At 40.7% G+C, this 144,179-nt stretch overlaps 2 protein-coding genes, 1 long non-coding RNA gene, 1 other non-coding gene and 1 pseudogene across 6 annotated transcripts in view; 1 reads left to right on the plus strand and 4 right to left on the minus strand.

The window, feature by feature from the left end:
- Positions 1-25,557: 25,557 nt before the first annotated feature.
- Positions 25,558-37,382, minus strand: LOC129150760 (uncharacterized). Its single transcript, XR_008557505.1, has 3 exons — positions 37,352-37,382; positions 36,650-36,774; positions 25,558-25,744 (listed from the first exon to the last, which is right to left on the minus strand). It is a non-coding gene; the product is annotated as an uncharacterized LOC129150760 (long non-coding RNA).
- Positions 37,383-45,946: 8,564 nt separating this feature from the next.
- SPOPL (speckle type BTB/POZ protein like) lies at positions 45,947-110,235 on the plus strand. Of its 3 annotated transcripts, XM_054723580.1 has the most exons (13): positions 45,947-46,163; positions 46,937-47,012; positions 88,090-88,226; positions 88,409-88,530; positions 88,770-88,921; positions 91,397-91,524; positions 97,150-97,327; positions 97,408-97,463; positions 99,485-99,607; positions 102,242-102,384; positions 102,470-102,523; positions 106,004-106,294; positions 107,267-110,235. In XM_054723580.1, exons 3-12 carry the CDS (start codon positions 88,149-88,151, stop codon positions 106,146-106,148), a joined length of 1,179 nt encoding a protein of 392 aa, XP_054579555.1. In that variant the 5' UTR covers positions 45,947-46,163; positions 46,937-47,012; positions 88,090-88,148; the 3' UTR covers positions 106,149-106,294; positions 107,267-110,235. The 3 variants fall into 3 exon arrangements, with proteins under 3 accessions (XP_054579555.1, XP_054579554.1, XP_054579556.1); XM_054723579.1 differs by lacking the exon at positions 46,937-47,012; XM_054723581.1 differs by lacking the exons at positions 45,947-46,163; positions 46,937-47,012 and adding an exon at positions 84,113-84,234.
- On the minus strand, positions 62,436-62,623 carry LOC114232201 (U2 spliceosomal RNA). Its single transcript, XR_003618247.2, has one exon. It is a non-coding gene; the product is annotated as a U2 spliceosomal RNA (small nuclear RNA).
- On the minus strand, positions 69,351-69,935 carry LOC103288615 (ribonuclease H2 subunit C-like; annotated as a pseudogene).
- A 31,138-nt stretch (positions 110,236-141,373) lies between the features above and the next one.
- The window catches only part of LOC114232185 (UPF0547 protein C16orf87-like), a 5,457-nt gene continuing 2,651 nt past the window's right edge, over positions 141,374-144,179 (minus strand). The window contains exon 2 of the mRNA XM_054723501.1: positions 141,374-141,554. Within this exon, the coding sequence (XP_054579476.1) occupies positions 141,374-141,554 (181 nt within the window). The remainder of the gene's footprint in view (positions 141,555-144,179) is intronic.

Genomic DNA, 144,179 nt, shown 5'->3' on the forward strand with positions numbered 1-144,179 from the left:
CTGAAATAAAGAATAATATACAGAGATCCAACAGCAGACTAGAGGATCCCAAGAATGAAGTCAAAGATTTGAAATACAAAGAAGCAAAAAACACCCAACCAGAAAATCAAAAAGAAAAAAGGATCCCAAAATATGAAGATAGTGTAAGGAGCCTCTGGGACAACTTCAAGTGTACCAACTTCTGAATTATGGGGGTGCCAGAAGAAGAGAGAGAGCAAGATATTGAAAACCTATTTGAAGAAATAATGACAGAAAACTTCCCCTACCTGGTGAAAGAAATAGACTTACAAGTCCAGGAAGCACACAGAACCCCAAATAAGAGGAATCCAAAGAGGACCACACCAAGACACATCATAATTAAAATGCCAAGGGCAAAAGACAAAGAGAGAATCTTAAAAACAGCAAGAGAAAAACAGTTAGTTACCTACAAGGGAGTACCCATACGACTGTCAGCTGATTTCTAAACGGAAACTATGCAGGCCAGAAGGGAGTGGCAAGAAATATTCAAAGTGATGAACAGCAAGAACCTACAACCAAGATTACTCTACCCAGCAATGCTATCATTTAAAATTGAAGGGCAGATAAAGAGCTTCACAGATAAGAAAAAGCTAAAGAAGTTCATCACCACCAAACCAGTGTTATATGAAATGCTGAAGGGTATTCTTTAAGAGGAGAAAGAAGAAGGAAAAGGTAAACATAAAAATTATGAACACCAAAGTGACAACAAATACATATCTATCCACAAGTGAATCTAAAAATGAAGTGAATAAAAAATCTGATGAATAGAATAAACTGGTGAATGTAATAGAATCAGGGGCATAGAAAGGGAGTGGATTGACAATTCTTGGGGGGGAGGGGTGTGGGAAGAGAGTGGACAAAAGTCTTACACCTATAGATGAGGACAGTGGGGGAGGGGGGTAAGGGCATGGGGTGAGGTGGGAACCGGTGGAGGGATGCTATGGGGGGAAAAAAGAGGAACAACTGTAATAATCTAAACAATAAAGATTTATTTAAAAATAATAAAATAAAATAAATTCAAATAACAACAACAACAAAAAAAGAGTGATGCTTTTTCTCCACTCCTTATGTTTTATACCATCTGGAGGGTCCTCCACATGCATACCAATGTTGGCCTTCCTCACCCCATCCTGCAGCTCATTCATTCCTCTGAGGAAGAGTAAGTTAAGGTGACTGGAAATTTTGCAAGGCGACACTGGGCTTAATTAAGTGGTCCAGCCCCTTCTTCTCCCTTTCTGCTTGGGATATAGGCTGTATGTAGAGAAGTAGCTTATGGGGCAAATGGGGGCCAAGGGCGGGGAGGTCTGCCCTTGTCCAGCACTGCCTATGACGTGGTTAATATGACGTCTGAAACTGTTATTAGGAAGCCCACTTGTCCACCAATGGGAAATTTTTCCAATATCAGCTCTATTGGTAACAAAGATCATATTTCGGTCCCCATATGCCTTATAATTTTGTTTTATTTCTCAATTGGTTCCTTACTTAGCTGAGGAAGAAGTATGCTATTTAGAAGACCTCTTTGACAAAGTGTGGGACAAAAGCAACAACTGTGAATTCAGAAAAGGAACAAATACATTGGCAAATTCCTGAGAAGAAAGATCCAAATCACAAAAACAAATGTGTTTATCCTAAGGAAATTGGATTTTATCCTATGTTAAATAACAATTCAACCAATTACATTTGATGATCTAATTGGCTTTATTGAATGATTCATGAATCAGGCAGCATCCCATGTAGCAGATAGAAGGGGTTCTGAGGAGTTTTACAAAATGGGAGGTTTTTATAGGCAAAAGGAAGGCGAGACAAGGAGGTTAAAAGAGTGGATTATTTCAGGCAAGGTCACCTTTTTTTAGGGTATGGCAGGGGGTCTTATTACTTCACTAATGTTGATTAAGAAATTCCAGACCGATTGGTTTAAAGTGTCACTTCTGGGAGAGACCGAAACTGAAATTAGGTTAAGTATTAAGTCTTGGTGGGGCTTACCACAAGTGACTCCATTTGGGGTCTGTTGTTTCTTTTTAACTGCAAGGAGATAAAGGCCACTTTCAATCTAAAGTAGCATGACTAAATTAGTATTTTGATTATCCTCTTAGTTGGGATCAGCTAGAAGGAAGAAGAGAGCACTGAAAATAGGATCAGGTTAGAAAGAGAAAATGACATTTTCTGAAGATCGAATTCTTCTGCTTATTTTTTTCTTCTTTTTTTTTTTTTTTTTTAAATTGTTCAATTAGTCCTAGCCTGTTTGGCTTAGTGGATAGAGCGTCGGCCTATAGAATGAAGGGTGCTAGGTTTGATTCTGATCAAGGGCACATACCTCGGTCGCAGGCTCAATCCCCTGCCCTGGTTAGGACACATGTGGGCAGCAGCAACCAATGGATGTGTCTCTCTCATATAGATGTTTCTCTCTTTGTGTTTCTCCCCCTCCCTTCCACTCTCTCTACAAATCAATGGAAAAATATCCTTGGGTGAGGACTAACAACAACAAGAAATTGTTCAATTAAAGTAGACATTCAATATTATTTTATATTAGTTTCAGATGTACAGCATAGTGGTTAGACATTTATATAATTTATGAAGGGATTCCCCCAATTAGTCTAGTACCCACCTGGCACCATACATAGTTATTACAATATTATTGACTATTTCCCCTGTGCTATACTTTACATCCCCATGACTATTTTGTAACTACCAATTTGTACTTCTTTATCCCTTCATTTTTTTCACCCAGACCCTCAACCCCTCCTCCCATCTGGAAATTCTCCTGCTGTATAACCTTGTCAAAGTCTGTCTCAAATGATGATGTCATGTTTTTCCAACCTATTGCCTAATTTTGAATAACTGGCCAAGCAATCAGATAAGCAAATCTTGAACTGTGTTAGGGATCTTTATCACAATATTTCAAAATATTCTTTGCAACTTTTCATTAAAAAAAAAAAAAAAAGTATGAGGGCTGGCCGGCGTGGCTCAGTGATTGAACATTGACCCATGAACTAGGATGTTATGAGTTCAATTCCTGGTCAGGGCACATGCGGGCTGGATCCCCAGTGTGGATCAATGATTCAGCTGATCAATGATTCTCTCTCATCATTGATGTTTCTATCTCTCTCTCTCCCTCTTCCTTCCTTTCTGAAATCAATAAAAATGTATATATATGTACATATATATTAAAAAAGAATGAAGTACTGTTTCTCTCAGCACTCCAAAGTTTACATTTTCATGGAATACCCATGATACATCATTCAGAAGTTTAAAAGGCAAAATATTATTAGTCACAAAGTGATGGCTTAAAAATTAAAATTTGTGGCTATAAAATAGACCATTTGTTATCACAAAATCAGCACAATTATTATATTTTGATATAAGACAGATGCATACTACACTGTGCAGTTTTTTTCCCTCTCTCTGGAGACAATTTTTTAGCAATGTCAGAGTAGGTCAAGAGCTAATGATACCTCTAGGCTATAAGCTGACACTTGGTTCCTAACCTTTCTGAGTCTTCTATTATGTCATTCCTCTGAGCAAGACACTTCTATCAGACCTAAATCAACTGATTTTGAGCCTAAGATAAAGTTACTAGTTTTTGCCACAAACATATATTCAGTTCCATGGTCATCTAGCACTGTACCAAGCATTGGGTATTCAGTAAGTCCTCACTTAATATCATCAGTGAGCTCTGTAACTTTTAGTGAAATGGCTTCTAACAAAATCAATTTTACCATAGGTTAATTCAGTGATTTTCAACCGGTGTGCTGCAAGAATTTTTAAAACATGCAATGCCTGACTATTTAGTCAGGAGCACTGACCTCATTTCCCTTAGATTGTCAAATAAAAAAATAACAACAGCCAACACAACAATAGCCATCTGGTATGAGTGAATCACAATTATACCTAAATTTTTGTCAGATTAACAAAAAATGTGTTATATTTTTATGTGCCACAGAGTTTTAATAATTAGTTTATGTGTGCCATAATATGAAAAAGGCTAATTGCTAAAAGCAAGAATTAAGTTCCTATAGCATCTCATCAACATTTTAGTGAAATGCCATTGAACGAAAAGACATTATCTCAGGGTCTGCTGTACTGGGATGAGCAAGCAATACATGATACAATCCATGTTTCCAAAGAGCTTTCAGTCTCCTGCAAAGATCAAAAGCACAGAAACAGTTGTAATAACAACACCCCCATTCTCGCTTCCTAATGGTTCTCTCCATCAAAAAATCCCCGACATTTTCCTCTACCTCATGAGAAACTTAGTTGGGAAGAAACAGAGCAAAGGACACTCACATAGCTAGGAAAATCAGACAAATCAACTGGGACAATAACTGTCATCATCAAATTGCCTGACCTCCAGGCAGGGTCACTGGGATTTCAGTTCTTCACCACTTTTGTTATTGTTTGTTCTGCTGTGTTTTTTCCATTCATCTGCTAAGTGTTCCCCTTCTTTGTTGACTACATTCATCTTCCCAACAGGGTCTTCTTTTCCAAAGTCTAGCTATTTCCAAAGTCTAGGTATTCCCCTCCCCACAATCTCTAGGAAGCATACTATATTAATAAGGAAATTCTTTCAGCAATCCTACTAGGAATAGTTGAAACAAACAAAAATTTGTCTAAATTTCTAACTAGAAAGTTCAAACAATGAACTTCAGGCATGGCTAAATCATAGTGCTCAAATTATATCCTCAAGGGTTTGACTTTGTCTCTGTTTTGCTCTGGGCAAATTCTCCTAACAAAGTGGCAAAGAAAGCCACCGGAGCTCGAGGATTACATCATTTTTACAGTTAATAATTCTCATCTCCTTCCCCCACCCCATCCCCAACATCTTTTTATTCAAAACTATAGTAAAAGTACCAGTCAGATGCTAGGCAGAAAAAAAAAATACATGGCCACTTTACACAGAACTCCTTTAATGTTTTTTAAATATATTTTTTTTTTACTAGAGAGAAACAAAATATGATCAAATTACTATGACAAAAATCTGTGTAGCTTAATAGTACTCTTTGTGGACTTCTTTCTGGAGCTCATGGAAATGTAAACTGAATTAAGCCAGTTATTTCTTAGCTCCTTTCACTGACTCATTTCCCATTGTACTGCCCAGAAACATCTTCACCCAACTCCTTTATTTAGGTGTTTGTTTCTGCGATGATGCTCATGAGCTTCCCCAAATTCATTGTTGGCATCCTCTTTCCAATTCATAGACCCAATACCAGAATAGAACTATGTAACTGCTAGTTATAGATAATAGATTCAAAGAGAGACAGTTAAGATTTATTTTCAACTCAGAAGAAAAAAAATCTAGGTTGTCTATTTATATGATATCTTCTTATTTGGCATAGGAAAGTCAATTTATTTCATTTCTTGATGCATGGCCTATTCTTTACTCCAATATTCTTTAACAATGGTTGCCAAACATAGCTAGATGGCTGTCTCTTTGAGACTGGAACATAGCAATGTGGTGACAAGCTCTGAGAAACCCTCATGAGAAGAACAGAGTCCAGGCACTCTAATGAAGATGAAGATTGTACACGTTTCCATCAGTTGAGTTGGCCCCTTGCTTCTACCATTCCCCCAGGCTACAGAAAAGGGGATATAACATAAAATACTCAGCCCACCACCTGTAGATGTGAGAAAAACAGGTCTTCCTCATATGGTAGGAAGAAGGCATTAACACTGTATCACTGGAGTATTACCAAAGCATGATCAAGGTGAAAATAATGACATGCCAAAACAAATATTTAACGCAAAGTAAAAGAACCCAACTTAGGAGAAAATATAGCTTATAATGAAAAGGAAATATCTCACAATTGCTTCAAGCTATGATATAGTTAATGAGTATAAATTCATATTTTAAATGACTCAATAATTGATCAATGAAACAACAGTATAAGATGCAGAGTAAATTTGCCAATCTGAGATAAATAATTTAGGAAGGATAACATTTTTCTTGGGCTGTAAAATCCTTTGCTTCTTCTCTCTTCCTTTAAATACAATAAAGCTGATGAACTCAGGAAATGAAGTAGACTAATTGTTTGAGGAGATTCCCTAGAATACCACTTGTTTCCTGTTTTAAAGAGTATACCCTTCCCTCAAGATTGGAAAGATCAAGGCTTCATGAAGACACTGGTGAAAACTTGACAAATGTGCACATGCCCACATATATGTGCACATACATATGCAAGCATCAGTGGAAAAGAGTAAATATTTGAGACTTATTGAAGAGTTAATATCTCTGTGATCCTTTAAGAAAGTAATATAAATTGACAAATATGTATTGGCTATTCTTATTGGCTAACTTCCAACCACTATCACTCCCATTCTCTGCCCCACTTTGTTTCAGGGGGAGCTGACACCAGAGACCTATCAACCTTGCTACCATGGCTGGGGTTTTCAAGTGGGCAGACAGTATCAGGTGGGAGCAGCAAGAAGCCTAGGTATTTTTCCCCCTATCTCCCTGCTTCCATACATCTCTCTGGCAATATAACTGATTCTCCACTTATTCTCTCTCTCTCTCTCTCTCTCTCTCTCTCTCTCTCTCTCTCTCTCTCTCTCTCCCTATCTTAACCTTTTAAGCATATAGGGTGAATCATGTTTCCTGCCAGGATCTTGACTTGTAATAACGGAAACTGACATTGGTCAAATTGAAATAAATAATTAAATAAATTCAAAAGAGCAAAGAAAATTTTATAAAGCTCTGCTGAATATGGTATTACTCTCATAGAGGAAAGGCTATAAATAATAATAAATGTAGGAAAAGAAGAAGAAGAAGGAGGAGGAGGAAGAGGAGGAGGAGAAAGAGAAGAATAAGATAAAGAAGGAAGAGGAGGAGAAAAACCTAAAAGATTAGAGAGAAGCTCTAGATATGAAAGATTGATAAAAATGATCTGACATAAAAATATTGGGTTATAAAAAAAACCAATAAAGCAATAAAACATATTTGAAAATATAAAACAAGAAAATTTTCCCTGAAATGAAGAAAATAAATGCTGTCAACTGAAGGAACATGCTGTGTTTGAAGTAAACTTATTGCAGAGCAGTCAACATCAATTTATATTAGTTATGCTATTCTCATCATACTAGTTATGCTATTGTCAAAAATAGAAAAATATTCAAGCATAGGACAGAGAAAACCAGTAACTATTATGGGGGAAGAACTCAGGCTGGCCTCAGATTCCTTTACAAAGGAGCTTAGTTCTTCAAAGTTTGGAGGAATAGAGAATCATCATTATAATACACTAGAGGCCCGGTGCACAAAATTTGTGCACATGGGGGAGGGGGTTCCCCTCAGCCCAGCCTGCAGCCTCTCCAATCCAGGACCCCAGCAGTCAGACACCCCTCCCACAATCCGGGACCACTGGCTCCTAACTGCTCACCTGCCTGCCTGCCTGATCACTCCTAACTGACCCCTGCTGGGCTGGTCACCCCAACTGTCCCCCCTGCCAGCCTGGTCACCACCAACTGCCCTCCCTTGCTAGCCTGGTTTCCCCCAGCTGCCCTCTCTTGCTGGCCCATTCACCCTTAATTGCCCTCCCTTGCCAGCCTGGTCCCCCCCAACTGCCCTCCCCTGCAGGCCAGGTCACCCCTAACTTCCCTCCCTTGCCAGCCTGGTTGCCCCTAACTGCCCTCCCCTGCTGGCCCAATTGCCCCTAACTGCCCTCCCCTGCAGGCCCGATTGCCTCTAACTGCCCTCCCCTGCAGGTCTGGTCCCCCCCAACTGTCCTCCCCTGCAGGCCTGCTAGCCCCCAACTGTCCTCCCCTGCTGGCCCGGTCACCCCTAACTTCCCTCCCTTGCCAGCCTGGTCACCCCTCCCCTGCAGGCCTGATTGCCCCTAACTGCCCTCCCCTGCAGGCCTGGTCCCCCCCCAACTGCCCTCCCCTACAGGCCTGGTCCCCCCAACTGCCCTCCCCTGCAGGCTTTGTCCTCCCCAACTGCCCTCCCCTGCAGGCCTGATCACCCCCAACTTCTCTCCCTTGCAGGCCTGGTCTCTCCCAACTTCCCTCCCCTGCTTGCCTGATCGCCCACAACTGCCCTCCCCTGCTGGCCATCTTGTGGTGGCCATCTTGTGTCCACATGAGGGCGGCCATCTTTGACCATATGGTGTCGGCCATCTTGTGTGTTGAAGTGATGGTCAATTTGCATATTACCTCTTTATTATATAGGATATACTTTTTATAAAATATCTGCCACAATAAGGTTGGTTAATACATACTTCTCCCCATAATTACCATTTTGTGGTTGTTGTTACATTGAGAACCTTAAGGCTCTACTCTCATAGCATCTTTCAAGTATATAATAAAGTACTGATAACTAGAGTCACCATGCTGTACATTAGCTCCCCAGAATTTATTCATCTAATAAATGAAAGTTTGTACCCTTCAATCAACATCTCTCAATTTATCCCACCACTCAGCCCTTGATGACCACCATTCTACTCTCTGTTTCTATGAATTCAATGATTTTAGATTCCACATATAAGTGAGGTAATACAGTATTTGTCTTTTTCTGTCTGATGGGAGGGTAACTCATTTCATCTTTATACAATCTTATAAGGTAGATAACAAATTTTCACTTTACTGTTGGGAAATTTATAGATATAAGAGGTGAAATAAATATCGAAGGTGAACTCATGGTAGTTAATAGAACTTAACTAGCTAAGTTCTTTCTCCAGATATCAAGCACAAACTTGTTATGAAATTAGTATGTGGTTAGCATTGTTTACCAGCTTTAAAAGAGCTTTTCTCTTTTCTTTTGACAAAATTAGGGCTTATAAACTCACCAATGAACTGGATGGAGTGTTAAGGGAGACTGAATACACCTGTTTCCTGTTTTAAGTCCAGTAATTTCCTTTAATTAAGAAAGATCAAGATCTCTTAATGATGCTGGTGGAGTCTTGGTAATTGCAAACCAACACACACACAAGCCTGTACACATACACACACATATCCTTAGAAAGGAGTAAATATTTTATATCTATATAATGATGTAAAGTGTTAAAAATCCTGTATAATCCTTTAAGAAGCAAACACAGTTGAGAAGAGGTGCAAATATTTGTTTTTAGTCAGGCAACTATAGTTGCAACAATAAAGTCCAGCTCTAGAAAACTTGGAAAATAAAAGGACTTCATAGAAGGATGTGAGGTGACTCACAAAACCAAAGGAGAAACTGAACAAGTGTGCTCAGCAAAGAGCTCCAAGGACTCAGGGAGCAAGAAGCAGCTATCAGGAACCAGTCAGGAACCAGTTCCCCTCTGGGGTGACAAATAGGACCTATTTTTTTCTATCTTCTATCCCTCCTTGCAAGAGTCAAATCTTGGTAAGGAACTGGTGGACATTGAAATTGGGTCTCAAAAGAACTGTTGGTCCAGAAAGAAACTCACTACAGACTGATTCATTTGCCTATCAGCATAACTATTATTGCTCGTCTCACATTCAGTTCTTATAAGTATATATCTAGTGACATATGATCTCGCTCATCTAGGGGAAATGATGAACAACATAGACTGAGGAACAAGAACAGAACCAGAAACAAGGAGGCATCGATCGGACTATCGGACCTCAGAGGGAGGATAGGGGAGGTTGGGGGGAGGGGGGAGAGATCAACCAAAGGACTTGTGTGCATGCATATGAGCCTATCCAACGGTTAAGTTCAACAGGGGGTTGGGGCATCCATGGGGAGGGGTTGGGATGGGAATGGGGGGATGAGGACAAATATGTGACACCTTAATCAATAAAGAAATTAAAAAAAAAAAGAGTCAAATCTTGGGAAAGAACATCCAATTAGTTCATGCATTCATTCCTTAACCAGGTGAGAGTAGGGACTTTGGTTAACAGTTAATAAGATTGCAAACAGTAGATGAGAAATAATTTTTAAGAGAAAACTATGGTGCTACAATCAGAAGAAGAAAAGGATGCTGGACTGCTAAAAATGAAATGAAATGAAATATCACAATGTTTTATTTATATTTATGAAACTTTATAGGGAAAAAGTTTGCTTCAGGTAAACCCAATAAATTAAACTGATTTAAGATTATCCCAGAGACTTCAAGTCCAGATGAAAGCATAGGCAAATGTAGGTCACCTCTTCCCCCAACCACATCAAATTCACAAAACAACCATCATTCAGAACTGGCTGAAGAGAAATCCTACAACTAAGAAATTAAAGAAGCCTCGTGGAGACTGGTAGGAGGGTGGAGACAGAACAGGCTGGTCCCACACCCATGTATGGCAGATAAAAGTTGGGAGGGTTATCTCAGTGTGGGGGTCCCTCAGTAGAGCAGAGGTCCAAGACCCACACCAGGATCCCCAGCCCAGGAGTCCAGTGTCAGTAAGAGAAGTCATAATTTCTAGCTATAAAAACCAGCAGAGATTGAGGCTGAAAGAGAGAGGGCTGCTGGAGTCTCAGGGAGTTCCTCTTAAAGGGCCAACTCATGGACTTACTCAGACTCACTCCCTCTGAGCTCCAGTGTTGGGACTGCAGCTGAAAGGTACCAGAGACATAAGGGGAGAGGGACTGAATTGTCCAGCATCAGGTGGAGAGCTGGGGGTACAGCTTTCTCCCAGAAAAAAGTGCTGGCAGAGGCCATTGTTCCTTTGATGAGCCCTACCCCCACAGAGCCCACAGGCAGGTGCCATATCTGACACTCCGTCAACTTGCCTAACACTGTTTGCCCCATCCAATTTTCAGGCTCACCCAAGCTATTTTCAGTGTCTTTTCTATACGAATGGTCTATGATGGCCCATTCATCAGGTTTTCCTAAAATCTCTCAAACAAGCAACATCTGACCTGAACATGCCCCAGACCTCTTCCTAAGTGGCCCCAGGCCTGGCACTAGCAGCAGCAAATATTGGTTTACAACTTGGCCTCTCTTGGACACCTCTAAGCCCAGCACAAGTAACAGCCATCTGCAGATTGCTTTGTAGCTCATGTTTAGTGGCTCTTGGCAGAACAGAGGCAGCAGCTGACCTTGGCCTACGCCTCTCAGGAGGCCCCAGAGCCAGTGCACCCAGTGGACAGGCTTATAACACAATGAAGCATCACCACCCAACCACTCCCACAACCAACACACTCAAGGAGTGGAGTGAGAGGGCAGCAGAGCCCTGCTGAAGTAAGTCCTGCTCCATGGGGTAGGCCTCTGCATAGCTAATCCTCCATGGTGGTCAGGGGCAGTGGTAGGTGGTTGCAGTCAGTCCTTGCATCTGATGGCCCTGGGGGTAAATTTCTCCCATTGATGGGTAAACAGCAACCAAGGTATAGCTACAACAGGGTTGTGCACACAGCCAACACTGGGGTTGGGGAGGGGAGCAGCTATACCTCGAGTTCCCAACTTGGGTAATTGGGGAGGCTGTGCCACTGGACCCTACAAAACACCTACTATATTAGGCCACTCTACCAAGTCTGGGAGACATAGCAGCTCTACCTAATACATTGAAACAAACATAGGAAGGCTTCCAAAATGAGGAGAAAAATAAACATGTCCCATATGAAAGAACAGAATAAAACTCCATAAAAAGAACTAAACAAAATGGAGATAAGCAATCTACTAGATACAGAGTTCAAAACACTAGTTATAAGAATGCTCAATGAACTAAGTAAGAACATCAACAACATAAAAAAGAATCACTCAGAAATGATGGAAACACATACTGAAATGAAGAATAATTCACAGAGAATCAACAGTAGAGTAGATGAAGGCTAAAATGAAATCGGTGATTTGGAATATAAGGAAACAAAAAACACCCAATCAGAACAGCAAAAAGAAAAAAGAATTCAAAATAATGAGGGTAGTATAAGGAGCCTCTGGGACAACTTCAAGCATGCCAACATTTGCCTCCTAGGGTTGCCAGAAGGAGGAGAGAGAGCGAGCAAGAAATAAAAGACCTATTTGAAAAAATAATGATAGAAAATTTTCCTGACTTGGTGAAGAAAATAGACAGACAAGTCCAGGAAGCACAGATTCCCAAACAGGATGAGCCCAGAAGCCCACACCAAGACACATCAAAATTAAAATGCAAAAGTTTAAAGACAAAGAGATAATTTTAAAAGCAGCAAGAGAAAAGCAGTTTCCTAAAAGGGAGCTCCCATAAGACTGTCACCTGATTTCTCAACAGGAACTTTGCAGGCCAGAGGGAGTGGCAAGAAATATTCAAAGTGATGAGAAGCAAGGACCTACAACCAAGATTATTCTACCCAGCAAAACTATTATTTAGAATCAAAGGATAAAGAGCTTCACAGATAAGAAAATGCTAAAGGAGTTTACCACCACCAAACCAGTATTATATAAAATGTTAAAGGTTCTTCTTTAAGAGGAAGAAAAAAAAAATTTGAACAATAAAACGACAATAAATACATATCTACCAATGATTAAATCTAGAAAACAAAATAAATGAAAAAGCAGAACAGAGACAGACTCATGGATACAGCAGACATTTTGACAGTTGTCAAATGGAGGGATTTGGGGGAAATGGGAAAAAAAGGTGAAGGGATTAAGAAGTACAAATTTGTTGCTAACAAATAGTCATGGGATGTAAAGTACAGCATAGAGAATATAGTCAATAATTTTCTAATAACTATGTCTGATATGAAATGGGTACAATGTTTATTAGGATGATCACTTAATGAGTTAGGCAATGTCTAATCACTGAGGTGTACACCTGAAACTAATATAGTTGAACCTCAGTTCTCAAACTTAATTTGTTTCAGAAGGCTGTTTGAAAACCGAAGCATTTGTTCCCCATTAGAAATAATGTAAATTGAATTAATCCATTCCATACCCCCAAATGATTCCATGTTTTAACCTTTCTTATATACTATACATGTTTAATAAACTCTTTAATGTATAAATAAACAGTTTAAAAACAAAGAGGACATGAAATGTAAATGAAAATTTAACAAAAAATAAATTAAATGTACAGTAAAAAATGAAAATTTAATAATAACAAGCAGCAACAAAAGCAAAAAATCATGAAAATATTTACAGCACAAGTTCCTGAAATGTTAATAGCAGTAACTTGACTCATACTCTCATGTTCTCTCCTTCGTTTGGTGCCTGGGAGACACATGACTGATCATAAGGATATCAGCATGAAAGGGTTGTTGGGTTGAGAAGCGAATTGTTCAAGATGGGAGATGTTCGATAACCAAGATTTGACTGTATAATAATGTATATAAACTGTAATTGAAAAATGAAAATAACTTAAAATAAATAAATAATAAGTAAGTAAATAAATAAATAAATATCACTTAAGTCACAAACAAAATTATCTCATTTGATGATTACAGAGACTTATTCTAGAAAGTCCTTAGTACTGAAAGTTAGATGTAGCTTTATATTATTCTCTTAGTATGTTAGTTATGGTTACCTGTTTTATTGTTATTAAATTCATTTGAAAACATAAGCAGCACAATATTGCTCATTCTAAACTACACTTTCTTTTTTTTAATTTCTTTATTGATTAAGGTATCACATATTTGTCCTCATGCCCCCATTCCCATCCCACACCCCTCCCCACACATGCCCCTACCCCCCTATTGTCCCCAACTGCTGGTTAGGCGCATATGCTTGCACACATAAACTACACTTTCTTTCATCACATAATTACATTAGAAAACACTGAGCCTTCTGCTACAATGAGATAATATAATTTCTGGATGTTCAAAGACACATGGCAAACATTGCCTAAAAGGGGAATGTTATCTGACACTGAAATATGCCTACCTCTGAAGGCTTTGTTTTACCACTGCTAATATGCTTCTGGAATTTTGACAGAGACGTACCTATAGGATGCCATTGACTGACAAATCATTACATACAGAACACTCAGAGGGGAAATAAAATGACACCGAGAATTCAAAATAAGACAGTGAGTGCATTTTGAAAGGAATTTTGAAAAGCATATTACAGGCAAGTTAAAACCTTCTTTTTTTCAAACTGCCATGACTGTTTTTCTTGATTATAATGAGGCATTTGCTAGAATTAAGAATTTGCTATCTATAAATTATTTAAAAATGGAATAAAGAGCAATAGTTATTGGTGTGTGATGGGTTGGTTGCCCCTGAATTTACTCAGGGAATGAGGAACAGAGATATGATTCTATGAGTTTTACAGCAAATAAGACAGTTTTTCACAAGGATAGATAAGGACTCTGTGTGAACTCAGTGTTTTAGAACTTTGAGGACTTAGAATTAGAGAGAGAGCTTAGAAATCATTCAGTACAGACCTTTCATGTAACAGTTCCTCTTGCTGTTATTCATGGGGTTTAAATGGCTTGTTCAAAGTTAATAGCAATCCTAGTCATATCAACTCTGATTCATTCTTATATTACCCACAGTAGGAAGAAAAATTTTATCAGTATATCTGGAAAGGGTTTCAAATTGCTCAACCCCACCACAAAGTCTCTGGGTTAAAAGAAGTAGAAAATATGAGCCAGTTCTCTCTCTTTTGAGTACATTAAAAATACTCAAAGAATCTGCAAGTTGGTAGGGACCTAACAGATTATTTGTTTAGACATTCCTGCTTTATTTTTTACTAGTGACCCGGTGCACAAAATTCATGCACATTAAAAGGGGATTAATTAGAAGAAATAATTTAATATTGCTATTTGCCCTTTCTCTATAATAGAAGAGTCAGAGATGAAAGAAAATGTATATGAAAACCTTCCTCCTGTCAGAGTCTGGGGCACAACACGGGACCCAGAGTCAAGTCCCCACCCACCCACATGCACCTCAAAATCACGTGAGACCCAGACCCAGCCAGCCCCCCCTCATTGGGCTAGATCCAGACCCGGCCAGTCCCACCCTTGTCAAGCCCTGCCGGGCATGGGGTGTAGCCTCAGGTCCCCTGGCCCGGTGCCAGGACAAGGGGCGTGGCCTGAGATCCCCCAGCCCAGACCAGGGCGGAGGGCGTACCTTGAGGTCCTCCATAAAGCCCCGCCAGGTGGGGGACACGGCCTGAGATCCCCTGTCAAGTCCAGCACCAAGAGGGGGGCGCAGCCTCAGGTCCCCAGTCAAGCCCCGCTGGGTGGGGGCGTGGCCTGAGTTCCTCCAACCCAGCACTGGGGGTGCACCTTGAGGTCTCCCATCAAGCTCTGCTGGGTGGGGGGCATGGCCTGAGGTCCCCCATCAAGTCCAGCCAGGCAGGGGTGTGCAGCCTCAGGTCCCCTGGCCTGGCACTGGGGCGGGGGGCACGGCCTGAGGTCCCCTATCAAGCCCCGCCGGGCAGAGGGTGCGGTCTGAGGTCCCCTGGCCTGGTGCCAGGGTGGGGGCATGGTCTGAAGTCCCCTGTCAATCCCCACCTGGTGGGGGGCGTGGCCTGAGGTCCCCCGGCCTGGCGCTGGAGTGGGGGGAGCAGCCTGAGGTCCCCTAGCCCAGCACCAGGATGGGAAGGGCATCTTGAGGTCCCCTGTCAAGCCCTGCTGGGTGTGGGGCGCAGCCTGAGATCCCCTGTCAAGCCCCACGGGGGCGGGGGAGGGCGTAGCCTCAGGTCCCTGCTGATTGCTCGTTAAGGCTCCTTATGGGAACGTGGCCTCAGCTGTGGGTGCAGCCATCTTTGTGACAGAGTGATGGTCAATTAGCATATTCCCTCTTTATTAGATAGGATAATAACGTATAGTGGTTTTAGAAGTCAAGTAGCAAAACCTTATTCCCCAGAGAGGAAATCTGTGCAAAGTCTCTATAGGCAGGAACATGATGACTCGTGTTTTCTTTTGTATTTCAATGACAAAATACACATTTATTCACAAGCAGGGTTCCCATGACTTGATAAAGCTAGTTATTAGGAAAATCTCCCTTACATGGACTTATATCCTCCTTTCTATAATGTACACTTTGTTTGACTTAATTCAATCCACTTTTAGGACTTTTTTAAGGTCATAATTTGTCCATAAACTTCCCCAAAAAAGCTACAATTTTTTCTTCTATCAATCAGCATTAGAATCACCTGCTGTGCAAAGCCATAGACTCCACTCCAAACCTAATGAATCTGAATCTCTGGAGATAAGACCCGAGAGAATCTACATTTTAATCAGCAACTTTTGATGCTTACATAGACTACAATCTGAGAAGCAGTGCCTAAGTAATAGGAATAGAAAGTGAATTCAACCACCTTCAAACTTACTCTCAGAAAATCTTCTCATTCTACAAGGAAAAAAAAAATCAAAGTTATCTGAAAGCTCTAAAGTCCTACAAAGCACTACATTTACATAGATGTAGGAATCAAGAACATGGCCACTACTCAGTCTGCTGGGGATATTTGTGCAAAGGGTTGTAGTTTGCATGGAGCAAGTGCACAAAGATAATAAGGAACAAGTTAGCATCAGATCCGGGAAGTTGGGGGTGGAGGCAGCCCTGTGAAATGTTGCCTCATCTTCTCCCATGAATATGAACAACACCCCCGTACATCTCAAATTGGAGGCAAGCTTGTTTTATGATAAACTTTGAATTCTTTGGTGCCTTTATAATATGCTGGCTTCAGTAGCCCACCTTAGAGTTAAACTAGTTATATGAGCCTTAAACCAGTATTCATGTTGGTAAGGATATCATAAGACTGAGTTCTAGACTAATCTACTAAATGTATCTGGGGGCCTAATTCTTGGAACTCTTTTATTTCTCTATCTACATTCACTCTCTTGGTATTCTCATGGCTTTAATTATAATCAAACTCTGATGACCACTAAATCATCTAGTCCAATTCTCTTCTCTAAATTCTAGATTTATATTCAACTGCCTATTTGAAATCACTGCTTGGATATCTAAGAGACATCTCAAACAAAGCATTTCTAAAACTGAACTGTTCGTCTCCCTCCAAACTGCTCCTTGCTCTCCAAACCTGCTTCTCTTGTAGCCTTTGCTGTCTTAGTTAAATGCAACCCTACATTTCCAATTGCTCAAGCTAGAAAACCTTGGAGTCATCTCTAATTTTTCTCTTTTTCACCCCAAATCCAATCCTTCAGTAAATCCTCTTGGCTCCACCTTCAAAATATTCAGAATTCAATCTCTTTTTGACTATTTCTACCCTTCTCATCTGATTTGAGCCACCATCTTCTCTTATCTGGATTATTGCAACAGTCTCCTAACAATTGGTTTCCCAGGCTCTAATCTGGCCTCACTCTAATCCATTTTCAACACACAAAAAACAGAGTAATCCATTTAAAAACTAAGCCCAAAGGTATTACTTGCACTGCTAAAAATTCTCCAATATCTCCTTATCTCACACACTCAGAGTAAAACCAAAGTCCTCCTTGCCCTTGCCTACAAGGCCCTACATAGATCTGGTTTCCCATGACCTCTAAGATCTCTTATCTCACTACTCTGCACCTTGCTCATTCTGCCCCAGCCACCTGGTCCTGACTCCCAAAGATGTCATCATGTTCCTGCCTATAGAGGCTTTGCACGGGCTTTCCCCACCTACTCTCATTGCTTACTCCTTCACCTCCATTATGTTATTGCTCAAAAACATCATCTTGTCAATAAATACCTCCCTGACCACCCTATTTAAAATTTACTCAGTGCTCCCAGAACTATTCCTTACCTTCCTTTTCTGCTGCTATGGTTTGAATGTCTGTGCCCATCTTCCACCCCACCCCAAATTCAAATGTCAAAATCTTAGCCCTGACCGCTGTAGCTCAGTTGGGCATAGTCCCATCCATAGAAAGGTTGCTGGTCCAATTCCGGTCAGGGCACATGGCAGGGTTGTGGGCTTGATTCCCGGTAGGAAGCATGCACGAGGCAGCCAATCAATGTTTCATTCTCACATCAATGTCTCTCTCTCTCTCTCTCTCTCTCTCTCTCTCTCTCTCTCCCCTTCTCTCTCTCTCTCTCTCTCTCTCTCTCTCTCTCTCTAAAACCCAATAAAAATATTTTTAAAAGGAAAAAGAAATAAAATACTAATGCCCAATGTGATGTACAAAAAGAAGAAGCCTTTGGGAGGTCTTAGATCGTGAGGGGCGTCCTCATGAATAGAGTTAGTACTCATAAAAAAACACATGTGAAGACACAGTGAGAAGACACCAACCATGAACCAGAAGGAGGACCTTCACCATATGACCCTGCTGGTACTTTGATCTTGGACTTCCAGTCTCTAGAATTGTGAGAAATAAATTTCTGTTATTTTTAAGCTATTCAGTCTGTGGTATTTTGTTTAAGCAACCCAAGAAGACTAAAGACGCCTGCTTTATTTTTCTCTCATGTGTTGTCACAATTTGATATACTCTATAATTTACTTTTTTATTTTTAGTTACTATTTGTCTTCTTCCACTAGAATATGAACTCTATTGAAGCAATAATTTTTGTCTTTTTTTCTCCCCAGTGCTATATTTCCAGTGCCCAGAATAGTTCCTGGAACAAAGTAAGTTTTCAAACAAATGTTTTTTGAGTGAATCAGTTAATGAATAAAGAAGCCTAACTGGCTCCGTAGCTCTGATAGAGCAGGTCACTCAAGTTCACATCCTCTCTCTTCATTTGTGAAATGTGATTCCTGATCCTTATTAAGATCCCTTCCATGTTCTAAAATTAAAGTCAGGATCATAGATCCATAGATATGGCAGAAAGCTCCACGAAGCAGAGTCTCACTATTGAACACTGTGGTAAAACCAAGCTGGAGTGGCTGTGAGAAAGGCACCTGTGGTCTCGTGATGAGCAGTTTCATCCTAACTTGGTGTCCAGGTGGATTTGAGGTTGCACGGTCCTATCTCAAAGAGTCATTGAAAAAAATCTGTCTGCTGATTTTGTCCTCCTATCTTTTTTGCTACTTTGAGCAACCCAGACAGTGTTCACTGCCTCCACTGAGCATGATTTTGTAAATGCTAGCCACACTGCAAGGTTTCAAGGGATAAAATCTCTAATTAAAATAAGATTTCTGGTGGGGATAGCTTTCACAGAATAAGGATGTGACTAGACAATATTTAGCAAAAAAAAAAATGTCTGAAACTAGCAGTCAGGGGAACTTGATCCTAAATCTGGTTCTGTCACTATTTGTGTGACATCAGTGAAAACACTTAGCCTTTATACCTCAGTTTCCTTATTTGTCAAAGAAGGATTTGCCATACCTCACAGGTTAATTGAGGGAATTGCAGAAGATAACAAACATAAGTATTTTAAAGTTTATGAATGTCCTACACCTACGTATGTTAAGGAATTGTTTTCATCTTTTCAAAGCACCAACAATGTGTTAAGTGCTGAAAATGACAGAGAATTAAATGTAACCTTTCCTCATAAAATTATGAGATGTATTCCTATAGGCTCAAAATCTACCTAACAGGATATGACATGCACACTGGGAGATACTCCAGAAAAGAGGCTGATGACAGAGTGGAAAAGTCAGGCATGTGCAATTATAATGTTGAATCCAATCATCATCATGAGTTCAAGGTAGATATTTAAGGATCATCCTGGGGATCAGAAGGAACCTGACATTCTGGGTAGGTAGTAGAGACAGGATTTTCATGAGGAAGGCGAAGTTATCAAAGACAAAGCCGCTTCCAACTCAGGAATTAAATACTTGACAAGTTGTACAGCTAATCTATTTTAAAAGCCCTAGCATTTCCTGCGTGGAGAAATTGAGTTGGGTTGCTATGAGACCACAGTAGATGTTCTGAGCACCACACTTGGTACCAGCACAGCTGTAATTAGGACAGATTGCAATCAGGACACTTTTCTCTGGCTCTATAGATACTGACAAAATCCATGTTTTCTTTTTCCAGGCCCCAGCTCAGAAATCAGTGCTGATCAAACAAAGCACACATTCCCTTTGGCACTACAGTTGACTTGGCAGAGTCTGTATGGGGATCCTGGCAAGCAGGAGATTCATTTTTCTAAGCCCTGGCCAGTCCCTGGAAGCAAATCTAATCTTAACATGGTGTTCCAAGAAGAAAAGTGAGAAATTTTCAGAAATGGGCAGAAGGGGAGATATAAGAATAACCATAACAAGATCCTTAGGGGAGAGAGCTATATTGGATCAATCTTTATATGCCCTATAGCAGCTATACAGTGCCCAAGTAACCCCCTTAAAAAACTAGCTACATATGTTCATTGAGAGGATGCATGCCTTGTCAGGATAGGCTTAGTCTGTACGGTTGTATCATTTGGTTCAGAAGCAAAACATTCAGCCTTTAGAAGCACTGGGGACTGGCTCACCACTGTATGGAGATACAACTGTTATATCTGAATGCCATTTATGTGGCACTGCCACCAAAATCAAGTACCATTTGGAAGAAGAAGCACATGTGTGCTCTGTGCTGGTTTGGCCAAGGTCACACAAATAGATTCACAAAGGAAGCATTATTGCCATTGTCATTGAAGCACAAACCAGCTTTTGGAAGGTAAATGCCAATTGAAAATCAAAGTGAATTTAAACCTGTGCAAACAAAAAGAGATTATTCTTCTTTTTCTTTAAATATTTATTGTTGAAAGTATTACATATGCCCCCTTTTTCCCCCATTGACCCTTCTAACCCTCGCCCCCACCCCCACCCCCTGCCCCAGGCCTTTACCACCCTATTGTCTGTCCATGTATTATGCATATATGCATACAAGTTCTTTGGTTGATCACTTCTCACCCACCCACCCTTCCTCGCCTTCCCTCTGAGATTCCACAGTCTGTTCTATGCTTCTATGTCTCTGGATCTATTTTGTTCATCCATTTTGTTCATTAGATTCCACATATGAGTGAGATCATGTGATACTTGTCTTTCTCTGACTGGCTTATTTTGCTTAGCATAATACTCTCCAGGACCCTCCATGCTTCTTTTTTTTTAATTTTAATTTTTTCAAGTTTTATTGAAATATAATTGACAACATTATGTAAATGTAAGGTGTACACCGTGATGATTGATATATGTATACATGGTGAAACAATTACCACAATAAAGTTAAAAACATTCTTCACATCACATAGTTATCATTCTATGCATATGTGTGTTAAAAAAAAAATCTATTGTCTTAGCACATTTTAAGTATACAATACAAAATTGTTAATACAGTCCCCATGCCATACATTAAATCCCCAGAACTTATTCATCTTATAGTTAACTAGAGGCCTGGTGCATGACATTCGTGCACTGGCAGGGAGGAGGGTTCCTCAGCCCAACCTGTGCCCTTTAGCAGTCTGGGAACCCTTGGGGGATGTCTGACTGACAACTTAGGCAGCACGGGGAGCAGGCCTAAGCCCCGAGCCTAAGCCATCAGTCAGACATCCTTGGCGCTGCTGCCACTGCCACTGCGCTTGCCAGCCATTAGCCGGTTTCTGGCGCACTGACTACCAGCTCCTGCATCCAGCATCTGCCCCCTGGTGATCAGTGCGTGTCATAGCGACCAGTCATTCCACCATTTGGTCAATTTGCATATTAGCCTTTTATTATATAGGATTATATAGGACTAGAGGCCTGGTGCATGAAATTCGTGCAGGGGGGGTGTCCCTCAGCCTAGCCTGCACCCTCTCTAATCTGGGACCCTTTGAGGGATGTCTGACCGATGTGACGGTCAATTTGCATATTACTCTTTTATTAGATAGGATGCCCTCTTCTTCTACCTTTCTCTGCCAATCTTTCAACCTTTAAAGTTCCCAAAACCTTTCTGCTTTATATTCTTGACTAGAGGCCCAGTACACAAATTCATGCACAGGTGGGGTCCAACTGGCCCTCCCCGATAGGAGCCAATACAGCTGGGCCAGCTGTGAGGGAGTGGCCGTGGCCAGTTGGCTGGCTGGCTCCACCCCCGATTTGGGTGGGGGGCTGATCAGGGGTGGGGCCAACTGGGGGGAGGGGCCATAGGCAGTTGGCCAGCCAGCCCTGCCCCCTGGTTGAACTCCTGGTTGAACTCCTGGTGGAAGGGACAATTTGCATATTACCTTTTAATATACAGGATTATGGTCCCTTCGATGACTTTAGTTTCTCTTTAGCACTGTACATAGGAACTTCTCTTATGTGATACAGTCAGTTAATGCAATAGCCACACCCTACAGATATTCTGGTTACTTATATGGATATACCATATAAGGTTCCCAACAGATTTCCAACAATAATAATACACAGTCATGCTATAAATCATCTTTATCATTACACTAGAGGCCCGGTGCATGAAAATTCATGCACTGGAGGGGGTGGTCCCTCAGCCCAGCCTGCCCTCTTTCACAATCTGGGAAGGAGGTGACCCGACAATCAAGGGAAGGCGATGCCTCCATCACACCTCTGCTGCTGCTACTGCCGGCAGCTTGCCTGCACCTCGGGCTGGCCCTGGGCAGCTGGGAAGCTGCTATCTGAGGCTTGCCTGTGCCTCGGCCACCTCTGCTTGCCTGAGCCTCAGTCATTGGGGGATGCAGGAGGAACTGAGACTCCAGCAGGGCTGAGGGGACTCTGGCGGCAGGCATGTGGAGCGGCCGGCCCGGGCTGAGGAATGGAGGATACTCTCAATGACATGAGTTATAACTTCCAATTTGTTAGATACCCCAGTCAGTCTTTAGCTTTGGGGGAAGGAGGAAGAGAGGGATGGGCAGTTCGTTAGAGGAGCCTGGGTGAGCTGTCAGTCAGTGGGGGGAGCAGGAGGACTCGAGGCCTCGGGCGGGGCTGAGGGGACTGCGGCAGCAGGCGCACAGAGTGGCCAGCCCTGCCCCCCCACCCCGCTATGGGTGCCACCATCTTATGATGGTGTGATGATAAATTTGCATATTACCTCTTTATAATATAGGATTATGTTATCCTATATAATAAAGAGGTAATATGCAAATTGACCCTCATGCCCTCGCACATGATGGCCGCCCCCATGTGGTCAACCACAAGATGGCTGGCAGGGGAGGGTAGTTGTGGGCAATCATTCCAGCAGGGGAGGGCAATTAGGGGTGACTGGGCTGGCAGGGGAGGGCAGTTAGGGGCGACCAGGCTGGCAGGGGAGGTTAGTTGGGGGTGACTGGGCCTGCAGGGGAGGGCAGTTGGGGGCGACCAGGCCGTCAAGGAAGGGCAGTTGGGAGTTACCAGGCCAGCAGGGGAGGGAAGTTGGGAGTGATCAGGCCAACAGGGGAGCAGTTAGGCATCGATCAGGCTGGCAGAGGAGTGGTTAGGGGGTGATCAGGCTGGCAGGCAGGCAAGCGGTTGGGAACCAGCAGTCCTGGATTGTGAGAGGGTTTTCTGACTGCCGGTTTAGGCTCCATTCCAAGGGATCCCAGATTGGAGAGGGTGCAGGCTGGGCTGAGGGACACCCCCCCCCCAAGTGCACAAATTTCATGCACCGGGCCTCTAGTATTCTATTATAATCATATAACTATATCTCTGCTGGATGTAGTGTAATCTTCTCTTGGTGACTCATAAAACACTTTAGGATCCTGGTGTGTTTAGTTATATTTGTGTTCACAACAAGCCAAACAACTGTGCCAAAGTGCTGGTGAGTACAGCATTATGTTTAATGGCTTCCTGGTAAGCACAACTACATCTTTGCTCTAAAACTATTTGGTATGCAGATAGCTCTTAGTATCCTTGGGCATTTCCTATCTATATACTTACCAAGATTAGCTCTACTTAGTTTCCCAGATCAAACAAGGTCAGATGTGCTCTATTTAGTATGTTTTTTAATATTTGGTTGTAATTATATTCATTTGTGTTCCAAGTTTTTTTTCCATAATAGTGCCCTCATGTTTTCATTGAAGATTCTCTTCAGGTTCAAATATTTTATTTTCCATGGTAATTTCTTCCCTTGGATGTTTATTTTAAGGCTATGTACAATGAGTCCTCCCAAAAGTTGGCTCACCAACTGTACTTACTGGCTACACCTTACATAGCAAAAGTAATCAATATATTATTAAGCAAATAAGCAAAGTGTTCTTGGAACTAATATAGATTTATGGTTTTCCTGGCTTGTTCTGAGGAGCTCTAAAATTCTACAGATGTACTCCACTGACCACCAGCATAAGAAGAGAAAGCTAAACTCACTTGCATCTCATACTCCTGAACCTGAGCAATCCTTTCCTTATCTGTTTCATATATGGGGATTCCACATAAAATCATTTGCTAAGATGGAGTCCATAGCATTAAAGTAGTTTGACAATAAGTAATGTTGCCCCAACTATTTATTGATTGTGAATATTTCATTTGGTTGATCTAGTTGCTTGTTGACAAAGCTATTGAGTAGCAGTAATGCAGACCAGCCCTTTCTTTGGTGTAGAAATATTTTTAAATGCCAAGGGTTCAAAGCTGAATAAAGCCCAATGCTCACTGTCCAAAGTAGAGTTATGCGCAACACTTAATAGCTTCCACCCTACAATTCTAAAATCTAAGCAACAATATGTGTTGTTGCTTTGAAGATTTGGATTAGAAATTATTGGAGAAGCATGTTCACATGCATTTGACTCCTTTCCACCTTGGAGTAATTACCCCAGCATTGTAGCTGGAGTCAAGGGATTTTGAACATAGTAATGAATTGCAGCAAACTTTCCAAGAAATACAGAACCATATGTCTCAGGGACTTGGTTGGAAGCTGAAGCTGTAGATAAGGATATGGGAAGGGATTGCCAGTACTTCTAAAGCCAACTGGGGAAGGTTATGAATTGAAATTTGTTGCTAATGTAGATGAAGCTGGAATGCATTTTTCCCATGCTGCTTAGGGTGGAATTCGTCATAGTAGTAAGTAGCAAATTGGATGCTAAACTTTATAATTTGCTTTCTAATGATTAAAGAACAGAATGTCCAGATTCTTAGAATTTTCATACTAGAAGTTCAAATTTATGTATAGTTTATATTATCTGAATGGATATAATGAGGAACTCTTAGAATCTTAGGCAAGATCAGAAAAAGGTCAAAATATGAGACTGAATGTAATGAGAATTAAAACACACAGTTCAGTATTCTCCCCTTATCCTTGGTTTTGCTTTCAACTGTTTCAGTTACTTATGGTCAATGGTTGTCTGAAAATATTAAATGGAAAATTCCAGAAATAATTTATAAGTTTTAAATTGCAAGCTGTTCTGAATAGCCTAATGAAATCTGTGCCATCCCATTCAGGGTGTGAATCGTCCCTTTGTTCAGTGTCTCCGCGCTGTGTACATTCCCTGCCGATTAGTCACTTAGTAGTCCTTTAGGTTATCAGATCAACTGTCACAGTATCGCTTGTGTTCAAGTAACCCTTATTTTACTTAATAATGTTTTATCCATCTTACTTCATCTCATCACATTGGCATTTTATCATCTCACATTATCCCAAGAAGACCAAGGGTGAGTACCATACAAAAAGATATTTGAGAGGTAGAGAGGCCACATTCACATAAGTTTTATTACAGTATATTGTTTAATTGTTCTATTTTATTGTTATTGCTGTTAATATATTATTGTGCCTACTTTCTTTTTTATTTAAAATTTTTATTCATTGATTTTAGAGAGTGGGAGGGAGAGAGAAAGAGAGGGAGGGAGGGACGGAGGGAGTAAGGGAGGGAGGGAGGGAGGGAGAGAGAGAAAACATCAATTTGTTGTTTTACTTGTCCTGACTGGGGATTGAACCCGAAACCTTGGCATATCAGAATGATGCTCTACCCAACTAAGCAACCCAGCCAGGGCTTTCTTACTGTGCCTAATTTATAAATTAAACTTTATCATGAGTATGGACACATAAGAAAAAATAGTATGTATAAGGTTTGTTACTATCCTTGGTTTCAGGCATCCTCGGGGGTCTTGGAACATAAACCCCATGGATAAGAGGAGACTACAGTAGATGAAAGTAGCCAGCTGTAGAAGTTCCATATTCATGAGATCTTTTCTTTTTCCTGAGGAGATAAAAAAATCCAGGCAAGGAACCAAATGTAAATAAAAGAAAGCGGTAAGTTAATTATATCCATTTATTATCTGTAGAAAGGCTGGGATGTGTTCATGGAAGCACAGTGATTCAAACTGAGACTAGAAAAAAAGGGTACCAAAAGTAAAGGTTCATAGCAAGTTATTCAACAGTATCTAAGAAAAAGAGATAGTGTATTTAAGTCACCTGGGGTGTACACTCATTGAATAAGGATGGCTCATCAAGCTTTTCTTACAGCCTTTAGACAACTTTTAGAATCTCAAGAAAGAATAGAGAAAGTAGACATTTATAATCAGTTAAATTTAAGTAAAATAGATTATTTTAGATATGCCGGGTAGGCTTGATCCAATCAGTGGAAAGGCTTTAAGAGCAGAACTGAGGTTTCTGGAGGAAGGAAAACATTCCACTTGTGGACTGCAGCATCAGCCTGTATCTGAGACTTCCAACCCGCCTTTCCTGACAGCCTACCCTATGGATTTCAGACTTGCCTATTCAGCTCCCACATCACATAAACCCTTACCTTGCAAAAATCCCTTAGTGTCTATCTCCCATGGGTTCTGTTTTGTCTGGTTCAACCCTGACATACTCTCATAAAACATTTCTCAAGCAACTAGCAGAGAATATGCTTCAGCAAAAACAAAAAAGAGGAAGACTAGGATCAAGCAAACTGTGAATTCAATTTAAAAGAGAGATGAAGGCAGTCCCAGGATGACAGTGACTAAAATTTCCAGCATAGCAGCTGTGGACCGTGTTGGATAGGATGTCTAACATCCATAAGGGAAACAGAAACATTCAGAAGGTAAAAATTACTCATATGTATCAGATTGGAAGCTTGAAAGGAAGACAAAAGCCAGACAGATTTCAAAGAAATATTATCAACAGGAGTTCTTAGTGACCAAGACAAAAACATACATGTTGCCTGACCATTCATTTGCATAAACATAGAAGTTTGTAGTTCATTGTGAGCACAGGAAATAGGGACACCAAGAACACTTTCCAGTGCCCTAGATGTGCCGTAATTATACCTATTCCTGAGATTATCATCAACTTCATATTCTGTGTTCAGAAAAAGAATCTAATCTCCATTACAAAGGACATACTTAAAATAAAAATTCTGAGCAATGAATTCTTTGCTATGATTTGGTATATTAGAGAAAATGAAGATTTATTTCTGAATAAGGTTGAAGAAATGATCTGGGCCAGATGCCAGAAATGATTTCTAGGAGGCCAAGGAGAATTAAATCTTGTGTTGATAGAAGAATGCTTTTAGTAGATGGGAAGAAACTCAGCCGTACTAAAGTTCTGATGTGGGAAATAAAACTCCAGTGCGAGAGGAACAACTTTGATATCTCTCAGCTACCAGAACCTATAAAATCAAATCATATTATTTAGATATCAGCATCATGGATTTTGCTTAACTGAGTCAAAGACTAAATATAAATCAACTTTAGGAATTAATTGGGTTGTTAGGAGAAGGAATGCCTTGTGAAGTTCTGGGGAGTCCAGAAATCATCATGAAATAGAATTCTGAGAAGTGATTTCTATCAGCCTCGGGTAGATACAGGAAGTGTCATTCAGGCATGTCATAGATCCCGAAGTGGATGGACAGGTTATAAATAGTAACTATGGTTCTCTAGAGTCGATTGAGAAGTCACATCAAGGGTTTCCAAGTAGCTTCAAGACTACCTTCTTCCACATCAGAATCTGAGGACAGGGAAAGTTAGAGATACAGTTCCTTCATCTTTAGTGAGTGTATCTTAAGATAATGGAACACATGCATTTATATGTGCATGTTAGGAAAAATGTCATAGTATCATAAACTGGGCAGACTGAAACATGAGACATCCCAGTACCTTAGCAACATGTATAACCAAGAAATGATGAGAAGCTGATAGTGTGAAGAGCAGGGCATGAGGATATCAACCAGTCTTGAGCAGCTAGCTTCTTGGGGAGTAGCCAGAAAGTCAAACACCCAAAAGCCAAAGGACATGGCGGCCTCAAGGTTGAGTAACTAAGGGTCGCCATCAGTCAGGCAGAGAACAACAATAGGAATCCATATCTGACATTGATTATCACTCCCTCACAGCAAACCTCTTGCCAGGAGCCAGGGTCCACAGGAAAGAGACTTGGGGCTAGTCAAATTGGGAGTTGGAGTCAGCGAAGTGAGCTCCAGCCCAGAGAGAATCTCAAGTCCAACAAAGAAAGCAGAGTAAATTCATGATTGTATTAATACAGTGAGTAATGAGGGGGGAAAAACCTGCAACAAAATGTTCTTACGCTCCAATCCAAGAGTTTTCTACATTCATGCCAATTACAAAGCAGGAAGAATAGTTCTAGGCTCTGTTGATAGGTGGTGTGAACAAAACTGCTCTGATCTCCTGACCTGACCAGGCTCCGCTAGATAACTGCGGTCAGCTGGGTCCGGCCTGAGGACATTATTGTCTCCAGTTGGGAGAAACTGAGGGCAACAAAAATAGGGAAAATGAGATCATTAGGGACAACAGGTACACCTCTGTAGCTAAATGAAAAGAAATGACACTTGAGTCTTATTTCAAAGCTGTTCTATATGCTGAGAGCTGAGAATCCAAGGAACCCTTGTCAGCGACAAATCCGTTTTTAATGAACAGGGTTATAGGAGTTCTATGCTATATATTTCTAAAAACTGTGCTCCTGAGCTGGCCAATGAAAGAAACGTCTGCACTGTATTCGGGCAGATACTCGTTCAGAGCGGTAACAAGAATTATGTTTTGATCTCAGTAATAGTTTATGAAGCTGACTGGAGAGTCATGGAAAGAATGATCAAAGCAAGGACAAAAATAATGTACACTTTCTTTTTCTCACAGAGCATGAAAAATCTTTTCTACCCACCTTTCATTATCCTTTGAAATAAGTTGTAGGAGAATAAAAGCAGATGTCTGGAGAAGTCATCAAGAAAAACCACAAATCAAAAAGAGATTTCAAACAGAAATGTTTTTAATGAACTGGCTGAAGGTTTTGTGTGTTTTTCCCCGTTCCATCCCAATTGATCTGAATGTTAGTGGGAGGGTGTTCTATCAATCAGTACTTTTCCAAATCTAAATGTGCTGTCCTTCTACTAGTACTTTCTTTCGGAAGAGAAGACTTTCTTCTGCAATCCAGGCCTACTGCTTTTCTTTTAGTCCACAGTGCAGCAACCTGGAGCTGGAAAACTTGGAATAAATCCTTGGCCATCCTTCTGTTACATTTGTAAGGAAAAAATACGGCGTTGTGCCTTTAAAGAGCTGTCTTAACTCACAAAACATCAACTCCTTGGCTGTTCTTTCCTCTCTCTCCCTTCTTTCCTTCCTTCCTTCCTTCCTTCCTTCCTTCCTTCCTTCCTTCCTTCCTTCCTTCCTTTTTTTCTTTTTCTTCCTTTCTTTCTTTCTTTCTCTCTCTCTCTCTCTCTCTCTCTCTCTCTCTCTTTCTTTCTTTCTTCCTTCCTTTCTTTCTTTCTTTCTTCCTCTTTCCTGGAGTCATAGTATTTAACAATGAAATTGAAAAGATCTTTTGGTGGTTTTGATACTTTTTTAAAATTTCTTTTTAGAAGGATAGGTTTTTTGTTTTTGTTTTTAATCTAGCTAGGGGTTTCAGATAAATAGACATATTATTTCTGGATAAATAGATCTCTACCCAAAAAAAAAGACAAGTCATTTCTACAACTTTCAATTCTTAATATGAGTGACCCTGATTCTAAGTCAGCCAATGGTTTTAGTGTTAGAAGGGACCTGAAGCCTGGCCAGCCTGGCTCAGTGGTTGAGCATGATGGTTCCATTCCCAGCCAGGGCACATTCTCAATGATTTTCTCTCATCATTGATGTTTCTCTCTCTCTCTCTCTCTTCCTCTCCCTTTCTCTCTGAAATCAATAAAAATATAGTTTAAAAAAAGAAAGAACCTGAAGATAACATCTTGCCCTATCTTCTGTGTTCTAACCAATAAAATGTAGTTATGTCCATGTCTTAATTTTATGGAGTGAAGTTCAGTGTTATGCTGAGGTCTCACTGATATTCAGAGGGCATGAGGTTCAGGACAACTGCCTCTCATGGAGGGCCTTGATCTAGCACCACATTGTGCTGTTTCTCGTCTGGAACAGTGGCTGATTTAAGCCATATTATTATAAACTAGGTCATGGACATTAATTTAGTAATTCAGTTCTGTGACATTTGCAAGCTAGATGACGATGATTAAAGAGTATCTTCACAATAATAGCTTCATAATTAAAACAAACAATGGTTTCATAGAATATTGTGGGCAATAAAACACATCTTTTTCTTTTAAGAAAACAGTAAATAATGTTAAGAAGCATTATTGGTAATTATTAGATTCTCATACCAATGCATATAATTATAGAATTCCTTTGTGTCATAGTGAATATATTCTAATCTGAGATAAAATTCTAGAATCAAGAATTGTAAACAAAGAAATAGAAAAATGAAACAGCATACAGAAAGATGTGGTAGCACATGCTGGTGCATATGGGAAAAATTTGCTGTGGCCCTGTATCCCTTGTTGAATGGGTCTAGAAGGGGTGAATAAAGAAGGATATGGGAAAGCTAGGATTAAACAAATCCAAATGGGGATGATGGGCTTTACACTATTGTTAGTTACCCTTGCTGCAGATAATGCCATCACTCTTCATTAAGCATAGCTCAGTCAAAACCCTGGTTTTCCAAGGGAGCATATAACCACACAGCATGCACCAAGAAGAGGGAAGTGGTATGTTCACAAATACTCTCAAGAAGGTTGGGTGGCCATCTCCAACTAGCTTTTGAGAAATCTTCATATCCAGTGGAAAATGGGAATATGAAAAATACAGTTTACTATTATAAAACTACATCTTGTTTTAAAACATTAAATTAATTAAAGAATATATTTCTATATTATGGGTTCAACATTATTTATAAAACTGGAGATTTGATTATCTGCATGAACAGTGTAGACAAAGACCTCTATCTGGTAAATTAACACTACCAGCTCCCTGTGCATGTGACCATGTGTATTTCTTTTTTGTTTTAGAATAAAATCTTTGGTTTTCATATTTTTTGTAAAAATGCAGACATATAAAAAATAAGATCTAGCATGGCCAGATTGGCTCAGTGATTGAGCATAGACCTATGAACTAGGAGGTCACAGTTCGATTCCTGGTCAGGACACATGCCTGGGTTGCAGGCTCAATCCCCAGTGGGGGTTGTGCAGGAGGCAGCCAATCGATGATTCTCTCTCATCATTGATGTTTCTATCTCTCCCTCTCCCTTCCTCTCTAAAACCAATAAAAATGCTTAATAAATAAATAAATAAATACATAAATAAGATCCAAAAATTGATATTTTTAAACACTGTGGTTATAATATTTTACTTATTTTTTTAAAATATATTTTATTGATTTTTTTACAGAGAAAAAGGGAGAGGGATAGAGAGTTAGAAACACTGATGAGAGAGAAACATCAATCAGCCACCTCCTGCACATCCCCCACTGGGAATGTGCCCGCAACCAAGGTACATGCCCTTGACTGGAATCGAACCTGGGACCCTCCAGTCCGCAAGCCGACACTCTATCCACTGAGCCAAACCGGTCAGGGCTGTGGTTATGATATTTTAAAACAAATAAATATAAATTCTATATGATTGCTAAAATTAAGAAATTATTTTTTATTTTTATTTTTTAAAAGCAATAGTTTTTAAATTTTATACTTATAGGTGAGAATATTTCTGGGCAGCATGTACAGAATATACATACATGAATAGAGTAACATGAAAATTACCATCACTCCGATACGCCCACGATTGGGCGGCAGGAGGCTGGGGGGCAGGACTCAGGGTGGCCTATCCGGCCATTGAGAGGCACGGATCTGCTGCCACTGAGGGGGGCTACCCTGCTGTTGAGAGGCACAGGGGGCGGGACTCCCGCCCTCTGCGCCTCTCAAGGCCAGATCCATGGCCGCTGAGGGGGCCTGTTGCGGACACCCAGCTGGGCCTCTCAACGGCAGGGTAGCCAGGTGTCCGCGGCAGCCCCCCTCAGCGGCCTTTGAGAGGCGCAGGGGGCGGGAGTCCCACTCCCTGCGCCTCTCAACAGCAGGGTAGCCCCCCTCAGTGGCCGCGGACCATCAAAAGCGGGGGAGCTGGGTGCCTGTCTGCTCCAGCACCAGTGGACAGGCACCCAGCTCCACCGCGAAAAGCGAAAGCGTGTAGGGGACCCTACACGTGCATGATTCAATCATGCACTGGGCCTTTAGTATATATTATATAGTCATTTTACACATTGCTTTGTTCCTAGAAGAATGTAGGGGAGAACAAAAATATATAAATAAACCAAATGAATCTGCTTTTAGATTTTATATTGAAATTCAAGGTTATATTGTACAGTAGATAGTTGTATTTGTAAGTATAGGCTAGATTATGCTTTGTTTAAAAATATAAAAAAACACAACCCTGAATCTTAGTAGCTTAACAACAAAAAATTTGTTTCTCTTTAATATGTCTGTTATGAATCAAGGTTGTTTTTCTCAGGCAAATTGAGGGTGCTTCAACCATCTTCTAGTGTTTTTCAGAGCATATTAATTTTACTTTTATGAAAATCATTTAAGTGAGAACATTCTTTAAATCTGTATAGGATTCTATCAACGTAATTTTTATGCTAAGCTATAGTGTCTATTTATATAATGTTAGGATAGAGTGTTTTTTTTTTCTTTTCACTATCATTACAATATTTAATTTGCTACATTGCTTTTTTAAGTGATATTTGAAAGGCTTATTTACAAGATTATTTTTCAATTATAAGGTCATACCCTCTCCTTCCCCCAAAAAAAGCCCCTAAACTAAACTATTTACATTATTGTGCTTTCTTTCCCCCCCCCCCCTTTTTCCTTTAAAACAGTTCCAATGACCTGTATAAGCATTTAAAACTAGCATTGATTTTGGCTATTTCAGTTTGTGTTCTCCAAACAATATTTGTTTAAAATAAAATAATTTCAAAAACTCTCTTAAATATGAAAGAATTATTAGAATCTGAATGTAAGACAATATCCTTTTATTCTGAGGCATACTTTGTGTAAAATATTAAGAATTTCTTATATTCTAGGTATTATGCTAAGTACTAAAATAAAGATAACACAAAGGGTCAGAGGAGAAATGGAAACTGGGGGTATGGGTAGAGGTGTGTGTGCCATTTTGACCCTGATGGGAAGGGGCGGCCTCTCTCCTGATGTGACATGCATGCTGATGGCCAACTGAGGGAGAAATAAATCCTGTGACATATGGGGAAGGACATTCCAGTCAGAAGGAATGTTAAGCACAAAGCACAAAAGCCATAGACACAACCAAGTTCAGCTTGTTCAAGGGTCCGAAAGAAGATTATTCTCTAGACAGAACAATAGAAGATTAGTCCAAAGAAGTAAGCAAGGTGTGCGGTTTAGATTTAAATGTTCTGAGAGTAGCCCTTGGGGCATTTTGAGTAGGGTTGTAGTATGATGTGATTCATATTTTATCAAGGCCACTGTGTCTTATAGAGAAAGAATAGTATCCAAGAGGCAGGAATGAAAGCAGAGATTTGGTAGGAAGATTTGGTAGGCTTGGTGGGAGCTGATGGAGCCTTGGTCCAGCAGTGGAGTTGGAGAGAAATAGACAGAAATCCATAAGGAAATTCCAAAGATATACAATGAACTGGAAAAACATTTGCACTCAGTACAGGTTGATTTTCTACAACTCAATAAGAAAAAGAGTGATAACCTGGAAGAAATGCAGTTTTCAGAAAAGGAAATAAAAAAGGCTTCTATACATATGTTAAGATTGTCAACTTTACTCCTAATTAAGATAAATTAAAATTACACTGAAATGCTTGTTTAACTAGAAGATTAGAGTTAATTAAAACGGACTTCGGGAGGGTATGAAGAAGTAAACACTCACACATTTTTGGTATGAATGTAAATTTGTATACTCTATGTGATGGACAATTTGAAGAGGTCTATTGAAATTACAAATGTACTTGTCCTTAGACCCTGCAATTCTTTCCTACAGATAAACCTTTATTCTACATCCCGTCAGTACCTTGCCCATATCCCTCAGGTACCCAGTCCTCCATCAATAACTCTCAGATGTTGTGTATTTACCTTAGCTCTTTCACCCTTGAGATTGTGAAGAGTGTGTTTTGTTCTTTTCTTAGGTTTCCCCATTTGTTAATTCCCACAAGGTTTTGCTCCAGTTACCCGCCCTGGGTTGACTCCTTTTCCAAAGATCATTTTCCTCTTCCTTCACTAGTTTCCCCAGCACCTCAGTATAAACTACTAACAATCAATGCTACTTTCTCTAGGAACCCAACTAAGATCATCCTCAGCCTCTTCTCTCAATGTGCTTTCCACCTTTAGCTTCCTAGTGTGTATTCTATTTCCATTTGTCCCTCCCTTTTGGGACTTTTATTACATCCCTCCTACCTGGACACTAATTCTCTATAGCTCTCCAGTTCCTAGTCATTGTGACAACCAAAAACTTAGTCTATGCATTTCTACATGCCCCTCTCTCTTCCCTGGAAAACAGCTTCCCCTGTATTCCTCACAAGTGGAGTCAATTTCTTCTCTCAGGTGCCTCATAACAATGGGCCTGGTGGGGACCTAAGTGTCTTCCTTACTCTTCTTTATGGCTTCTAGATATTTTTTAAAATTTTGCCTTTTTTACCCAAAAGTTCAGCTTTTAATCTCATATCTCCCACCGTAATACCACTATCCCTCATTGTAGGGGTACCCCTTGAAGATTCCTCCTTATTCCATGTAAATTCCCAATGGGAAATACCTTTGTTGCTAAATTTTAAAATTACATGTTTCAAAAAAAGTAACTAGTCTTAGTTACTATTTTTAAATAATAACCTCTTACATTCTTACTGTTTTATCATTTACAAAATCCTTTCATGTGCTCTATTCCCATTTGTTACTCATAGCTCTGATGAAGTCATTTTTTTCCTGGTTTACTATCAAAGGCACTGGTGTGCAGGAAGAGGCTCAGTGATTCAAGCAAGGTCACACAGGTTCAAATTCTGGATGGAAAAATCTAGTAACTTTGTTGCTATCCTACAGTTGTGATATTCTTGTTAAGAACATTATATAAAAATGGATTTGAATTTTTTTAAGTAAATTATTGTGCATCTGTGGGATATGACTAGAGAAGACAGATGCCATTTGCTCTAAGGATGAAGAGTGGGAGAGGGCAGGTCATGGGTTGGATATTATGGGAGTAGGAAGCAAGTATGGGAGGTAAGGAGCAGAAAGAACAATGACAGTCAAGTCATATGGAGGAACATAGATTCCTAAGTTTAAAGTGACTACTTCCCTGTGAAAATCATTCCTTCCCCTTTAAACAGGAAAAGACCCTTATGAAAATATAAAATGGACAAATGTACTGAGTCCAACCAGAAAAACAGAAACCACACTCATTCCTTGCAACAGAGAATTTGAGAGAAGGAATCTATTGCACAGGGGATGGGAACACTGAGAAGAATCTAGGTTTCAGCAACGACAGGAAGCCATTACACTTTTAACGAGGCTGAAGGGAGGAGGTGATACTGCCAGGGTTTAGGGCTGATTCCCTGCAGGAGATGGGGCCTGAGAGCAGACACAGCTGCTACTGTAGATGGTGCCTAAAGCAGAAAGAGAGCAGAAGAAATAAATACACTGGTTTTCCCTCCCTTCACCTTCCAGGTTCCAGACAGTGCTTTCTACTAGCCTGGCCCAGCTGGAGTCCAGAAAACAGCCTGTAGGAGCTGGCTGAGATGTGAAGCAGAGGAGAAGGCAGGGGATGGATCTGAAGGCAAACAGGCTCAGAACCATCACGTGCCCTGGGGCAGTGGTCGGCAAACTCATTAGTCAACAGAGCCAAATATCAACAGTACAACGATTGAAATTTCTTTTGAGAGCCAAATTTTTTAAACTTAAACTTCTTCTAACGCCACTTCTTCAAAGCCCAGGCCGTGGTATTTTGTGGAAGAGCCACACTCAAGGGGCCAAAGAGCCGCATGTGGCTCATGAGCTGCAGTTTGCTGACCACGGCCCTGGGGCATTATGCTAATAATGGAAGGACATTGTGAATTAGCTCAAAGCATCAAGTGAATATTCCAGGATTTAACTCAAAGAAAACAAGTCTTAAGTCTATCCTGGACCAAACAAATAAGTAAAATAGCCTTGATCCAGTAGCTCAGTTGGTTAGAGCATTGTCCTTATACCCCAAGGTTGTGGGTTTGATCCTATCAGGGCATATACAAGAATCAACCAATGAATGCATAAATAAGTGGAACAACAAATCAATGTTTCTCTTTCTCCCTCCATTACTCTCTCTAAACTCAATAATTAATTAATTAATTAAATAAAAAAAATAAAACTCAGAAGAGAGAAGAAATTTAACAAACGAAGCACAATGATACGTTGTGTAAGTATCCAGACCTTTGCCTGGCCAGCATGGCTCAGTGGTTGAGAGTCTACCTATGAACCAGGAGGTCACAGTTCGACCTGGTCAGGGCACATGCCTGGGTTGTGGGCTCAATCTCCAGTGTGGGGTGTGCAGGAGGCAGTCAATCAATGATTCTCTCTCATTATTGATGTTGCTCACCCTCTCTCCCTCTCCCTTCCTCTCTGAAATCAATAAAAATATATTTTAAAAAATATCCAGACCTTTTATGATTAAGTGATTACAACTGAGAGAAATAAGATAGAAAAGAGAGAAAACAGCTCTAATAGATATTCAGAAAGGAAGTTGAAGTTTGTCACATGCTTTGCACACAACAGGCTCCACATTCAAAATAGAAGCAAATTCTTGCTGAGCTCTTGACAACATAAAAATAATTTTAAAAATAATTTAAAAACCCCCACAAACATTCATTACCTTTTCTCTCAAAACTGTAGACTGTAGCCTGGCTGGCGAGGCTCAGGAGGTCATGAACCAGGAGGTTAAAAAAATTGTAGACTGTAGCAGAACACAATTTCTAAAAAGCTTGCCTAATTTTCTTTCTGGGGAAAAAAAATGAAAAGGGGGACAAAGAGACAATAACATATTGCTATAGACTCTCCCTCTTAACTGGCTCACTCTGTGCTCTGAATATGCATAATTCATTTTTAAAAAGTATTTTGAAATTGTAGAACCACTAGTGTAAAAACTGGAAATCCTGGAAAGTAAAAGCCAAACTTCCAATGGTTCTTTCAGCTAAGTAATGGTTAATATTTAGAAGAGAAATAATCTGGGGTAACTTCTGGGACATTTTTGTTTCCTTGTTGTATATCCAATTTGCATAATAAGTGATCAGGAGAACCTCCAGAGAAGTGTATCAGTGATGCTATATGTAACTGAGGCTTACAGGGCCTCCTTTACAAAAGGAGACACCCAAAGCACAGAGAAATGTGAGCAGGCACTTCAGTAGGAAAATGTAAAGTGTGACTTCTGGCAGCTATCCTGCTTCAGACACAAGTGAGCTTTGTGGGTCAGTCCCAGCAGATAAGGTAAGAATGAAGCATCCAAAATACAGTATTGGACTTGAGTGGGAGGTGGTGTGGGGGATGGGCGGAGAGCTTTCTGCAGCTGCAGACTTACCAGAGCCCAGTGTGTGGAGCACATCATATCTACAGGGTCAAGCAAACAAATACCTTACTTAGTCCAAAGCTGCAGTCTCCTGGCGAAAAGAGGCTTGAAGGCAATAACACTTTAATCTTTATAAGGCACAGGTTTTCACTATAGGCACAGCGCCAAGGCCCCTAAGCTTTCCCAGGTTTTATCAAATTGCTTGAAAAGAAAACATCTTGGCTCTCAAATACAAAGAAAACTGTAAAATGAAACTAATAAATATTTCAAGAGAAAAAATTATATAAACCTTTCCTTTTTACATAACAAAGCGTTGTATTTTTCATGTGGAATATGGTTACATTTTCCAATGTTTGTTAGTATGTGAGATGAGGCCCCATATCCAGGGTTTATATGGCCTTGAGTTGGCCCTTCTCCAGCCTGGAATAGTTCAGACAGAGAAGGTCAAGAGTGTGCTAAAACTTTGGCAAGGATGGGCAGGTCAGGAGGGGAAGCCAAAACCCAAATCGCCAAGGACAGCAATGTGAGGGAGGGAGAAGGAGGCTTGGGGGATGGGTGCCAGAGGTTGGGCTTTACCAGGTGCTAGGAGGTGCAGAGGCAGTGTCCCTAGAGATGGCACAGTCCCGTTTCTAATTTTGGAAATGGCCATACCAGGGTTTCCAATCCAGCAGGCGCGCTGGCAGCAAAGGGCTCTGAGTAGCAGAGAGAACCATCTGGAGACAGGTGGCCCCTCAGCGTTGTGTTGGGGTATGAGTGCAGAACTGGCAACAGCGAGACAGCAGGGCTTAGTTTCCAAAGCCAGGAAGTGGCAGAAAGGGAGGGAGGGCTGAGCGGGAGAACTCAGTTCTTCTGAGGCAGCAGAGTGGGAAGTCAGGGAGATAAGGTCCCCTAAGGCACAGAGGTTCCAAGACTCCCAGGTTCACTCAGTATCTGATTGGCTGCAGGGCCATCCCAGGAACACCATAGGAGTTTACCCAGATTGCTGGTCTGAGAGCTTCAAGGGCCCAGTCTATATGCCTCCCCATGAAGAGGAGGGGTGTCTTAGTCTGAGTGAAACAGGTCATCTGTTATGCTGCAGGCATATGTGACCAGAGAAAACAGCCACGGAGTTGCCATTTCTTTTTTTTTTTTTTCTTTTCTTTTTTTTTTTTTAACATGAACTCATTTTATTTATTTTAGTCCTCATCCAAGGATAGAGAGAGAAAAAAATTGATGTGAGAGAGCCACATTAACTGGTTGCCTCCCACATGTACCTGGACTGGGGCCGGGGATGGAACCTGCAACACATGCCCTTGACCAGAAATTGAACCCGAGACCCTTAGGTCCAAGGGCCAACGCTCTAAACCACTGAGCCAAACCAGCCAGGGTGGAGTTGCCATTTCTTGAGTCAGGGTCAGAAGGGAGTGGAAAGGAGTGACACCAATTTTTAAGGAGAAGAAGGATAAAGAGACAGGTAACCATCCTGTGGGCTTGTAAGGTCAGATCTTTGAATTAAATCCTCTGGCCAGAAATTGCCCTGCTGGGCAGAGGGTATGTCTCTCTGGGAGGGGATCAAAGCCCCTGACCCAGAGACATTGTGATGACTGAGCAGAGATAAAAGAGGAGGAGACTGAGCAGCTGCACCTCCAGAACCCTGTGGGGCTGCTGCAGAGGCTGGTGACCTCTGGCTGAAGAACACAGTGGAGAGCTCTAGACTTTCCCTGGGACTCTTTCCAGGGTCCAGAATCAGCAAAAATGGCTCGGGTTACCTGAGAACACTGAAGGGGCAGGGCCAGGGCACCAGTGGAGAGAGCAAGCTGGCCAAGCTAAAGTAGAGGTCATCAGAGACTACTAGATCATGGCAACAGCGGCCACCTCGATCCTGGCACAGTAAAAGATTTCCAGCAACTGTAAGTGACCTTGAATGAGAGTTCTCAGGGCATGGCTGGAGAGATGCTGCAAGAGCTTTGGATAGTCTTGTAGAAGAGATCATTTTTGTGGTTTTCTCCTATTATCTATACATATAAAAGCCCAGCGACCGAACGGCAGAATGACCAGAACAACAGGTCAACCAGTTGCTATGATGTGCACTGACCACCAGGGGGTAGATGCTCAATGCAGGAGCTGCCCCCTGGTGGTCAATGAGTTCCCACAGTGGGAGTGCCGCTCAGCTGACCAGAATGAGTGGTGCTCCCACAGCAGGCCGATCCCTGCAGGCCACACCCTCCACCAGTGCATGAATCCATGCACTGGGCCTCTAGTAGTATAAATAAAGGACCTACAGGTGGGGTGACCAAGATTTTCCCAAGATGTTATATTACCTAGGTAGAGGTATTGCTATTTCCCATACATTGGACATTATTGATCCAAAATCTAGGGATTACTCCAAAGTATTAAGAGCCTCAAATGTTTCAAACCTGATTAAAATTAATATTTGATTGAAAGGCTATAAAATTTTATCAGTACACCAACTAGTGACCTACAACTCAACCCTTACTCTTTACATGGTGATAGAAGAAAAACAGCAAAAATCACCTCTCCCATAGTTGACTCTATAGATTATCCTAAGGACCAAAGCATTAAATATATGAACGTTTATTTAATTTGAAACAAGGGAGCATCCTGAAATATTTGACATAATGTGGCTGCAGACATGAAAATAAGAGTATCAATGAAGGACCTATATATTGATTTCAGAGAGGAAGAGAAAGATAGAAACATCAATGATAAGAGAGAATCATTGATTGGTTGCCCCCTGCACACCCCTTGTTGGGGATCGAGCCTACAACCCGGGCATGTACCCTGACTGGGGAATTGAACTGTGACCTTCTGGTTCATAGATTGACATTCAACCGCAGAGCCACATCAGCGAGGCAGGAATGATTTCTGAATGATAAGTCTATCAAACAAGGGTTGTAGGGATGTTCTGACGTTTTTGGATTCTTAAACAGTATCATCTAATGCAAAAGAACTACAAAATTGGAATTCACAAGCAAGGTGGAAAGCCAGGTATAAAGAAATGGAGACATGGGAAGAGAAAATGAAATTATGTATAAGATAACTTACAAGTTATTAAAAAAGGGTTTTAGTGTTCTTTTCCAGATAAAAGGCCTAGTAATTAAAACAGTGAAAAATAATCAGTAATTCCTTTCTTTTCACATAAATCCCAAAAGCTAAATGTTATTTTAAATACCTGATCACAAGTGTTAGCATATGGAAGTAAGGCCTGAGTTTGGTTCCCTTGAAGAAAATTTAAGATAAAAGGTTAGAAAAATATGGGAAGCCAGCTCATTAGGGGAGGAAGAGCTTGGTGAACCACACTAAATAGAGTATGGGATGAACAAAATGTCCAGGGAAGCTCACAGAGTCATCACTTAGGATTCATGAAGTATATCATATTTACTAACAAGCATATCACTTCTGTTTTTATCCTCTAAACAAAAGATAATAATGTATTTGCGGATTGTTTGCCACGTCCATTGTGTGTACCCAGCCAACCTGTGATGTTTTATTATTTATTTTCCCACTAGTTCATTCCTTTATTTGGAAAATATTAAACATAAGTGTAGTAAGTTGAATAACGGCTACCCCAAAATATAAGCCCTACTCCCTGGAACTTGTAGATGTTACTCTGTTTTAGGAAAGGGTCTTCGCAGATGTCATTAAGCATTCTGAGATGAGGAGATTCCTTTGGGTTATGTGAATGGGCCCGAAATCCATCACCAGGGTTCTTATAAGAGACAAAGGAAAATAATAGACATAGAGGAGAAGGTCATGTGAAGACAAGAGAGAGATGTAGTCACGGGTGAAAGGATGCTGACAGCCACCTGGAACTAGGAGAGACGAGAGATTCTTCCATGGAGCCTCCAGAAGTGCCACCCGGCTGACACTTCAATTTTGAACTTCTGGCCTGTTCTGATAAGCCACCCAATTTTGGGTAATTTGTCACAGCAGCCCCAGGAAACTAATACACATGACTAAGTTTGTCTGATGTTTGAGGACCCAGAACCTGGATTAAAAGATGTGATTGGTCCCTCAAGTATATCTCCGACTAGAAATTGGTAACAAAATTTACAAAATTTTGCCCTACTCTGTTTGGATCAGTGGAAAGAGTGTTGGCCTGTGGGCTGAAGGGTTCCAGGTTTGATTCAGGTCAAGGGCATGTAGCTGGGTTGTAGGTTAGATCCCCGGCTCTGGTCGGGGCATGTGCAGAGGCAACCAATCGATGTTTCTCTCTCACATCAATGTTTCTGTCTCTCTCTCTCTCCCCTTCCACTCTCTCTAAAAATCAATGGAAAAATATCGTCAGATGAGGATTAATAACAACAACAAAAATTACAAAATTCGGAAGTTAAGAAATGTACATCCCAATAACCCAGTGGAAAGTAGAAATTATTTTGAACTGAATGAAAATATTAATATTTGTGGTGTGCTTAAAGCCATACTTAAAAAAGGGAAGTTTATAACCTTAAATGCATATCTTAGAAAGTAGAAAGGCTAGCCCAGCTGCCATGGCTCCATGATTGAATGTTGACCTATGAACCAGGAGGTCACAGGTTTGATTCCTGGTCAGGGCACATGCCTGGTTTGCAAGCTTGATCCCTATTGTGGGGTGTGCAGGAGGCAGCCAATCAATGATTCTCTCTTATCATTGATGTTTCTATCTCTCTCCCTACACCTTCCTCTCTGAAATCAATAAAAGTATATTTAAAACAAGAAAATAGAAAGGCTAAAAATGAATTAGCTATATAACATTCTTAAGAAACCACAATAATAACCTCAAATTAAATTCAAATAAAAAGAAGAAAATAATAGCAGGAATTAATGGAAATATAACATGCAAAAGATGTATTAAAGCAGTTATTTTAAAAGAAAAAAAAATTGCACCCTAGCTATATCAGTGGATAGAGCGTCGGCCTGCGGACTGAAGAGTCCTGGGTTCGATTCTGGTCAAGGGCACATGCCCAGGTTGTGGGCTCCATCCCCAGTAGGGGGCGTGCAGGAGGCAGCCAATCAAGGATTCTCTCATCATTGATATTTCTCTCTCTCCCTCTCCCTTCCTTGCTGAAATCAATAAAAATATGTATTAAAAAATTGCTAGAGTCTTGATGAGAATGATCATGAGGGAAAAATGGCAAAACCAATGTTAGGAATGAAGAAGAGTCACTATGATTATAATTATTAAAGAGATAATAAGACATTTTGAATGAATAAAATGTAAGTGAAATAAATTCATTGGAAAAACACAACTTACCAAAATGAAGGAAAATTGGGCCCTGGCTGGTGTAGCACAGTGATTAGAGCGTCAGCCCTTGTTCCAAAGGGTTGCAGGTTTGATTTCTGGTCCCCAGTCAAGGGCACATACCTGGGTTGCAGGTTTGATCCCTGGTCCCCGTTGGGTGCATGCAGGAGGCAACCAATCAATGTGTGTGTCTCATATCAATGCTGCTCTCTCTCCACATCCCTCCATTCAACTCTCTAAAAAAAAAAATCAATGGAGAGTTCTGGGTCAAGGAATACAGAGGGTTTTGTGGCAGGCAGGCCGTCAGAGCAGAGGAAAGCTCTGCAGTGGTCTGAAGCATGGATGAGAGTCAGCCCGTGATGTTTTGGAAAAGAAGAATAAGATGCTGCAGTCCCTAAATATCAAAGTGGGATGGTCTGTTGGCTCTTCAGACAGAGCCTCATAGGGTTGAGTCAAGAAGATCCAAAGTGTGGTCCTCATCAGTGCTCATTAAGCTCAGAGAATGGCTCTTCTGATCTTTACGAACTGCCAACCTATTAATTACAATAAGTAAAACTCCCTAGTCAGCCACATACATTGAGGAGTCTGAATGATTTCCTATAGAAATTTGACAAAGGAGCAGCAAAATGAGTATTATAGTTTCTTGATGTCTAAGGAGTTAGTTGGGTGATTGTAATGGCTAATGCCTTAAGCGATGTAAGCCTGATAAGGACAAGTGGAAGTACACTATGCTGTACACCAGTGATAAAACTCTTATTTTTATAGCAGCCATAAACTAAAGCCTGTTATAATAGTCTAGTTTATTGAACCTCTCCCTGACTAGAACTTAGTCAAGTGTCAAGGGTCATCAGTACCACTCATTTCTTAACTCCCAATTGGAAATCTACTTAAAGGTTTATGATAGTTTGATTCCTTGAGCGTTTTACATTTACTAGTGCCTAATGGTTGACCAGTGGGAGAGAGGGCAGGGTATAATGTTAAGGGGTTGAAATAATTAAAAGGCCTAGGCAAAAATTACATGTACTAATTTTCACTGTTTCTGTCACATATCATGATGTTAACAAAGGCCCACATGAGCATAGCAAATAACTTTAATTGTTCTTTCTTCATGTTTGGAGAATGTGAATTTTTACACTAATATTTTTCTCTCCCCATCAAGTCACCAGCATGCCAGTGCTCACTTCCACTTCTGTTTTTCAACTCTTGGCCTAAGACAACTTTGACCTCTATGGCTGATCGTATCTTTATCTGCTATTTTTATTTATTTAAAAAAATATATATTTTTATTGATTTCAGAGAGGAAGGGAGAGATAGAAACATCAATGAAGAGAGAGAATAATTGATTGGTTGCTTCCTGAACTGGCCCCCACTGGGGATCGAGCCCAGGATGTGGGCACGTGCCCTGACCAGGAATTGAACTGTAACCTCCCGGTTCACAGGTGGACCCTCAACCATTGAACAACACTGGCAGGGCATTTTTCTGCTATTTTTAAACACACGTTTTGTATATTAAATATATAAGATTGCCAATGTAGTATTAATTTGAGCGATGGAGATCTTCAAATTTCAGTAAACTTGGGATTGTTACTGACGAAATGAGGAGACCTCGGTTCTTGTCTTCTTGAGGAAAAGATTTCAATCAAGAGACAAAGTGTAGGAAAGAAAGCAATACTTTATTGACCACAGCAAAAATATACTTAGGACCATGAAACAAGCAAGGGCATAGAAGTAGCAAGAGCCTAGGCTGAGCTGCTTTGGCTCCCTGGGAAGCCGGAGAAAAGGGGGCCTTGGAGACAGGTTCAGAGGGTTAGTCTACTACTAGTTGTCGCTGCTCTTTGCTCCCTGGGTTGCAAGTCTCCTAGGGTGCCTTAGAGGTTAGGGGATAAGGGACCCGTGGGGGAAGGAGTGGGGGATGGGAATGGCACTTGCCTGCTGAGATGTGCTGGGATCTTCATTTTCAGGAGTTTTAAAGGCTGGGCCTTTAGGAGAGAATCAATAGAACATTCATCAGCTTTATGCTGATTTACCAAAATGAGACTTATTCTCTTAATTTGTCTGACCTTGGTTGGCAAATGGCACCTAATTAGATTTCTGTTATCTGTCTCCCTGAGTAGGGTGATTTAAGCTATTTACCCTTGGTTGGGGAGGAGAAATGCAAACCATTTACTCTTAAATGTCCTTGGTTTAGGGAAGACAGGATTTAGTAGGTGGCTGCAAACTGCTGTTTAACTATCTGTCTTAGTTTCCCTATTCCATTTGTCCTGGAATTTCCTTAACTTCTTATGATTCTACAACAGGATGAGTTATTCTTTCTGCTTCTCAGTTGCTTGAACTGTTAGATGAGAATGATTTCTACCAGGAAGTTGTAAAGTTGAGGGGATTAAAAAAGATCATAAAGTCGGCTTACAGTGCTCAATACGTAGTCAAATAATACGTGCTTTTCCCCCACTTTCCCCCCATTCTCTTCTTGGAAACCCACATAAGCAATCAGTTGAGTGATGCCCAGTTGCGGTGGAATGACTTGGGGGTCCTTAAATGATAATCATGCCTGCTCTGGCAAGTCCCTCAAACCTATTTAATGAGAATCTTCTAGGCAATTGGATCAAGAATCCTTTGCCCATTGTTTGCTGAATAAAGTTGTTCTTTACCACCCGTTTCTTTAAACTCCAGGTTGGTAAAGAAAACTTGAAGCAAAAGTCTGAAGAGATGAGGTTGGTCAAGTTTTCTTCACCAATGTCCCATCTTGGGAGGCCGCCCGCTCCTGGGCTGCCCCTCGGCGGAGCCCTCCCCTCCTGCCATCTGAGCTCATCTCCAAACAAAACTCATTCCGCCGAGGCGCTGATTTCTCTCCTTGGAGACTGCACACCCTTGTTTTGGTTTCAGCAGTTTCTATAGTTCTGAGCTCGCAACTGGGACTTTCTATCCGGGCAGCCCCAAGGAAATCGTGCGCAGAAACTGTTTCTGCCTTTCGTACCCTACGTGGGTCAGCCAGAGCAGTCAGGAGGTTTTAGGGAAGGAAAGGTTTATGCTGGGCCGAAGCGGGGTACCGCAGGGCCAGGCCCGTCCGCCTCGCCGCCTGGAACCCAGTGCCCGCCCGCGGCCGCGGCTACTTCCAAAACCCGGCGGTAGATCCGGGCTGGCCCGGAAGTGCCCGGCGCGGCGGCGGCTACTTCCAAAACCCGGCGGTAGATCCGGGCTGGACCGGAAGTCCCAGCGCGGAGAGGAGGGAGGAAGAGCCTCGCGAGCCCCACCGTCGACGCCGCCGCCGCGCGCACGCGCCCTCGCGGGCTGGGCTGGGACGGGAATCGCAACTCGGAAGCCAGAGCCCGGACGGGCCCGGGGCGGGGGGTGGGGGGGCTGCGGGGGCGGGGGCGGGAGCGGCGGAGGCGGCCGCCCCTGGCGGCGGGTTTGTTTATCCCAAGGAAGAAGTTTAGGACCGGGAGATAGGGAAGGAGGGCGGGCCGGGAGGAGGGATGCGGTTCGGCGGAGGCGGCCGCCACAGGGACTCGCCGCCATCACCTTTGCCTCCACGGCCGCCGCAGCCGCCGCCTCAGCGGAGAGGAGCCGCCGCCGGGACTGCCCGCCGCCGCCCCGCACGCCCGGGTAGGTGCCCCTCCCCCGCCGGGGTCCCCGCCGCAGCCCTGGCCGCTCGCCCGCGGACTCGCCGGCGCTGGAGCCGGCCTCCTCCTCCTCCCCTCACCGCGCCCCTTCCCATTGGTCGGGGACCCCGCTTCTGCGGCCTGCCTCCCCCTTTCTCAGGCTTGTCTTCCTCCCCCGCCCCTCGGCCCCACCCTCCGCCCCCCAGACCGCCCTCCCCCGGGCGAGTCTCTACTTCCCCTGGGACTCCCCCCTCTCCGCCCCCGCCTACCGGGAGCCCCCAGACTTTCCTCCACTGGCCTGGCCCCTTTCCTTCCCCCGTCTCCATCCTCCTCCGAACCCGGGTGCCTCCGCGCCCGTCCGTTTATACCTGTCTCTTCCCACCCCGCCAGCGTCCACATCTGTGCTTCCTCATCTCAACTGTAGACACTCGAAATTGTCATGCCTGTCACCCATCTTAGGGTGAATGCCCCCTTCCCAGCCAGCACCCCTTTCTCTCTCCCCCCCCCCCCCCCCCCCCAGCGGTCGTGCCCTCCGCCTCCTCACCTCCCAGCACAGCCCTGCCCTCCAGTTCTCCGTTCACCGAGGCGCAGGCTAACTCTGCGGCTCTGGGCCAAGCCTTGACTTTTCCTCATTCCATTCCCTTCTGCTATCCTTTCTCCCAATTCCTCCTAAAGGGAAGGGGATGGTAGGATTTCCTCCCTGAGAGCAGCAGATCCCATAGAAGTAAGATTCCCGTTTGTTCACCACAACTCTGTGGCTTCTTTCTCTGTGAACAGCGTCCTTCTGCCGCACTTTTGGGTCTCCTGATGCTTTGTCTCCGTCGGAGTCATCCCGGGCCTCGATTGCTCCATTGTAATACTCATCCTACCCGTTTTAACTTACAGTTGAATCCACTGTGTCTTAGACTGGAAACTTAAGTAGTAAAAGGTTCATGCCTTGAAAAAAATTACCTCTCTCCTGCCATAATGGGAAAGGTGGAGTATTCCAGATTACCCTGCTGTTCTTGAGAGAAATGGTGCCCCGTGGTTAAGACCTCAGGCTCTCGCTCAACTGCCAGAATCTAAACCTCTGCCTTGCCATCTACCAGCGCTGGCCTCGGACCAGGCTTTTACTCTCTCTGTGCCTCAGTGTTCTGACAGCTGTAAACGGGGGAGAGGGATATACTTCATAAGAAGGTGGTGGTTAATGCAGGTAACGTGCAACCGTGCTTGGCGCACAGTAGGCATCCAATAATGTCCTTGATTATTGTCTCCTGACTTGGTTTTACTATTGGTAACTTAACTTTGAGAGAGGAAGGTAGGAATCGAAAAGCTGGCTTTTTGCTCTTTTTCGTTGAATACCCTTTATGGTATAGATAGGATTCATATTTTGTTACTGTATAAAATAAATCCTTCTGGTGTGAAAAAGAAGAGGAGTTTTAGCTCCCTAGTTTCAGGTAAGGTACCAGGCTACAAGCAGGTCAGTCCCAATTTCAGATACCTGCTTAGAAATTTTAAAATTTTACCTTTGAGAGTAAATGAAGTTGAACTATTTAGCAGAGATAATCGTAGTGGAAAATGAGGATTTTATAGATACGAATTTTAGTACTACAAATTAAATACTCACAATTGGTGGGATTCTTCACATCCATCCATCTGTCCTTTATGTTGACTTGCTACTCAAGGTAGAGCTTTGGCTTCATTCAGAAGACTGGTGGCTTTTCTCTTTTAACATGTTATGCGCATTCACATGACCATTCCTTGACGTTTCCCAAATTTTACTCTTTAAAACCCTGACAATTTTTGTGCTATTTGCTTACCTCCTGTGTATTATTTTCTTAATACATTTTTTGAAACAACTCACTTAAAAAATATCAAATAGGTCCTGTTTAGTGTTATAAATAGTAAAATTTTGAAATCTCAAATTGCTGTTCTAATTACACATAAAATTATGTGCATATGCAACTGCCAGCAAAAAGATGTTTGCCCATGTGTAGCTTAATATCACTTTTGTGTCAAGTGGAATGTACTCCAAACTTTAGGTGACACTGCCTTTGCTTAAGCTATTTCCTGGCCTAGAATAACCTTTGCCCTTTCCCTGCATATCCAAATTCTACCCACCTTTTACCTCTTATTATTTCCACGTGGTTCCTGCCAACATTGGTTTTTTTTTCTTGGCTTTTCTACTTTCTGTATTTTGTATTTTTGGCTTTGAATAATACCAGCAGGTCTCATTCAAGAAAAAATGACTCTTCTGGAATCAGACATTTAAAGTTTATGGGAACTTTGAAGGCATTTGCATCTACTCTGTGCTAAGCACTATTCTTTTGGTTTTGTAAATATTTAGTCTTGCCAAAAATATTTAATGAGCACCTTCTTCATGCCAGACATTGGGGATACACAAGAGCAGCCCTTCCCAACCAGGGTTTCAGTGAATATCAAGCCCTAATGCTTTAAGGCATCCAAACTATATAATGAAGTAACTCCTTTCCTATGCACCCAAAATAGTACTAGCTATATACCATACTTGAGCGAAAGAACTGAGGAAATAGTTACTTAATTCAGTTTCTGTAGGGTTTAATTCTTACAGAACCTTGGTTGACAAAAGCTTCATCAGAGAATAATAATACAGGGAATACCGGTTATATTAAAGATAATGATAATCTCTAACATTGATAAAACACTATGCCAAGCCCTGTTTCAAATATTTATATATATTAACTTGTTTAAACATCATAACAATCCTTTGAAGAAGGCTTTATTATATCTCTGTCTCACACATGAGGAATTGAGAAACAGAGAGATTACTTAATTTCCACAAAATCATACAGCTAAGTCAGCAGCAGAGCCAGGAAACATGGCTGTAGAGCCTATCACCTCTCAGACCTTCCAATTCCATGTTGGTTACTTTAGACAGGGTTCATCTTTCTGAAAAATCTTTTTTATTTTTTTTTTTTTGCATTTGTTTGTTTTTTATAGGTTTCTCTGTATTTTTAGATTGTTTAGGAAACTAAAAAAGATTTAACGTTTGTAAAGCACCTAAGTCGTATATATGACTAGATATTGAAAGCATTTTACCTTTGGTGGTCCTGCTCACTGTTTTGTTTCCTGACTTGGATTTATTCACTTAGCAAGAGTTTATTGAACAACTGATTTTGTGCCAGGCACTGTGCCAGGCTCTGGTGACACATGCAAATGGAGTGTACCTGTATTCATGGAGGCAAAAGTCTGTTGGGGAATAAAGAAACTAAACAAATAATTACAAAAATTACAATTACAGTTAAGATAACTGCCACAAAGGAAAATTATTGTAAACAGTGAAAGCCTGCTAATGTATCAAGGAAAGCTTCTCTGAAGAAAGGACTTTTACACTGAAGCCTGAAGAATCAACTGGACTTACCCAAGTATTGCTGGTGATTTCAGCTCTCTAGAACTGAAGAGTCCTGTTGGGGCTGGACCTTAGCACGTGAGGCTGGGTGATGTGAAATGAGACTGGAACAGGTCACACTGGTCAGTTATTGCTAAGCATTTTGTACTTAAGAGAAATGGGAAGCACTGGAGAATGTTAAACAGCTGAGTAAGTTACTTAGATTTTCATTTTAAAAACACTTGGCTCCTCTGTGTAGGACAGATTGGAGAGGCAACTGTAAAAACCAAGACCAATTGGGCCAGTGCTACTCAAAATTACCTGGTTAAGGACCTGTTTTGTTTTGTTTTGGTTTCTAATACGTACTGGTACTTTAGTAACAATAAAATGAATGTTGTGGCAGTGTCAAATTACTAAAAAATTTCTGAATGCTCCCTCTTAGTTTTGTGAAACAGTGTTGGTCCATAGACCACTTTGAGTAGAATTGAGTTTGGCTTTTAGCAGTTTAGGCAAGAGATGATGGAATCTTGGTCCAGTATAGCGGTGATAGAGATAAAGTAGCTAGATTTGACAAATATTTGCAAAGTAATATTGATAGGATTTGATGATGGTTTAGATTTGGGGTCTAGGGAGAGGAGAAGGCTGATTTCTGGGTAAGCGGTTCTTCTGTCTAACATAGGGAATATTGGGAAAATACCAGTTTTTTGTTTGTTAGTTTCTGGGAAGGGGTGGGTATTGATCATAATACAGTTGGGAATAGTCAGTATAGCTTATAATTGATGTTATAATGTGGGAGGTGGGAGGTAAGATTGCCTAAGAGGAAAGTACACAGAGAGAAGATACAGGGAAATAGTCCCCTTTGAATCTTCAATATTTAAACATGGGGAAAAAGAAATGGAGCAAAGGAGACTGAGAAAATGTCGCAGAGGTTGGGGGAAATTTTCCTTGGCATCACTAAGGCCAAGGCAATAGACTGTTTGAAAAAGGAGGGAGTGGCTAATCAACCATGTTGAATGAAGCTGAGAAATCAATTAAGTTGGGAACTAAAACATACACATTGTATTTAGCAACATGAACAAAATTATGTATTTCTTAGTAGTCCATCTATAAACTATTTGATGATGAATTTTGTTTTAATCTGCCAAAGCATCAGTCCTAAATTTAGAACTAACTGAAATCTATAGCATCATCTGTACCTTCCTGAGCTCAGACTCATTTTTATTTATCAACATCTGGATATACTTATATGCATCTCAACTCATTCAAGACATATTCAAACAGAATATGTATTTTAAGTACTATTTATCAGGCATTGAATACTAGACTTTTAGGAATATCCTTAGAGCTCGGAGACTAGGAGCAATGAACAATTAAATATTGTTATTATAGTGTGATCAAAGCTGTCATAACAGTTTACTCAGGTTGCCTTGGAAGTACAGAGAAAAGGTGCATTAGGGAAGGTTTTCTAAAGAAAGTGACATTTCCGCAGATTGTTTCCAAAGGACTAATGGAGAGGTGGAGACAGCAGTGCAGTGGTAGAAGAGTTTAAAGAAATTATGTTCTAGGTATTTTGAAAGCATGCAAATGCAAGGAATTGTGGCTATAGCATATGGATGGTATATTAGTGAGGTTGGCCATGCCATTCAAAAGTTTTTCTCTTGAACTTGTACCTCTTCTCTGTTTTAATTAATATTATCACCACTCATAGTCACCCAACATGGAGATATCTTTTGAATATCTTCAAAAATTAAAGATTACCTTTGTTGTGGTATTTGTTGTCTAAGGTGGTATTTTATTTTGGCTGGTTAGCTTTATATTTTATATATTACACCTATACTTATAAAATTATTGAGTAACCAATAGTATTACTTAAATAGTATTTCAGTTATGCTTCAGTGATATTTTTTTTTAAATGGGAGAAATCTTATGCATATAATTTTTTCTTTAATTTAGAGAGTTAAATGAGGGCCTTGGTAAGAGTTGACTGCTAAACCTCAGATATATGGTCAGTGATGGTGCTTTGAGGCTCAGTAGTATAATAATAGTCCCTTGATACCTTAAATGCTATTTTAGTTAGTTGTCGCAACATCTTAACATCCTTAGAATTATCTTTTCCACCATAGTGGAAAACAATTCATCTGTAGGGATTACTTTCTGAAGAAAACTATAATTGGCAAAACATTAATTGGCAAGATCAAAGTCTCATAAAAATAGTGTGTTAGAAGGGAAAATGATAGTAAAATGGATTTTGAAAACACAGTAAATAAAGGTTCTAGGAGACATCTGCTTTAAAATAAAAGGGGGTAGGTTATAACAAAACTTTGGATATTCCTTTCTTGTGTTATTGTAGAAACATCTACTAAGGCAGTCTTCCTTAAATTTTATACTAAGAAAATTATAACTTTCAAAATTTATTTTTATTAGTTCTTACTGGCTTTAATATTTTTTTTTACTCTTGCTTTCTCCCTGGTTTTTAGTTTTTTAAATATAACTAAGTTCTTCTGAAAGAACTCTGTGCTTTTTATATATTACTAGTGGCCCAGTGCACGGATTCGTGCACATTGAAAGGAAAATAATTAGAAGAAATCTATAATAATAAAAGGATAATATGCTAATTAGACTGGAGGTCTTCCGGACATCATTCCAGATGTCCTTCCTGATGAAGCCGGGGCTGGAGGGAAGCCAGCCCAGGTCCCGGGTGCCTTGTGGGCGGCCCAAGGGAAGCCAGCCCGGGTCCCCCGAGCCTGCCGGCAGCTGGAGGAGGGAAGCCCGGGTCCCCGGTGCTGGAGGGAAGCCGGTGCCAGCAGCCAGGAGAAGGAAGGCCTACTCTTGCACAAATTTTCATGCATTGGGCCTCTAGTATTTTAATTCTGCTCTTTGCCCTTTCTCTGTAATGGATGCTGGTCACCATCTGTGGGGAGATAGGCAGAGCAATTGGGCCCCGCTCCGCTCCCTCAGTGCCTGGGAGCTGGGTGGCAACCCCTCCCCCAACCGCCACCACTGGTTGCCGTCTGCAGTGCGATTGGGCCCAACTTGAACCCGCCTTAGCCTGGCACCGCCCACTCACCTGCTCCACCATCCCACTGTGGTCCTGCTCTTGTCGGGGCCCATCGGGGCCAGCTGCCAGAGCTGTGTTGCTGACGCCCACCATGTTCTGCACCACCTCTTGGTGGTCAGCACACATCATAGTGAGTGGGCGAACTCCTGGTAGAGGGGATAATTTGCATATTAGGCTCTTATTATATAGGATTGTGGATTTTAAAAACAGGCTCCCTTTTCCATAATAATTATTAGCATATATTCTGAACAGAACTTTACATAGGTAAAGATAGATTTAAAATTTTATCTACAAATATAAAATTCCGTTACCTTCAAACTATGGTTGGGATAGGTTGTTTATATACCTGAAGCAAAAGTATGGTGGGAATACTGTAATTCATCTGTGCAATATGAATGTGCTTAGAAGATACTCCACACAGACATGCACAGACTCCTTTGGAGTTTTCATATTTGCTTTCATTCTTTATTAGATATAGGAGTAAATATAATTGGAAATAACAATTCAAAATGAAAAAAGAAGGGTTTCACTCATGTATTAGTAATGCAAGATTTCAAAGGTTGAAGTAAAACTGAAAATTAGTATGATGCTTTTTAAATATTATTTGAGATTTCTTAACTAGGAAAAATTGTTTTCTGTTTGGGTATGGTTTCTTTTTTTAAAAAAATATTTTTATTGATTTCAGAGAAGGGAGAGGGGAGAGAGATAGAAATATCAATGATGAGAGAGAATCATTGTTGGCTGCCTCCTGCGCGCCCCCTACTGGGATCAGTGCGCAACCTGGGTATGTGCCCTTAACCAGAATCGAACCTGGGACCCTTTATTCCGCAGGCTGACACTCTATCGCTAAGCCAAACCAGCTAGGTCTGTGTATGGTTTCTGAGACAAATTTAAGTTTTTTCTTGTGTAAAATATACTTGTATTCCTCCTTCCCTGTATTGTCTCTGCCACTCAGATAATTGATTTTTAAGGTAAAGAGTGCAGTTGTCTCAAGGCATTTTTTTTTTCCCCATTGTGATTTGGATACAATTTTTGGTGTTTTGCAGTGGGAAACTCCCCTAAAAGTAAATAGTTTTCATCCTATAATACAAAAACAAAATCAAACACAAAATTTAATATAAATTCATCCTGAAATTATCAAGGCAAATATCAATACCAGAAGCTATCAAATACTTAAGTTGAATTTTATTTTTATTGATTTCAGAGAGGAAGGAAGAGGGAGAGAGAGAAATATCAATGATGAGAGAGAATCATTGATTGGCTGAGGGGATCGAGCCCATAACCCTGACTGGGAATTGAACTATGACCTTTGGTTCATAGATCAACACTCAACCACTGAGCAATACTGGCCCGGCTAAATTGGATTTTATTTAGTTAATTTTTTTTTGTTGGCAACTCTTTGGATTGATTTGAACCTTTATTAACCAGTTATTCGACATGGCAGTTCAATTATGTCTAGTTTTGCTAGAGAAGCTCAAGTGGGATATAGGCACTCACTAAACAGATTTGGTCATTTCTGATGGTATTCCAAGTCTATTTTTGAAAACATTCTTTCATGTAAATATTTTATCAATGGCATTTGAGAACTGGCTTGAACCAAGTGATATTTTGGGATATCTTGATTTATGCTTCACTGTTGATTATTTTATTTCCTCAGGTATTTTATTTCCATTGTCCTTTTGTCTATCTGCCTCGCCCCCCCACCCCCCAAGTCCTTTATAAAAAATTTTTTTCTTCATCAAATGTGTAATGAAACCAGTATTTTTTCCTATCAGAATATAACCAGGATTATTTAAACATGGACTTGAGTAACTGACAACTTACTCTCGTGTAAAATAGCTTTAATAGAATTTCCTCATAGGTCATTTTGGTTTAAAGGGATGAACTACCCTTTTTAAGGCACTTATACCAGACAGTATCAAGTACCTTAGTTTTATTTTATTTCATTTACTTCTTATTACTAACCCATGAGGTGTAGGTAATATAAATTTTCAATGGTACTTGTCGTTAATTACCATATGCTCCATTATTTTATGTACCCCAAAGAGAGAGGGCACTATCAATTACAATTGTAAAATGCCATCAATTTCAGAAATGTTAAAATATGGAACATAAAATGGGTTTCTTAGAATTAAAGAAATGTGGCATTAGTGCTGCATCGTTTTATGGTTATCACCCAAGGTCATCAAAATAGCTAACCACCCAACATCAAGTCAGAATAAATTTTGTTCTGCTTTATTTCAGAGCTCTCCAGACAGCATAACATAGAGGCTAAGAGTATGTATCCGTCTACTATTTAAAGCTTTAGTTTTGTGACTTTAGGCAAGTTACTTAGCATTTCTACCTCAGTGTACTCACTTGTAAAATGGAAATGACAGCAGTGTCTATCTAAAGCTGTTCTAAGAACTGAATGAGTTATATTTACAGTTAAAGTAGTGTTTTCCACGTAGTTTAATGCTTTGTCTAAATGTTGGTTAATGAAAAATAGTAATGCTATGTCTGATCTAAGATATATCAGCAAATGATGTGCTTAAAGTGGAGGGGAAAAGGGCCTTATCAAATCATTCATTGATATTTTGTGCACAAAATGAATATTAAAGTATTTCATTGATTTGTCTTTGAAAACTAATGTAAGATTGCAGTCTTGACAATTTTGATATCTAAATTGCATTTCTATTTTCATAAAAATACTTATGAAGGTTCAGCTGAAATCTGCTTTTCTTTCATCTCTGTTATGACATATTTAGTCAGAATATTGATGTGCTGTGATGAATGTCTTAAAAATATCTGTAATATACTTATGATTCCTGTCAACTTCATAAAGAATTCATTCAGAAATATTTTAAAGAGTTTCAATATTAAAGAAACATGTTTTAATTTTAGTTAAAACATCCCACTTTTCCATTGTGAAGTATATGGAAGAAAAGTAATACTGAGGCAGTTTTTGTTTATTTTAATGGTTTTATATGTATATGATTTTGTTGCTTTGTCTTGAGATTTAAAAATCTTGTTATATACCCTGATAACAAAAATAGGTTGTGACCTTTTGAACTTGCTTTTTTTCCTCATTCCCACGTTTGCCTTGTTTTTTTTTCCTGTTTTGAGCTCACATCGTTCATTTACTCCACAAATAGTTATTGACCTAACTATTAAATGCCAGGTTTTGTGTCTACAATGATGAATTAGAAATAGAATTGGAAGACTTACTATTTGGGGTTTATTAATCCGTCTGATCATTGACTGCTTAGGTTCAGTGTTGAAATCTTTATATACATATTCTTTTTTTTTTTTTTAAATATATTTTATTGACTTTTTACAGAGAGGAAGGGAGAGGGATAGAGAGCTAGAAACATCGATGATCGACCAGCTGCCTCCTGCACACCCCCCACCAGGGATGTGCCCGCAGCCAATGCACATGCCCCTGACCAGAATTGAACCTGGGACCCTTCAGTCCACAGGCCGACGCTCTATCCATTGAGCCAAACCGGTTTCGGCTATACATATTCTTTAAAAAAAAAATTTTTATTGATTGATTTTAGAGGGGTGGGGGGAGAGAGAGAGAGAGAGAGAGTCATTCCACTTATTTATGTATTCACTGGTTGATTCCTGTAAGTGCCCTGACGGATATCGAATACACAGCCTTGGCATATAGGGATGATGCTCTAACCAACTGGGCTACACTGCGGGGGCCTGATGCGGTGGGGGCCAAACATGGTGGGGATCTCCCCTTTCTGCGTCCCACGCGGAAAGAGAGATGAACGAACCGGTTCTAAATGGAGGCGGCCAGGGATTGAGAAATATTAGAAATAAAGAAAACAAGATGCAGAAATAGATTCATGGAGCTGGGTGGATCTTTCTGTGCCTTGCTGAGGCCACAGAACAGATCCAGACTGCAAAGCTGGTGCTTTATTTATAATCAGGGACAAACAAAGTAATCTACAATGTTGTTGTAAGTTTCACTTGTTTTGGCAGCACTTGCTGCCCCTCCCACAGCCCACTAGCTACCCAGGAAAGATCTACGGAGCAGTCACAAGATCAAGCTTAATTATGCTTAGAGGACTGAGCCCTCCAAGCTGGGACTTGTTTGCGACTTTGCCAGCAGGTCAGTCCTAGGCTTAACCCTATAACCGCTTCCTACACTACACTTTTTTTTTTTTTTAAATCCTCATAACTACCCTGTTAGGGTAGGCCATTATTTTTCAAATGTAACTACTAAATATCAGGTGTACTGGTTCATAATGTGGATTTTTTTCAATAGATGGAGTTACACATATGTTGATATATATGCGATTTGATATGTAGGCTATTTTGTTGTATTGGCAGCAAGCTTCAAAACTTCACATGTCAAATTTTCTGAAGGTATTAACATCATAGATACTTTTACGCTTAAAAATGTTGAATTTCGTGCCAAAAAAAGAGCATTTGCGGGAAGTTTTAATTCATTATTTTGAAGAAAAGTGCTGCTGAAAGTTATCGTATACTTCAGGAAGCTTATGGTGAACATGCTCCATCTCAAGATACTTGTGAACACTGGTTTGAACGCTTTAAAAGTGATGATTTCGATGTGAAAGACAAAGAACGTCCAGGTCAACCGAAAAAGTTTAAAGACCAACAATTACAAGCATTATTGCAGGGGTCCTCAAACTTTTTAAACAGGGGGCCAGTTCACTGTCCCTCAGAGAGAAGGAGGGGAGTCGGAGAGTGCGGCGCACATTCCACACATGCGCACTGCGGGCCCAGGACGAGTCGGCTGCTAAGGACAGGCAGCGGCGGCAAAAACACCCGGCGGGCCGGATAAATGTCCTCGGACCGCAGTTTGAGGACCCCTGCATTATTGGATGAAGATGCGTGTCAAACTCAAAAACAACTTGCAGAAAGATTAAACGTTGCTCAACAAACAATTACCGATCCTTTACAAGCAATGGGAAAGATTTTAAAGGAAGGAAAATGGGTGCCACATCAACTGAACGAAAGACAAATGAAAAACTGAAAAATCATCAGTAAAATGTTGCTTCAATGGCACGAAAGAAAGTCTTTTTTGCATCGAATTGTGACTGACAATGAAAAGTGGATTTATTTTGAGAATCCCAAACGCAAAAAATCATGGGTTGATCCAGGTCAACCATCAACATCGACTGCAAGGCCAAGCTGCTTCGGAAAGAAGACAATGCTCTGCGTTTGGTGGGATCAGGAAGGTGTGGTGCATTATGAGCTTCTAAAACCAGGTGAAACTGTTAATACTGATCACTACCAACAACAAATAATCCATTTGAACCACGCTTTGATCATGAAATGACCAGAATGTGCCAGAAGACACGGCAAAGTAAGTTTGCTTCATTATGACACACCATCACACACTTCAAAACCAGTTAAAGACACGTTAAAAGATTTTGCCTGGGAAGTATTAACCTACCCGCTGTATTCACCAGACCTTGCTCCTTCAGATTACCGCTTGTTCCAATCGATGGCACATGTACTTTCTGAGCAGCACTTCAAAACGTACGAAGAAGTGGAAAATTGGGTCTCTGAATGGGTTGCCTCAAAACAAGAAAAGTTCTATTGGGATAGTATCCACAAATTACCTGAAAGATGGGGGAAATGTGTAGCTAGCGATCAACATTATTTTGAATAAAGCACTTTTGATGTTTCTCTTGAAATTATCGTGTTTTCTTTGATTACAAAATCCTCATTATTAACTGGTACACCTGGTAAATGGCAGAAAAGAATAACCTTGACAGATGGAAAGAAAATGAAGATCAAATGTGATCAAGGTAGTGGTGGAGAGAGAGTACTTAGGTGTTAAAATTTTTTCAAATTAGTGTTTTCTTCTAAAGAGGATTTGACTCTTACATTCTGTTACCTTAATATAGCATTTTTTGTTTTAATATAAAAATGTTTTAAATTAGCATGAGGGGAGATTAAAAAAAGTGTCCTTTCCCAAATTTAGGATGATGAGAACACAGCATTGGGAGCAGGATTTTTATTATGAATTAGAGGCCTGGTGCATGGATTCGTGCACTGGTGGGTTCTCTCGGCCTGCGCCCTCTTGGGGGCTGTCAGATAGCTGGTTTCGGCCCGATCCCCGCAGGCCTAATCCAGACAGGAGGGAGCCCGATCCAGACAGGAGGGGGCCCGATCCCTGCAGGCCCAATCCAGGCAGGAGGGAGCCCAATCCTGTGCGTTGAGCGTCTGTCCCCCTGGTGGTCAGTGCACATCATAGCAACTGGTCTACTGGTCGTTCGGTCACTTAGGCTTTTATATATAGACTAGAGGCCTGGTGCACAAAATTCGTGCACGGGTCGGGGGGGGTTCCCTCAGCCCAGCCTGCGCCCTCTCCAATTCAGGACCTCTTGGGGATGTCCGACTGCCGGTTTAGGCCCGATCCCCGGAATCGGGCCTAAACCGGCAGTCAGACATCCACTCGTAATCCAGGACCACTGGCTCCTAACTGCTCACCTGCCTGCCAGCCTGATCACCCCAACTGCCCCCCCTGCTGGCCCGGTCACCCCCAACTGACCCCCCTGCTGGCCTAGTCGCCCCAACTTCTCCCCCGCTGGCCTAGTTGCCCCAACTGCCTCCCCCCCACTGGCCTGGTCGCCCCCAACTGCCCCCCCTGCAGGCCTGGTTGCCCATGCAGCCTGCTGCTCGGTCGTTTGGTCGCCCCTCACTAACCCCGCTGCCGACCTAGTCGCCCCACACAGCCTGTTCAGTCGTCCAATCGGTTGCAATGGTCGCTTAGGCTTTTATATATATACTAGAGGCCTGGTGCCTGAGCGGACAGGCACCCAGCTCCCCCGCTTTTGATGGTCAGCGGAGGGACGTGAGCTCGCTGCCCCAGAGGCCCCTTCTGTGCCGCAGCACAGCCATGGCGCAGACGCTGAGCTCGTGCCACCGCTGGCGAAGCAAGCTCAGCGTCCCGCCGGCCCAATCAGCCACCCCGGCCACCCCGAGTCCTGCCCCCCCCACGCCTCCTGGCCAATCGTGGGCATAGCGAAGGTATGGTCAATTTGCATATTTGTCTGTTATTAGGTAGGATAGATAGATATCTATCTATCTTGGCATAAAGATTGCCTCTTTATTTATTAAATATTTGTTTGCTTTTTAATTTTAAGTAAACTTTTATTGAAGTATAACGTACATTCAAAAACATGCACACAGCCCCATACACCATGTACACCCTTTTATCTGGTTTCTTACCATAAACATTTATTTTGATGTTATCCATGCATGTAGTGTGTAGTAGTAGCTTATTCATTCTCGTTGTTCTGTAGCATTCTATTCCATTGTATGACTGTATATACTATATTTTATCCATTCTACTGCTGATGAACATCTAGGTTTCCAGTTTTGAGCCGCAATAAATAGTGCCCCTATTGAATATTCTTGTACATATTTTTTGGTGCACATGTATACATTTCTTTTTTTATTTTTTATTTTTATTTTTTTATGTATTTTCTTGATTTTTTACAGAGAGGAAGAGAGAGGGATAGAGAGTTAGAAACATCGATGAGAGAGAAACATTGATCAGCTGCCTCCTGCACACCCCCCACTGGGGATGTTCCCGCAACCAAGGTACATGCCCTTGACCGGAATCGAACCTGGGACCCTTCAGTCCGCAGGCCGACGCTCTATCCACTGAGCCAAACTGGTTTCGACTGTATACATTTCTTTAGGACATGTAACTTGTAGTGGAATTGTTGGTCTGTAGCGTGTGTTTATGTTTAGATTTAGTATATATTATCCAGTACTTTCCAAAGTGGTTGTACCAATTTATGTAGTCTCATTAGTAGGGAATCAGAGTTCTATTTGTTCCATCTACTCTGCAACATTTGCTTAATATTGTCTCATTAATTTAGCTATCCTGGTGAGTGTAAAGGGTATTGCATTGTGGATAGGCTAGTTTTTAAAAATAAATATAATTCCTTTCTCCACTCATACCCATCGCATGTGCTCACCAAGGAAAAGTAATAGAGACATGTTTATTTTTACAAAACTCATTGGATAATTCTGGTTTCCTTGTCACTGTGTAGTTCATTGGCTTTCTGACAAATGGTGCATTTCTGCCTAACTATTGCTAAACATGGAAAAGGATTTAAGATTTTGCAAGCTGGGGAAAAGTTTTATAGGCTCTTTTATTGAGTGAGTTTGCAACATTGATCTGAAGCTTTAATTACACAATGCTGAAATGTACTTGCTTTTACTTGAGTCTCTACCTAGATTGTAATTTGTATTCATTCATTATTTTGTGAGGTTTGCTACTGCTTAAATGAGGGAAATACTGTATACGTAGTAGAGCTTACTCAGTTTTCAGAACTTGAAAGTAAATTTGAGAAAATTTTACCATAAGTATGCCCACAGCATGCAGTGGTTTTGTATTTAATTTCTTGTTACTTACAGATTTTTTCCTTGTGTCACAGAGGCAGTGTTGCTAATATGTGTTTCTCAGATCAAATTGTGTAGTGAAAACAAGAATGCAAAAAAACATTTGTGCTTGTGTATTCTTTTCAGTGTTAGGATTTTGGTTATTAGTCTCTTCACATTCCTCAATGAATGTAAATTGTTAGAATCATATATAGGGAATCACCATTCTTGTACCTTTTGGGCATCATAATTAAGTTGTTGATTTCATCTGTTAAAACACACATAAAGACTCATAACTGCAGATAAGCCCATAGTTTTTCCTTTTCAATATTTTATATGCCTTTTTGTAGCTAATACTTTTTTATATCTGACTTCATTTCTTACTGCTGCAAAGTACTATTTCAAGGTAGAACGGCTGTTTGATAAATACTTGTGTTCTTTATATTCATATTAATTTACTGATTATTGCTACTCATAAGAATCTTGGAATTATTGCTTTTGTTAATTTATCTTTTTTGTTGAAAGTATTACAGATGTCCCCTTAGAATACTGGAATTACTAACTCAACAGCACAGGACCTGAGATGGCATTCATGTCCTTAAAAAGTTTCTGTGAGGTACAAGAACATTTTGTTTTGCAAAGCATTTCTTTGTGAGAGAGATAGGGCTGGTAGTTAGATGGCAATAGCTTCCTTTTATTAAGTCTAGTTTGACTATGTGTTACTTCATTTTAGTAAAGGTTGGATTAAAATCTAGGGTCCCCTTACACATTGCTCTTCCTGGATCATATGGCTTCGTTGCTTTCTTTTTCTCTTTTCATTTCTTTGTCTTTCTTTTTTTCTGTAAACTATGCAGCTATATGGCAAAATTTTTTCTTTAGGAAAAATGAAGTTATTTTAATGGTAATGATATAGGCATATAGATTGATTTCCTACTACTGTTTACCCTAAGGCATGCTATTTGTCAATTTTTCCCCTTAGATTTTGTAATTTAAAGGTGGAAATGTAGTAGTTCCTGTTATCTTTTTTAAGCATAATGGTTTATCCTGCTTTTGCCTAGGATAGTCCTAGTTTATGTCTGTTTTCCAATAACCTTTTTTTGATTTAGCATTTGTAATAGACTTCCTTTAAGCTTATTTATTTATTTTTTTTAGAGAAAGGAAGGCAGAGGGAGAAAGGGAAACATTGATGTGAGAGCGAAACATCGATCGGCTGCCACTGCACGCCCCTACCAGGGATCAAGCCTGCAACCGGGTATATGCCCTGACTGGGCAATCAGCCGGCAACCTTTTATGCACTGGATGACACCCAACCAACCTAGCCACACTGGCCAGGATTATAATAGATAATTTAAAAAAACAACAACACTATTATTAATATTGCATTAAAATGAGGCTGGGTAGTTTGGTAGATTTTTATGTCCAGCTGCTGTCATGCTATAGTCTAGCAATAGGTGAGATACAAGTGCATTAATGAGTTTCTTTTTTTTTTTTTGCTTTTGTTTTTGTTGGTTTTTTGGTGCACCGATCATGGAAGTACTGTAATACCAGGTAGATGTGTGGAATGGAGGGAGCAAGCTTCTATTCCATCTCCTAGTTCCAAAAATCCATGTAAAATATTTTCCTCGGATAGAGGACGTATCAGATATTAAACTAATAACAGATACTACACTCAATCTTAGCCAAAAGGCTGAGAAGTGGTAAGTTCTATCTTTAACAAGTGGTAAAATCTGAAAGGAACTGAAGTACACCTCTCTTTCCAGCACTTTCCTTTAATGACAGTATTGGGATTCAAAGTGGGCCAGGACACAAATGATTAGGGACAACTAACTTCTTTGGTCTTAAGTGATGGTAAGAGATAGATTTGATGCCACTGCTCTTATTGTCCACTTTGGTACCAGCCTATTGTTTCATGTTAATGCTGCAGCTTGCAAGATTCATGAAGTCACAAAGATGGCAGTAGGTGGTGTCATTGGGAAAATAGAGGTTATGTGAGCTGAAATGTGTCTGAGCAGGCCTGCCATATAATGTGTAGAGCAGCACTAGCTAATAAATAAAGCTTTGTGCATTGATGGAAATGTCTTGTAATCTCCACTTTCTATTATGGTAGCCATTAGCCGCTGTGTTTATGTAGCATTTAAAATGAGTCTAGTACAACTGAGAAACTGAATTTCTAATTTAATTTATTTGGTAGGACTTGTTTTGCAACAAACCCCTTAGTTAAAAAACAAAAGTATGTATTTAATGAAAGTATGCACTTAAGAAGAAGTTGCTATGTTGATTTTTTAAAGGTTTTCTACAACATTGCTCAGCAATGAAAATAAAGGAGCAGACAGTGGGTAATTACATTGATGAAGAGTGAAGGGTTTATAGAATGGTTGTGGTAAAAAAAAAAAAAAGAGTGAAATGTTAAGCATACTTGCTAGAGAGTATTTGAAATGATGCATTTTGGGTTTTGAGATTGATATGGAAGTGAAGCCATAATGGGGATAAGGACTTAAGAAGAATGGAAGCCCTGGCCAGTATGGCTCCTTGGCCTGCACACTGAAGGGTCTCGATTTGATTTCTAGTCAAGGGCATGTACCTGGGTTGCAGATTCAATCCCCAGCCCCAGTTGGGGTATATGCAGAAGGCAATCAATTGATGTGTCTCTCTCGCATAGATGTTTTTCTCTCCCTTCCACTGTCTCTAAAATCAATGGAGAAAATATCCTCGGGTGAGGATTAACTGCCCCCTCCCCGCAAAAAAAATTTTAAAAAAAGAAAGAGAAGAAGAATGGGAAAGACTCAGTGAAGTGTTGGTAATAGAGATATTAGGGATTAAATTGATAACATCAGGAATTAGTTATGTTATAAAATGATATACTGAGGTTTATTTTCATAGTGGGTCAAACTGTTCCAGGTAATGAATTCCAAGTCATAATCTTTGAAAAAAGATTGCTAATATGTTAAGTGGATGAGATCGATCATTCACAAAGGTCAAGGAACTGTGCTGGTATGGTAGATCAGAAGTCCGCAAGAGTGAAATTATACAAGGTGATGGATGGTAGGAATAGTGAAGAAGACAATGGAGCAAGTGCTGAAGTCCTCCTTAAGGGAGCCTAACTGGAAGAGAGGGTAGGTGAAAGCAAAGGGAAGACATTAAGAGAATATAACATTGGACTCATACAGTTGCCAAATGGATGGAAAAGTGATCTGGAAGAACAGTGTAAAGAATAGAATATTATTTTAGTAATTCTACTTTTTCTGCTTTTGTTAGGTATTTGCCTCTCTGAGCTTTGCTTTGTCTAGTGCCTAACCTGTGTAGATACCTAATAAATGTTTGTTCAGTAAATGCTAGACAAATGTGAAATTGTTCCAGTGTTCTGGAATTTTAGAACAAGATTATTGCTTAAATACTATAAAAAAGTGATTTGAGCCCTGGCTGGTGTGCTCAGTGGTTAGAGTGTCTAACCACACACTGAAGGGCCACGGGTTCAATTCCTGGTCATGGGCTGCAGGTTTGATCCCCGGCATGGGGGAAGCAACCAGTCAATGTCTCTGTCTCTGTCTCTCTCCCTTCCCCCTTCCACTCTCTAAAAATCAATGGAAAAATATCCTTGGGTGAGGATTAAAAAAAAAAGTGATTTGAAAATTAGTAAAATGAACGGTTACTTTAATACAATTGTGTTTTCAAAGTATGGATTTAATTACCCAAATTTTAATGTATTTCAAAGGGTAATATAGGAAATGAACTACTTAACCTTTAACATAAATTGGTAGATGATCATTTCTTAAGGGGTTATTTTAAGGTAACTAGGATATTTGGGGGACTATTCTTGATTCTTAGAGGCTATTGAGGGTAATGCAAAAATGATAGATATCTTTCAGACTTTTCAGTGATTATTACAACTCTAATCTCTGGCAACTTTTAAAAAAAATTTTTTTTAGAGTATATTTTTATTGATTTCAGAGAGGAAGGGAGAGGGAGAGAGAGATAAAAACATCAGTATTGAGAGAGAATCATTGATCGATCGGTTGCCTCCTGCCTGGCCCTCACCAGGGATTGAGCTCGTAACCCGGATATGTGCCCTGACCAGGAATTGAACCTGCGACCTCTTAGTGATGGGTGGACACTCAACCAGTGAGCCATATTGGCCAGGCTGGCAACTAGTTATTTTGCTTTTTCCTTTCATTAGCACATTAGGCTTTTGAGGAAGGAATTGTAGCAGGTTAACTTTGGGCAGGATAGGTAAAGAAGTCTTCAGTGATTTAAGGTAAAAATTTCTAGATATTGCTAAATGAGCAGGAGGAGAAGGATGAAAGCAAAAGATTTGATTTTGGTAAAACAAAAACAAAAAACTTATGGGGGCAAAAGTTTTAAACAAATGTTAGCCATATTTTTCTTAAAAAAAGTGGTTGGAAAAGGGAGAGGGAGAGAATACAGCTTTTATTTTGGGTGAATGTTTTAGGACTCAGGTGAATTTGGAAAAATGCCTAGGATTAATATTAGTGGATCCAGAATTGGCAGCTAACTATGCAGACACTATAAGTATGTTACAGACCTTATCTCCTTTAAACTCACTATAATCTTGTTATTTTTTGTTAATCCTCACCCGAGGATATTTTTCTCATTGATTTTTTTTTTTTTTTCTTAGAGAGAGAATAGAAGGGAGGGGGAAAGACACAGAGAGAAACATCGATGTGAGAGAGACCCATTGATTGCCTCCAGCATGTGCCTCGTTTGGGGCCAGGACCAAGCCTACAACCGAGGTGAGGTGCCCTTACCAGAATTAAACCCGAGATCATTCAGTCTGCAGGCCAACGCTCTAACCACAGCAAAAACGCCTAGCAGTGATGGCAAACCTATGACACGCGTGTCAGCAGTGACACGTGTAGCCATTTCTGATGACACACGGCCGCATGCCGAGGATGAAATATTTGCTGCTCCTGAGGATGAAACATTTGCGACTAGAGTCTTGGAGTTAGTTTTTTCCTCAAAGTGACACACTACCCAAATTATGCTCAGTTTTTTGGCGAAGTTTGACACATCAAGCTCAAAAGGTTGCCCATCACTGGTAGGGCTACTCACTATAATCTTTTCTTTTTTCAAATAAAAGCAAAAGTTTATTTAATTTAGAAAGTCAAAGGTAGAAAAAGTGAGCCAGCTGGGCTGCATGGGCTCAGGAAACAAGTTACAAAGGCAAAAGAAGGCCCTTGGAACTTAGGAGAAAGAAAGCAAGGATATACTGGGCCTAGAGAAAGAAGATTGGGAAAGGCTGGGGCGTGCTTCAAAGAGAGAGAGAAAATGCTGAGGAAAGAAGGAAGTGGGGAGAGGCATGGGCCTACTCCAGAGAGAGGGGGAGGGAGAGAGAACAAATGCCTCACTATAATCTTTTTGAGTAAGCAATTATTCCCTTTTTAAGGATGAGAAAGTTAAGGGCCAGGAAAGGAAATTAACTTGTTCAAGAGTTATAAAACCTAAAAAATAAAATAACTTTGCATTGTTTTATACACAAAACTTACATTTCAATAGTTTTAATAGATGTATTCACCTGTGTAACAACAGCTCAATCAAGATATAGATCATTTCCATTATTCCAGAAAGTTCCCTTGAAGGTTATACAAGTCCTAAGAGACATTTTGGACATCAGTCTGTCTTTTTCCAACTACACCTCTACATTATTTGCATGAAAAAGGAGATGGAATCTGTTAGAGATAAGCAATCTGTGAGCAACAGAGCTAGTAGCTGATGTGTAATAACTGATGCAAAGCCAAGTTTTCAAGGTTGAAAAAGTAAAACCTCAAAAGACATATTTAGGCAGATTTAACTTCGTTTTCCTTCATAGTTCATTGAGATTATTACTGCATTGTAAACTAGTTTTATCTTTGAATTTTATTTTAATACTCATACATATTAAAACAGTTTATTGAGTGCTTTCTATGTACCAGACACTATGATTGGAAGACACTAATGTCTTCCATACATTCCCATTTAATATATCAGTTATTTGGGATAATTCCCTTTATTATTCTCATTTTACAAATAAGAAAACTAAGTCCCAGAGAGCTCACACAGCTTCAGGATTTGAACCTACGTGTAATATTAGAAACGAAATTCTTAATCTGATGATTTTTTCTGGATCATTTTGTAATACTAAATTATACTTGGTACTTTGATTTTTAGAAGGCAATACATTTACTATGTAGTAAATACGTAATATTTTTTCAGCTGTTGACTTCAAACCCAGTCAGTATGTCTTTGCTTACTATCTGCCAAGTTCTGTACTAGGCAGTGGTTACATAAAGATGAAAATAACCCAGCTGGTGTTGCTCAGTGGTTGAGCTTCGACCTGTGAACCACTAGGTCAGGGTTTGATTCCCAGTCAGGGCACATGCCCGGGTTGTGGGCTCAATCCCCAGTGTGGGGTATGCAGGAGTCAGCCAGTCAATGATTGTTTCTCATCATTGGTGTTTCTATCTCTCCCTTTCCCTTCCTCTCTGAAATCAATGAAGATTTTTTTAAAAAAAAGACGAAAATATAATAATCTCAAGAGATTTGATGAATTGGAAAACTAATAGTATTTTCTTTTGACATTCAATATGGTTTATTAAATTCAGGTATACAGTATAGTGGTTAGACAATTATGTAATTTACAAAGTGATCCCCTCAATAATTCAAGTATTCATGTGGCAGCATACATAGTTATTAAAATATTATTGACTATATTCCCTGTGTTGAACTTTAAATCCCTGTGACTATTCTGTAACTACCAATTTATACTTTTTAATCCCTTCACTTTTTTCACCTATTCCTCAAACTCCTCTGACAGCCTTCAGTTTGTTCTCTGTATCTATAAGTCTGTTTCCGTTTTGTTCTTCAGATTTCACATATAAATGGCATTTATCTTTCTCTTTTTGACTTATTCCACCTTAGCACAATGCCCTCTGGGTCCATTCATGTTGTCACAGATAGTAAGATTTCATTCTTTTTTCTTAATCATCATCCAAGGATATATTTATTGATTAGAGAGAGAGAGAAATATAGATTGGTTGCCTCCTGTACATTCCCTGACCAGGACTGAACCCAAAACCTAGGCATGTGTCCTAATAGGGAATCAAACCCACAGCCTTTTAGTGTACAGGACAATGCTCCAACCAACTGAGCCACCTGGGCAAGGCAAGATTTCTTGTTTGTTTTGTTTCTTTTTTTATGGCTGAATACTATTCTATTGTATATATATGCCACAAAGTTTTATCCACTCGTCTATTAATGGGCACTGGTGTTGCTTTCATATCTTGGCTATCTATATAACAGACTAAACAACTGTTGGACCATTCGACTGGTAGCTATGACGCGCACTGACCACCAGGGGGCAGACGCTCAACACACAGGCATGGAAACATGGAACAGAATGATGAATCTCAGAGGGAAGCGGGGAGGGTGGGAAGAGATTAACTAAAGATCTCAATGTGCATACTAGAGGCCTGGTGCACAGATTCATGCACCGGAGGGGTCCCTTGGCCTGGCCTGCACCCTCTCGCAATCTGGGACTCCTCAGGGGATGTCAGAGAGCCAGTTTCGGCCTGGCCTGTGGTGATCGGGCCAAAACCAGCCCGGTGCACGGATTTGTGCATTGGTGGGGTCCCTTGGCCTGGCCTGTGGGGTTCGGGCTGAAACCGGCAGTCTGACATCTCCCAAGGGGTCCCGGATTGCAAGAGGTTGCACGCCAGGCCAAGGGACCCCACCGGTGCACTAATCTGTGCACTGGGCCTCTAGTTGTAAATAATGCTGCATTGAACATAGGGGTGCATATGTCTTTTGGAATTAGTGTTTTCAGTTTCTTCGAATATATACCCAGAAGTGGAATGCTGGGTCATAGGCAGTTTCATTTTTAATTTTTTGAGGAACATTCTTAATGTTTTTCATAGTGACTATACCAATTTGCATTCCTACCAACAGTGCACAAGGGCTCCTTTTTCTCCAGAAAAATAATAGAATTTTCAGTTAAATCCTGGGTTCAGTATATGAATCCTTGCTGGTGTTTTTTTGTCTGTTTGCTTGTTTTTTAACTTCTGTGACCTTAGAGCACATTGCTTCAGTGTTTCAGTTTCTCTATCTGTAAAATAGAAGTAACAACTTACTTTATAGGGTAATTTAGAGGATCAAGTGAGATAATATGTATAAGAGTAAAGTTCTAAAGTATGAAGTAAGATTTACAGATTATTATACTAACTAGAGGCCCAGTGCATGATTGAATCATGCACGTGTAGGGTCCCCTACACGCTTTCGCTTTTCGCGGTGGAGCTGGGTGCCTGTCCGCTGGTGCACCAGGCCTTTCAGAAGCCTCCGGCTCGGCGGAGGCTTCTAAAAGGCCTGGTGCCGGAGCAGACAGGCACCCAGGTCCCCCACTTTTGTTTTTTTTGTTTTGTTTTGTTTTGTTTTTGTTTTTGCTGTGAAAGAGCTCATTTATTGGGGTGGTGGACTCAGTGGATCCAAAGTGGAGAGCTGGTGAAGGGATCGGTGGCTTCCAGTTTCAAGCGCTGGTTCTCAGTCCTGCGGCACCTGTTTATGGATCGCTTCGGCGAGGCTGGGCCAGGTCAGGGCCGCACGCACTTTGGCATCCGGGCCAGGGATGCTCTCCAGGCCCCACAGGGTGAAGCGGCTGAAACTGGCGGAGGCATGAATAAAGTGGTCGAAGTCCCGCTCCAGCGCCTCCTGGGGTTCCACCAGCTCCTGCTCGTCCTTGTCGGATCCCGCTGAAAAGTCCTGCTTCCCCACCGACTTCTTCCGTCACCATCACGTATCCCAGCAGGCCAGGCGGCACCTCCACCTCCTCGCCCCTCAGACTGCGGCCCCTAAACGACACTTCGAGTCCATCGGGACCTGACGGATGGCCGGGGTGAAAAAGCACCCCACAGGGGCGGGCCGGTTAACCTGGACTTCACAGGGCAGGAGGTGCAGCGTGTGCGCAGAGTGACGGGGCGTAGGTGGATGCGGTGCTTCTCCATGTCTTCCTCCTCGCTGCTCTCCATCCTCTGCCGGGTTTCCGTGGCTCGCTGACTGAGGCCAGAGCTTGCTCCCCCACTTTTGATGGTCCGTGGCCGCTGAGGGGGGCTACCCTGCTGTTGAGAGGCGCAGGGGCGGGACCCCCTCAGCGGCCCCGGATCTGGCCGTTGAGAGGCACAGGGGGCGGGAGTCCCGCCCCCTGCACCTCTCAACAGCAGGGTAGCCCCCCTCAGTGGCCGCGGATCCGTGCCTCTCAATGGCCGGATAGGCCACTCTGAGTCCCGCCCCCCAGCCTCCCACCGCCCAATCGTGGGCGTAGCGGAGTGATGGTAATTTACATGTTACTCTATTATTAGATAGAATAACTACAATGAATTTGATTAATTCTATGTGAGAGGCATTTATGATAAAAGTGCTTAGGTAGCTAGGGAATAATTCAGTGATTTTACTATGGAAAATGGTATGGGGGAACATAGGTTGGTTACTAAAAGTTTTATGAAAAGGATGACATTTAAGATGGACAGATTCAAGTTCTCCTCAAGATGGCAGAGTAGGTCAATGCTGAATTGGCTCCTCCCATGATCATATTAAAATTAAAACTGAATTACAGAACAACCACCCTTGAAAACTAACTGAAGACTAGCTGAACAGAAGTCTTATTCTAAGTATATAGAGATGAGGCTATATTGAGATGGGTAAAAGGGGCAGAGACACAGATGGGCAGCTTAACCCACACTCACCTGTGGTGGTTAAGAATTGGGAGGGCCCAGCCAGCATGGCTCAGTGGTTTATTAGCATTGATCTATGAACCAGGATCAGGGTTTGATTCCTGGTCAGGGCACATGCCTGGGTTATGGGCTCAATCCCCAGTGGGAGGTGTGCAGGAGGCAGCCCATCAATGATTCTTTCTCATCATTGATGTTTCTATCTCTCTCTTCTCTGAAATCAATAAAAATATTTTTTTAAAAAATAGAATCAGGAGGGATATTTTGGCTATGGAGATCCTCTCTAAGGAGCAAGTGGTTCAGTCCCACCCCAGGCTCCCTAGTCTGGAGCAGCATTGCTGGAAAGAGGAGTCCTCATAATAAATGTCTCTGAAAATTAGCAGGAACTCAGTCTGGGTGAGACAGAGGGCTGCAGAAGCAGGCATCCTCTTAAAGGACAGCCCTCTGTGCATAGACTCACTTGCTCAGAAACACCCTAAGCTACAGTGAAGAGAGAGCAGCTGGAAAAGTGCCTGGGACATAAAGGGAGGAAGTGAAAGTGCAGAGTTCCAAACAAGATGAACCCAAAGAGGCCCAGACATTACAATTAAAATGCCAAAGGTTAAAGACAATCTTAAAAAGCAGCAAGAGAAAAGTAGTTAATTACCTAATAACTTATAGGTGCTCTCATAAGACTGTTAACTCATTTCTCTACAGAAACTTTGTAGGCCAAAGGAATTGGCACAAAATATTCAAATTTTGATGAAAAGCAAGGACCTACAACCAAGATTACCCTGTCATTTAGAATCAAGCTGTCATTTAGAATCGCAGGAGAGAGAAAGAGCTTCCCAGGCAGGAAAAAGCTGAAGGAGTTCATCACCATCAAAACAGTATTTCTAGCCCTAGCTGGTTTGGCTCAGTAGATAGGGTGTTGGCCTGCAGACTGAAGAGTCCTGAGATGATTCTGGTCAAGGGCATATGCCCAGGTTGCGGGCTCACTCCCAGTGGGGGGCATGCAGGAGGGAGCAGATAAATGATTCTCATCATTGATGTTTCTCTCTTTCTCCCTCTCCCTCCCTCTCTGAAATAAAAAAAATATATTTTTTAAAAAGACAAAACAAAAACCAGTATTACTAGAAATGTTAAAGAGACTTCTTTAAGAGAAGAAAAAGTTTACTGACAAAGGCAGTCAACTAACACACAAAGAGGTGAAAAGGCAAAATTAAGAAGATCATGTGTAATTACAACAATAAATTAAGGGTTATACACAAACACACAGAAGAAGTAAAAAGTAATGACAAAAACAAATGTGGAAGGGGTGAATAAAAATGGTAGCGATTTTAGGGTTGGAACTTAAGCGATTGTCAACTTAATATAGACTGCTATAAACATAGCTTTTTGTATATGAAGCGCCTGGTAACCACAAACCAAAAGTCTACAAGAGCTATACAAGAAAGCCAGAGAAGAATCCAAACACAACACTACAAAATGTTATCACCATACAAGAGAAGAGAGAGAGGAAGAGATAAGAAAAGGAACAGAGAATTACAAAAATAATTAGAAAACGATAAAATGGCAATTGTTATATAACTATCAATAATAACTTCTTTGTTGTTAATCCTCACCCAAGGGTATTTTTCCATTGATTTTTTTAGAGAGACTGGAAGGGGAGGGGGAGAGACAGATAAGAGAAACATCAATGTGTGTGTGTGTGTGTGTGTGTGTGTGTGTGTGTGTGAGAGAGAGAGATTGGTTGCTTCCTGCACATGCCCCAGAGCCTGCAACCAAGGAATGTGCCCTTGACCAGAACCGAACCTGGGAACCCTCTGGGGACCAATGCTCTATCCACAGAAACAAAATGGCTACGGCAGTAATCACTTAAATGTAAATGGATTAAATGTTTTAGTTAAAAGATGAATTGATGAAGAACTGGTACATATTTACAATGGAATATTACTGGGCCATAAAAAGAAATGAAACCTAAACTATTTGTGACAAAATGGATGGACCTAGAGGGTATTATGCTGGTGAAATAAGTCAGAGAAAGAAAAATACCATATGATTTCACTTTTATGTGGAATCTAAAAAACAAAATAAAAGAAAAAACAGAAGAGAAACAAACTCAGATACAGAGAACAAACTTACAGTTGCCAGATGGGAGGAGAGGTTAGGGGACTGGATGAAAAAGGTGAAGGGATTATACTAAGTACAAATTGGCAGTTACAAAATCGTCACGGGGATGTATAGTATTAGCGTAGGGAATATGGTCAACAATCCTATCTAATAAAAGAGTAATATGCAAATTGACTGTCACTCCAACATACAAGATGGCTGCCCCCATGTGGCCAAAGATGACTGCCCCCGTGTGGACACAAGATGGCCAGCAGGGGAGGGCAGTTGGGAGGGACCAGGTCTGCAAGGGAGGGCAGTTGTGGGCGATCAGGCCAGCAGGGGAGGGCAATTGGGAGGGACCAGGCCTACAAGGGAGGGCAGTTGGGGGCGATCAAGCCTTCAGGGGAGGGCAGTTAGGGGTGACCAGGCTGGCACGGGAGGGAAGTTGGGGGTGACCGGGCCTGCAGGGAAGGGAAGTTGGGGGTGACCAGGCCTGCAGGGGAGGGCAGTTAGGGGTGACCAGGCCTGCAGGGGAGGGCAGTTAGGGGTGAACAGGCTGGCAGGGGAGGGCAGTTAGGCATCAAACAGGCTGGCAGGCAGAAGCGGTTAGGGGCAATCAGGAAGGCAGGCAGGCAGGCGAGCAGTTGGGAGCCAGCAATCCTGGATTGTGAGAGGGATGTCCCAGATTGGAGAGGGTGCAGGCTGGGCTGAGGGACATCCCCTCCCCTGTGCACGAATTTCGTGCACGGGACCTCTAGTATTGTAATAACTATATGTGGTGTCAGGTGGGTACATGACTTTGTCTAACCAATGTTGTTCACCTGAAATTAATGTAATCCTATCTAATAAAGAGGGAATATGCAAATTGACCGTCACGCCGTAACAAATGGCTGCGCCCACAACAGAGGTGGGGATCCGTAACACAAGATGGCTGCTGCGCCCACAGCGGAGGCTGAGTTCCCATAACGAGCCTTAATGAGCAATCAGCAGGGACCTGAGTCTGTGTGGCACTGGGCCAGGGCAAGGGACCTGAGGCTGCGCCCCCTGCCTGGTGGGACTTGACTGGTGACCTCAGGCCATGCACCCAGGCCCGGGTCATGGGACCTCAGGCTGCCCCTGCCCCGGTGCCGGGCCAGGTGACCTGAGGCTGTGCCCCCCCACCCGGAGGGGCTTGATGGGGGCGGGGGGACAGCTGGGTCTGGATCTAGCCCAATGGGGCTGGGGCCGGCTGGGTCTGGGTCTCACACGATTTCAAGGCACATGTGGGTGGGTGGGGACTTGACTCTGGTTCCCGTGGCGCGCCCCAGACTCTGACAGGAGGAAGATTTTCATATACATTTTACTAATTTTCTTTCATCTCTGACACATCTATTATAGAGAAAGGGTAAATAGCAATATTAAAATATTTCCTCTAATTAATTCCCTTTTAATGTGCATGAATTTTGTGCACCTGGCCACTAGTATTGAATGTGAACTATAGTTGAATAATTTTTTTTAAAAAAAGATGGGCAGATTCCAATACAGTGTTGGTGTTTAAAGAAGGGATAAGATTAAATTATGATTTGTTAGTTGAGATAACTTACTTCTCTGATTTGGATAAGGGTGTTACCTTATTTATAAACTAGAGGTGCATGGATGGGGTCTGGCCGGCCCGCCCCGATTGGGGCCTATCGGACCCAGCTGGGTAAACGGGGGGGAGGGGATGCGGGAGGTTGGCCAGCTGGCCCTGCCCCTGATCGGGGTATGGGGGGTGATCAGGGGTGGGGCTGGCCGGGGGCAGGGCCACGGGCAGTTGGTGGGCTGGCCTTGCCCCCGATCGGGGTGAGGGGGCCGATCTGCAGTGGGGCTGGCCAGGGGGAGGGGCCATGGGCAGTTGGCTAGCTGGCCCTGTTCCCTGGTCGAACTCCCATTCAAACTCCCGGTTCAGGGGACAGTTTGCATATTAGCCTTTTATTATATAGGATTAGAGCTTGATGAGGGGCTGGTTTCAGCTATTTGAAATTTTTACCAGAAAAGGTATCAAGCTTTTGCTATTGTTTATTCTCTTAAGCACATTTGAAGTTATAGACGACTAGGGGCCCAGTGCACGAATTTGTGCACCTTGAAAGGAACCACGGGCTGCGGTGGGCACAGGGGCGGGTTTTGGCCCATCCTCTGTGCCCCCACTTGGCCCCTCCTACTACTGCACCCCGCCCCCTGACTGCTAGCAGCCCCGCTCCTGCTGCTGCCGCTCCCATACGCTGACAGCACCAGCCCCGCTCACACCTGCTGACTGCGAGAAGCAATTGGGGCCAGTGCCAGCACTGCGTATGAGTGGCGGCTCTGGTGCCGGCAGCAGGTGGGAGCTTGTGGGAGCAAAGAATTTTCAGTAACCACCAGATGCTCGCCCTGATGACAGCGACCGGCGCCACTCCTTGGTCTGGTGCCCTCACTCATCTGCTCCACCATCCTGCCACAGCCAATGTCCGCCATTTTCCATGCTCTGCTGTCTGCTGCGGATGCCTGCCATGTTCTGCACTCGCCCTCAGTGGTCAGCACACGTCAGAGCGACCAGTTGTTCGGTTGTTCTGCCGTTGGGTCTATTTGCATATTAGCCTTTTATTCCAAAGGATTTTATCCACAGGACCTCTGAGATCTAGTTCAAATTATGAGATAAGGTGTTGCCTTTCTGTTGTCCTTCTTTGTTTTCACAAGTCCTGCCTCAGTCTAGGTTCCCCCAAAATATTTCAGATGGGTCAGTGAATAAGAGAGAAAGAAAGAAAATAACTGAATGAATGAATGAATGAATGAATGGTTAAAAAGAAAGAAAGAACCAGAGAGGTCTTGAAACTTGTCCACAGTAATCTGACTGCTATAGTCTCTCCCCTTTTTAATTCACCACAGTTTATACATTACTATAACTTAAAATCTTATCTCGTGAGATTTATTAACCATAGTTATAAACTGTCATACCAACTAAAGCTGACTTTTCAAAAATCCCTATACTGTCCTTATAAGATTTCTGTAAATAGCCTCCTTTAAAAATGTGAAATATTTGCTTTATATATTTTAAGTAGGTATGGCTGTTAATATAGATTCAGATAGGCTTTTATTTGTTTTATTTGGACTTTGTATATAAGTTATTAATACGTAATGAGAATTAACAAGAATCCTTTCTTGTTTTTTGACCTTTTTTTTAAAGCATCTTGTTCTTGTTTTATTCAAATATACTTTAAGTATACCATTTTGACCCTTAATTGTCTCTTATTTCTACCAGGGTTACTTGAATTAGTTTATTTTATTTTATTTTATTTGGCTCTTTTCCCAAATATCTGTTGCCTTTGGTTTTCCATTAATATTTTGAGATGAAGAATTAAGTTAATAACTAATGGTATCTGGCTGGCTTGGTTTTCTCTAAAGTTAAGTAGACCTGGGGCAGGCCTCTCCCCTAAAAGGGAAGGGGCTATGGATGCATTCAGTGAAGTGGGCAGTGTTTCAATGTAGTGCTCTTTCACTGTAGGTTGGGAACCTCCACACATGTCAAAGTAAAGAGGGCTTTATTTTGTGTAGATTTAATATATAATTTCTGTTAGGAATGATCTCTTCTCACCATCTTATCCCTATATGTTATGATATTCAGAGATAGTCCCGTCTAAATCCTATTTGTCTCTCAGGCACTGACACTTTCACAATCCTGTTTGTCTCTCAGGCACTGACACTTTTATAAGGAATGTACCCAGACAGATGGCCCAGTTCCTTAGAGGACAATTCTTGGGCTTTGGTATGATGGTAAAAACCACAACTGCCAGCCTGGGGAAAGGGAAAGGCCCCTACTTTTCACAGATAGCCCAGATGCTGTTTCTAAAATTATTAACCTGATGATCACCACTTGCCCTTTTTCTGCTGTTTATATTTGATGAAGAGGTGGTTCTTCTTTGGGCCTCCGTGAAAAAACTGTGGATACATACCTATAGTATCTTGGATTGTGATTTTTTTTCTTAATTTCTCTGCTAATTTGTTTCCATATATCTGCCTTGAATTTCTCACTTTCTGATCACCAATATCATTCTTTCTTATATTCCAACCCTTTTATGCCTTCATTCTTTTTTAAAAATATAATTTTACTGATTTCAGAGAGGAAGGGAGGAGGATGAGAGAGAATCATTGATTGGCTGCCTCCTGCACGCCCCACACTGAGGATCAAGCCCGAAACCCTGGCATGTGCCCTGACAGAATTGAACTATGACCTGGTTCATAGATCGTTGCTCAACCACTAAGCCATGCTGGCTGGGCACCTTCATTCTTTTGTAAATGTTCGTTGTCATCTCATTGTTCTGTTGGGAAATAAAAGAAACAGATAAGTGTTCTCACTTCACTGCCTTGAGCAATGGACCGTTTTTAAAGTTCCATCTTGGGTACAATATCTGATCCAGTTTTTATATATATCCTATCTAATAATAGACAAATATGCAAATTGACCACACATCCGACACACCCACAAGCCACGCCCACCATCCAATCAGAGCAAGTATGCAAATTAACCCAAACCAAGATGGCTACAGCCACAGAGAGCAAGGTTTCCTAGGTAACAGAGGAAGCCAAGCTTTCTGCCTGCCATTGCCAGGCCTAAGCCTCCACTCAAGCTACAAAGTTTCAATTATAGAAGGTAAACAAATTCAAACAAATGGCGGCAGAATGGAGCTTGAGAGAGCAGGCCAGGGTTGCCGCCGACAACAGGGGAAGCAAAGCTTTCTGCACACCCTGGCCGGGCCTACCCGCTTAAGGCAACAAAGTTTCAATTATAACCCCAACACAAATGGCTACCGGCCTCAGAGGGAGCCCCAGGCTTGGCTCCGCTCCAGGCTAGAAAGTTTCAATTGTAGAAGGAAAATAAATTCCAGATACCAGGGCCTCTGCTTGGGTCACCAGGGGCCGTGGCCCGCCTGCAAACCACCACAGGCCCCTCGCTCAGGCCGCCCCACACCCTAAGGGAACCCCCACCTGATCCGGGACGCCCTTCAGGGCAAACCATCTGGCCCCCACCCCTGTACCAGGCCTCTATCCTATCTAATAAAAGAGTACTATGCAGATTGATCATCACTGCAACACACAATATAGCTGCCCTCATGTGGTCAAAGATCCTGCCCCCATGTGGACGCAAGATGGCCACCACAAGATGGCCAGCAGGAGAGGGCAGTTGGGAGGCACCCGGCCTGCAAGGGAGGGCAGTTGGAGGTGATCAACCCTGCAGGAGAGGGCAGTTAGGGGTAACCAGGCTGGCAGAGGAGGGAAGTTGGGGGCAAACAGGCTGGCAGCAGAGTGGTTAGGGGGTGATCAGGCTGGCAGGCAGAAGCGGTTAGGGGCAATCAGGAAGGCAGGCAGGCAAGCAGTTGGGAGCCAGCAGTCCTGGATTGTGAGAGGGATGTCCGACTGCCTGTTTGGGATCGGGCCTAAACAGGCTGTCGGACATCCCTTGAGGGGTCCCAGATTGGAGAGGGTACAGGCTGGGCTGAGGGACAACCCCCCTTTGTGCATGAATTTCATGCACCGGGCCTCTAGTATATATATATATATATATATATATATATATATATATATACACACACACACACATACACATATATATGTGTGTGTATATGTGTGTGTGTGTGTGTGTGTATATATATATATATATATATATATATATATATATATATGTTTGTGTCATGAGTTTAGAAAAGTGAATAATCCCCCTTGTTATAAATTTTTTTAAATGAGGTGTTTTGTGTGTGTTTTTGGCCAGGGGGGTTACTAACGTGCTGGAAAGGGTATCTTTAATAACATACATGTCTTTAGTGTAAGCTTAGGCTGAAATCCCGGCAGGCATTGCCATATTTTAGTGTTATAATCTTGGGCAGGTTACATAGCCTTTTGTACTCTGGTTCACGCATCTATAGTATTGACAGAAGCACTTATAACCTTCATAGAGTTATTTTGGGAATCAAATTATACTTAAGCCTGGCATATAGAAAGTCTTTAAAACATATCTACTCTTGGTCTTATTATATTGCTTCTATTCAGAAAAAGGTTAGTTATACATTTTAGATAGCTCTTTCCTTACAGAACAGCTAAGTTTCTGCAATATTGGCTATGCAGTAGCTTATTATAAAATAAAATTTTATGTTTTACAAGTTGGGAAATTTCTTATCGTTAATATAATTAAGTTCAAAATATTTTCTGGTTCCCATGTGATTTCATTTTTTACCCAAGATTATTTAGTAAGCTATTGTTTAATTTCTGAGGACTTGGGTACTCACTGTATGTATTGCTTAAGAAATATTTGCCTACTCCAGAATTAATAAAGACAGATGGCCCAGTTCCTTTAGAGGACAGTTCTTGGGCTTTGGTATGATGGTAAAAGCCACAGCTGCCATGTTTGGGGGAGGGGAGAGGAGGGCCCTACTTTTCTCAGGTAGCCCAAATGCTGTTTTTAAAATTATTAACCTGATGATCACCACTTGCTCTTTTTCTGCTGTTTGTATTTGTAGAGATTGGTTCTATTTGGGGAAACTCCTTCAACTCTTAGGCCAGTTACAGTTTTGCCCATTAGTCTTCACTTTCTGTTTGCTTGGTATTTTAATGGTCAGCCAAGTTGATAGTTTAGGGTCTTCTCACATATTTTTCAAGCATGTGATGGGTCCCAGGTATGCACATAGCCTTCTAGTTTTTCTAGTATGGGAACTTTTCAAATCCCCTTTTCCCCAAATATATTTCTCAGCTTCTTTCTTCCCAGGCTTTCCTGTTTGGCTATTGCTAGTCCCAACTCTTACTCCTTATCCTAATACATTTGCCTTTAAATGCTTTTGACAAATACTGCTGTCCAGAAGTGCTTTGCCCCTGGGGAAGCTCCAGGGAAGGTGAAACAAAGCTAAGACCTTGAACTGAATCTTTAGGGACTTACCAGACTAGAAAAAGCTCACAACCACACCGTTCTTTTCGAATAGGTCTAATATGTATGTAGTTCCCTCTGGTACCAGCAATCGGCACCAGGCCGATGTCTTCATGACTGCTGCCGAATTGGGGAGGGGAGCATGGTAAGTGAGTATGTTAAAATACCAGTTTTCCCCTAAAAATCTGCAGCTGCATTCTTCATTAAGCAATACCCAGATTGTAAGTGTTGATTTGATTCCAGAGTTCCAAAAAACTGATTCTGATAGTTACTGTCAGCTTATTCATTGCTTTTGTGAAAGGATGGAGTTTTAGAATTACCCACTTTGCCATTTTTATTGACTTCTATGTGCATATACTTTATAACATATCTGTGAACTTCTTTCTCTATAGTGTAGGATTCACAGAAAAATAATAAGAATGTGAAAGAATTCATTGAGATTATTACCACCCCATCTCATAGAGTTGCTGAAGAATAAACAGTGTTGGTACATAATGTCATTGGTGTAACAAATTCAGGATACAGATAACTTGTGGTAGGGGAGAAGATTTGATGATAGTGGTGGGGATGGATACACAAGGATGGTGAAAAGATGGTTGTTTGACATGATTCTTTATATGTTTTCTGCCTATTTGAAATTCTTATAATTTCTGTAGCAATGGATGTGTCTATGATGTGCTTATAGAACATTAATTCTGACATGCAAATATTTTGTTAAAATAAAAAATTACATGGAAGAATCCTTTACTTATTTGGTAATTGGTGTAGATCGCTTGTTTTATATCCTCTAGATCTTATTTTGGTTGTTCTCTCTCTTTCTGCAAGCTTTTCTGCAGGAACAAGAATAGGAAGTCTTGAGCATCCTCAATGTAGTGGATATTCTTATTTTATATATATCTTATTTTATTATATATCTTTTTTTTTTCCTTTTGAAGAGAAGGAAAAAATAGAATACTGGAAATAGCACTGAAATGAATATTGGGACATCTTTTTCTCCTAATTATCTAAGTGTAAGCATGGACAGTTTATTTTTCTAGTCTAACCTGTTTTTCATCTTGGTCCTCATTTGTTAATTAAGAGTGGCACCAGATAGTTAATGGCTATTTTAGCTCTATAATATCAGGAGGTTTAACATGATTCTGTGGAAAGAGTATAGAGTTTGGAGCCAGATAAATTTGTGTTCAGTTACTTTCTGGTTACTTAAAAGTGTAAAGTAAGCTATCTAGCCAATCTAATAATTTTCTCATGGTTAAGATGAGAATATTACCACCCCATCTCATAGAGTTGCTGAAGAATAAACAGTGTTGGTACATAATGTCTTGTAAGTGCTAACCAATGCAGTCTGCTCACCAGTGTAATCCATGTCTCCATCCCACAACTATATCATTTGAAGGAGTAGCTGGAATGAAAAAAAAATTTTTTACCTTTTATTTAGTTTGCTTTTATATATGAACTAGGGGCCCAGTGCACAGATTCGTGCACCTTGAAAGGAACTGTGGGCCATAGGCTGTGGTGGGCACAGGGGCGGGTCTCAGCCCATCCTCCGCACCACCACTGAGCCCCTCCCACCGCAGCCCCCAGTCACCTGTCTGCTGGCAGCCCTGCTTCTGCCGCCACAGATCCCACGTGCTGACGACACCGGCCCCACTCGCACCTGTTGATGGCACGGAGCGATTGGGGCTGGCGCCAGCAGTGGGTGCGAGCGGGGCCAGTGCCAGCAGCAGTTGTGAGTGCTGGGTGGGACCACGGCACGCAGGAACAAAGAATTCAGTAACCAGCAGAGGCTTGCCCCAATGGTAGCAACCAGCGCCCACCTCGGTCTGGCGCCCTTGCTCACCTGCTCCACCATCCTGCCGCAGCCGACACCCGCCATTTATTTGTGCTCCGCCGCCTGCTGCTGACACCAACCATGTTCCGTGTGCGCCCCCGGGTGGTCAGTGCACATCATAGCGACCGGTTATTCAGTTGTTCGGTTGTTCCGCCGTTTGGTCTATTTGCATATTAGCCTTTTCTTATATAGGATTAGAGGTCCAGTGCATGAAATTCATGCACTTGGGGGGGGGGGTTCCCTCAGCCTAGCCTGCGCCCTCTTGAAGTCCAGGAGCCCAAGGGGGGTGTTCAACTGATGGCTTAGTGGGCCTAAGCCATCAGTCGGACATCCTTAGCATTGCCATGGAGGCAGGAGAGGCTCCCACCACTGCCGCTGTGCTTGCCAGCCATGAGCCCAGCTTCTGGCTGAGCGGCGCTCCCCCTGTGGGCGCACACTGACCACCAGGGGGCAGCTCCTGCGTTGAGTGTCTGCCTCCTGGTGGTCAGCGCGCATCATAGTGACCACTCATTCCACCATTTGGTCATTTGCATATTAGCCTTTTATTATGTAGGATATGCTGTAGATGAGGCCCCCTAGAACCATAAGAAATGCCAAAAATTCACTGTTAACTCATTCTCGAATTGCCCCCACTTAAAATCAAATTGGCCCCCCTGTGGGGAGTGTGCTGCACCTTGGGAACCACTGGGCTTGACACTTTTCCTCTCTGAGCTTCATTTCTGAATACATACGCATATACCATGGGAATTGTAATCTCTTCTCCACCTACCTCACTGGATTGTCATGAGGAGGTTCCGAGCTAATAAACCTAGAAATGTTTCATCAAGTAAGTGATGTCTAAATGGGAAGGGATTGTTATTTTTAAGCTCACGGGTACCCTCGCAGGTAGCAGGTGCTGATTAGGGGAGGAGGGCATGATTGTTTCCTGGGACTGTAGCTATGGAAGCTTTGCAGAGGGTTCCACAGGCTTCGGAGGTTTGGCCAGCAGCCCTGTAGCGGTGGTCGTTCCTGGAGGCACTGGTGGGGGGTGGGGCATTAGGGGGGCAGTAGGGGGGTAGCGAGGTCGAAGTGGGAATAACTCAAACCTTCCCTCTTGGTGCCATTCTTTAAATTGTACGTGGCTGTACCTACTCAGGGTGGGGCCCCAATCTCCTGGAGCCAGGTGGGGGCCGAGCCAGGACGGAGCCAGGCGGACTAGGAGGGCAGGTTTAGCTGTGCCCCCAACAGGGTTCATCGCACTTCAGCTGCGGAGAAGGCGCTGCTGCTGCCAGGGGGAAGGGTCTGACCCTGCGGGGCCACTCAGGCCTGCCTCCACCCAGGTCTGGAGTTGTAGGGAGGAGAGGCGTGCCTGGCCCCTGCGGAGGGGCCCGGCAGCGGCAGGCCGTGGGCCCTGGGTGCCTTGGGTGCCTTGGGAGAGCTGACCGGTGGTCGCTGGCATGCTGTTGTTGTGGACGCCCCTGGTGGGGATGGCGGGGGAAGAGATTGGGAGTCGGAGGTGCGGGCTGCAGCTACCCCCAAGGCTGGGTCTTCTCCCCATCTGGTCAGCCTCCCTGTCCCCCCAGGGGTGCAGGGGCTGGGGTATGGTGTCCATCTGTCCCCCCGAGGGTGCGGGGGCTGGGGTATGGTGTCCATCTGTCCCCCCGAGGGTGCGGGGGCTGGGGTAGGGTGTCCATCTGTCCCCCCGAGGGTGCGGGGGCTGGGGTAGGGTGTCCATCTGTCCCCCCGAGGGTGCGGGGGCTGGGGTAGGGTGTCCGTACAGGGGGATTGGAAGAGCTCCCTGTGGCTGCTTCCTCTTCCTTCTTTGCAGTCTGGGCTCCTGTCAGGCAGTCTCCTCAGACCCCTGGGAACTTGGCTCTGGCCGCCTGTCCCCTGCTGCGCACATATCCTCCTGCTGGTCTGTCAATATGCAAATTGGTCATTACTGGGACACCGAATGGCAATTAGCATATTACCTCTTTATATGTATAGATTATTTTGTGAGTTACATTTAGGAAGGTAATAACTCCTACACAGGTTTTAAAGAACTGTTTCTTCTTTACTCTTCAGGTTTTTAAAACTTATTTAAGTATTTTATTAGTAATAAATTAACTAGAGTCTTATAAAAGTTTTCTTTGACTTACCATCTTCTTTGACCTAACATCTCTCAATCTCTACTTAAAAGTGAGGTTCTTTCAGGCATGCATACTCTGTTTGATTTTTTAAATATATAGCATATCTTGAATACTTACCCTGTCATTAATACACTCTTAGTGGTTGCATAGTTCTTCGTGTATAAATATATCCCAACACATACTATGTTTATAGCTAACTTTTTTCCCCCCACAGTTGTAACATTTTTCCTAGGATAAATTTCTAGGATGACTCTGAGAAATTTTGTTGATACGAATTGTAAAATTGTCCTGCAGAGAAGTCTTATCAGTAATGTCTGCAATTTTGTTGACTGTAGGGATTGACAGTTTATTTATTTATTTATTTATTTATTTATTTATTTTTTTACAAGTAGTTTTTTTAAAAAATATATTTTATTGATTTTTTACAGAGAGGAAGGGAGAGGGATAGAAAGCTAGAAACATTGATGAGAGAGAAACATCGACCAGCTGCCTCCTGCACACCCCCTACCGGGGATGTGCCCACAACCAATGTACATGCCCTTGACCGGAATCGAACCCGGGACCTTTCAGTCCGCAGGCCGACGCTCTATCCACTGAGCCAAACCAGTTTTGGCGGGATTGACAGTTTAAAAGAATCTTTGATGATACTGTTGGTGAAAAATGGTATGGCTTCTTTTTGTATTTCACTGATTATAAATGAGGTTAAGGTTTTTCTTCGCTTTGTAGTTATTTTCTTATAAATTGATTGTTCATCTCAATACCTTTTTATGAATGTTTCTGAAATCATTCTTAGTTGTCAGGAACTACATATAAATGGTTCTCATGGACATCAAATACTCTGTCGGCATTTTTATATAAAATTATTAGCTATACATTATCATTTTCTTATTATTTTGCCAGAAATTTCACCATAAAAAGTGAAAAGGGAAATTATTAAAAGAACTTTACAATTTATGTTTCCACTAGAAATGTATGACAATGTATGTTTCCACTAGAAATGTATTCCACTGTGCTTATACTCTCACCAATCTTTTGGATTGTTGCCTGTCTGATAGGCTAAAAAAGTGTGTCTTAATTTAGTTTTAATTTGTAGTTGTCTAATTATGAGTTAGGTTCTTTTTCTCTGTGTTTTATAGTCTTTACTTTTTCTTTATAGTTTTTAGGAATTCTTTATATATTAGGGAAATGATCCCTTTATGTGTTATGTGCATTGCAAATACTTCTCTTGGTTTATTGTTTTGAAATTGGTCATGGTGTCAGAGTCACTGGCAGAAGTATTGCCTAAGACCCTTTCACATATTTCTAACTGGTAATTCTGAGAATCATTACTCTTTCAGTATATTTATTAGCTACTAGAGGCCCAGTGCACCACATTCATGCACTGGGTGGGAGGGGTCTTCAGCCCGGTCTGTGCCCTCTCGCAGTCTGGGACCCCTCGCTCCTTACTGCCCGCCTGCAGTGGAGGTGGGAGGAGGCTCCCACCACCGCCCCTGCGCTTGCCAGCCATGAGCCTGGCTTCTGGCTGAGCGGCGCTTCCCCTGTGGGAGCACACTGACCACCAGGGGGCAGCTCCTATGTTGAGCGTCTGCCCCTGGTGGTCAGTGTGCGACATAGTGACCGGTCATTCTGCCGTGTGGTCGATTTGCATATTAGCCTTTTATTATATAGAATGAATTTGCTTAAGATAAATATTCAACTCATATTTCTACTCCTGTTTTCATCCCCAGCACAGTTTTACCAGCCTGGGGCTAGGCAGGAAAACCAAGTATCTTTGCTGCCAGATAGGTAAATTGGATTTGGGTCTGCTGGTGGGGAACCTATGGCTTTGTCAGCTAAAAGTAGCAAACCGGATCTGAAGGAAAGGGGACAGACAGCCAGCAGCTTTGCTGACCAGGCAAGACCTCTTTGCTTGTCTTGGAGCTTTGGCCTGAGGGGCAGGCCTTACGTTTGGCACAAGTCTAGTGTCCTAAATAGCTGCTCTCAAGGATTATAGGCTCTGCACACCTTTTGGTGTTCTCCCTCTGCCTTGCTCTAGAAAAAAATCTTTTATATGCATCTGTAGCCCTTATTTTTGCAACTGCCACCAGGGGACACCTCCAGATCACCTGGCTCTGATGGGTAGCAGGGTCCCACAGACTGTATATATTTGCATACTTTTAAAAGCTGCTTCCTGAGAGCATGGCTGCCAATCATCCTGTATCTAGGTGCTTACATCCTCCCATTTGGGACACTGACAAGTATTGGCATATTCTTAACTACTGGGAACTATCTATAATAATAAAAGCATAATATGCTAATTAGACTGGATGATCTTCCCGACGAAGCCGGAGCTGCAAGGGAAGCCCGGGTCCCAGGTGCCGGAGGGAAGCTGGTGCCGGCAGCCAGGGGCAGGAAGGCCTACTCTTGCATCGGGCCTCTAGTTAAAAAATACTAGGCTCCTTGGACAAGCACAAAGGTTTGAGAGACATCAAGAGATCGGGCAGGGTTCAACAAGGTTCATCTGCTAAATGAGGCCACAACTTCAAGTCTCATGCATATTTTTAACTCCTTCATTTTTAGTTTAAAATGTTTTCATACCTTTTATAGGTCTTTTTAGTTATATATATATATATATACACACATACATACATACATACACACACTAGCGTTCCCGTTGCAGGAAAAATCCTGCAATAGGGTTTCCTGCTGCACTCTACCCCGGCCCCGCCTCCGCTCCTCCCTTGTCCCCCGGCCCGCCTTCTCCGCCAGCCCGCCCCGCTCTCCTCCCTTGTCCCCCTGCCCGCCTTCTCCGCCAGCCCGCCCCGCTCTCCTTCCTTCACCCCCAGCCCCGCCTCCGCTCCTCCCTTCTCCTCCCCCTGGCTTGCTTGCTTCTCCACAGCTTTGCTCCCTTCTGCAGCTCTTGGTTTCTTTCTACACTGTCTTGATATGCAAATTAGCCACCATCTTTGTTGGGGTAATTTGCATACTCGTCCTGATTGGTTGGTGGGCGTGGCGTGGCTGGTGGGCGTGGCTTGGCTGGTGGGCATGGCTTGGGCGTAGCGAAGGTGTAGTCAATTTGCATATTTGTCTATTATTAGGTAGGATACACACACACACACACACACACACACACACATATTTATTGATTGATTGATTTCAGAGAGAGGAAGGGAGAGAAAGAAATATCAATGATGAGAGAGAATCATTGATTGGCTGCCTTCTGCATAGCCCCCACTGGAGATCAAGCCCACAACCCAGGCATGTACCCTGACCAGGAATTGAACCATGACCTCCTGGTTCATATGTTGACACTCAACAACTGAGCCAGCCAGCTGATTCTATGTATATTTCAGTTGGCTTTCTTCAATCTTTGTTTTCTCATTTTACACTGTTATTTCATTGGGTATAGACATATAGCAAATATTTTCTTCTCCATTTTGGTTGAAATTTTCCCCTTTTCCCCCCCAAATAGTTTCTTTTTATAGGACTCATGAGGTTTTCTTTCCTTATTAATTATTCTTAAATGAAAAGAGGGTTCTCCAGATTTGAGTTTCTATGTAAGAATGTAATTGTCACACCACCCCCACCCCCACCACCACCATCTTTACCACTGCAAAGCTACATATGCAGCTCTTTCATAGATTTTCCAAGTTACAAAGCATAATCATCTAGACATTAATGTCCTGAATCATCTAGACATTAATGTCCTGTCCATTAACAAATTGATAGGGATGGAGTTTTATTCTGAAATAAAATTAGACTTTTGTGGAAATCTATGTATTTCTTACTGCACAGCATTACAGTTAGGTCCCATCTGTGTTTCATTGGTCAAAATTTTGGGATCTACCAGATGAGTGACCAATATTTGTAACTTCCAAAGCTCTTCTGGCTTTAGAACTCTTTGGATTTTTGCAAATATGTCAATAAAAAGATGAAGGAAGGTGAATCAAATATTATTTCCATATTATTTTGTGATTTTGTGTTTATGATCGTACTGTTAAGCTATATAATTTTGATTCATGATATTTTGGTAAGTCTACCTTTATAAAATAACTAGAGGCCCGTTGTAGGAAGATTCCTGCAAGAATAGGGCTTCCTGCGGCCGGAGCGAAGCAGAGAAGGGAACGCTCCTGTCTCCACTGCCCCGCTTGCTTCCCTCTCGTCTCCGCCGCCCCGCTTGCCTCTCCGCAGCTTTGCTCCTTTCTGCAGCGCTTGGCTTCCTTCTATGCTGTCTTCAGTCTTTGCTCTACGCCTGCGTATGCAACTTAACCACCATCTTTTTTGGGTTAATTTGCATACTCACTCTGATTGGCTGGTGGGCATAGCAGAGGGATGGTCAATTTGCATGTTTCTCTTTTATTAGTGTAGATGTCTTATCTACAAGTATTAGGTTTGTTTATGTTTCTAGTGTTATATTAAAATCAAAAATAATGAAATACATGTTCCCATATAATTGTTTTATGATTGTTTAAATATTTCTTCCCTGAATTTAGTAAGTTAAGCTTTTTGATCAGTAAATGAAACTTTTTTTCTTTGTAGTAAAGTACTCAACTGTATGGGATAGTGCATAAATCTTGGAAGACTGCAATAAAGCAGCAATGTCTCGGGAACCCACCCCACCTCTCCCTGGAGATATGTCTACTGCTCCTATAGCAGAAAGCTGGTGTTATACACAGGTACATGTTGTAGAAATGCCTCACTTTATGTTATTTACAAATTTTACAATATTTTGAGACTATTATGAAGTACTTTGGTATAGTTATTAGAAATGTTAAAAGACTAGGTCATAGGATGTTTAACATGTGACAGGTTAAAAGCATAAAGTTCATTATCAAAGTGTTTTTTTTTAATCTCTTAGGTTAAAGTAGTAAAATTTTCCTACATGTGGACCATTAATAACTTCAGTTTTTGTCGAGAAGAAATGGGTGAAGTGTTAAAAAGTTCAACATTCTCATCTAGCCCAAGTGACAAAATGAAATGGTAAGATTTTTGTTTGCTTAGAGTTTAGATGTTATCATTGGCTACTTTATTGTTTTGTTGTTACTGTTCCTGAACAGATATTAGTCTATTTTATCTTAGATTTCTAAGAATAGTATAGAGAATTGTAAGGAACTGTGGGGGTATTGATGGGATATTAACAAATGATTTCAGTATTGCCTCTCTTTTCTGAATGTTTCAAGTATTATATTCCTCCATGTGAGCCTGTTGTTTTATTTTAGGTGCCTGAGGGTAAATCCAAAAGGATTAGATGATGAAAGTAAAGACTACTTGTCCTTATATTTGCTTTTAGTCAGCTGCCCAAAAAGTGAAGTTCGAGCAAAATTCAAATTTTCCCTTCTGAACGCTAAAAGGGAAGAAACAAAAGCAATGGGTAAGTGATTTGCAAACTGAATGAAGACTCTGTAACTACCTGCTGTGACTTCTGCATGTTTGCCTACAAAACTTAGGATATTTTTTCCCACTAAAGTCTGCTTAACCTGAAACATTTAATTTGGCTATTAATTAATTTTAAACACCAGTGTAGAGCTGTAGTTTTTGTAGTAAGCTTTAGACTTCATAGACATGTAAAATTACTTAAAATAATATTAAAATTTAATTTTCTCATGTTCTAAAATGACATTCACTTGTCACTTGGAAACACAGTTGCTGGTCCTATGCCTGGCATATGTAATAGGTGCTCAGGAAATAGTTCTCTTCTCCCTTGCTATTCTTGTTAGATAAAATATGAAGAATATTGGAAAGATTTTTAATGTCTTGCTATTTTGTCTCTAGAATTTTTTTTTTAATAATAACCAGAACATTGACTGAAAGGAAGTCAGTTTTTCTTAGCCTTAAGACTTGTTCCCATATGTAACCTGCTGAAATCATGTACCTGGAGTTTCAAAAGAAGATGTATAATGTGCATAGTAGGACAACATATCATAACTGCCTCATTAAATTTTAAGTGTTTTCACAGAATCAAGTTAACATCAGGAAATAACCTCCTCTAAATACATACTATTTAATAATATCTTTTATTGCCAAAGTAATACAGTTTCACATGTATTTTCACATTATCTGGCACTTAAGACAGTGGGAGTGTCTTAGTCCAGGCTGCCATGACAAAATACCACAGACTGGATGGATGGCTTATAAACAACAGAAATTTATTTCTTACTGATCTAGAGGCTGGGAAGTCCAAAATCAGGGTGCCACCATGGTCAGATTCTGATGAAGATCCCTTTTTGGGTTGTGGACTACTCATGTTTTCACATGGTGGAAGGAGTTAGGGAGCTTTGTGAGGTCTTTTTATAAGAGCAGCATTCCCATTCATGAGGACTCCACCCTCATGAACTTATCTAGTCCTAATCACTGACCTCTTAAGACCATCACATTGGGAGGTATTGTTATAAGCACCTCTCACCAACTCCAGAGAGGTGTTCCCGGACAGCACCCTGAGTCAGTGGGAGAGGGCTGTTCCCAACCTCAATCCTTGTTGTCTCATGTAAATGAATTTATACGAGAGACCTTGACTGTATTGTGAAAAGCCCATTTATTAAAGCATGCACCTTTATTAAAGAAGCAAAGCAAGCAAACCTGTACATCTGGTTATGAAGCACCGATGGGCTCTCAGCTATTCTGAAGAGCGAGTTGGGAGGGGGTCCGAGGCTTTATATACCTTCTTTTCTATAGGTTTCAAAATTCCTTTGCTGAATATTTTGGTACAGGTTAATTCTCAAGGTCCCTTTTTTTTTTACTTTATTGTGGCCTTCCTAGAAATCATGAGAAGCACCTGGCAACTTTGTCTTGCCAAGCCTTCAGACTGCTGGCTTCTCTACTTAGGGAGTAAAACTGCCCTTTTTTCCTTTCCCTTTTTCCCCCTCCCTTTCTGCATTCTCTCCTTAGGGAGGTTTTTTTTTTTAACCATTTGTTCTCCTGTCCTTGGCTGGGGAAGATAATGGCTTGTTAGTTACAAGCTGGCTGCAAAATTGGCCTTGTTTTAACTTTTCTCTCTCAGTTTCCCTATTCTTCCTGCCCTGGAATCCTGTAACAGTATGGTTTCAACATAAGAATTTTGATGGGATACACACATTAAGTCCATAACATAATGTGTTTCAATTAGATTTACTACTGGTTCCACCTCCAATTAATTTTTTGTGTAACAGACAGTGAATACTTAACTGTAGAGGATATTGTTTATTTCATAGTATACAGTTGTTATATACTATTATGATAGGCATTTGAAACATTTACTTCAGACATTTATTTATTAAATTAAATTATACTAAAAACTGTCTTTTAGACTTTTATGAAAACTGTTTTTAGGGGATTATGTCTAAAGACCTGGCAATGATAAATGACATTATTTAGCTTTTCACCAGTTAATGGGTGTCTTCTGGTTCAGTAAACTTAAGTCAGTGGGATGGATGTCCCAGGAAAGCTTAAGCTTAAAGGATTTCCTGTTGACTTAGAGCATCTGCTTTTAAAGGGAGAAGAAGGAAATGAGAGTTGTGTTTGTAATCAGGAGCTGATGGTAGATGATGAACAATATGCCCATGCCAGTGTATTTTGATCTTACTTTATTATTATAGGGCCTAGATCTTTCTTATCCATGAGATTTGATCGGCATTTTCTTCTACCTAGAGATTCAGGAATCTGAAAGTGAGCTCATTTGATGGCCAAAATTTGAGTAGAGCTGAGGAATGATTTGGCTGTACCTGATATAACTCTGATGACACATTTTATTTATGAACACAAATATCTGTACTTCTTACTATTTTTTTATATTTACTTAACTGTGTTATCATTTACAAAAATGTCTCTTGGATACTTGTTTTATTTAAACTTCTATTCTGTTTCCCACCAGAAAGCCAAAGAGCATATCGATTTGTACAAGGAAAGGACTGGGGTTTTAAAAAATTCATTCGAAGGGATTTTTTGCTTGATGAAGCTAATGGTCTTTTACCAGATGACAAGCTTACATTATTTTGTGAGGTGGGTACATTTTTTATTTCAAGGAACTTTGTGGTTATATTTAGCGATGAAGCAAAATTATAAACCACAACAATATTGGGAATATTATAAAAAATAATAACTGGGATAATTCTTAAGGTTTCATTTGAAAATATTTTATCAGTAAAAGCTGACTAGATTGTCTTAGAAATTAGTATAGTAGCCCACTATGAAAAAATTTGGTCATATCTCTTCTTGTAAGTTATATATGCAGTTACACTAACGCATACTAAACATTTCTTTCTTATAGGAAGACTATGGGTGTGTATATCTTTATTTGTAAAATGTAATTATCTTCATCACTCTGAATAATTCTGACGTAGATGCTGAATATTTTTTGCCATATTCAGATTGGACATATTAAACATTAAAACATTATTAGTAGTTTATCAGTTTGAAACCATACTTGAACAGTAAACTGCTTGAAAAAGATTGGGAAGCTTTTTATTCATTCAAGTAGTTGGGTTCATTTAATAAAATAATGTTTTTATCAATAGCTTCTCAAATTTTTAAGTATGCCCATGTCTGCATGTTATCTTTATGTAGTTTTATATATACAAATTGTTGAGATTTGGAGTGAATTCAAGAATTATATTATGTTGCCAGTAGAGTTTATAAAGTATATGCATTGGTTAAATAATTTTATTGAAAAATTTTAAAGTAGTTGATAATTTTCAAAGAAGTGCCAGTTAATAGGTTATAATCAGGTAAACTCAGTGTTAAATATATTTCAATAGGTTATTGTAGACAGATAAGTGTTTTGGAAACTTAGTAACTTCCTTAACTACTACTAAGTTAGCTTTAATTTCTTCATAGAAAATGTGTGCAATTTCTTGGCAAGATTACAAACTAATTGTATGCCATTATGCTATTAGAAGAGTAATTGAAACATGGCCCCAGAGACGATATAGTGCAAATATAGTACATCTTATTTTTACTTAGACAAGTTAAATGAACTGTGTGATGAGTTTGTTATGAATACAATTATTTGGTTGATAAAGTACATACCACAAATGTCTTGAGCAGAAATGATTATTAAATAATTTTTAAAAATAACTAAACATTTGTTATCAATAGAGATTTTAAGAAGAATTTTAAATAAATATGTCATATTATTTTAAAATTGTAGCATTCTTAATATAAAATTTCCAAGTATTTTAGTAGTTACCTTAAATTTTAGCATATTAATTTTTTTTAAATCTTGTAATCTTGAGTTTAAAAAAACCTTAAAAGCTGTGTAATCCAATTAAAAACTACTTTAGCTAAAAGTCTTTTTGTAAAGACTTTTACTATTAACTTTTAATGTTAACTTTTTAAGGTAATATATTTTTTTAAAAAATATATTTTATTGATTTTTTTACAGAGAGGAAGGGAGAGGGATAGAAAGCTAGAAACATCGATGAGAGAGAAACATCGACCAGCTGCCTCCTGCACACCCCCTACCGGGGATGTGCCCGCAACCAAGGTACATGCCCTTGACCGGAATCGAACCTGGGACCCTTCAGTCCACAGGCCGACGCTCTATCCATTGAGCCAAACCGGTCTCGGCAATATTTCTTTTTTTAGAATTGAAATATTATTTACAGTATTGTTCTTAAGCATGTTTTGTTGGAACCTAGACAACCAAGAAATTCAGAATAAAGGCTGAAATTAAAAATATACTTTTTTGAGGTATACTTTTAATCTGCTAGATTGCGCACGCTAGTGACCTTAAAATAGAACCCACTGCAACATACATTGTGCGTGCTAGTGACCTTAAAATAGAACCCACAGTGACTTACATTTTAAGTTGGCATTGATCAGATTCAGTTTGGATACTGTAACTAAGTACGCTTTTATCAATGTAGACATTTATACCCTGGGCACCATATTAGGCATAGGAAGGCAAAAAGTACTTTGAACAAACATTCCTCATGCCCTCCACCATCTCTTTACACATCTCATTGATGCCCTTCCTTCTACAGCATCTCCAGCACTGCTTGCAGAAGAGGAGGAAGCATTGCACTGCCCTACGTAAAGAACTGCCTCCTCCCCCTCCCCTGCAAGTGGTGCTGTAGACAGGTAAGGCAGTTTGGTGCTACTTTTTTTGTGCAAGACATAACTTAATCTTGCAAGTTCCATACTGTAAATCAAGTAGCCAGGGGTAGAAATTCCTAGCTGTGTAACAGCTCTGTGCCTTCTCTCCCAAAGTGATACAATGGGCAGGAATTGAGGAACAAGTAGAAAAATAGGAAATATAAAATATTGTTTAGGTTAATTCATCTTTTTAAATCCAAAAGATTTTAAATAAACTTGTAGTCTACAGACCCATGCCATTCTATGATATATATTCGGGGGTGAGGGTGGGCTATAGATAGATGAAAGATTGATAGATAGATAGATAGATAGATAGATAGATAGATATACACACACATATAAATATTTTTCTGTTGCCAAGATATTCTTTCAGTTTTAAAATACTTGTAACATGGCTTTTATTCTCTAAAAAGCTCTTTCATAGCAAAATGAAAAGTTGACAACATTGTTTCTGTCACCCAGATTTTAAAAAAGGATACCACTTATTTAGGAAAATCAAAAAATCTAAGACCCACTATTCTATAAGATTTTGTGAAATCTCACTGTTAAAACTTTCTTACTTTGGAACCAATGTAAGGGATGGTTAGGTAGTTAACTCGAGCAGCAAAATTTGTAGTCCTATACACCTTTGTAAATTCCTAGCTCTCAATTAATGTAGAGAATTGAGATTTTTTTAAAAATTGGAACCAGCCGTCACCTAATTCCACACTTGAGGAAACCTAGATTTTCAGAGTATTTGTAGTTGAGAAGAGCCTGCACATGTTTCTTCCTAGTCTGAATAGTAGTCTCAGAGTTGAGCCAAAAGCAAATTTGGAAAAGAACTGTCAAATGAGTTTGAGGTGTTGCTTTGCAGCAGTAGTGAATTTTGAGTATTGTGCATTTGCCCTTTTTATTTTGAAAGAACAACAATTTAACCTCAGGAAAGAATCTCAGCCTTTTTTCTGAATTTTTTATTCTAGGTTCCATTCAATAAGAATGTTTTATTACCCATATTTGAATATGTACCAGAGACAAACTAAAATTTTAACCAACTTCTTAATATAGGTATCAAGAAAATAATTATCAAAATGTAACGCGTATCATTTTTTAATTAGATTATTAACTTCTGCTCCATAAATAGTCCTTTGAATACCCTTTGAAGAATGGAATGTCTTAATTAAAATTTGTGGTTGCTATGACAATAGATGTGTATGTCAATAATATAAATTCTTTTGAATTATAATTACATATACAAAATACAAATGTAACATCACGTTCTAGCCTGATAATAATGGCTTTATTTTTTGATGCTTTTATTTCTTCTGTTACCAGATTTTTGCCAGATCTTTACGTTAAATGTGCTGTTTTGAGTTAGGATAATAGGCAATGTATAGAATTTAAGAAATCCATTCCTAAGTTAAATATCATTACATGTTTATAACTCCACTGCATACTTGATGCAAGTAATTGAACTAATGGAGTTCCTGCTGTCTAGAAATCTCAAAGAAATGCTTTCTATGAACAAATAAATACTAACTGTGATAAAAAAAACTGATCCCTAATTAAATCCTGAGTATTAGCACCAACATATTTGGTTTATGTATCATTAAGTTAATGGTGTAACAGGGTAATCAAGTAAAGATTGATTATGCATTTTTCTGTTTTGTGGTTATTAGAATTTTAGAAACTATTTGGATAATTAAAAACTTAATAGACTAGGAGAATCTTTATATACACAATATTTTGGCACTTGTATTTAGGAAAGCATCTCACAAGACTGTTGTGATAAATCCTTTTTTGAATCATAATTGCACTAAAGTAGTACTACTAATTTAAAAAACATATATCTAAAGAAATATTGTGCAGTACAAAGAGTGCTGAAAAAATGGAATCTGGGAATATAGGTCTACTCTCCGTCTGATACTGACTAGCAGTGTGATTTAGGACACTTGGGTTACCTTCTCTTGCTCTCACTTTGAAAACTTTTACCAAATAAGGTGATTGATTAGATGTTTTCTATGACACATGATTCCAAAAGGTTAATAATGCAAGTTGGAAAGACAAAATGATTAATTAAAAATACCTCAATAAAATTTTTCTTTACAAGTGCCCATTCACATAAGTGATATACATGTTTATACATCTAGATCAGGGGTCCTCAAACTTTTTAAACAGGGGCCAGTTCACTGTCCCTCAGACCATTGGAGGGCCGGACTATAGTTTAAAAAAACTATGAACAAATTCCTATGCACACTGCACATATCTTATTTTGAAGTAAAAAAACAAAACGACAAAAATGCCCGCATGTGGCCTGCGGGCCGTGGTTTGAGGACGTCTGATCTAGATGAATGAGAACTTCTGAGATTTAATATTCTCCAGATATCTTATACTGAATTATTATTATACTTTATGTGTTAGCATGTTAGTAGTTTGGTCCAATTTACCTATTTGTAATTTACATTTTCTACATAGTTTACTGTATTTATATGTGTCTTTATTTATACCTATTCTTAGTTAATAAAAGCCACATGAAATGTTTTCAAATAAACATAGGTATCTATTGCTGCATAAGAAATGATCACAGCTCTGGCCGGTTGCTCAGTGGTTAGAGTGTTGGCCCGTAGACAGAAGGGTCATAGGTTCAATTTCCGGTCAAGGGTACATACCTCAGTTGCAGGATCCCAGCCCCAGTAGGGGCATGTGGGGGAGGCAGCCAATCAATGTGTTTCTCTTACATTGATGTTTCTCTCTTTGTCTTCCCTCCCTTTCATCTCTCTCTCTGGAAATCAATGGAAAAAATATCCTCGGGTGAGGATTTAAAAAAAAAAAAGAAATGACCACAAAACTTAAAAGTTTAAAAACAATGGCTAACTAACATAGCACTTTTGTAAAAAATGATTTATTTACTCTAAAACATATTCTTTACTTGTTGAGGTAGTATTTTCTTCAATTTATTAAATGTAACTTGAAATTTCTTATAGTAGAATTCTTTTAAAGTGGTGTATAAGACTTAATAGTGTTTTAAGATTATATTCAGTAGACAGTAGTCATCTTCATTGAGAAATAATTTAATCCATATTTTATATTTGAGTTTGTATAAAAGCAATATTGAAATTATATCAGTTTTTATTGATTAGTTAATTAGGTAAATAAAAAGTCTGAAAATCAAACTAAATCATATTTGTATTCTTAATGTTGATTTTTTTTAAAATAAAAGATCCCATGAACTTTTAATAACTACAGTTGCTTTTGTGAGAATTCTTATACTTTAAAATTTAAATCAATTTAACTATATATTTAAATCAGTTTTACCAGAGTTGAAACATGTAGGAATAGCACTTAAAATACTTCCCAAATTGCATATCCTAGACTGTAGTTTTACAACCTTTAAACTGTGTCCTTAAATTCAATTATCAGGTATTAGCATCTTTAGCAGGAATGCATTTACTTATTCAAATAATTTTAATGATAAGAAATTTAAGTATAGTCTTAGTAACTAATTATTGATATTAAATTGTAAAAGTGTTTTTCTTACTGTCCCTTTTTTATTAGGTGAGTGTGGTCCAAGATTCAGTAAATATATCAGGGCATACTAATACAAATACTTTGAAGGTTCCTGAATGTCGACTAGCAGAAGATTTAGGTAATCTCTGGGAAAACACAAGATTTACAGATTGCAGTTTTTTTGTGAGAGGACACGAATTTAGAGCTCATAAATCTGTACTTGCAGGTACTTTCTACTTTTGGGTAATATAGTACATTTCTCTTATAAATGTGTGCATTAAATAATGATGCTTAATCTTGTTACAGCTCGATCCCCAGTTTTTAATGCAATGTTTGAACATGAAATGGAAGAAAGCAAAAAGGTAACCATAGTTTAAGGGTTAACAAAAAATTGGTGCAAAAGTAGAATAGTGGACTGTATATTTTTAAAGTAACAGTGCATGTTCTCAATTGTTATACTATGATTTTAATAAAAAAATAGAAAGATGGGAAAAATGGATTCTCTAGCAGAACAGTCAATGTAACCTCAAGTGGATGAATATTCCAAATAATAGCTATTTGGGTGCCCATTTGGTAGAAAAATAAGGAGGTAGTTCTTATCCAAAAGGGTAGTTATCAAAGGACTGTTCTTGGCCATAGCTATTTGGGAGTTCTCTGGTTAAGAAGTATATTTCTTGCCCAGCCGGTGTGGGTCAGTGATGGAGCATCAGTCCATGAACCAAGAGGTTCCTGGTCAGGGCACATGCCTAGGTTGTGGGCTAGACCCCCAGTAGGGGGTGGGCAGGAGGCAGCCAATCAATGTCTCTCTCTCTCTCTCTCTCTCTCATCAATGTTTCTATTTCTCTATCTCCCTCTCTCTCTAAAAAGCAATAAAAACATATTAAAAAAAGAAGTCTATTTCTCCTTTCTAGATTTTATGAGTTGCTTTTGGAATTTGTTTTCTAAGTAAAAATAATACCTACGTTTTAACCATTAAAATAAGTTGCTATTTATTAGATTTACAAAAAATGGCATAAATTACATTATTATAAATTAGCTGTACTCAAAATAATACCTATTTGGTTTTCCCAGGTGTTTCTCTGTCACCTGTCATCTTGAAATGCCAGATTAAAGATCAGAGGTTGATTGTATGCTGGTTGCATTACATGTGAACGATCCTTAGTGCTCCAGTTGGACGACTCCAGGGTTTATGTGGGCTCAGCTTTATTCTTTCTGTAGAACTAGAGGCTGCAACAAAATAGCTGCTTTCTTTCCTTTGATTGTTGGTCTGGGCAGGTACTGTGATCAACTTTCTGATCACTTCCAAGTAAGCTACATCAGTGATGTGTCAAGTGCTATTGTCAGCAAAGGTTCAGAAAAGTTTACTATTGTTTACTGTTTGATATTTAGCTTGATTAATCCCAGGAGAGAAACCAAATTTACAAAGATACAGGAATAAAAAAGGGACTAGTCCTCTTTGGGCTTGAGCATATGTTAAGCAAAGAGGTGAGGTGCCAGTAGATAATAGTACATGCCATTTTGCAAAAGGGAGAGTTCTGAGGTGTAATGGGTGCTCTGGAATTATCTCATACTAGAGGCCCGTTGCACAAAGAGATTCGTGCAATAGGCCTGCCTTCCCTTGGCTTCCAGCACTGGTTTTCCTCCAGCTCCCGGGACCTAGTCCTTCGCTCCGGCCAGAGTCTGCCTTCTTCATCTTTGCTGCAGACTCAGGCCAGAGTCTGCCATCTTTGTCTTCGCTGCAGACTCTGGCCAGAGTCTGTCATCTTCATCTTCGCTGCAGACTCTGGAGTCTGCAGTCTTGTCTTTGCTTCGGCACTCTGCTCCTGTAGATCCCTTTGCCCCCCCTCTCACCCCCCCCCCCCCGCCCTCGCTCCCACCTGGCCAGCCGCCATCTTTGGCCTTATAATTTGCATACTCACTCTGATTGGCTGTGGGCATAGTGGAGGTGCGGTCAATTTACATGTTTGTCTATTATTAGGTAAGATACCTGGCCATTCTTTTGCTTAAAGGTGGTTACAGGATCTTAGGCATTGTATTACAATTAGGAATTCTGCAAAGAAAAACTTAATAGACATCTTTTTCTAAGAGAGAGGTCAGAAACTGCATGCAGATGTATTTTGTTTGGCCTCCAGACTTTTGTTTTACTCTTTTAAATTAAGAAATTAGATTTATATTTCTACATGGTAGTCTTTGGTGCATATACTTTCCTCTTAGATCTACGTGCTTCACTTTGCCTGCGTAGCTTACTGAAGATAAATTTTAAAATAATCTATATTTGAGTTGTACAGATTTGGGGCTTTTAAATTACTGTCAAAGTTTCTGCTTGGTTTGTTTGCGTGTCTGTGTTCTTTAAGTATAACTCTTGTTTTGTTTTCAATAACAGAATCGAGTGGAAATAAACGATGTAGACCCCGAGGTTTTTAAAGAAATGATGAGATTCATTTACACAGGGAAAGCACCAAACCTTGACAAAATGGCTGACAACTTGTTGGCAGCTGCAGACAAAGTAAGTAATTAGGTCTTAAAGAGCTGAAAAATGTCCTCAAGCTTCTGATATATCTAGACACTGTCATCAAATGAAACCCCCAAATAATTTGAAATACTGGATTAATTTATACTATTTGTAGGTGGCTCTTGAGAGTATTAAAAAATAGCATACAATGGGATAAATAGGGAAGAGAGATTTTTTTTAATCAATAAGACAAAAATATCTTTATATGGGAGGAAGTAAATTTTTTATGGGAGATTAAATTATAAACTCAATAGTTTTAGTGTATCTTTACTGTTTTATAAGAACACACACAATAGCATATATAATTAAAAATTTTTATATTGACTAATTCAATTCTCTGTATTTATAGGTTGATTTTTTAATTTAATAGTGTAGTAAGAGAAAATAATGATAATTTTATGCTCTTTTATGATGGTGATTTTTTTAATGTAGGGAAACAGTGCAAAAATGCCAAAAAATCTTAAAGCCAGTAGTTTTCAATCCTGAGAGCACGTTAGGAGCTTTCTCCAAAAGTATTGTCATGCGACTTTCATCCATGTATATGCATATGTGAATGTATATGTGTGTGTGTGTGTGTATTTATATATATATATGTAAAGTGTTATTATACTTGTTTTGTGGAATGTTAACATTGAGGGGAACTGAGCCAAATGTATATAGAATCTATTATGTCGTACAACTGAACGTGAATCTATAACTATCTCAATAAAAATTTAAATTAAAAATGCTATTTACATTAGCATCAACTATATTAAATACATAGGCATAAATAAATACATAGACAAAAAATGTTCAAGATATGTATACAGAAAATTACAATTAATTTCTAAGTGAAATGCAGGCAGGCCAAAATAAATAGATAAATCTTGTTTATGGACTGGAAGTCTGAATATTATTAAAATTTCTGGCACCGGCCTTGGTTGCACCCGCAGCCGGCACTGGTGCCACCGCTTGCACCCGCTGCTGGCACTGGAGCCGCTGCTCACACCTGCTGCCAGCGCCTGGCGCCAGCCCCAATCACTCCGCGTCAGTGGGTGTGAGTGGGGCTGGCGCCATCAGCACATGGGAGCGGTGGCAGCGGGAGCAGGGCTGCCAGCAGACAGGGACTTGGGGCCATGGCAGAAGGGGCCGGGCGGGGGCGGGGAGGATGCACTGAGACCCACCCTTGTGCCCACTGCAGCCTCGCGGCCCACAGTTCCTTTCAAGGTGCATGAATTTGTGCACTGGGCCCCTAGTACTACATAAAATTAAAAATTTGATAATTGGACTTCAATACAATTTAAAACTTCTTTCTGCAAAAGTCACAGGAAAACAAAAAGACTAGTAAAAGATTGAGAGAAAGTATTTGCACAGTATATATTTGATGAATGACTTTTATTCAGAAGATATCTGATAAAGGACTTTTATTTCAGATTATATAAAGAACTCTCAAAACTCAGTTTTAAAAAAAGCAATGTTATTTCTAAAAATAGAAAATATTTGAACAGCCTTTTTCCAAAATAATGTCAATCAATGTCAGAAATGCTCAACATCATTAGCCATTAGAGAAATGTAGATTAAAATTATCACAAGATTCTTTTACACACATATCATAATAACTAGAAATTACACAGACCAAAGCTGTGGAAGAATTAGGACTGTCATACACTGCTGATGGGAATATAAAGTGGTACAACCATTTTGAAAGACTGGCTTTTTCTTAAAACATTTTACACTTGCCATATGACCCACTGAACCCACTTTCAGGTTTTTATCCAAGAGAAAAGAAAGCATATGCCCATATAATGACATATATGAAGGTTTATAGAAGCTTTCTTTGTAATAGCTAAAAACTGGAAGCACCCAAATGTTCATTAACAGATGAATGGATAAACAAATTGTGGTGTGTTTATATACAATGGAATATTACTCAGCAATAAAAAGCATTAACCTTTTGATGCACAGGCAACAACACGCGTGAATCTCAAAATAATTGTACTGAGTGGACGAAATTTTAGCAGTAGAAAGCATATGAGGTGTTGGCTTGGGATGGGGTGAAAGAGAAGGATTACAAAGGTGTAGGAGGAAACGGGATGATTAATATGTTCACTATCTTGATTTAATGGTGATTATATGTCTACAAACTTATCAAAATATAAACTTTAATAAGTGTAGTTTATTGTATGTTAATTAGACCTCAGTAAAGCTACTAAAGATGTTATAACATATACACTAAAGATTTTTAGTGGTTATGAATATGATTTCTTTAGCTTTGTAATTCATTCTTTAAGATTGGATTGTGACACATGCAGTGAGTGTACTGGTTGGTACACTCATGTTCATAATAATAGAGAAGAGAACAAGTATTGAGTAATAAGGTGTGTTTTTTAAGAATAAAACCCTATTTTTAAAATATTTAGTATTTTACACTTAGAGAAATTGAAATTTCCTAAAGAAAATTGGTCTTTCTCTTGAATATATTCATTAATATTTTCTTCATATTAGGTTAAAAATAATTTAGAGACTTTTAAAATACCCTTAGTTCAAAGTATAATGTGTTTTAACTTTATTTCCTAAATCCAACTATCATGTATTTGAAACTTACTATTTTCAATAAATGTTTAATGGTTATGTTTTCCTTTTGAATAGTATGCACTGGAACGGCTGAAGGTCCTGTGCGAAGAAGCTTTGTGTAGTAACCTCTCAGTGGAAAATGTTGCTGATACCCTTGTCCTTGCAGATTTGCACAGTGCAGAACAGTTGAAAGCACAAGCCATAGACTTTATTAATAGGTAAGCTATGCTTGTATTTCAGCGGCTTGACACCTTCAACGTTTTTCACCAGACTTTTTTAAGTGTGTTTAAATCTTCAATGCAGGTGCAGTGTACTTCGACAGCTTGGGTGTAAAGATGGGAAAAACTGGAACAGCAAGTAAGATGACATCAATTTCTGACTTGAAGTTGATCTGCCTACATAGAATTGTTTGCATAGGCCTTTTGTTCATCTACAATAAGTAGGAATCCAGATATTAGTTATATGGAGTAAACTGGTTATTTAAAAAAAAAAATTGACTAACTTAGTGGATTCTTGAGGCTATGTCCCCTTGAAGATCAGCTGCTAATGTGAACAGATGAATGCCCTAATTTCTTAAGCACATATGTTCACATAGAATGTAGCTGAGTCCAGGTATTTCAGTGGCTACTGGAGGTCCTTTTCCTGTCCCTTCAGAAAGCATTTGTAAGAATATGGAAAATGTTAATTTTATTCTCTGAGGAATGTACCCTTCATATTTGCCCTAAGTATCTTCACATTTGAATGCTAACCCATTGCTTCTTAGGTTAGCCAAGTACATTTCATTGAATGCTTTATTAAGCCAGCTGCCTAATATTCTAAAAATGGGAGTAATTTGATCTTTACTTTTCCTGGTAAAACTGTAAGAGGTAGCATAGTTCTTACATCTTTCTAAGTCCAGACTTTCTGAATATTAGAACTTATTATTCCTTTCTTTGTTTTCTTCTCTCATTTTTAGGGAGCATTTTTTATTCTTTATAATTATTCAAAATAAAAAAGGATAAAGAGTTGATAGGTTGAAAGTTGCATCTTTTGATTCGTTTTTCCTTGTAAACCCTTAAATTCCATTTTTGCAAGTTATCAAAAGTTGATATAAGTATGTCAAAAAAGACAAGTGGATAAAAGAAAGTCAGAGAAGTCAGTGTTAGAGACAATAAAATGAATGTTTTTTTACTTAACTATTTCCTATTGTTTTAATTTGTTTTGCTATGTGTGAAGTTAACTGAATTCCTATCAGTTTGTGAGTTCTCTTTTCTGAAAGTAAAAATAAGTGATTACTTTTAGTTTATTGGTTTTTCTGAATATTGATCAGTGTGATAATATGTTATCATTATGGTATGTGATCTAGACAAAAATCAGTTTAAATTTAAAACATGTGTATGCAACAAATGACAATTTTATGATCCTTTGTACTTAGCCACTTACAAACTCTAGTTTTATTCTGCTAAGAAAATATTTTACATTGTATAACTTTTTAAATGTCAAAAAATACCAGAGTATTTTAATATCCCCTGAAGAAGCTGTTGTATGTACAGACCTTCAGTAAATATTTGTTAAATAAGTGAAAATGTCAGGTATATTAAGAGATATCTGTGTGATTCTAAACAACTATAGTTGAAATTATAAATACATTGATACTCTGATGTCAGGCAAATAAGGTAGTTTTATTATTAGCTACTGTTTAGTTTAACAAACATGTACCTTGTATCTATTGTGACTCAAACACCATGCTAATGTGCTGGCTTTAAAAACAGTTATGAGGAAAAGTCCCTATTCTTGAGAAATTTGTCTAATAAAAGAAACAAATATATGAATATGTCATTTATATATAGATAGAAATGTATCTAATGAAAGAAATATATGAATATATCATTTATATTTAGATGGAAATTTAATGAAAGAAACAAATACATGAATATGTTATCTATATAATAAAAGTCTAAGCAACCATTATGGCAGAAAGACTAGAATAAATGGTCGCTATGATGCTCACTGACCACCAGGGGGCAGACACTCAATGCAGGAGCTGCCCACTGGTGGTCAGTGCGCTCCCACAGGAGACCGCTGCTCAGCCAGAAGCCAGGCTCACAGCTGGCGAGCGCAGCGGCAGTGGTGGAAGCCTCTCCTGCCTCTGCAGCAGTGCTAAGGAGCAGCGAGCCCGGCTTCTGGCTAGCAAGCCCAGTGGCAGTGGTAGGAGCCTTTCCCACCTCCTCTGCAGGCAGGCGGTAAGGAGCGAGGGGTCCCAGACTGTGAGAGCCCTGGACTGCGAGAGGGATGTTTGACTGCCAGCTTAGGCCCGATGGGGATTGGGCCAAAGTTGTTAGGCGGATATCCCCACTAGGGGTCCTGGACTGCGAGAGGGCTCAGGCCAGGCTGAAGGACACCCCCTCACCCCCCCCCCCCCCCCCCCCCGCACGAAGTTCATGCACTGGGCCTCTAGTTTTTTTATAATATCGTAAGCAGTGTGATAAAAGAAGGTATGTGCTGGAAGTTTAGGGATGGCTTACTGGAGGTTTCAGATGTGCCTTAAAATATGAAGAGGAATTAGAGGAACTAAAAAGGAAATAACGGGCATTGCAGACAGAAAGGATAACTTATAGTACCGAAGCCTAAAGGCAGTAATCATTCATTTTATAGGTATTTATATTTATTCAGTAAATATGGCCCAAGGCACTGTGCTCAATATCAAGAATATGATAAATGTTTTCCCTGCTTCCCAGTCTGTGGTTTAGCAGGAGATAAATGGTAATTAAACAAGTATTTGAAATAAAGTGTGATGATAGGATAGGTAAAGTATAGCGTACCCATCCGAGCATATAGCAAAAGAACCTAACCTAATCTAGGTGTCAGAGAAAGCCTTCAAGTAATTGTATAAATAAAGACCTAAAGCATTAGTAGGAGGTACCTTGGTAAAAAAGGGGGAAGAGGTGGAAAAGTGTATCCCAGAAAAAGGGAATCAGGTATGCAAAGATTAGGTGATAAGAAACAACAGTATAGAGTGAGAGAGAGGTTATGAGAAGAAGCTGGAGAAAGCAGGCAGGGATAAGATCCTGGGAAGCCATATAAATTAACATTAAGGGCTTTTTAAGACATTACTCAAAGATTAATCCAGTAAAAGATTTTAGCCTAGGGCAGGGCCCGATCAGGTTTGTGTTTTTATTAATCATCAGAGCTTTGATGATTGATTGGAAAGGAAAGGGTCTAGGATGATAACCAGGTTTCTGACTTGAATCACTGGATTATGGTGGAAGCATTAGCTGACTGGAAATGACAGAGGAAGAATTTGGGGTTAGGGGAGATATGTTGAGTTCTTATCTAACAATGCTGAATTTATAGAACTTGAAACACATCCAAGTAAAGAGAACAAGTGGTTGGGAATGAACCTTGTAGGAGACTTGGGATTTAGCAAATCAGTAGTTGTCACCATTGAATATGATAGCTAAAATTGTGAAGAATGGATGAGATAGGATGAATAATGAATGTTAAAAGAGTAGACGGCAAAAGTTGCAACTCTAGAAAAAAACCTGAGTGTAAGCCAGGAAAAAGAGCTCTTGGAAAGAGCCACTTCAGAAATGGTAACAATGGGAATGAAACTATGGGGACAAGTGACCCATGCTTCAGGATAATAGAATTTCCAGAAAATTCGAATAGTTTCAGTTGTTACAGAAATACTACTAAGGTATTTTGTGAATGATATTTTAATGAATTCAAGTGGTTTGAATACATACAGAGACAGAGTGTTCAAAACATTTTGAAATCCGTAAATTAAAAAAATGGACAATACAACAATGCATTTTGAAAAGTATTCTTTAACAAACATCTCTTAATTTTATTTTTCAGCCAAGCAACGGACATAATGGAAACATCAGGGTGGAAGTCCATGATTCAGTCTCACCCTCATTTAGTAGCAGAAGCCTTCCGAGCACTAGCATCTGCACAGTGTCCACAGTTTGGCATTCCACGCAAAAGGCTAAAACAGTCCTGAAATCTTCCATGAACTGTAGAAAAATGGAATTGACTTTTATTCCTCCAGGTCCAGAAGGATTCTAATAGACAAACCATAAGCAAGAGTTGTTTCTGTTGTCTTGTCCACAGAACAGAAGCTGAAAAAGCGTATGGCTTGCATTTCAGGTGGATAATTTATGGTTTATTCTTCAGCTTTAAATTAGACTGACTATACTCTAATTCACTTCAAGGCCTTAAATTATCTCCAGTGACTTCTCTTGTTCATATGATACTTTAATTTTTTTATTGTGCCTTGTCATTTTGACCAAGGCTATGCAGGATTGCACTAGCTCCATAATGCAGTAATATTGACAACTGAAGATATTAAGTTTCAAAAGGATCTTCCATTAGCTTCAGAAAAGCAAAATTAATTTTCTAGGGTTTGTGCTATGCTATCTCAAAGTTTAAGACTAGTTTCTTAAAAGCACTTGTATTGGAGATAACTGTTATTGTCTCCAGTCTGAGTTCTATAAATACAGGAGAACCTGCTTACCTTCAAGGTAAGTTATGGCAATACACTGCTTCAGTTCTAATTTATTTTCATTTCAGGGGCAATTATGCAATGAGTTGGCCCAGATTTTTAGTAGAATTTGTGATGTTTATATGTTAACTGTCTAGAAAACTAAGAAGCATAACAAACCTTTGCTTGTGTTTCTTTGTGGGTTTATCCAAGTTTACAATTATTGAGAACTGATTGAGGATAAGATTTCAATAAGAAGAAAGCATGTTTTGTGCTGAATTAATTTTTTTTAATTTATAGTGGCCTACATTTATATGAAGAATTCTGTACATGTTAAAAGTAAGGATGACCAAATGTAAATTCAATGAGTGGGCCAATTAAGAGAGAGATATATGCACTTTTAATGTGTAACTTTTGTATGCTGAATGGTACATATATTTTTTTGCTTTTGAGGGAATTAATAAGGTATAGTTAATTGTGTCTTAACTTTTGAAATAATTTTTTAAGACAGATGGAGGTAACTGGCTGTTTGTGATATAATAGATAAAGATATCCTTCATTATAGTTAAATTGGTTTCCATTTCAGTTAATCATCATTAAATTCACTCTCTTTTTTTTTTTATCACACATTGGAGAAGGCATCTGAACAATACGTGAATCCGGGACGGTCTGCTCTCCTAAAAACAACAAACTGATATTATTTGCAGACTAAAGGAGAGAACCCTCAGAAATTTGTCAGGCCACATTCTGAACCTTCCCCATCCCCTTAGTGTTTTCCTTTCTGTTTCAGTTACTGTACTAACATTGTGGATGATACTGAAATTCTGAATAATGTGAACAGGATAAACTATTTATAAACTGCTTTTCATGGGCCAGTTCTTTATTATAAATGAATTTCAGCTTTAAACACATACACATGCTCAGTGTTGGATAGCTGTTCACAGTGGAGGTCTGTTGTACATCTGGTTTCCTGAAATAGGGACAGCATGCTTCTTAGGCAAGATTGATGTTGGACCACAAGGGGAAAAGTGTGTCACTGGAAAAAAATGCACATACCTATATATTTGCATACATAACTATTCTCCAGATTAAAATTTGTGTAATTTGTTTATTTAGTTTTTTAATGTAGTACAAAAGGAAAATAATTAAGCCTGAGGTCTTAAAATAGGTTTTTTTGTTATTTCTGTTAGATTCTCACTGAGCAATTCTAATATATCAAGAGTGATTCATATTTACATTGAACAACACTTTCAAATCCGCATTTGTTGTCCATAACTAACGAGTTTGAAAGATCTTATTTCTTCAGATATCTTCACTTTGCTCTTTGTAATTTCATTGAGTCTTTGTTATGTTAACTTAAGTTTTAAATTGGAAGAATACCTTGGGATAGAAGAGAGATTCTTACATATTAATGGACTCCATCACTGCTAGAGTAAGCAGAAATTCACTTTCTTAACTTCGCCATAAGATTGAATTTATTAAATTTGCAATGTACAATTTAAAAAAATACATGCCCACATACATATATACTAAGATTTTAATTTAAATTTTGCCTGGGTCTTATAAAAAAACAAAAACTCCTTCCTCAGGCTATAGAATTTTGTTGTCATATATTTAAAAAAAAATGCTGGTATACCCATGTATATCAAATGCACAAAGGCACATTGTGAATTAATTCACTGCTTGAATCTACATTTCTAACTATAGTGACTTCACTAATACCATATAATGAACATTTCAGATTTCCCTCACTTGTTTTCATGTTTATTGCAAATCTTAAGGTTTTTATTATAAGTATTATTTTAGTTTGGTAGTACATTTTGTACCAGAAACGTCAAACACTGTGCTGTAAGAAGATCCATGTTTGTAGAAATGTCCACTTTTCAGATAATATAATGCCTACCTTTATACTAACAGAACCATATGGTAGCTGATTTATTTTTTTTATTTATTATGTATATTTTTGGTATTGTGTGGGTTCTTGAGGCTGTGATAGAAAACTGTTAATGTATTCTGAAATAAGTGCTCTAATAGCCTTTTTTTGTTATTAAAATTCATTGTTTTCAGTAGGCACTGATTCTGTCCAGAGCAGTCTTGCCTTTTGATTATCAGCCTGCTCCTGTTTCTCTTTTGTCATCTAAACAGAACTTTTTTTAAAAATAGTGACTGGTTTTAAACATTACATAAATACAAAAGTAAACATTGGAAAACTGTTCTTTAGCTTCAGATAGGGAAACACTATATTTGTGCCTTTTTTGTTTTTGAATTTTAATGTGTATTGGTATTTGGAGCACAAATATGAAGGTGCCATAATATTATGGCTGCCATTGTTACCTCCTTGAATATTCGTGTGTCATTGTCTTAAAATAGTAATTGGAGAACCTTGCATGTATTATGTGGTTATTTAGGCATCTGTGTGCACGCTTGCGTGCATGTGTGTGCGTGAGTGTACATGTACTTGTTTTCACTTGGACTTGTGTGTGATATATTCAAAAGAGTGAATTTCTAAAAATAGGACTCAGTTAAACATTGAAAGTTCAAGCTAGTTGAAATATATCATTTAAATGTGCTTTACTTGGGACAGTTGATTGATAGAGGAAATTATAATTCTCAAAAGTGTGACTAATTTATTGCATGACAAACAGTGCCTTTTTAGGACATCATTAATTCTAAAATTAAGTTTAAAATATTAATGATCTCTTAAAATGTTGTCATGAACATTATTGGCTTTTAAAAAACTATACCTAAGTTAGAGCTTAAATTGCCAGAAGTATAATTACTAATTTACTTACCCATTTAAGTTTTGTGCATAAATTTTAAAACCTAAGCAGAATTCTTTATAAAATTGTGAATCATAGATGCTACCCAGTGTTACTAAAATATAACACTGGGGACTTCAGTAAGTTGTTTTGTTAAATTCACAAGCTTTTTTCATAGCCAAGTATACTTCAAGTATTGAATTATTCCAAGTTGGACTTCCATGCTCTTTGTTGAATAAAATAAAAATATTCAATATATTCTTGCAAAATAAGGTGGGCGGGTGGGTTTTAGTGTTTTCAGATTATAAAGACAGCACTTTCACACAAGAGTATTTTGCAAACCTCTTTTATACAGATTATGAGCTCTACTTTATTTAAGTGTTCATGAAATGATGTAAATTTTAGGTCCATTTGAATAAATATAGAGTGCCTACCATATGCAAGACTTCCTTTTCACTAGGAATTAAATCATCACACCGTGTTTTCTGCTTGCAGTATGTGGACTTAATGTTTGAAAAGGAATTCTTATATTTAAATTTTTTCTGTTAAGAGTTTATCATTGTATACTGTAGCCCACTTAATTGTGCATTCAGGTTTTTAGAATGAAGATAAAACTTAAGTGAGTCCCACTTTTGAAGATAAAATTCTGCTAAAGTTATTTAAATATTAGTTCTGGGGGAAATTGATTTTCAAGTTTCAAATGTATAAAGACTTATATCGAACTTTTCAGCCTCATTTTTAATCAGCTCATGTTGATGAGATACATACTTTTGGTATCTTGTTGCTGAAAATATTTTTGGCATTTCAGCACTTTGCGTTAAAATAAAGTTGTTACTACTTATTCAGAATTAATTGGTCTATTTTGTGTTTATTTGAAAATATAAACTTATATTTTATCATGAAAACCATTGTTTCATGTATTTTGTCTCTTGTTTTTTGGTTTCGTTTGGTTTTGGTTGTTACAAGTGGGTGGATAAATCTAGTGCCTGTAACTGCATCTGGACAGTATAGCTTTTCTTAATCAGAGGTAGCAGGAAGGACTCTGAAATGGCACATTATCAATGTCATTTCTTAGTTATGATGAGAATGGGGAATTTGGCTCAGATCATATATGTAAACAAATATGTATATATTCGTTTCTCAGATCTTAAAAAAATACATGAGGCAAACACTGAAACCTCAAATGGATTTCTTCTAAAAAAATAAAATTTTACTGGGGAATACTCGTAGTGTGGAATGCTAGCCCAAGCTTTGTCCTTGCGGAGTTTACAAATTCAAATGTTAACACAGGGATCTGATAGAAGGAAAGTTGCAGACCAGATATAATATGTGATGAACTGGGGAAATGGCAGTCAGTGTAGTGGTGGGCCTGGTCTAGTCATGCAGATTCAATAGTATAACAACAGCAAATAAGAGGACCCTAACTTTCTGGCCCAACTTAATGGCACTGTCTGTATCCTAAACTCCTACTACCTACCTCAACCAAAGCAGAGCAATCCTGTCTAATAAAAGAGTAATATGCAAATTGACCGTCACTCCAACACAAGATGGCTGCCCCCATGTGGAGACAAGATGGCTACCACAAGATGGCCAGCAGGGGAGGGCAGTTGGGAGGGACCAGGGCTGCAAGGGAGGGCAATTGGGGGCGATCAAGCCTGCAGGGGAGGGCAGTTAGGGGTGAGGAGGGAAGTTGGGGGTGACTGGGCCTGCACGGAAGGGCAGTTGGGGGGGACCCAGACCTGCAGGGGAGAGCAGTTGGGGGGACCAGGCCTGCAAGGGAGGGCAGTTAGGGGTGACCATGCCTGCAGGGGAGGGCAGTTAGGGCAAATTGGGCTGCCAGGGGAGCAGTTAGGCATCAATCAGGCTGGCAGGGGAGTGGTTAGGGAGTGATCAGGCTGGCAGGCAGAAGCGGTTAGGGGCAATCAGGAAGGCAGGCAGGTGAGCAGTTGGGAGCCAGCAGTCCTGGATTGTGAGAGGGATGTCCAACTGCCCGTTTAGGCCCGATCCTACTCGGATCGGGCCTAAACGGGCAGTTGGACATCTCTCAAGGGGTCCCAGATTGGAGAGGGTGCAGGCTGGGGTTAGGGACACACCCACTCCTCCCCCCACCCCCTCTGTGCATGAATTTCGTGCATCAAGCCTCTAGTATGTAATATTAATAATTAAAGTGGAATTATTAATGTTCATAAGTCCTTTGAAGAGGGCCCATAGTCCCCCAAAGGAAGATTAAGCAGGAGATTGCAAAATCATAGATGAGGAAATGAGTCCAATTCTGAAGCAGTAAGTATCTCTTCTACAACCTTAGAGACATGTGTCCACAAAGTTAGCAATAGACACATGTAAAGGATAATGCATCTCTACTGTCTTCCCAGCAAAAGTAGTCCATCACTACAACCTGCTTCTGTTTTGCAATATGCTTTGGTCAATATTTTCTTGTTCTTTTTTAAGAAATTGAGTTTATTGGGTGACAGTGGTTAATATAATTATGGGTTTCCAGTGTATCTATATATATAAAAGGCTAATATGCTAAGTGTCCTGACCGACTGGTTGCTATGATGTGCCGTGGGCAGACGCTCAACACAGGAGCTGCTGTGACTCGCACTGGCAATTTACAAAGAAATGGCACCGCAGACCTAGCACCGACAAAGCAACACTCAGCTTCCCTCCAGTGGGATACAGGCACTGCAACCACCCCGGAGCAACACCCCACCAAATCACAGCCAACGCTGCCAACACCCCATGGTGCAAAATGCAGCCTAGCCCAGAAACAGTCACTGTGGGCACCAGGTAGTTGTCACGTAGCAACGCCTGGCTCCCTCTCCCTAGTGACTAACCTCCTTGGAGTTTCTTCAGCCCAGGAACATGACTTGCTTTATAGCCAGGTGCAAACATTTTACACTAACCAAATGTCTTAAGCATTTTCCCGTGCCTCATCTCATTTGATCCTCACAGGAGTCCTGGAGTAAGTAGATAGGAGACCCTATAGAATCCTATTTTCATTAGCCAGAAAATGGAGATTTAGAAAGTTTAGAAACTTGACCTGACTGAATAGAAGTAAGAAATGGTGGACCTTGGAAATTCACGTTTTCTCATTGCACAGAATATAGTCAAACACTGCTGCAGTTAAATATTTTACCCTTTGTTCTCCCTGCGTGACCTACAATAATAATCTGCTTCGTGTTGATATTTACTGCTGTGTTGCTGGCAGTTACCTGAAAGAGAAGTTGGGGTGCTTCATTGGGCTGGAAAAAAGTTTAAATCAGAAAGCAGGTCTAATCAAGTTTGTACTAATAAAAGGGTAATATGCTAATTAGGGTGGACATCTTCCGGATGACCTTCCAGACATCCTTCCAGACAAAGCTGCAGCAGCTGCAAGGGCCCAGGCTCAGGCAGCCAGGGGCGACCTGGTGCACCCTTGGCCCTTCTCCAAGCAGCTCCAGGCACCCCAGGGTGGGTGGGCGTCCCACTTGCTCAACCGAGGTTCCCCAAGGGCCCTGTGGACCCCTCCGCTGCCTCCCATCTCCACCCCGATTCTGGGAGCTCCAGGGCCCACGGGAAGGAAATGCGCACCTGTGGGCGCTGTAGAGGGGGCAGCGGCAGGTTTGGGGAACCCTGGGGAGGCCTCCTAGCCGCAGATGCCTGAGTCTGTTCTGGACCTAGGGCCGCACTCCCCGTGAGTGACTAGGAAGCCGCAAATGTCTTACTGCCAGAGAGATGGGAGTGCGTCCACCAAAAAGTAGGACCATCGAGCTGTTCACAGTCTCAGTGCAGGCACAGGTCTGTGGCTGAGGGGGTGGAGGCCAGACCAAAACAAAACAGCAGAAACACCCTGCCCACCTCGGCGGGTGCAGCTGCAGTCCACGTGGCCTGGGCAGTGGGAGAAAGCGCTACCTTCTTCTGGGTCCTGTGCTGGCACCACTGCCTCGCTCACCCTCAAGCCCCCCTGAGTCCTGACAGGGAAGTGTGTAGGGCATCCTGCAGGAGTTGTGCCATTCTGGGTTGTTTTGCCCAAAGACATCCTTTGGGGTGAATTCAGAGCCACATCTCACTTCCCACGAGACTGGAAGAACCATGTAAAAGGAATTCGACAAAAGCTTTCCACATCTCTGTATATTCTTTTGAATCCATAAAATGACCTTAGAAAAAGCATTTTGGCCATCTAAGAGAGAATGCACTTTCTGGCCAGAGCATGCAGGATTCTTTTGCCCAACAGGTTAAAGGACAATCAGGCCAGCAGGGGAGGGGCAGTTGGGGCAAACAGGCCAGCAGGGGGGGCAGTTGGGGGCAAGTAGGCTGGCAGGGAGGGCAGTTGGGGGCAAACAGGCCAGCAGGGGGCAGTTGGGGGCAATCAGTCCGGTGGGGGTGCATTTGGGGGTGAGCAGGCCAGCAGGGAAGGCAGCAGGGGGAGGCAGTTGGGGGCAAGCAGGCCAGCAGTGTGGGGCAGTTGGGGGCTATCAAGCCAGGAGGAGGGGCAGTTGGGGGCGAGCAGGCTGGCTGGGGGGCAGTTGGGGGCAAGCAAGCTGGCAGGCAGTGTGGTTAAGGGTGATCAGGCAGGCAGGCAGGTGAGCAGTTAGGAGCCAGCGGTCCCGGATTGTGAGAGGGATGTCCGACTGCAGGTTTAGGCCCGATCCCACAGGGGTCAGACCTAAACCTGCAGTCGGATATCCTCCGAGGGGTCCCAGATTGGAGAGGGTGCAGGTTGGGCTGAGGGACACTTGTCCCCCCTCCTCCCCCCCCCTGCACGAATTTCGTGCACTGGGCCACTAGTTCATTATAAGACTGGTCTTTATTTAAAAAGAAATAAAAGAACAGCTTTGTTGAGATATAATTCATATACTGTACATGTCACCTAAAGTGTACAATGAGCTGGTTTTTTAAAGTAAATTCAGAGTGGTACAACCAGCACCATGCTCAATTTTTAAATATTTTCATGACCCCATCTCCTCCAAAAAAAAACTTCTACCCACTAGAATCACTTTCCTGATCATCTTCCCCAAAATAGATGGTATTTTAATGGTGGGTAAAGGAAAGTTGAGGGAAGTTAAAATACTGCACAAAGGATATTGTAAAATGACAAAGGCCAAAGTGAATATCTTGTGTTTTCTTTTTTTTTAAAAATTTTTTTTATTGATTTTAGAGAGGAAGAGGGAGGGAGAGAGAGATAGAAACATCAATGATAAGAATCACTGATCAGCTGCCTCCCACAGGCCCCCTACTGGGGATCGAGCCTGCAAGCCAGGCATGTGGCCCTGACCAGAATTGAACCTGGGACCCTTCAGTCCACAGGCCGATGCTCTCTCCATCGGCCAGGGCCATGTGTTTTTTTAAGTTCTGTGTGGTTGTAATGGTCCCAAAATCTATACTAATAAAAGGATAATACGCTAATTAGAGTGGACGTCTTCTGGACAACCTTCCTGACAAAGCTGCAACAGCTGCAAGGGCCAAGGCTCAGGCAGCCGCAGGCAGCTGTGAAGGGCCCAGGCTCAGGCAGGCAGTGGCAGCAGCAGCAGGGTAATGGGGGCAGTGCCTTCTCCTGATCCGCCAGATTGCCTCCCGCAGAGGGAGGCCAGACTAGGGGCCAAGGCAGAGGCAGTTAGAGGCGATCAGGCCACCAGGGGGACAAAGTAGGGTCAATCAGACTGGCAGGGGGGCAAGTTAGGGGCGATCAGGCTGGCAGGCAGAGGGGTTAGGGGCGATCAGTCAGGCAGGCTGAGGAGTTAGGGGTGATCAGACAGGCAGGCAGGCGAATGGTTAGGAGCCAGCAGTCCAGGATTGTGAGAGGAATGTCTGACTGCCAGTTTAGGCCCAAAAGGTCCCATATTGGAGAGGGTGCAGGCCGGGCTGAGGATCCCCCCCTCCCATGCACGAATTTCGTGCACCATGCCTCTAGTTCTGTATATATAAAAGGCTAAGTTGATTCGTACATGTGTGATACATATAAAGCTCTTGCCTACTCCATTTGCACATGTGTGTACGATCTGTCATTGTCCATCGTGAATTTGGTTGACACTTCTATTATAGAGAAAGGGCGAATAGCAATATTAAAATATTTCTTCTAATTAATTTCCTTTCAATATGCATGAATCCATGCACCGGACCATAAAAGGCTAATATGCAAATTGACCAAATGGCAGAATGACCGGTCACTATGATGCACACTGACCACCAGGGGCCAGACGCTCAATTCAGGAACTGCCCCCTGGTGGTCAGTGTGCTTCCACAGAGGGAACACCTCTCAGCCAGAAGCCAGGCTCATGGCTGTCGAGCACAGCGGCAGTGACAGGAGCCTCTCCGGCCTCTGCAGCAGCACTACGGATGTCCAACTGCCGGCTTAGGCCCACTCCCCGTGGGAAGTGGTCCTAAGCCGTCAGTTGGACATCCCCCGAGGGCTCCCAGACTGCGAGAGGGCGAAGGCCAGGCTGAGGGACCCCCCTTCCCAGTGCACAAATTTCGTGCACCGGGCCTCTAGTAATTATATAATACATCATCTGTATACTGTATTGTGTGTCCACCACTTGAAGTCAAGTCTCCTTTATTCACAATCTATCCCCACTTTACCCTCTTCTACCTCTTCCCGACCCCACCTGCTTTGATCAATATTCTCTTAATCTAGTAAGAAAGCTAACTGACATCTGGAATGGGAAATTGGTCTTTGAAACCTGTTGATAAAATAAGCTGAAAAAAAAAAGGCATATTTGGAGAGCTGGGATCAATATGTTTAAAATAATTTTTAGGTTTTACATAGCTATGGTTTGGTTTCCAATGTTCTAGAAAGTCAATGGTACCTAAGAACATCATATTAGAAATAGTAATAATATGCAATTTCCACTGATTATGACTTAGTCACGATGTTCATAAAATTCTGACTCCTGCTGTCACTCAAAAGTAGTCTATACAGGTATAGACCCAGAATATCTGAGTCATATTCTGAAATATATGCTCCTACTAATATTTAGTCTGAATTTCCTTGCCATAAATGACATCAAAAGATATCAACATAATGATCAGATATAAAGTATTAGTGTGGTTTTTTCAATACCTACTAAAAAAATAACAAAAGTATGAATTGTGTGAAGAAAGCCCATCTTGGTTGGGCAGTCCAACCACACTACTCAGCAGGAAGATTAGTCTCTTCAACATACTTCATAGCACACATCACTACTGGCATAATAACCACTGACTTTCACTGGGTTTGTGGGTTCATGGGTCTCTAAGAGGTTATGTTTATTACTGAACTGCATTTTTAAAAGATTGTTTCCAAAATATTTTTTTAAAGCCCAACTTAAAAAAAAAATTAAAATGAGGTGCCATTTTTCCAAATAGCAAGTTTGGTTAGATAAGTGTTTCTCAACCTGGGGTGCTTTTGCTCCTCCCTTTCTCCCAGGGGACAGTTGGCAATGTTTAGAAATGTTTTGGTTGTCAAACTGAGGAGGAGGGTGTTCCTGGTATTGGCAGGTAAAGGGAGAGATTCCACTAAACATTTTACAATGTACAGGGTAGACCCATACAACAAAGGATTGTCCAGTCCCAGACGTCAGTAAACTAAGATTGAGAAATCCTGTTTTAGATGAAGGCTATGTGATGCTATTAAACTTCAGTATAAATTGCAAATGAGAAAAACTTTTGCTGCTAACTTTTAAAATTACATTTGTTCCAAGAAAAAATAACTACTGTTACACCTTGAGTCTCAAATGTTTCCCATGTGGAACAATTCAGTTCTGGGCCTGACAACCCTTTCATGCTAAAACAGCCTGAAAACAAGCATCCCTCAGGCCACCAAGGAGAGCATGTGCCAGTATGAATCATTTTACCCCTGAACCTGGCATTAACGTCTCAGGAAACTGTGCTGTGAATATTTTGTTTTGTTAATCCTCACCAGAGGATATTTCTCCATTTATTTTTAGAGAGAGTGGAAGGGTAGGGGAGAGATAGAGAAACATCGATGTGAGAGAAACACATTGATTGGTTGTCTCCCACACACACCCCGACAGGGTCCAGGGGTAGAGCCTGCAACCGAGGTATGTGCCCTTGACAGGAATTGAACCCATGACCCTTCAGTCCTCAGGCCAATGCTCTAATCATTGAGAAAACCGGCTAGGGCATGAATATTTTTATTTTTTGCATTTGTTGCTGGTGAAATGGGCTATTAGTACAATTTTAAAACTTAAAGAGTCATTAAGAGTATTATTGTTGCTAAGGGTGTGAAAGAAACAATGATCACAGGCAATTGAAGAGGGAGAGAAACAGCTATTGATCTGGGGAAAGGAAAAGCAGCTGGTGACAGCATTTTTGGAGGCAGTGATATGTGAAAAAGCAAAGATGCTGCATACTGACCTGAAAGACACCCCTGGAACAAGGGCTGAAAGTTATCTTCTTAAGGCTACTAGGGGGTGGTTAGATAAATTTAAGAAGAGTATATGTTTATAGATTAAACAGTACATTAGACATATCTATAATAATAAAAGGTTAATATGCTAATTAGACTGCACGTCATTCTGGATGAAGCCGAGGCCAGAGGGAAGCCCGGGTCCCGGGTGCCAGAGGGAAGCCGGTGCCAGCAGCCAGGGGAAGGAAGGCCTACTCTTGCACGAATTCCGTGCATCGGGCCTCTAGTACTGTATATAAGAAAGATTAAAACAGAATTATTTGGGGGTCTGGAACGAATTAATTCAATTTACATTATTTATAATGGGGGAAATGATTCAGTTTTCAAACAAATCACTTCTCAAACAGCTTTCCAGAACACATTAAGTTTGAGAACCCAGGTTCCACTGTAGTGCTATTTACTATATTTATTTATTTTTAATCCTCACCTTAGGATAGCTTTCTACTGATTTTTAGAGACAGTAGGGAGAGAGAGAAAGACAGTTATCATTTACAAAATCCTTTCATATGCTTTTTCCTTATTTGCTGCTCATAGCTCTGATGAAGTCATCTTTTTTTTCCTGTTTTACTGTCAAAGGCACTGTTGTGCAGGAAGAGGCTCGGTAAATCAAGCAAGGTCACACAGATTCAAATTCTGGATGGAAAATCCAGTGACCTTTTTGCTATCCTACAGTTGGGATAGTCTTTTGTGTTTTGTTTTATTTTGGGTTAATCCTCACCCAAGGATATTTTTTCCATTTATTTTTAGAGAGAGTGGAAGAGAGGGATGGAGGGAGGGAGAAAGAAAGAGATGTGAAAGAGACACAGCAATTGTTTGCCTCCACACACACCCCAACTGGGGTCAGGATTGAATCTGCAACCCAGGTACATGCCCTTGACCAAGAATTGAACCCATGGCCCTTCAATGTCCAGGTGGACACTAGCCACTGAGCACCACTGGCCAGGTCTGTGATAGTCTTTTTTTTTTTTTTTTTTTTTTTTTTTTACAGAGAGGAAGAGAGAGGGATAGAGAGTCAGAAACATCGATGAGAGAGAAACATTGACCAGCTGCCTCCTGCACACCCCCTACCGGGGATGTGCCCGCAACCAAGGTACATGCCCTTGACCGGAATCGAACCTGGGACCCTTGAGTCCGCAGGCCGACGCTCTATCCACTAAGCCAAACCGGTTTCGGCTGTGATAGTCTTAAGAACATTATATAAAGAGGGGTTTAAAATGTTTTAAAGTAAATTATTGGGCATCTGGAATTTCCTGGAATATGACTCCAGGAGACAGATGTCATTTGCTCTAAGGATGACGAGTGGGAGAGGGGGGAGCATGGGTTGGGCATTATGTAGGTGGGAAGCAAGTATGGGAGGTAAGGAGCAGAAAGAACAATGAGATTAGTCAAGTTACATGGAGGAGTCCAGACAGATTCCTAAGTTTAAAGTGACTACTTCCCTGTGAAAACTATTTCTTCCTCTTTAAACAGGATAAGACCTCTATCTATATAAATAAAAGCCAAGCGACTGGAACAACCAGAATGACCAGTCGCTGTGACGCACACTGCGGACAGCCAACCAGCCTGATGGTGGCAGGGCTGGCCAGACAACCTCCTGAGGCCCCTCCCCCCTGTTGGCCCCATCCCTGGCTGGCCCCACCCCTGATTGCCCTCCCCCCCACACACTGATCGGGGCCAGGGCTGGCCTGCTGACCTCCCATGGCCCCACACTCTGGCCAGCCCATATCGGCCCGATTGGGGCAAGCCGGCCAGACCCCACCTGTGCACTAATTCATGCACCGGGCCTCTAGTGAAAATAAAAAATGGATAAATGTACTGAGTCAAACCAGAAAAATAGAAACCACACTCATTTCTTCCAACAGAGAATTTGATAGAAGGAATCTATTGCACAGGGAGGTTTTGGGAGCACAGAAGAATCCAGGCTTTAGCAACCACAGGAAGCCATTACACCATTCCACTTTTTTTTTCTTTATTTTCCATCACTATCCCTCCATAGCCTCTTCCACCTTCCCATTCTGCAATTACCACACCACTGTCCAAGTCAATGAGTTCTTTCTCTCTCTCTCTCTTTTTATTTTTCAAATATATTTGTATTGATTTCAGAGAGGAAGGGAGAGGGAGTGAGAGATAGAAACTTTAATAATGAGAATCACTGATCAACTGCCTCCTGCATGCCCCATACTGGGGATCGATCCTGCAACCTGGGCATGTGCCCTGACCAGGAATGGAACTGTGACCTCCTGGTTCATAGGCTGATGCTCATCCCTGAGCTACACCTGCTGGGCACTCTTGTTTTTCTCAATACCTCCTCTTCCAGCACCACTTCCAACAGCTGTCAGCTTGCTCTCTACCTATGAGTCTGTCTCAATTTTGCTTGTTAGTTCAGTTTGTTCATAGATTCCACATGAGTGAAATCATATGGTACTTGTATTTCTCTGACTGGCTTATTTCAGTTAGCATAATGTTCTCTAGGTCATCCATGCTTTGCAAAGGGTAAAATTTCCTTCTTTTTTATGGTATATTTACATGGTATAGTCCACTGTGTAAATATACCATAGCTGTTTTATCCACTCATCTGCTGATGGACCCATGGGCTACTTCCAAATCTTGGCTATTGTCACTGACATTGCAATGCATATTGGGGTGCATACATTATTTCTAATTAGTGTTTCTTCAGATAAATTCCCAGAATTGGAATTGCTGTGTCATAAGTCAGTTCCAGTTTTAATTCTGAGGAAACTCCATAGTGCTTGCCACAGTGGTGGCACCAATCTGCAATACAAATTTAATTTTTGAGAGAGGAAAGGACAGGAGTCTTTGGAGTGGGAAAGAAGTAGGATTGGAGTAAGGAAATCTCCAAATGCTGCAAATATGAAACATGGGACGTTGGCTAAGATGGCAAAGAGGAATTGTAGCAATGGACAGAGTTTAGGACTGGTTTCTTGTTTTGGTTTGTTTTCCTTTATGGAGGGAGAAGTGTCAGTACGTTAAGGTAATGATAAGGTAATGATAACTATAAGGTAATGATAAGGAAAATAGAAAGCAGAAGGGATTAGTGAGGTCCTAGTCAGGAGAGAAGAGAAATGGAATCAGATGCCAGACAAGTTTGTCCCTAATGTGTGAGGGAGAAATTCATGAATGCAGAATGACATTTATACATATATTTTTTGCCTGAAAGCTGATATACTGATTTTATCCTTTTTATTATTCCTTGTGAAGTTATATATTCAGAATAAAGGGTGTGGGTGATGAATTTAAAACAGGGGTCAGCAAACTTACTTTGTAAAGAACTTAAGTAAATATTTTACCTGCTCAACTATGCCATTTTAGTATGGAAGCAGCAATAGACAATATATAAATAAATTAATTAGTGTGGCTGTGCGCATTGAAACTATGTACAAAAGTACACATGGAATTGACCCCTACGCTATATTTAGTTTTCTGAGTCTATAGGTTTGAATAGGACAGGTGAGTTTTGGGAAAATGTGGAGAAAAAACATGAGTGACCCAGCTGAGATTGGTGGCCATGACTTCATAGAGGATAAGCTGAGAAGACCCAATGTTTTTATAATGGATGTTACCAAATACATAATTGGAATAGAAGCAGTGATTAAAGATATCAATCATTTTCCTTAAAAATATATGAATTTTAGAAATGAGAAAATGTACAATGCTCCAGGTAGTATTCATGAACAGATATCCAAACGCAGGCACACCAGATCACTGGCAAATTTGAAAGATAAGTGATATGAGCATCCAAGCAATAAATAAAAATGTATAAGTTATATATCTTTGACAATACTCTAAGTGAAAAAATATTTTGACTCAAGCACTCTTAGCTATTACCCTCCCTGCAGAGAGGCTGCCTTGCTCCCTGAGGAGCCCTGGCTGGTATAGAAATATGAGCTATAAAATGTAAAAATTTAAATGTTACAAATATAATTGTGAAAGTGATCATCTATCTATAATAATAAAAGTGTAATATGCTATTTAGACCAGACAGCCGAACGACCTTCCAGATGTCATCCCATTCATCCTTCCCAACGAAGCTGCAGGGACCAAAGCAGAGGGGGTTAGGGGCTGTCAGGCAGGCAGGTGAGTGGTTAGGGGCAATCAGGCAGGCAGGCAGAGGGGTTAGGGGTGATCAGACAGGCAGAGTGGTTAGGGGCAGTCAGGCAGGCAGGCAGGCAGGCAGACAGGCGAGCAGTTAGGAGCCAGAGGTCACGGATTGCAAGAGGGATGTCCAACTGCTAGTTTAGGCCCAATCCCACAGGGATCCCTGGGGGATTGGGCCTAAACTGGCAGTCAGACATCCCCGAGGGGTCCCGGATTATGAGAGGGTACAGGCACAAATTTTGGGCCTCTAGTTCTAAATAAAAAGGAAACTATGCAAGAAGAAGATAGGGGACTGGGATTGGAAAATAAAAGTGAAAAATTCTTCCTCTCCCATAAACAGGAATTTAAAATGTTTTCTTACTGATTTTTTTATTTTTATTATAAACACTTAAGGATTTTTAGAAATAATTAAGAAGCGTTAACTATCCACTGGTGGAATTTAAAGGAGACTATATTATCCTCCAAAACACAAAACATTGTGTATGTGGCAAAGTCAGGGGAAGAAACCAATTCGGACACCGAAAATGAAGGCAAAGATGGCATTGCAAAGCGCTGGACCTAGTATATCAAATAGAATAGATTCAACATATAGCAGAAGAAAAACTTATTCAGCAATGATCTCATTCAGCAGATTGTGCTAGTGATAGAGGGAGATGCCTTGTTCTGATGGAATTTAATAAAATCACCATTTATCCCCCCACACCCTCTTCCAAACCCCTTTTCCCTCAGGTAACCACCATACTATTGTCTGCGTCTATGAGGTTGTTTTTTTTTTTAAAAAATTTTAAAACATAAAGGGAAAAAAACATTCAGTTTCACAGCTTGTTATTGGTAATGAGACAAGGTATGTGGGGGAAAAAAAGAAAAAAGAAAGGAAAAAAACATTCGGTTTCACAACTTGTTATTGGTAATAAGATGAGATATGTTGGGATGCATAAATGATGACTTCACAATCAGTTCTACCGCCTCTGTAATACTGCTACAGGTCTTATGCCCTTCAACTTTCTGACATTCTCCCCCTCATATTGAGGGACTATTGCAGTGTCCACAGGAATTTTGAGGCTCCAACCAAGGAAAGATGAGTTGGGATTACATTTAGTTTGAGTTTTGTGGGATCTGTGTACGTGGGTCACAAATGTTCATGTACAATTAAGTTATTGTTAGTTGTTCTGGTGTGGGAATGGTTTCCAAGAATAATCCTACTGTCTACCATGCCAACTTCCCGAACCCTTGTGGAAAAGGTTCAAGGCAAATGTTGCATTATGATATAAACATGTCCTATCACGCCTGGCATTGAAGTACATGGGTAATGAGAAACAATGTCTGAAGTGTATGAAGCCAAATGGCTTGTGGGAAAGTCTTCCATCCAGCCTTCAGATATGTAAATTTTTAAGCAGTGAATTCAGTTCTTATTACCTACAAAAATCGGGGTTGTGTTCTTTAAAATGTACTCAATAATGCAACATATAAAATTATCAATGCACAATTATTTTCTCCTTTTTAATGGAATTTGTGTGTATGTAGGACATAAGACCTGAAGTGGTATTACAGAGGCGGTAGAACTGATTGTGAAGTCATCATTTATGCATCCCAACATATCTCATCTCATTACCAATAACAAGTTGTGAAACCGAATGTTTTTTTTCCTTTCTTTTTTTTAATGCATTTTTAAAATATATTTTTTTATTGATTTCAGAGGAAAAGGGAGAGGGAGAGATAGATAGAAACATCAATGATGAGAGCGAATCATTGATCAGCTACCTCCTGTATGCCCCCCACTGGGGATGGAGCCTGCAACCCACGCATGTGCCCTTGACTGGAATCAAACCTGGGACCCTTCAGTCTGCAGGTCAATGCTCTATCCACTGAGCCAAACCAGCTAGGGCTGTATTTTCATTTTTATTGAATTTATTGGGGTGACATTGGTTAATAAAATTTTACAGGTTCCAGGTATACAATTCTATAATAAATCATCTGTATATTGTATCGTGTGTTCACCACCCCAAGACATCTCCTTTCATCACCATTTATCCCCCGACACCCTCTTCCACCTGCCCCAACCCCTTTCCCTCTGGTAATCACCATACTGTTGTCTAAGAGTTGTTTTTTTCTTAATCCCTTTACCTTTTTCAGCTAGCCCTGCAAACAACGCCCCCCCCCTTTTTTTTAATATCACTAATGTAACACAAATTTTATCAGCCATGGTTCAGACTGAATTATGTGTGTTACTTCTAGAGATAATATATTACAAAATTGTCTATATGAAGAAGTGTTCAAAAGTTATGAAAATTGTATGAAAAAGTTTAGTGTGTGGCAGATAATTAGTAAAAACATTGTGTTTATGTTAATTTTGCGATTTCTATATTTATCAGCTTTTATAAGTTTATAATTTATTACCATTTCTCATTCAAAATAAATATTGACTTTTCTAACAAATTTTGTATTAATAACTTAGTTCTTTTTTCTTTCTTTAAAAATGCCCCCTACCAAATTGTATAAACTTCAAACCTCATAAAACTTGAAACCACTCCAGACAGTGAGATAATGCAGGTTAGAACAGTTTTTCAGGAAAGGGACATTAATTCACTCCTAACGCTGCTAAGAGCGTCTGGTTAATCACTAAACTTGAACGAAATTGACTCTTTACTTTTAGTACCTAGCTACAGACTCTCAATGCTCCAAAATGGATCAGCTGCGTCCTAGAGCAGATGCTGGCCAAAGCCTTTGGGTACCCTTGTGCTTAACGACCTTCTCTTTCAAATTAGCATGAGACCTGTCAAGCCTTTTTATTTCCTCCTTGCAAACTGGGATCACAAGGACACAGGATGCTGAGATACCAAAAGAAAAATTTGTGATGTTCTGATATTGCTTTAAGTAAAGACTTTGTCTTAATTTGTCTCTTCCCTTTTACCCCCTTTAACATAAGGTAACCCTAGGAAAATCTCTTTATGTCTTACATATCAGAAATTTGGCTTGAATTGTTTCTGAGATAAAAAACAAACAGACAAACAAACACAGGTGCCTTTTGTTTCAGTGATTACAAATGACATCACTGACATTGTGGATTTTCACAACGTATTATTTCAAATGCAAACTCCTGTTAAGAATTGGTTCATCTCATTCTGTGTGACAAGCCTTCAAGAATCTTTGTAAACTTCTGTAGATCTGTCAATAATTATACATTAGAAACGGGAAGTTAGGAGCAAACTATATTTTCAATGTGATTTTTTTTTTTTCTCATAATGTTGTAAAGAGCAAGCCAGCCCCATAGATTGATTTACTATAGGACCAGTTCTCATTTAAGGACCATTATTATCCTACATTGTGTAGTTTCCTGTGATTTTCTCCTACATTCAGGGTTTGAAGATCAATCTCTGACCTCTTAAGGGCAAATCTCTTAGTATTTCCCTGGAAGAAAAATTGGCTTTCAAATGCCATAAATAGTAAGGAAAAAGTAGATGGACATAATCTGATCAATTTAAGGACGATCTAATTATTTTACATTTCACTTTCATCTTTATTGAGGCTGAAACAATTGGTCTTTTTAATAAGAAGACGTATGCTCAGATTTCTCAACTCAAAAAAGCACGTTGAACCAACTTCCTAAGCTAGAAGCCATGAGGGTGAGAAGCCAGCAGAGCAAACAGATGACGCAGCAGCATCTTGCTAATCTGTAAATTACATGTTCCTCACATGGTCTATATCCTTCTGCCTGAATCAGACATCTGCTCGCTTGCGTTTTCCAATCAGGCAGTGTTTCCTTCCTTCACTTCCTCTAAAAAATGTTTCTTATTTTCAGATTTGCGGAAGGCCTTTCAGTGACGGCTATATTTATTCTTTTTGTAGCTCTTGGTTATAATAAGGGGTATCTTCATCTCTCATTTACATTTAAGTTTAGTGATTTCCTATCTTTCTGGTCAATGTTGGTGCCTTTCAGGGTTTTGAGTTAAATATTGCCAGCCAATTTTACCCCATGCTTCATGGGGTGCTTAAAATTAGTACTATAGGGAAAAATTGCTCCCACCCTTATCTCCATCCATGCCTAATGTTCCTTTTAATGGTTGCTGTGTCTCCTTCCAGAATATCTTTACCTCAATATAAGCAAATAAAAATATGTATTCATTTTTCTTTTTCTTGCAAAAAAAAGGTGTTATACCGTATTAACTGTTCTGTGCCTTGCTTTTTGAAAAACTTAATAACATATTTTACGTCTCATCCTTTAAAAAAACCCACGTATATAAATATTATACTGTAAGAGTGTAATATGTCTTATTTTATTGGCCCCGATTGACTAATTTTTCAGGTTGATGATAATTTTAAGATGACTATTAATGTCATCGGAAAATACTTTGCTGTTATAAGCAATATTTTAACAAATAAGACTGACATTATAAAAGGTGAAAGGGATTAAGAAGTACAAATTGCCATTTATAAAAATAGTTAAAGGAATGTAAAGGACAGCATAGGGAATATATAGTCGATAATATTTTAATAACTATGTATAGTGTCATATGGATACTAGTTTTATTGGGGTGATCATTTCTTAAGTTATGAAAATGTCTAATCACTATGTTGTATACCTGAAACTAATATAATATTGTATGTCAAGTGTAATTGAAAAATAAATTAAAAAATAAATTTTAGAAGAAGAAAAAAGATAATTGCTAAGAAAGAAAAGGACTGACATTATATCCTATGTGTGTAGATTTATGATCAAGATATATTTAAAAATATAAATATATATTTTCAAAAATGGAATTGTCCAGTCAAATGTATTGCACTTTTAAAAAAAATTTTAATTCTTTATTGTTTAAAGTATTACATATGTCTCCTTTTTCACCCCTTGACCTCTCCCCAGCCTGTTCCCATCCCCTTGCATATGCCCTTACCCCCCTACTGTCTGTGTCCACGGGTTATGCTCATATGCATGCATACAAGTCCTTTGGTTGATCTCTTACCCCTCCCCGCACCATAACCCTCTCCTCCCCTCCCCGCCTTCCCTCTGAGGTTGGACAGTCTGTTCAATGCTTCCATGTCTCTGGACCTATTTTTGTTCATCAGTTTATGTTGTTCATTATATTCCACACTAGAAGCCCGGTGCACGAAATTTGTGCACGGCGGGGGGTTGTCCCTCAGCCCAGCCTATACCCTCTCCAATCTGGGACTCCTGGAGGGATGTCCGACTGCCTGTTTAGGCCTGATCCTGGTGAGATCTGGCCTAAACGGGCAGTCGGACATCCCTCTCACAATCCAGGACTGCTGTCTCCCAACTGCTTGCCTGCCTGCCTTCCTGATTGCCCCTAACCGCTTCTGCCTGCCAGCCTGATCACCCCCTAACCACTCCCCTGCCAGCCTGGTTGATGCTTAACTGCTCCCCTGCCAGCCTGTTTGCCCCCAACTTCCCTCCCCTGCAGGCCTGGTCACCCCTAACTGCCCTCTCCTGCAGGGTTGATCACCTCCAACTGCCCTTTCTTGCAAGCCTGGTCCCTCTCAACTGCCCTCCCTTGCAGGCCGGGTGCCTCCCAACTGCCCTCCCCTGCTGGCCATCTTGTAGTGGCCATCTTGTGTCCACATGGGGGCAGGATCTTTGACCACATGGGGGCAGCTATATTGTGTGTTGCAGTGATGATCAATCTGCATATTACTCTTTTATTAGATAGGATAGAGGCCTGGTGCACGGGTGGGGGCCAGCTGGTTTGCCCTGAAGGGTGTCCTGGATCAGGGTGGGGTTCCCTTGGGGTGTGGGGCAGCCTGAGTGAGGGGCCTGTGGTGGTTTGCAGGCCGGCCACGCCCCCTGGCAACCCAAGCGGAGGCCCTGGTATCTGGAATTTATTTTCCTTCTACAATTGAAACTTTGTAGCCTGGAGCGGAGCCAAGCCTGCTGCTCCCTCCGGGGTGGCAGCCATTTCTGTGGCAGTTAATTCACCTTCTATAACTGAAACTTTGTAGCCTTAAGCGGGTGGGCCCAGCCAGGGTGTGTGGAAAGCTTTGCTTCCCCTGTTGCCGGCGGCAACCCTGGCCTGCTCTCTCAAGCTCCATTCTGCCGCCATTTGTTTGAATTTGTTTACCTTCTATAATTGAAACTTTGTAGCTTGAGTGGAGGCTTAGGCCTGTCAAGGGCAGGCGGAAAGCTTGTTTCCCTCTGTTACCTGGGAAACCTTGCTCTCTGTGGCTGTAGCCATCTTGGTTTGGGTTAATTTGCATACTTTCCCTGATTGGCTGGTGGGCGTGGCTTGGCTGGTGGGCATGGCTTATGTAGCGGAGTGATGGTTAATTTGCATATTACCATTTTATTAGAGAGGATGAGTGAGATCATGTGATATTTATTTTTCTCCAACTGGCTTATTTCGCTTAGCATAATGCTCTCCAAGTCCATCCATACTTTTTTTTTTTAATATACTTTATTGATTCTTTACAGAGGAAGAGAGAGGGAGAGAGAGTTAGAAACGTCGATGAGAGAGAAACATCCATCAGCTGCCTCCTGCACACTCCCCACTGGGGATGTGCCCGAAACCAAGGTACATGCCCTTGACCGGAATCGAACCCGGGACCCTCCAGTCCACAGGCCGACGCTCTATCCGCTGAGCCACACCGGTCAGGGCCCATCCATACTTTTGCAAATGGCAAGAGTTCATTCTTTTTTACAGCAGTGTAGTACTCCATTGTGTAGATGTACCACAGTTTTCTAATCCACTCATCTGCTGATGGGCACTTAGGCTGTCTTAGCTATTGTAAATTGTGCTGCTACGAACATAGGGTTGCATATGTCCTTTCTGACATATGAGAGTTCCATTTTTAGTTTTTTGAGGAAACTCCATACTGTTCTCCACAGTGGCTGCACCAGTCTGCATTCCCACCAGCACGAGGGTTCCTTTTTCTTCACTTCCTCACCAGCACTTGTCATTTGTTGATTTGCTGATGATAGCCATTCTCACAGGTATGAGGTAGTACCTCATTGTCATTTTGATTTGCATCTCTCGGATGATTAGTGACTTTGAGCATGTTTTCGTATGTCTTGGCCTTCTGTATGTCTTCTTTCGAAAAGTGTCTATTTAGGTCTTTTGCCCAGTTTTTGATTGGGTTGTTTATCTTCCTTTTGTTAAGTTGTATGAGTTCCCTGTACATTTTGGAGATTAAACCCTTATCAGATATAACATTGGCAAATATGTTCTCCCATGCAGTGGGCTTTCTTGTTGTTTTGTTGATGGTTTCTTTTGCTGTGGAGAAGCTTTTTATTTTGATGTGGTCTCATATGTTTATTTTCTCCTTAGTTTCCTTTGCCCAAGGAGCTGTATTGGTAAAGATATTCTACGACATATGTCTGAGATTTTGCTTCCTGTGGAATCCTCCAAGATTTTATGGTTAATGTGTTGCACTTTTGATAGTTATAGCCATGTTGCCTCCATAGGGTCAGTTTGTGCTCCAGCCAATCAATGAATGAAAATGCCTTTTTCCTTCAGCCTCACCAACATATGTTTGTGAAATGGTTGAAATTCTTGCCTATATAATAGGAATAAAGTAATATCTTAGTATGTCTTCAATTTGTATTTCTATTACTATAAATAAAGCTTAGATTTTTTTTTCATTTAAGGAACATTTTTTCTTTCCCTGTAAAAAGCCTATTCATCTCTTTTCTCCCTTTACTGTTAAGTTGTGGGTCTTGGTCTTATTATTTTCTAGAAGCTCTTTAGGAAGATTAGCAATATATTTCTAATATAAATTGTAAATAATTTTCCCACTTAATTACTTTTATTTTGACTTTGCTTATACTTTTGTTTTTATTGAATAGTTTTTATTTTTATGGAAGTGAATATATTCATTTATCCACCTTTAATAGCATCTAGTTTGAATCATAATTAGAAAGCCTTATTCTAAGTTTATAAAAGATTTTGCTCAAGTTTTTTTCTATTGCTTTTATTTTAAAAAATCATTTAATTATTCAGTCCTTATGGAATTATCACATTGTAGGATGTAAAATTTAACCATTATTATTTTTTAGGTGGCTATCTAGATTTCCCAACATCACGCATTGAAAAGTCCATCAACTCCCCAATCAGATGCCACTTTTTTATAGTCTATTTCTGGATATTTATTTTGTTCCACTGTCTATCCTTACAGTAATATCACTGATTTCATCATAAAGGCTTTTTTAAAATCTGTTTTAACATGATAGTTCTAGAAACTTTTCAAAAAAATTTAAGCTATTTTTCTTATTTACTTTTCCATATAAACTTTAGAATAACCTTTTTTCTTAGTTTGTAAAAAAAATCCTATTGATACTCTTGAGATTATATTACATTTCTAAATTAATTTAGGAAGAACTGACATCTTGTTATTTTTCCCCCCTAGAAGTTATATCTTTTTTGTTGCAATTAGAAATGGGCTTTTTTTTTCTATTACATTTTGTAACTTGTTTCAGATATATATGAAATCTATTGATTTGTGTGTTTTAATTTTCTACTCTACTACCTTATTGAATTCTCATACTGCTTATAGTAGTTTTCAAGTTAATTTTATTTTCCAAGTCTATAATCATATCATTTACAAACAGTGATAGTTTTATCTCCTCCTTCCCATTTTATATAAGCAATGTATGAATATATTATCATTGTATAAAGATGCAAACATACAGAAGTATTTTTAATCGCAAACAAGAATCCTTCCTAACTTCCCCGACCATCTTTCCCATATGTAACCACTGTTCATCTAAAGCTGTGTCTGCCTGTTTCCATAGGTCTGTATGTAAAACTACCCACAGTTTTGTTTTTCTATATTCATATTTGGAATGTACTTTATATACTCTTATTTTACGTAGCTGTCTTAAAAATGTTTTTAAGAGAATTGCAGACTTAGAATTTGCAAGTACAGAATAAAGGACTTACTTGCCTAAATTATTTGAGAGGAAGTTACTGACCTGGTACTCCACAACCTGTATGGAAGCTCAGTGTGAATTTCCTACATACAAGGATGTTATCCAATAGAATTATCTAAATAAAGTAATCAGCATCAATACATTAAAACTGTAGTCTGAGACTGCAGACTTCATTTAGCCAATATCCCAATATGTTCTTTATGGCAAAAGGATCCACTTCAGCATCGCATGCTATATTTAGTTGTAATGTCGCTTTTATTTTGTAGAATGTCCCTCAATTTGGGTTGGTTTGATAATTTTTCCTCATGATTAAATTCAGGTTATACACAGGAATATACTGGTGGGAGCTCAAAGAAATAAGTCCATTCTTCTCATTGTTTCTTATCTGGTAGCATGCGACTCCCCATTTGTCCCATTACTAATTATATTCACCTGGGTCATTTCATTAAGGTGCTGTCTGCAGGCCTTTTCCACTGTAATGTTACTCTTCCATCCTTTTGTAATCACACTTGACCCTTAAACAACATGGGCTTGAACTGCATGGGTCCACTGACATGTGAAATTTTTTTTTTCTTTTTGATAAATAGAGTTGGTCTTTCATACCAACGTGTTTCCTCTCTGCGGATTCAACCAACCTGGGATTGAAATATTATTTTCCTTACCGCAGGTTGAAAATACTGTTTTTGATCTGGGGTTGGTCGAGTCTGAGGGTGCAGATGGGAAGAACCAACTATAGATTCAAAAATTATACTCCAGGTTTTCGACTGAGTGGGGCTGGGTGAACCTTTTCCTCCACCCCCACCCCCACCCCTTAGTGTTCTTCAAGGTTGAACTATATGTAGGCCATTTGTAGGGAGTTACTTTGAAACCATGCACGTCGTATCCACTCTTCATGAAACTTTTTACGTATTCATTTTTGTGTTTATTTGCCTCTGTATGAACATGATTTTCTATTTTATCCAATGGGTTGTAATCCATTCCTATCATTTCTTTTAATGGTCACATTGTCCCTGATTTGGCCAGTGAGGGCTTCCTCAGGCTGACTTGTGTGTCTTTTGTCTTGTCTTCTGATAGTCACTAAGCACTTCCTTGCTCCCTGATACAGCAAGAGGTTTCAGACTTATATTTCTTCTGCCTCAGCCCGAAAATCATTCCTCAAGGAGCCCCACTTCCTTTTAGTGGAGAAGAGTATTTAGAAGCTAGGATCTGAGAACTTGGTATGCTTAGTGCTACTGGTGTATCCCTGCTCCTGAATATATGTATAAGTGTATACACACACACATATACACATATGCATATACATTTATATATTTACTTATTTTTTTCTATATTTATTCTATTTCCATGTGCATATTGAAAACAACAGTTTACATTGACACTTGCACATCCAATACCAAATCACACACATTTGTTCTCTCCCTTTCATAGTTATAGACCCCTTCTTGGCTAGTGAGAAACCTGGCTCCCATTATCCTGACTATATTTAGTTATCTGATCAGTTTTCCTGAGTGTAATCTCCTATCTCTCCCCCACCCCCAAGTTCACATCTTCCCCTCACCCTGTTTGGACTCTGACCTCCCACTCTGGGCCACTGCGGCTCCTCCTTTCTCTGGTGTGGGCCCCTAAGACCCACTTGTAAGGTCTTAGTAACATCCCATATTTATTCCTGAAATTGGTAATTTCTGTTTTATCTCTTCTCATCTTGATCAGATTTGCTCAGGGCATATCAAGTTTATTAATCTTTTCTAAGAGTGAACTTCTGATTATGTTGATTTGCTATTTTTTGTTTTCTATTGCATGGATTTTGATTTATCCTTATTATTTTCTCTCTTCTACATACTTTAGGTTTGATTTTCTCTTCTTTGTAGCTTCTTAAGGTAGAAGCTTAGATCATTTGTTTTATATTTATCTCTTTTCAAATATAAGCACTATAAATCTCTCTCTAAGCACTATTTTAGTTGCCTCCTGAAAGATTTGATAGATTGTGTTTTTATTATCACTTAATTTGAAATATTTTCTAATTTCCCTTATGATTTATTCCTTGAATCAAGTATATTTAATTATCAAGTTGTTTAATTATCAAGTACCTAGGAATTTTTTAGATATCTTACCGTTATTGCTTTTTAATTTAATTCCATTGTGATCAATGAACTTACTCTGATTTCATTTCAAATTTTTCACAACTTGTTTTATGGCTGAGCACATGTCTGTCTTGGGGAATGTTCCATGTGTACTCTGCAGTTATTGAGCGTAGTGTTCAATAAACCAAAATGTCAAGTTGGTCTTGGTAAAAGAAAATTTTCCACAGACAATTTACTAGTAGGCTTTTATTCAGTGACTCCTGAATTGCGCAGCATACAAACTAGCAGATAGAAAAGAGCTCTGAAGAGCTGCACAAGACAAGAGATTTATAGACCACAGTGAGCAGGAACCAGGATGTTCGTGGGCATTTGCTGGCTGGAGAAGCGGAACAAGGTTAGGTACCTTGTGCTGAGCAGGTGAGCAGTGATTGGTCAAACTAGGCCTTCTTTTTCTGGGAGACTCTGGCATAGAAACATAGTTAAGTTTTGTTTTGCTGGCATGAGATTTATTATGAGCAACTCCATCTTGGGCCTACTTTAAATATTTTAACAGTCTATTCCTTATATACTTAATACAGTACATATAAATTTCATTTTTGCATTTGTAGGAAGTAGAAATCTAATTCTTTTTCAAATGCATAGCCAATTGTTTTAATACCCATCACAATTTATTTGAAATGCCACATTTCATTTTTTTCTTTATTTTATTTTTCCATCACTATTTATCTCCCCATACCCTCTTCCACCTTCTTCCACACCCCCCGCTCCACAATCACCACACTGTTGTCTATGTCCATGAGTTTTTTCTCTTTTTTTCTTTTTTGCTCAATACTTCCACCTTCCCAGAACCCACCCCCTCACCCCCACCGAACTGTCAGCCTGATCTCTCTCTATGAGTCTGTCTCTATTTTGCTTATTCAATTTGTTCATTAGATTCCACATAGGAGTGAAATCATATGGTACCTGTCTTTCTCTGACTGGTTTATTTCACTTATCACAATGCTCTCCAGGTCCATCCATGCAGTTGCAAAGGGTAAGATGTCCTTTTTTATGGCCAAGTAGTATTGCATGAAATGTACCAAAGCTTTTTTTATCCACTTATCTACTGACTAAAGGCCTGGTGCACGAAATTCGTGCACAGGGGTGGGAGGTGTCCCTCAGCCTGGCCTGTGCCCTCTCGCAATCTGGGACCCCTCGGGGGATGTCGGGCCTAAACCTGCAGTCGGACATCCCTCTCACAATTCGGGGTGCTGCGTGCACCAGTGACCATGCTTTTCATACAGGTGAAAGGCATCTTGCTGTTGTAGGGGCAGCTACATTTTTTTGCCCTGATTATAAAAAGTAATACATAAGATGATACCTCTGAGACAGTAGTTCCATTTTTTCCATCTTATGGGTGGGAAAACTGAAGCAGAGAGAAGTTAAGTAATTGTCTTTATCACACAGTTGTAAGTGTCAGAATCAGGGCTGAACACAAAATGTGCAAGCCAGAGTCCATGCATGTCATTGCCGTATCATCCTGTTTTTTCAATGTTAGAGTAGCCTTGCCAGGGTTTAATTTTTAAATCTAAGAGACTGTTCCCAATATATAGGGTAGGGTCCCTAGGCCTGGCTGGCAATCAGGGCCATCTCTGGGGCAACCGGTGGGCGGGGTGATCAGGGGTGGCAGGGGCCACTGGCACCTGCCTTGGCTGGTGGCCTGGCGCTGCCTGCTGTCCTCCAATCACAGCTGTTGGTCACCTCCCTTTCGAGAGGCAGACGCTGAACACAATACTGCTCCCTGGTGGTCAGTGTGCATCATAGCAACCTGTTGTTCCGCTGGTCATTCAGACGTTCAGTTAATTTGTATATTAGGGTTTTACTATATGGGACAGGCTCTTGGGCTGGTTATAAATCTTGCCTATTATAAATAACACTGCAATGTTTTTAGTTACTTCAGATATATTCCCAGAATAGGATCCATGGGTCATAGAACAGTTCCCTTTAATCAACATCTCCCTCTTTTCTTCACTCTCCCATCCCCCAGCTCCTGACAACAACCATTTTACTCTCTGTTTCTTGTAGTTCAACATTTTTATATTCTAAATATAAGTGACATCATGCAGTATTTGTCTTTCTCTGTGTGATGTATTTTACTTGGCATCATGTCCCCCAGCTTTATCCATCTTATAAATCACACATAGTTTTCTAACTTCTCTTTCCCTTTCCCATGAGACCTTCAATGTTCCAGGGAGAGGGTGGACTCTTAGTGGGTCCAAAAGTCAAGTGGAACTGAGCTGGGGTCTAATTATATCAGACATGTAGGAAGAATGATTGGGCTGCTTCCAAATCTTGGCTATTGTAAATAACACTGCAGTGAACATAGGGTGCAAATATTCTTCCGGATTAGTCATTTGGCTTTCTTTGGATAAATTCCCAGAATTGGAATTGCTGGATCATGAGGCAGTTCTATTTTTAATTTTTCGAGGTAACTCCATAGTGCTTTCCACAGTGGCTACACCGATCTGTATTCCCACCAACAGAGCATGAGGGTTCCCCTTTCTCCACATTCTCCCCAACACTCATTGTTTGTTGATTTATTGATGATAGCAATTCAGACAGGTGTGAGGTGATATCTCATTGTGGTTTTGATTTGCATTTCTCTGATGATTAGTGATGTTGAGCATCTTTTCATATGTCTATTGCCCCTCTGTATGTTCTCTTTGGAGAAGTGTCTTTTCAGGTTCTTTGAACATTTTTTAAATTGGATTGTGTGTTTTTTTCTTTTCTTTTCTTTTATTTATTTTTTTGGTGTTAAATTATGTAAATTCTTTATAAATTTTAGATATTAAGTCCTTTTCAAATATATTGGGGAATATGTTCTCCTATTCAATGGGTTGTCTTTTCATTTTGTTAATGGTTTTCTTTGTTGTGCAAAACCTAGTTTGATGTAGTTCCATTTGTTTATTTTTTCTTTGTTTCCCTTGCCCAAAGAGATATATCAGAAAAAATATTGCTTCAAGAAATGTCCGAGATCTTACTGGCCACTTTTGTCAGTCAGGTTCCTATGGTAGTGAGCCCGGGAGCCAGTGAGCTATACCGAACAGAGTCCCAGGAAACTGATGACTATTTGCAGTATCATCCTTATACCTGGGCCAAAGGGGTCTCTCTCTGAGCCTTCTGTATTAGAGGCCCCAACATCAGGTCAAATGTCTCACCCCATATCCTCGAAAACATAGTTGGTTGTGAAAATTTTGGAATTGAGTAACTGCCAACTTTGGAGCCAGACACTACTTCGGAGTTTGAGGAGGATTTGAATTTGAGAAGTACTTAGATAAGAGAAAAGGCAAATAAATTAATTTGTCCAGTCTTTCTCCTCTGCTGGCATGGCATGAATGCACTAGATTTTTGCCGAATGTTGTAGTAGTGAAGGTATATTTGTCAAAATAGGAGAACAGAATATATTTTAGTTAACAGTTTGTACCATGAAATATAACTTTGAAGTAATTAGACAAATGCTGGATTGGCTCTATTTGTATTCTTATCCCGAGCCCTGCAAATGTTAAGGGCAAGTATTGTGGTTACGTTAGTGACCTTTCTGTAGATGCAATGGACAAGTCATGGTACACGTTATAGAGCTTACAGCAGGGGAAGGCAGGGGTCTCATGGGAGTGAAGACAGGGAGGGAAGCCCAGAGGACTGCATTGTTTGTTTTTCTGCACAAGCAGCAGGGTGTTTCAAGTCCTGTGGCCTGACTCGTGATCCTTTTTTCTATCAGAAATAGCCTCTCCTCTATATTCTCTTACACGCTTCCTGTTCCTTCTTTATGTGCCAGTGTTGTGCATTGAATTGTATATGCTGAGGTGAATGCCATGGTATGGTGAAGTTTCCTATTAGGAAATAGGTCCTTGCAGAGGTAGCCAAGGTAAGCTGAGACCATACTGAATGAGTGTAGGTCCCAAGTCCAATGCCTGGTGTCCTCATAAGAAGGCCATGGGAGGCACAGTGAAGAAGGCCATGCGGTGGGGCAGAGGATGGAGTCACACTGTCAGAAGCCCAGGGATACCAGGAATCACCAGAAGCAGGAAGAGGCAAGAAAGGATTCTTCCCTACAGCTTCGGAGGGAACACGGCCCTGAGAACACCTTGATTTCGGATTTCTAGTCCCCAGAAATGTAAGACAATGAATTTCTGTTGTTTTAAGTGGCCCAGTTTGCACACTTTGTTAAGGCCACTCTGGGAAACTGCTACAAACATCGTGGTGTTTCAAACGCGTGGGCCTGATGCATGGGAAACACCCTCTCCTCGCTTGTCCTTCACGCACCACTCCCTGCTCCCGCGTGGACTTGGTCGGCAGCCCAGGCCAGGTTTGGCTTTATGCTGTCGGAGGGTGTGGGCTCACAGTAGAGAGGGTGATGCTGCTTCTTCGAACCCTGCATGATAATGTTGGTTTCCCTTGTAATTAGGAAACAACACGAGCAGCCTCGTCGCAGCAGCCAGCCCTCTGATATGCTCCTGGCATCACACCGTCAAACCAGTCAGCCTGCCGGAGCCGTGGTGGATTCCTGTCCGTGGCCTAAGGACAGGTATCCTGACACCCATTCACCTGGACAGTAGAACAGCCTTTTGGCTCTGTGAATGGGCCACTAGAGCAGTGGTCGGCAAACTGCGGCTCGCGAGCCACAGTTTGCCGCTCTGTTGACTAATGAGTTTGCCGACCACTGCACTAGAGGCACTGGCTCAGTTTCCCTGGGCCCCCGAGTCTGAAGTCTCCAGGCACTTAACCTGCATTTCTTTCAGGAGCAGCATTTTCCAAAGGACCCTGGTGTCAGCAGCTGCTTGTGGGGGTAACACTAGGCGTAATCACCCACTCATGTTCTCAGGTGAAGAGTTGATTAGGCCAATTGGATCCGATCAGTTTTCGTTTATGAACAATGGCATCAGCAGAGCACGTCTTTGCAAAGTCTAGTCTAGCATATGACGAAAAGACACTCTTTTGTGTGTTTTTTTGGAAACGAGAAAATAGATTTGGACCCAGCTCGTGAATTATATTTCATCTCTCCCTGGGTTTCAGTGGCAGGCCTAATGGAGCAGTGTGTGGAAAACAGCATTGTAATCTGGAGGGAAGGAGTTTGTCCTCTCAACAAATTGACATTCTCTTCTCTATAAAACACTTGAGCTTGAATATGCAAATGATCCTCTAGTAGGAATTATCATTAGTCATTTTTTTTTTCCCACACAAAGAAATAATTGAAGAACATTGTGTATATGACAGACAGCATTAAGATTCATCAAGTTTCAATTCTTTGGATCTGTCAGCTTGTCAAAAAGCAGATGTCTGATGCCGGGGCTCTGCTGGTGAAACATGGGACTCCTTCTCTTCATGCACAATTGAGTCACCTCCTGTAATTTGCTTTGAAATGAACAAGCTCTGGCATGGTACATCTTCTACTTAATGGGCAATATTACAAACAAGACGAAAAGAAACGGCTACGAAGCTCTTGTCTTTGCAAATTGAATTTGGCAAGATACTACCACAGGCCATTAATGAAGTTACTAGATATATTATCAGGACTGATCACCAAAGTCAGGGATGGCATCGTTTTTCTTTACAAGCCTTCGTAAATGTAGGGGAGAGTTTGTCATTCAGACACCAACAGGAGCAGAGAATCAAGGATGGATTCCAGCAAATCACTGGGTTCAATGTTAGATGCAAATGAAAGGAGATCACTATTCAGCATACTGTTCATTGTTAACTTTGGGACAAAGTTGAGATAGAGCTGGAGTATCTTTAAATTTGAAAAGTTTTACTGCTACTATTAATGTTAATAGCAGTTACCATTTACTGAGTGCAGCCATTGTATTTAGTGCCTTTCATTTAATCCTCATAGTGATACCAGGAGATAAGTAATACTATTATTTCCATTTTCAAATGAGTAACATGAGGGTTTTAAACATTAACTTGCCCAAGATCGACAGCTGGAAAGGGCAGAGCTAGAATTCAACCTATGCCCCCTGACTCTAGAGCCTGCCCTTTTAGTCATGGGTTCAGTAGCTCAGAGCGGGGCGGGGGTGGGGGGGAGACTTCTGTGTTGAGAACCTCTGTTTATGAAGCTGATTCTCTTGGTCCCCTAATCTAGATCGAGGGGAGACACACCCCTGTGGAAAAGGGATGGTGTGCATTTGACTCTCTGGTGTTTGCTCTCTCTGGGGAAGATGTTAGGTGTGTGATACTGATTTTTTTTTTTTTAAATCACAATATCAAAAAATGGTTTTATTTATTTTAGAGCGAGGGCAAGGGAGAGGGAGAGAAAGAGAAACTTTGGTATGAGAGAGAAAGATCAGTGGGTTCCCTCCTGCATACTCCCGGCTGGGGATTGGGCCCGCAACCCCACATTTGTCCTGACCAGGGAATTGGACCTTTCAGTGCACAGGCCGGAGCTCAACCCACTGAGTCACATGGGGCAATGTTGTGATTTTTAAATAAATATATGTTTGGTCTTCATTCGCATTACTGGCAGAGAGCTACTAACATCTTTGGAATTTCCTAAGTGATAAGAGGGTTAAAGGTGTTTTAATATTCCTAAGAAACCCTTTTAACTACACTCGGGTTTATGTTAATGAGGTGACTTTTGGAAAGCTCCTAAGGGTGGGGGCTGGTTGCCAGAGAAATCGGTCCTGTGATTAGAAGGTTGGAATTTTCAGTCTCCTGCATTCCCAGGAAGGCTTAGGGGCTGGCGGTGAGATCAATCACTAATCATTTAATCAATCATGACTGTGTAATAAAGACTACAAACCCAGAAGGATGGCTTGAGGTTTAAACTTCCAGGTGGGCGAACCTGTGGAGATTTGGGAGAGTGGCATGCCTGAGAGGGATGAGAGCTCCGAACCCTGTCCCACATCCCTGGCCTTATGCCTCTCCTCCATCTGGCTGTTCCTCAGTTGTATCCTTTAATAATAAACTGATAATGTAATAAGGAAAATGTTTTTCTGAGGCCTGTGAACTGATCTAGTGAATTAATCAAATCAAATAATTGCCTACCAGGTGGGGACCTTTGTAACCTCCAATCTGTAGCTAGTTGGTCAGATACACAGGAGATAACCTGGACTTGTGATGGGCAGCAAGAGGGTGGGGGGCATCAGTCTTGAGGGACGGATCCCTTATTCTGTGGAAATTTACACTATCTCTGGATAGACAGTGTCATAATTAAGCTGGTATCAAACAAGAATTACTTGGTGTGAGAAAAAAAAACAAAACAACCCTACACATTGGAAGTGGTACCAATATTGTAGGTGTATTGGTTAATTTGACTGTAATTCAAAGTCTTCTGTGACAGGTAATTCCAAATGACCCCACCTCCAATATTCCCAACTCTCTTCTTCTTGTCACTTGCTTACCCCCAAATAGTCTATTTTCCAATTTCATTTGAACTAGATGAGGGGTAAGCAGGGGACCCACTTCTACCCATGAGATATAACTGTAAGTCTGCTAGGGGCATGCTCTGTGAAAGCTTGTGCTCTTCTGATTATAAATGGGGAAGAAAAGACCGTTGATCCCTGAACCAATCCTCATAATTGCCTACCCTAGGCTTGTTTTATGAGAAAAATCACCCTAATTATTCTGTCTAATCCTGAGACTAAGTGTAGAGTCTATGTCTACTCCGTATACCTCCTGACTTCTGTTTCTCTCAGCTACATTAAAGATTCGTGCAATCATGAAGCACCAGAGGTTTACTTTCCTTGATACATATTCTACAAAATGTCTAATCCAGTCGCCAGCTACTGAATGACTTTTGACAAGAAGTGAGTAACTTCCAAACTGAGCATCACCTGAAACATCTCCCTCAGTCTACAGGAACAATCCACCGACTTACTCTCTGATTTATACAATTGCACATTTTCCTCTGGCTGCAGCGATTTAGAATTGGCTATTTAACCATTTTAAGCTAATTTATACCTGGGATGTAATCTCTTCTACTTCATGACTGCAGTGAAAAAAACTAGACAATCATGTTTCCCTATATTTCTATTCCTCATCTTTTTCCTGGATCCCAAGCTGTATTTTCCAACATTTATCTGGATGTCTTACAGGAATAACAAACCTAAATGTCCAAAACCATGCTCGTTACCTTCCCTCACAAATGGGCTTCTTCTGACTCACTGTGTTAGTTAAAGGTGAGTTAAAGCCGCTCACTCATTTGCCACGTGCCCTAACCCTCTTCTCGCTCACCACTCATTTCCACTCTAGAATCAAGGAGGCATCCTCCTTGCTTCTGTCTCCTCCCTCTCCTCCCCCCACAGGTCTGCATTAGCTTCTGTAGGGCTGTTCTGCTGAGTGAGGATTCTCCATGGAGAGGGAGACCAGGGATCGCATGTCACACTGCCCGGGTGCAGATCTACTGGCCGCACTCTGTCTGGACTTGGTCAAATTGTTTTTCTTCTCTACGTTGTCTCAGTTTGCTAATCTATGAACTGGGAATAATACTAGTATGACGATTAAAGGAGCTAATACATGGAACAGGGTTTATAACCGAGTACGGCACATCATGCGTTTTAGCCTAAAACCCCCCTGAAGCCAAAGACCTTGTTGGTCTTGGCCTCTCCATCCTGTGGCCAGCACAGCAGCATGGATATGAGGGAGGGGATGTGGCAAAACAGCTGCAACTGATAAAAGCTACGAGATAGTAAGGCTACTCCTCCACCAGATTTATGGCTTAAAACCAGCAGAGACCAGCTGCATCCAACATGGGGATACATTTCAGCTCACAGTAACCCCTACCCTGCTTTCTGCTCATTGTAACACTGCTCATTGTAGTGTGCTACACAATATGCCCGCATTCCTGGGATCAGAAGTGGAAAACCCACATAAGGACCCAAAATGGATGATGGCGCTCCTCTGAGAATCTCCACCCCTTTCCTGGGGAGATCCTAAATAGTCCTCCCCCACATTGAGTACCCTGCCTCCCAATTAAATGAAGGTCAATAAAGGATGCAAATTCCACTGAAGAGGGCTGGTCTGTCTGTGGAGTAGCCCGCTCTCCATCTCACTGACCTCACTTTCACTTTCAACTCTCTGCTGGCCCCTGTCTGAATTCTCTCCTGCATGCAGCCAAGGACCCGCAGTGGGTCATGGACCCTCGGGTCCCTGGGACCCCAGCACATCTTCAGTAGATGGCATATAACCAGTGCTCAGCACTGTGCAAGGACTGAGTCAGAGTTCATTGCTACTCTGACTCCTCTCCAATCTATTCTCTGCAAGCCTCCCGGAGTGTGGGAAATTGTATTATTGTTCAGAACTGTTTCTTTCTTTTATTGTTTTTTTGTTAAGTCTCACCCAAGGATATTTTTTTCCCATTGATTTTTAGAGAGAGTGGAAGGGAGGGATAGAGACAGAGAGAGAAACATCAATATGAGAGAGACACATCGATTGGTTGCCTCTCCCATGTGCTTGGATCGGGGTTGGGATTCCAGCCTGAAACTGAAGTACGTGCCCTTCACCAGAATGGCACCCGAGACCCTCCGGTCTGGGGCCGATGATCAACCACTGAACCAAACCTGTTTCTGCCTATCCCTGAGTGTGGTGTGGTATTCTCTCCTGCTCTGGTGTCAGGCTTGGCTGTGTGCTGCTTTGGTTAATGAAATGGCAATATCCAGTGACATATCCAAGCAGAGGCTGTAATGGCCTGCATGCGTTTTTCTTTTTAGTTACCATTGCATATGTATGTGTGATTTACTCTTAGCGATTTTCAAGTTTAAAATACAATTGGATCCCCAGAACTTACGCATCTTATTGCTGAAAGTTTGTGCCCTTTAACCAACATCCCCCACCCCCACCCCCCGCCCCAGCTCCTGACAACAACATTTTTACTCTGTTTCTCTGGGTTTGACTTTTTTATATTCCAAATATAAGTGAGTTCATACAGTATTTGTCTTCTCTGTCTGATGTATTTTACTTGGCATCTGTCCTCTAGCTTTATCCATCTTGCTGTAAATCACACATGGTTTTCTAACTTCTTTCCCTTTCCCCTGAGAACTTCAAGGTTCCAGGTAGAGGGTGCTCTCTTGGTGGGTCCCAGAGTGAAGTCAAGTGGAACTGAGCTGGGGTCTAATTGTATCAGACATGCAGAAAGAATGATGGGGAAACAAGCCTTCCCTGTTGTAAACCATTAAGATTTGGCACTGTCTGTAATCCTCGCCTATCCTGGCTGATCATTCAGACACACACATATGAATATATTGCTCCCCATTAGCTACAAAATAAGGGCACAGTGTCCTCAGTGTGACATACAGGAAACTTTCAAATTTGTTCTCAGATCACTTCCTCAATTTACTTCTCCTGCTAGTCTGTCCTGAGACCCTCTGTGTTTGATACACATAATTTTTTAATATCTAAACTTCAGTCTTAAGACCTGTTTCTACTTCTCTCTGAGGGCCTATCTCTCAGCACCTGACTTAAGAAAAACAGAAATGCTCCTTTAAAAAATATATATATATATATTGAGTGGCCAGATTATTATGATCTCTGAATGCATAATAATCTGGCCACTCAGTGTATATAAATTTATTGATTTCAGATAGGAAGGGAGAGGGAGAGAGGGTCAGAGAGATAGAAACATCAATGATGAGAGAATCATTGATCAGCTGCCTCCTGCACCCATCACACTGGGGATTGAGCCTGCAACCCAGACATGTGCCCCTACCAGGAACCAAACTGTGAACTCCTAGTTCATAGGTCTTTGCTCAACCACTGAGCCATGTCAGCTGGACCCAGAAATGCCTCTTGACTTTAGTGAGTTTAAGGTAGGATTTATAGCCGAAACCGGTTTGGCTCAGTGGATAGAGCGTCGGCCTGCGGACTGAAGGGTCCTGGGTTCGATTCCGGTCAAGGGCATGTACCTTGGTTGCGGGCACGTCCCCAGTGGGGGGTGTGCAGAGGCAGCTGATCGATTTTCTCTCTCATCGAGTTTCTAACTCTCTATCCCTTTCTCTTCCTCTCTGTAAAAAAATCAATAAAAAATATATGTATTTTTTAAAAAAAGGTAGGATTTATAGCCACTTCTTAAGTGGTTTATGGAATCATTGGGAGGACTAAGGGAACTAACTGTAGGCAGAGCTTCCAGGGAAGACTCCCAATGCCACACCACAGACCTGGGCTGACAGGTGAGCTGCTACGTCAGCCGCAGTCATGGAACTGCCTTTCCATCTGGAGACAGCCTCCACAGCTGCCCACTCCGACACCATGCCTTTTCCTCAGAGAAGGCACCAGCAAAACCCTTCAGTACACCAATTCCTTACTCAAGTCTCCCATAAGCACATGTGATTGGCCAAATCCAAATCACACCCATATGATTTGCTGCAA

This window comes from Eptesicus fuscus, chromosome 11 (genome assembly GCF_027574615.1).
Source record: "Eptesicus fuscus isolate TK198812 chromosome 11, DD_ASM_mEF_20220401, whole genome shotgun sequence".
NCBI classification, from domain to species: domain Eukaryota; kingdom Metazoa; phylum Chordata; class Mammalia; order Chiroptera; family Vespertilionidae; genus Eptesicus; species Eptesicus fuscus.

Bases quoted from the DNA above. Each gene is read 5' to 3' on its own strand.
- SPOPL (XM_054723580.1), top strand. From the start codon at position 88,149: ATGTCTCGGGAACCCACCCCACCTCTCCCTGGAGATATGTCTACTGCT. The intron at 88,227-88,408 runs GTACATGTTGTA...TTAATCTCTTAG, and splicing joins AAAGCTGGTGTTATACACAG to GTTAAAGTAGTAAAATTTTC. The intron at 102,524-106,003 runs GTAAGATGACAT...TTTATTTTTCAG, and splicing joins GGGAAAAACTGGAACAGCAA to CCAAGCAACGGACATAATGG.